The following is a 135,815-nucleotide window of genomic DNA, read 5'->3' on the forward strand; positions in this document are numbered from 1 at the left end:
TTTATTAAATTAAATACAATGAAATTTTATGACTTGGTTGAGTTTAAAATAGCACAAATAATGTATAAAGTATACAATAATCTACTCTGCCACAGTACTCAAAAGTTGTTTGAAATTAGAAACTGTCCTTATGAGATAAGGGGTACAAGTGTATACAAAAAACCCAAAACAAGAACAAATATTAAGCAAAGGTGTGTCTCCGTTAAAGGAGTTAATTTGTGGAATAACTTGGGAACCGAACTGAAAAGATGTAATTCACTTGTTGAATTTAAAAGAATGTTTAAAAGTAAAATTCAATATTATTATTTAAATCAGATATGAGTTAAGAAGATTGTAGAAATGATTTATTCATTTACTTATTTTTCTTTGATGTATTAATATGAGTGTAATGAAATTTGTATATATGTGTGTTACTAGTGTATTTTTATTTTTATTTTTAATTTATTTTTTTATACGAGTAGCATTATATTTTCTTTTATTAAAAATGTAATTTATTATAAATAAGTGATAGGATATGAAGAATAAGGGGTAGGACTGGATAAGTTTTCAACTTCTTCCTACTCCCTTGAACATATACATAGATATTTATTGGATGTTTCTTTTATTTTATTTTATTTTTTTACTTTTAACTTTGTGTTTATATAATTATACGTGTATATGTGCATATGTTCAATAAACTTCAAACTTCAAACTTCAACTTCTACACTTGCAACAAGGACCCAGCAACAAATGTATCCACTTTTAAAATATGTTTGGAAACTTTCAGCATCATTTGAAAAGTGACTCAAACCCCCATTTTCCTGTTAAATCACAGGTGTCAAACCCAATGCCCCGTGGCCAGATCTGGCTTGCCGCATCATGTTATGGTGCCCCGCTAAAGAAGATCATGTGTGCCTACTACTTTGTTTCTTGCTAAAATATGTACCAAAATTGGACATTGTAAAATTGTACTAAAAAAGTAGCCAGTTTTTGTGATAATTTTCACGTAAAATCATACTGGCTTCACTCAACACAAGATGCGATACTATATGTTGTTTTACCTAATTATTAAACATCATCACGGAAGCTTCATTTAGCAACTTTCAGCAACAAAGAGACCTGTATTTAACAATATCCTCTGGCTACTTGGCAACACTGGACTTGATACTCAAATTGTTAATAGATATAAATAGGTTGTTGGTTGGTTGTTTTCCTATTGTGCCTCATAGTTATTATTGCTACTTCTATCACCGTGATTACCTCTACTACTACAGTACTATCATCTATGACATCATAAATAGACACTGCCTGTAGTTGCACATCAACAGGATGTGTCAAAGTGGCGCAATAGGTGGCGATGTCTCCTTCATTTGCTGCTTGGCAACGTAGCAGTCGTTTTAAATGCAAAGCCAGATCTCAACGAATTTCGGGCTCCAGGTGGAGGAGTGGAACCGTAACTTGCCTTGGGTGCTGGTTGGCGTGGGTTCGCTCCTCTGCCTGGGAAACTGTGTGTGTGATTAAAATAAATAAATAAAAATATCTCAACGAATTTAGACTGAGCATGGACTTTTCATTGTACTCAGGGCCGGCGCTAGCTATTTTGGTGCCCTAAGCATAAATGTTTTGTGGCAGCATTGGTACTTTTGACTGTCTAAAATATGTGCTGCATGAATTCCTCAACTGAATCGAAAATCGTTGTGAATCATGAATTGAATCGGGCCCTTGTGAATCGAATTAAATCGATTCTGGAAATCTGAATCGATACCCAACCCTACTTGTAAATGTCAATATTGAAGTTTTAAAAATGTTCACAAAAATAAGTGATAAATAATAAGTCTTTCTAAAACTAACAATGACACCAAATACTCAAATAAATAAAGCTAAATGAATTAAAATAAAACTCAATGCCACTACTATTAACAAATAAACATCTGGAAATAAACAAAGTGCAAGCAAGTTAGTAGAGGCCCTACAGAGGCACATGTCTCCATTTCTGGGCTGCAAAATCGGCTATCAGGTCATCATATGACAGCTTTTGTGCAATTTCCGCATTTATGTTAGGGTATGAAATGCTCCTTGAACATATTGAAGCATTGATCCTGTATTCAGAAATACAAGACAATATTTGGGAATTCTACAATGAAATATGGTTTTGAACCAACCAACATTTTCTAAATTGATTAGGATTATGGTATCGTGCAGGCCTATATTTAAAACACAGGTACATGAAAATTTTAATAATCTACCTTTTTAGAGAAGGATTGATAGGGCACTATGTAAAAATTCTGGACATAATGTTAAAACTATGAATATGAAATGAGGAAATCTACTTAGCCTTAAGATGATTATTATTATTATTTTCAAATTACACTTTCACCAGTACATGCCGCTCTTGGCCGTTCCATATGAAACAATATTGTCTCGTCACATTCCATTTAACATGCCGTATAATGAACGTGCTGGTCACAACCATTCCACTGCGGCGGTTTGGAGTGTTTTTTTGTTTTGTTTTTTTGCTAACTGTGGTCATGTAAACGTAGCTGCTACAAAATAAACAAATTGTCATACCTGCAAGTGACGCGCGAGCATCATCTCATTGTTTTTTCTTTTCCTCTTTTCCGCCCCTAATTCTTGATGCCTTTTTGATGACATGTCCAGATATCCAAGAATAAACTTCTGCCAAATTTGTGATTGAAGCATAAAGTGCACCCCGCCCCCCTCCCCCTTTCCCTAGTAGTTTGCTCCGTTGGAGCAAAAGTGCACCCCGCTACCCTCCCCCTTTCCCAAATAGGAACAAACTACTAGGGGAGGGGGGGCACCAACGTAGACCAGCGATACCGCTCGTCGAGTAAATAATGCTACGTTATTTTTTGTATTTATTAACATGCTTTAAAAGCTTTTATTTTAAATATTAGACACTGATATTATAATTTCTAATATGATTATTTTTACGGGCTTGATTTGTTTTTTGGTGCCCCCTTCGGCAGTTGGTGCCCTACGCGCAGTGCGTGGTAAGCGTATGCGGAGCGCCGTGTCTGATTGTACTTGGCCATCATCAAATAATTTTACAAATAGATTTGTTGACTTTGTGGCTAATACTACGAAGTCCAGTGTGTACAGACTACTGTGAATTCCAGAGGTGAAACCAGACTCCAAACAAGAAGTGTTAACTCTGTAACTTAATTGCAGCGAAGTAACAATTGTTTGACTGTTGTTTGTTGCCATCATATCACGCAGTATGATTTCTGATAAAGATAATGGGTTAAAAAGCAGTGAAAGACAGAAACAGCTGTCAGATGGGAAGGCTTTTCCGCGAGTCCCTCTTCAATGATTGGCTTTATTAGATCAGTTACATTGATATTTGTAGATGAATTGCCATTCAGAAACATTTAACAATCACACATTATACATTCAAATAGCAGTAGGCTAAATAATAAGTTAAGAACAGGACTTTTCATCAATAGTAAAATAAAAGGTGTTTCCAATCATGTCCAGGATTTTCGGAAGAATATCATCACTGAAGCCCGATTGAAATTTTGAGCTCAAGTGTCCCAGCCGTGGTCGTTGCCTTCTGTCATTTGGAGGTAAGAACTGATGGCCTCCCTCAGACCTTCACTCACCATTGAGCTACTGGACCCGGTTCTCCTTTTCTTTAGAATCATGGATCTGAAAAACAGTTGGAATGGTGCTTTATGGTAATAGAGTTAATCACAGTTTGACAGTTTGATGTTTGGTGTCCTTCGTAGACGTATTAGTGGACTTTCACACACCTGCTGATATCCTTCCAGTTGTTAGTGGGGTCCCTGTTGGCTGTGGGGATGGCAAGCCTGTTCTCTCTGGAGACATCTAAACCCTGAATGAAGCAAGGCTCATCCAGATGACAGCAAAGTCCATCTGCAAACTCTGTAAAATCATGGGTGGTACTTTTATTAAGAAATTTGTGTAAAATTACGTTTAAAAAAACACATTTTTGGGGGGGTTTTGTTTTGCATCCTGTCCAGAGCATTAATATAAATCTCAGACACCTTTGATATTGCTTTTCCAGATATGCCTGTTTAAAGGAAAATTACATGAAGCAAGTCATCATAATATTTATTCAGAACGGGCAAAGCAAGGATCTGAGAGGAGTCCAAATCTTTGCAAAAGAAAATGAAAACACTGGACATCTACCTTTAGGAAATTGATCAAACACATTTAATAATTTGAAAATCCCATGAAGCCTACAAACCTGAATAGTATTCCACCAGATGTTTTAGAGATGAGAAGGATCGTGTTGGAGTTATGTACACTCGGCCATTTTGGAGTTGAGAGATGAGGTAGTGTTTTACAGAATCCGAGTACAAAAGATTGACTCGGTACCGGATGGACAGTGAAAAGCAATCTAAAGCGATGAAGAGCACAAAAACAGCTGAGTTATAAAACAGACAGAAACGCTCCACTCATTTCAAACATGAAACATAATTCTCAAACCTGCGTTTGTCTCCGACTCTCGTATTAAGAAGCCTCCAATGCGGTTTTGTGGTTGCATAAGGAGCTCTTCTGCTTTGTGCCTGCTAATACCTGTGAACAGCCACCTGCATGGATAGAGAGAGACATGATTGTACACCTATTTTGGCCGAATGTGAAGGGAATCGCCTCCCAAACACAACATTCATAGGGTGAAGGTCAGGCTGCAGTCAACTATCATTTTACACTTGTATGAGGGTTAAGAAGTCAAGTATCCATCTTTTTAAACTTATGTGATTGTGAGAACCCTTAAAGTAAAAGTCAACCTTAAACATTTCTTGACAATATAACGGTATATGTGACTTCACTAAACATGACATTCTGATTGATATTATATTTGTGGATTATGAGTTATGAAGCAAAATCCAGCCTTTTTTTTTTTTTTAAATCCATCTCAGAAGGGCGGCCATTTTGTCACTTGCTGTCAACATCAATGTTGCTCAGAGCTCAGGGCAGCCAACGACCAATCACAGCTCACATGTTTTCTGAAGCTGAGCTGTGATTGGTTGTTATCTGAGACACTGCCTGAGATGAATAAAAACGGCTGGATTTTGCTGCTCAACTCATATTCCACCAACACAATTTTAACCAGAATACGGGGCTGCAGAGAACACATTATTATAGCAAATAAAAAATAAAAAATTGGGGGGCTGTCTTCCCCTTTAAAATGTTGTTTTAACTTTTATCACAATGACAACAATTACATAACTTACCTATGCGTCACTTTGGCCGTGTAGTTGGTGGGAATGTACATCTCCCTACTTGTGGTAGTGGACCTTACCATCAGAACGTTACCATCGCTAAAGAGAAGAAATGTCATTGTGAGCAGTTTCAGCCAACAATGTGAAATTGGGGTGATATTCCAATGATGAGAGATAAAAAAAAAAAACATACTCTGATATGATGCTAAGTCTCTCCCCGACGCTTATGACCAACTCTGTGCTACCAAATGATGGAAAGTCGTAGAGGGATACAATCAAGGTGTCCTCGGAGACTGTACAAATTCAGCATTAAATTGTGACATTTCAGTATATATATAAAGCAAGAATGTCTTGTGACAGGTCGATAAAAGCCTACCTGATGGAAGAGGTTCTGGTGGATTTTCTAAGACTGTCAGGTTAGAAGTAGAACTGCATCTGGAGGGGCAGATCCCCATGTTCTTTGACCTGCTGGTTTGAAAGTGCTACTGTTATAGATACGCAAGATGCATTCAAATCCTTTCAGATATGTTTGACATAATGCAATAGTTAAACTGTACCATGATGCATGAACGACATAGTTGTAATAATCACAAATATTAGAGGAAAAAAAAATACTTACCACCCTTAAATAAAAATGTGTAATAAGTCCACCTCTTTCTTTTTTTTTTTTTTAGTAGAGCTTATACAAATCCTGTAAGCAGAGGTATCTCGATGAAAATGTGCTCATCTGCTTCCAACATACACACACTGAAATATAAACGCTCAGGATTTCGCTCTCAGACCTGCAGAACAATCAAAACGAATGCTGTGCAACCAGGAAGGCTGATGTTCTTGCAGCTGCAAACAGGTGGGCGGGGGTGGTTTTGTTAGTGGAGATATGTTTCCTGCATATTGCTCTTTTTAGCATGCATGCATGCATGTCTGTTTCTGTCTTCAGCAGCACTTGCCCTTCACATCCTGACACGAGGAGCTTCGTGTCAGTCTTTCTGTAACAAGTTCAACTTGACAGTGCAAAAACGGCATACATAAAAAAAGGTTTTGCGGGTTGACGAGAGATCCGCTAAAGGACAGTCGGAAAAAATATATGAAATCTTCGTTTGCTCTGCTAAAACGGGGCATCGGCTTGTGATATCTACGTAATCTGCATGGTTAGAAGTAAGGGTTCCAAAAGGCTTCTTCATGAAGGACAGAGGTTCTATACAGAACTATGGGCTTCCGGGGAACCCTTTTTTGGAAAATAAATAAATAAATTAATTCATCTTCAAGGGTTATTTTGAGACTAAGGGTTCCTGTAAGAACCGTTTCAATACAGAGAACTCATTTTGGAAGAAGGGGTTCTTCAAGGCTTGTTGAAAACATGGGTATTAGAAGATGCTTACCATCAAATTTTCAAATGTTTAGCCATGTTTCAGGATTCACTCAGAAATTCTAAGAACATTCTACAACGAGAATATTGAGTAAATTTGACCAGTTTAAAAAAAAAAAAAAAAAAAAAAAAAAGTTAGTCCAGCATTGAGGAACAAACTCATGACCTTCAGGTTGGGAGACAAAAACTGTATCACCTGAGCTATGCCAATCATGTTTGTCCCTGTACTGCATTGCTGGTGTGTCCAAAATGAGACCAACTTGGATTTACACGGATTTAACCCGCTATGTTCTTGGTAGAACCCTTTGGTAGAGTTCCAGGTGGAACCTTCATAAATGGTTCTAACAGGAACCCAAAAAAGGTTCTCCTATGAGGACAAGCTGGGGAACCAAAAAAGGTTCTAACAAGCACTTTTACTTATAAGAGTGTGAACATGACACCAGAGTCAAGTTTATCATCTTTCTCAGAAAAGCTAAACCACAGTGCTAAATATAGAAGTCTTCATCTGTGACAAAAAAAAAGAAGTGAACATGATGCGGAAATAATTGTGGCTTGAAGACAAAATCACCTCAGTCACCATTTTTTCCACTAACAGGAGCAGAAGCAGACACAATAAATAATCAAAAACATGAAATAACTTATTTTACCTCTTTATTGAGTAGTAAGTAAAAGAGTCAGCAGATAAGTGAGCGGAACCCCTGGGTCACATGACACAGGTTACTATATTAAAATCAACACCATGAAGAAATAAAATAGGGGAAAAGTGTAAACAAGGTTAAAGCGACAGTAGAACACATTTTCTTCAATGCTAAATCGTACTTCAAGCTGTTTTTACCTGGCGTGTTGATGCTCCGTTTACTTTAAGCACATACAGCCACCTTCCTTCTGCAGCTACGTTTCGTTAGTCGAATGGCAGAAAAGCCCAAGTCATTTTTTAATAGGAATAAAAAAAATAAAATAACAATGCGCTTGTTGAATTTGTTGGCTTTCTTGTTTCCCCAAAGTGTTCAATAATGACGTAGGCGATTATGCTATTTGGCTAACGATTTGTCTGTTTCTACACTTGTTGCATCATATTGCAGTCTTCAGTTTAATTAAAAACGCACAAATACAGAGTGACTCACAAGTCATGGTGGGATCTTTAGACCTCAAACTAAAGAAATGGATTAAAACCGAGTAAGTATTGTAGCATTCAATGACAAAATAAAACATATTAACAACGTTGATGGTTGGACCTACTGTAGGAACAAACATGAAAAACAATAAATACAAGGTGAGTGGATCACGTGAATATATAAGACATCTGAATATAGTGGTAGTAATGGTTAAGGAATGTGTTTCTTTTATAATGATATAGTTTAACAATAGGTTTCTGTTGATATAGCTATTAGATCCTCTTCTAAATCACACAGTTCCTTACGGAACAATTCGGGTGTTGAATTGAGGGCGAGAAAGCGCAGGAGAGAGGGCACATAAGTTACAAAGGGAGCGCGCACATGGGTGGGTTTGTTTAGCAGGACACCTCCATGGTCTGGGGTCCGGCCTGGCGGTCCATCGCCGCCGAGGCGTTGTTCTCATGCAGGCTATTCAAGTTGTGGCGGCTGCGACTGCTCTCCATGGAGGTGGTGCTGGAAGAGGAGGCGGTGCGTGAGCGAGCCAGGCGAGTCATTCCTGCTGACGGCACTGGGCGAGAAGAAGGAAAATAAAAGACATTTGTGAACATTGCCACCACTCGCTTGCATTGTCTGATGTAATAGCGCTAACAAAGTGATGTGGCAAACATGCAAACACTTGAAACCAATATGAAGAACGTAAATTGAAAACGGGTAGAACAAAATGTATGCGTGTTTTTGTTGAAAACATATTGAGGTATCACAAGAAAGTAAAACCTCAGCAATCAAATAACACCATCAGTTCATGCAAAAAACAAAAAGAAAACCATAAATAAATCCATGCTAAAGGATCTAAACTAGTCTTCTACACGGGGATAAATGTGCATCAAAGTATGCCAGAAATCCTCCCGTATAAATAATGATATACATAGTGACATATACAGGATTTCTGCATGTATTCTGCATGCCATTCATCCACCGTGGCGTGTTGTGAGGCCAGATGGCTTCAAAGCTTTCTAGTCGGGCAGCTTTTTAAGACCCTGGTACCTGATTCGTTGCTCAGGTGACTGAGAAGGACATAGGGAACTGGAAGCGATGATTAAAGGACAGAAAGAGGAAGAAAGGTTGAAAAGCTTTTCTTGTCTCAGTTTACCTTTTAGCATAGTTGTGACTCAGCGTATTGGACACAAAAGTAAATCACAAAGTGCAAATTTGATTTTTTTCTTCAAAGCCTACATTCCACCTTGTAGAATTTCCCACAATGGGCAATGTGTTAATGAGGGAAAAGTAGCTTTCAGAATCATGCTGAGGTGTTAAGATTTATTTTCCACCCGTTCTCTTTTTGTAATCTCAACTAATCCTACAGTGGCATTTGCTCAACAGGACGACTGAATGACATTTCAAGCAAAGCACCAAAGGGTGCCTCTCTCTCACAGTTGGTGGGATTTTGGAACATAAGAGCAGAATCAGAATTAGAAGTTCACATTTGTCTTCAACGTCCCCAAAACAAGTTCAAATATGACATAATAGCATGCCTTCACGTGTTTAGAGCGTTTTGGAGCAAATTGAAAAATGAAGTCTTGTATGCACAGCAAATCTAGTAGAAAAAGGGGCAAAATATTTGAAAGGATCTCAAGTAAATAAAAAAAAGTGTACAGGGGGTATATGGGACAGTTTGCAAACAAATGAGTGTTTTAAGTGTCACACTTAATATTCACTTGACAGTGTGCATTCAGAATGCATACAATCACACCTACATTTTATTGTCTTATTTTATAGATGAACACTTGGAGGCCTGCTTAACACTAGGGATGTCACGATAAGGGCAAGATCGTGATATTAAAACTGCCACAATATGGTCGTAGTCATGTTCACAATATTTAAAAGGAACACATCTGTTAAAAAAAAAAGTCAGGTTGATTTCCATTTGTGCAGTACTAGCACCCTCTAGTGGCTAGTTTATTAGTGCAATTTAATTTTCATTAGGGATGTTTTGGCTTTCTATGTTTAAAATTATGCTAATTGTCAGATGAAGGGGAACCTAATTTGCTTGTGAAGCGAACAATGTGTGCTTGCATTACCAAGTGCCTCAATATTGTTATTAGAGCTTGGAAGGTGGTTTATATGCATTGCTGTTATTTACAAAAGCACAATATCGTGCTTTTTTAAGTATGAGCTCTCTTTTTTACAATATTGTGATCGTTTTTAAATATCGCCAACGCCCCCACAATTATCGTGATAATATCGTATTGTGATGTTTGGATATCGTCACATCCCTACTTAACGCCGCACTGCAACCAGAAAGTTTTTGACAGAAAATGAAAGCACACTAGACAAAAGCCAGAGAGAACTGCATTCTTTTGAGTTGACACCTCACCTACTGAGTGTTAGCAGTACTACTCAACACTACAGAGAGAAAAGCGGAAACCACATTAGCGTCTGTTGGTGCGCAGGTAGCAAAACATGGCCATTTGTGACCAAGCTGACAGAAAAAAAAATGGCTGTAGTTCAAAACGCATCATCGGGGCTGTTGAGCAACAGTTCACAAGGACAACAATAAGGTACACAAGACATTATAGTGGTGTCAACAGGAAGTGCTCTGCGACCACATATGCGTCACTTTGAACCGGTTTACATTGCAAGATGTTTCATACAAAATGAAAGGCATGCATACTTACTGTAGCCCATTCCCTGAACAAAGTACTTGAAGGCCTCAGCAAGTTTTCCTGGCTGTCAGTACATAACGTTACAGAGAAGTTAGAAGGCAAAATGAAGAGATGACATGGGTGTGTCTGAAAAAGCAAACCTCCTACCTGCACAACCTGGGGCAAGCCTCCACAATCGGCCATCTGAGAGAATGGACAAACACGATCAGTTTGAGTCAGCTACAATAATTCATTGCATGCAATTGTCACAAACAATTCAGTAATAGACTATAGGGGGCAAATAATTAACACAGTATAGGAAAGCATTTTCAGTAGAATGTTCAGTTTTGTGTTTCAGTGAATGTTGAAGAACTAAATTTGAACTGAAATGCTGTTAAATTAATTGAACTGTTGACATGCAAAAAGTGGCACTTTAAGTTGGATTTAAGGGTTGGATTTATCCATCCATCCATCCATTTTCTGTACCGCTTATTCCTCACAAGGGTCTCAGGGGGTGCTGGCGCCTATCTCAGCTGGCTCTGGGCAGTAGGCGGGGGACACCCTGGACTGGTTGCCAGCCAATCACAGGGCACACAGAGACGAACAACCATCCACGCACACAAGCACACCTAGGGACAATTCGGAGCACCCAATTAACCTGCCGTGCATGTCTTTGGAATGTGGGAGGAGACCGGAGTACCCGGAGAAGACCCACGCGGGCACGGGGAGAACATGCAAACTCCACCCAGGAAGGTCCGAGCCTGGACTCGAGGGTTGGATTTAAATCGATCAAAATATGTGAAAAACCAAGGCAAGTATATAAAATCACTCTCTTAATTTAGGAATGCTGTTGTTAAAAATAAATTGTTAAAACTTTGGAATGAGCTGAACGGTTTGACATTCCGAAGGTTTTAACCCGTTGAATAAGTTGTGAAATATGGAAGTGCTAAATTTGAATCATGTCTCCTTTTATTTCAATGCGATTATTTTCATGAGAAATACGGAATTGTCAGAAAAGGTGGGCTTTTGGGAATGAATTCTCAAAATATCCTAAATGAGGTGAGGTCGGGAAATGTGGAAGGAGTAGAATGAGGTGAAATAAAATGAAATTGGGGCAATAAAATGTAAAATACATTTTTGTGATGCATTGAAATGTTCAATACCACTTTTTTTCAGACCGAAACTCTTGAGTGGTCACTAATATTGATATCAAGCACAGATAACACTAGTATTTTTAAGACATGAAATCCACCCCCCACCCCAAAAACACACACGCACGCACGCACACAAAGCAATGACAGATCATTTTAAGCATTCACTAATAATTTCGATTTCAGTTTTCCCTCGGCAATTTATGTGCCTTGCAAAGGACCAAGAAATGCATAAGAGTTGTAATTACAGTAAATACCTGAATGAAAAACACTTCTAGGCCATACATATAAAAGAATCAAGTACAAAACGATGAATACAGTGGTAATTGAGCCTGCCTTATGTTCCATATACGTCACTGCAAAAATTAGTTTCTTGTATGCCAATTATGACCTCAAAATGTTGGAAGTCGCTTCTGTCGAACACAGAGGGCATGCATGTTATTTTGTCAAAACATATAAAGTCGAATGCTGATGAAGTCGTACCAATGAAGGCCATTCTGAATAGTACTCATTTCAGTCCTGGCTGCACAGTGGCTAAAGCGATACTGTACAAAATAAGTATTGTAAAATATTTCACCTTCAGCAGAGTGGTCTTTGTTGGATTTAACCTGGAATTGCATTCCACCTGAAACAGCAAATTTGGAATTATTTCTAAACTTTTTTTTTTTTTTTTAATAGAACTACACTGGTAACAAAGATGATGGTGTGTAATTTACCACAGCGTCCACAGCAGGTGATGTGTCACCAACCACCAGCAAAGCAGGGCACCTGGAAAAGGACAAAGATGTCATCTTAACCGGCTAAAATCACATGAATGTTAGTCATGAACGCTTACGTTAGCGTGTTGACGGTGTGCTCATTCAAACCCACGATGGGCCGTTCGATTTCCAGGTCTTGGCGACTGTGGAACATAAATGAGGGAAGGTTAGCTGCCTGACAAAAACTTGTGACACTTAAAATGTTGCATCATACTATTGGTAGGAGCCACAGAAGAGGGCCAAGTTATCCTGGTTGATGTCTTGGGCGATATGTAACCGGTAAGTCTGGATCAGCTCCTGGTTGTCTGTCAACTCATCCTATGAAACAGAGAACATTGATTGCACCAGTTTGAGTGCATGCATAATTGTTGAGCTGACATACACGTAATAAGAGGATAGAAAGAGAATAATGAGTTAATGTCTATCAGGAAAATTAAGTGAAACTGTCCAGGGAAATTTAGTGAAGTAGGTCATGTACACAGCCTCCCTCAAAAAAAAAAAAAAAAAGAAGATAAGAACTAAATGTGAAGTATTGAATAGAATGACCTCAGCCTAATTAAATCAGAACTATTCCAAGAATGCCATGTCAAGGTTCTACCCCATTTATTGACGGACTCCACTTATAAAGGGGGGAAAAAAAAAAAAGGAAGAAAATCAAGCGCAGAATTATAGTAAATGCAGTCATTAATGTTGCCTCACTCACACTGCTGAAATGATGAGCCATGACAATATCAACCAGGTTACTGGTCCATCCAGACAGCTGTTGAGCAGAAGAAGACAGAAGAAGAAAGACATTAAATGAACAGACAAGAGGCTGCCTTGAATTCTATTGAGAAGATGTTGCAATCAAGCCGTTATTCATTTCAAATGACTGAACATGACAGGCCTGAAATTGAACAGTAAAAACATCTAGTATCTACATTACGCTTTTGGAAAAAATAAAGAACCATCTACCTCTCGCAAACAGAGAAAACAGTAGATATAATGAGCATATGACATAAAAATAGGAAGTAGCAAGCAACAGTAAAATGGCGTGCAAAGACGGGCGAGCTCCGAGAGGATTGCTGGTAAATAATTCAAATGCTGCACAGGGTAGTGCAGTCGTACTGACTTTTGAAGCTGCCCAGTCGATCCAACCTTCAGCACATGGGTCGATATTGATGAGGACCAGCCCCTCCACCAGCGTGGGATTGTTCAGCTACAAGGGGAAGGACAGATAATAAGGAGGAGGATGTTAGTCAGAATCCACATAATCACCTGAGGCAATACACTTACTAAGAAAAGCACAACTTTGCAATGCTGTACACACACCCGTCACCATGGGCGGGCCATAGGGGTCCGTGCCCGCCCACCAAGATGATTGTGCCCGCCCATTTGAGGCATGGATCTCTAAAATGGTTCTCCTTTTTTATCATTATATTTTTCCATTCATTCGGTTTAGCACTCTTATATCCGAGTGTCAGTAAACGCAACACAGGTCTCGCGGTGTCGGAGGTGTGTTACGTTTGTGTTAGCTGCTTCAGTTCATTGCTTCTAATGCTCGCCCCTCGCCGAATTGTTCCTGTTTTTTGGCGTCGGCTACAGCCAACGGTGGCCATTTGTACAAGACAACTAAAAAGGGTGACATTTTCAAGTAACGTTTTCTGGCGGCATTCTTGCAAGATGTCACAATATGAAGAAATAGTTGTAGTTATCTGCAACAGCCATCACAGTCTTACTGAAAATAATGCTTGGTATGCCTTACGCTGACTTATACGCATACGCGACAAATATGTCAATGTTGCGTTCAATGCAAGAGTCATGTACATTTGTACAAGTGAAGCTGCAAGTTTCTGAGGACGCTGGCGCACAAGACAAGTGAGGAGGGACATACTACAAACTACTTTCGTGTCGGCAACGAAAGAGTCACTTGGAAAAAAAAAACTACGGGACCCACATATCGTTTTGGCATCTACAATGAGGTAGGATTTTGCTTTCCTTTTTTCTTTTTAATTCTGCTGCAGACACCGTTCAAACAGGTGGCCCGTTCGAAGCAATATGTCAGCACATCCGCCCTATTGGATGTGGCAATTGTATTTGCCATTACATCGGCAAAAATAGTAAGATTGACTTTGAATGGGATAATATAATCAAAGGTAATAATAATTCCTTATTAATCCAATGAGTTGTGGCTTGATGATACATCTCCAAGGAGAAACAGAAGGAGGCATCTTTACAAATAGCTTCACTTTGCCTCATCCAATATGGCTGCGGCGTCAACGTACTCACGACGCCACTGCAGTCTACTTTATGTGTGTGTACTGTACATGCGGTCTATGATAAAACTGTCAGCGGGCGCCATTCAATGGATAGATGCACGACAGTGCTACATAAATGTATCCAAATATATTGGGCAAGTTAATGCTGTCAGTATGTTATTCATAATAATTGGGCCCGCCCATGCATTTCATGTGCCCCACTTAAGCCTGGGCTCTGGTGACGGGTCTGGCTGTACATTTAAAAAAAAATGGTTGCAGAGTTTGAGGAGAAAATAACGAGTCAAGACTAATTGAAGTGGGATTTAGTACTTTCTGATTTGATGGTAACTGTTGCACTGCTGATAAAATAACTACAGTGCAATTGTACGCCATCAAAAGCAGTGCAAAAAAATGCGAGTATTTCGGCTATAAAAAAGAAGACAGAACAAAAAATCCCAAAACACATCCTCTGCTGACAGTGCCTCCCTGTTGTTGCCTCAACACCATCCAAACAGCGCTGACAAATCACGGACTTTTTACTTGGCGAAAGACATTCATTCAATACCGTAAATAAGGAGGGGTTTAAAAAAAAAAGAAAAAAAAAAGAAATGCCATCAGCCATACAATGCTGCAAACATGGTGAGGGCAGCTGCCTTAAACGACCTGACCAGGCTGGTAAGTTAATAATACAGTAATAATAATAATAATAATAATAATAAGTTAAAATTGTTCATGTATGATCCATAAAAATCTCATTACATTTAAGATAAGACTTAGCACCTAAAAAGTAACTTGTTCTTAGACAATTTCAATCTATTATAATACTAATGATGATAATAATTTAATTAGAAATTAATTAATTAGACATTAATTAAATTGCAATAAAACATTAAAGGAGTAGTTCACCTCCAAAATGTCTTTTTTCTATTGATTACTCATGCCATCGAGACTTGAGTACGCTAGTACAGTCTTGTTTTTTGTTGTATTTGTCATATTCCTAACACGAAAATTTGATTTAAAAAAAACATTCATTACAATGGAGGCCGAATGCAATGCACATTTGATGTTATATGAATACAATGGTGTCATGGTCAGTTAAACAAATTCTTCCCAAACAGCTATTCAAGTCATCTGGTGAAAATTCTTCCATTTTTAATATCGCAATATATCGCAGACCCCCCCAAAAAATCACAATGTCAGTTTTTTCCAATATCGTGCCGCCCTACTGTGCGGGGGAAGCAAACGGCATTCTGCCACAGATGCTGTGACTCTTCGGTGGGAAAAGACTTTGTTCCTAGTCAGTTAAAGCAAATGAATGTCAGAATCAATTTTTTTCTCATTCATTCTTAACAAGACAAGAGCAGCTGCAATGTTCCTTTAAGCCCACACCAGTTGTTTCAAAACCTCACCAACACCCGCTCAACCACCACCCCACCTCCCCCACCCCCACTTTCTGTTTTTATTAACACAGATTACACTCATTTGAGCTCTAATGCTTCAGGTGGGGAAAAGAAACCAGAAAGCACCAAGGGTGATTCATCAGCGAGACAGATTGTTGAGGAAACCTGCTGCACTGCGTGGGACCAACAAAGGGAATGATAGGAGGCTGGCTATTCCGCATAACAAGATGCGTGGCCTGGAAGAGCCTCATTTATACTGGCAATAACGAGAGGTGGGTGGAGGTTGAGGGGGAAAAAAAAACCCTCAAAGAGCCAAGGTGGATGGATGTGGTGGTGCAGGTGAGGGACTCACGGCAAAGCGGCTGAGGACGTACGCTCCTGCTCCCACGCCAAGGCCGATAACGCTGTTGACCCTGCAGGGAAGCCGCCAGTTACAGCAAGACTGTAGACATGTTACTCAATGTACACACACAATTATTCATCAGACATCACCCGGTGGTACTCACTTAAGCTGAGTCATCACAGATGGCAGCATTTCAGCCAACTCATCCATAGTTGGATAGCGATAGCTGGGGAAAGATTACACAGCTGATCATATCAACTTCCTCAGGAGCAAGTTGAGATAATCAGATATGCATATACACAGTTTGGAGACTAATAGCATACTGCCATTAGCACATGAATGAACTACTTACTTAAATTCATTTAGTATATAGCACATTTGATAAAGACTTTACAGATCTGATTGACTTGATCGTATTGACAGATATTTAGCATTTTATGCAAAATCAGTGATCATAAAAAAAAAAAAAAAAAAGCAAAAAAAATGCAAACCTGAGGCGGTTGTGAACCAGGTACCTGCTGCTTACAGGGGGATTGCGCTAACCACTATACTATTCGTTCAGTTAGGTTCAGCAGTGCAAATGTTTTACTTGTGGTTTACACAGGTGTCAGTTAGAACCTTTATGGGATTTTAAGACAGCCAATTGTCATTGCACTTTGGCATTGTAAATGTGAAGGATAATTGATTGCTTTGAATTCATTTGGACAGAATGTTTACCGATAAAGGCTACTTTTGTCACATCCATTTTCTTGGCCGCTTATTCCTCACAAGGGTCGCGGGGGGTGCTGGCGCCTATCTCAGCTGGCTCTGGGCAGTAGGCTGGGGACACCCTGGACTGGTTGCCAACCAATCGCAGGGCACACAGAGACAAACAACCATCCACACTTACAAGCACACCTAGGGACAATTCGGAGTGCCCAATTAACCTGCCATGCATGTCTTTGGAATGTGGGAGGAGACCGGAGTACCCGGAGAAGACCCACGCGGGCACGGGGAGAACATGCAAACTCCACCCAGGAAGGCCGGAGCCTGGACTCGAACCGGAGTCCTCAGAACTGGGAGGCGGACGTGCTAACCACTCGATCACCGTGCCGCCCACTTTTGTCACTATCCCATGGAAATCTCAGAGAAAGTGTGCATGCGTTCAGTCCGCAGAGGTGGTGCGGGGTTGGGGTGGGTCCATGCCTAATGATGTCAAAAAGTGACAACAGCTCATTTTGTCAGGTTGGGACGGGCTGGTGCTTGGGGAGCAGAATGACCTACTAGTAGAATTTCTCAGAGAGGGGCGAATGGAGGAAAACACCACTTCGGTGTAGGACTGGGCAATGAATCAAATGAATTCGATACATTGTTATTTTAAAAATCGAATTGTTAAAAATTTGCTAAATCGTGAAATTGAGTTTTGTCTTTTGGATTATTAAAAGATGTTACTCTTATGTTCCATTACATCCAAATGTTTTTGTGAGTTGTAATTTTGCACAAGTGGCAGAATGCTGGATGGGGTGGTTTACAAGACACGTTTACAATCGCTACCATCTACTTTATTGTGGCATTTAAGCACAAACTATGGGAATCAGTATACATTATTGTTGTCTGAACATTTTCCACAGGAATTATTTTTTAATAAATGAAACCTTTAAATAAATGTTTGTTGGGTTTATTAGATTTAAAATAGATTAATATCGCATTCATCTTGAAAGACAAAATTTTCTTTTTTGGCCATATCGCCCAAACCTACTTCTGTGATGTTTTTTGGTGAGGAATTAGCATTTTAACATGGCTAAAAGCTCCCAAAAGTTGATTTTTTGCTGTCCTTTTAATTGTTATTTTTCATAATGCGTTCAATGGGCCTCAATTATACGCAAATTTTGGCTATTTGTGGTGAATGATTGAGTGAACAGTAAAAACCAAGTTGTTTAATTAAATATATTGGTCCATCTTTTGATCGGAAATCAGTTATCGTTTTTCTTTTTTAAACTCCAAAATCCTAATCGTGCAAATCCTAATTTGATACACTAGGTAAGGCACAGTTACAAAACAAACAAAACCATTTTTAAAGGCAAAAGAATGTCAGACATTTAAATGCAAAGTAAAGAAATAAAAGTATTATTTTCTAAAAAAATAAGAACAAATAAGATTTAAAAATGAAAAAACAAAAAACAAACTTGAATCATAGGTATGGTGAACAGTTTTTAACTTCAAATATTTACACTTGGGGCTAGCTAGCTTCAATTCTGTTTACAGCTTATTCCATTTATGTGCAGCATAACCCTAAATGTTGATGCACCAGGTCTGCTTTAAATTCTGGGCTCCACAAATTGACCTGCAATCTAATGTCGCTTTTCCATTAGCCCCACACGGCATGCTACCATACCGCACCGCAACTCATGGAACGACACTACACGGCCGCCATTGCGTTTCCATTAAAACAGGAGCGCCGCAGAATGGGGGCGGGCTCATTTGAATTGTCCAAGCTTGCACACTCGCAGCGTGGCTCTGCCATAACATTTCACCTGCGGCAAGTCGTGCCAACATTGAACCGTGCTTACAATTTCATATGGACAACCATGGGATAAATATTGCGATCTTGATTCCACGACCTGCGGGCAAAGCGATTTTCTGAATGGAGAGCTCAGCCTCATTCATTCAACTGCGCCTCGAGCTCCCATTCAAGTGAATGGGAAGACACGACCAGGCAGGCAGTGTGCACCAACATTTTTTTTTTTTTTTTTTTTAAATAAACCACAAATATTACAAATCCATCCATAGGTACCTTTTAAATTGTAAATATAGTTCAGCGTTGCTGTAATTATTATTATTACTGTATTTTTTATGACTTTGGTGAAGACCGGCAGGTGCCTCTGCCTCTCTCGCATTAAACAAGGAAATGGGCGTGTGCCACGTGTTGCTTGCTGCGTTGCTGTCCGCCAATCAGATGACAGGTGACGACATGGTTCCGCTAGTCCGGCGCTGCAGAACCACTGCTGAAAGGGTTCTAAAAAGCGGCTACAACTGAACCGCTTGGCCCCGAAAGAGTCCCATGTGGACGCTAACATCCGGGGACAAAAAAATGCCGCTTCAGTCTGGAACCGGTCCCGGTGGAAAAGCGCCATAAATGACTAGAAATGGGAACAGTTCCTATATTTGCACTTAAATGTGATTACCACTATCAACACAGCAAAACAACTCGTACCCGCTGGGGAAGGGGGGTGCGCCCTCCTGTTGGCCAGGTGCATCCACGTGGACCACTGCAAAGTGCTGTGTGATCTCCTGCATGTCCTCGTAGTTAAACAGGGTGTTGAAGCACGACTTGTCTGGAAAAAGTGGAGGTTGAAATCAGTCAAGGGTTCAAATTAGGGGTGTTAAAAAAAATCGATTCGGCGATATATCGCGATACTACATCGCGCGATTCTCGAATCGATTCAATAATCGGCAGAATCGATTTTTTTTTTTTATTTTTTTTTATTTTTTTTGATTTTTTTTTTTTTTTTTTTTTTTTTTTTTTTTTTTTTTTTTTTAGGATTCACACCTTGAGCATGGAAGAATGTTATATGAACGGCACATTAAGCCTTAATATTTTTATTTTAATGCTGTTCAAATGTGAAACAGATTGCAAACTGTTTGTGTACAGTGGCTCACGGTTATAAGCCTCAAGTTTTAGATAAATATATTCATACAAATCTTACAGTGTACATGTACAAATTTACTGATAGTATTTTCTAAATTTGAATGGAAAAAAATCGCAACAATCGACTTATAAATTCGTATCGGGATTAATCGGTATCGAATCGTGACCATTCGTATCGGGATTAATCGGTATCGAATCGAATCGTGACCTGTGAATCGTGATACGAATCGAATCGTCAGGTACTAGGCAATTCACACCCCTAGTTCAAATAGCCTGATAGCATCTGTGTTTTGATTTTCAGCTGACTCACGATTGAGGCCAATGTCGTGATAGGTGAGGATGATGGGTCTGTTGCCCTTGGGAACTCCCCTCATTGTCACGTGAAGGACGCCATGAGGAGTCTCAATGTCATGCTCCTGCAGCAACAAATGGGAAGGGGGCAGTTAGGAACTGAACTTGATTTTAAAGACAACAAAATTGCATTTATGTACAGTAAGTGTGCCCAACAACTGTTCTATTTTCTCTTGAATTAATCCCATGGAACCACACAAACAACAAAAATGAAAGTCTTTTTAATATACAAGAGTGCCAACGGTAGCATATTTCGCTCAACATCCCGTTTGCTGAGAAGTGGAAATGAAGATAAGTGAAGTGTTTATGAGTTATAAACACCAGAGGTATTTACATGTGAGTTGCATTTGAGGCACTGAACTATCAACCTCTGCCTTACAACATCGAAGCATCAAAACAACGGCAATTTTATTGGGTCTGATTCACTCATTGACTAACATCGCCCTTCAGTTATAATAAAACTTTTAACAGAAAAGTGATTTTAGTCTCAGAATAACAGGATAAATGATTTAAAAAGTCCCATTCGACCAAAGCATTTGCATATTTAAAGAGTCTCTTTTTAAGGATGCAAAGCATGCACCTCGTCTCTAGCAACCCCCCCCCCCCCCCCCCCCCCCCCCCTGCGCCCTTGCACCAACAAAACACGGAATGCGATGGTGGACAAAGATTTTTCATCAAGAAGAATGTCATTTTAAAAAGGTGGGGACTGAAAATCTCAGCCCCTTTCACGAGTATGACACAGCAAAAACTGCTTTGAGGAGCATCTTTGCAGACGAATGCATTAAAATTCAGACAGCTCACACCACACCAGCTTCGTTCTATTCAGCGTTTTCTTTTGAATTGAGCATGAGGAAGACCCACTTTAGTCACACAGCATCAGAGTAAATAGTTCGGCAGATGCATTTGTGATTTGAAGGCATTTCAATGTAAATGGTGAATAAGGTGAGGAGTCGGGCATTTGGTTAAAATTACTGTTACACAGGAAGATTATTATACGAACAAACAAACATCCAAGCGCTGATGTACTTGAAAGCGCAGGCAGGTCTTTGAGCTCTCCTGGCCTCAAGGCCCCCGGGATGTCAATAGAGATAAACATTCCGGGTAGACCAGGTATACACTGCCATATTTCTGGATATATATTCAGATGCATCAAGCTGATGGACATGGGTCGCAACCTCTACAAAAGGTGCTGACTGCTGAAGGTTAGTTGTCAGGGCTTCAAGGACAAGGATGCAATAAATTGAAATTGAATGAGAAATAAATGATGGACACATCAACACTGTTCCACTGAATGAGATGCCTTCATTTTGTGTGGGTGGTCTCATTCACTAAATTACATGCAAAAACACAACATGGGGGGCAGCATCACTCCATGCAAGCAGATGGAAGCTATAATCAATAACATATACATAACCTCTCCTACAGAGATGGAATAAAACAAAGAAATTCTCCTCCTGTCATGAAGCAAAGGGCCTTCTTGCATATAGTTAGGGCTGCAACTATCTCCTATTTTAGTAATTGATTAATCGATAAATTGGATTTTTTAAAAAAGTTTTCCATTCCTATATACAAAAACATGCATTATTTTATATTGACAGTGCAGAAAATGCACAAGTCTAATAATTAAGATTCAGTCACGTGTCAGTAAAATAGGAAAAATGTTAATAATTGATTTCCAACGTAAAAACAAACGTTGAAAATGTTTTATTTTGATTCAACGTACACGACTAGAGAAATCTGAGAATATTTACCGGTGAGAGGCTGAAATTCTGAGGATTTGGACAAGGTCTCTAAATGACTCAATTAATTATCTAAATAATGATCGACTAATTTGATAATTGATTAGTTGCCAATTAATTGATTTGTTGTTATGCTTCTACATCCAGTGCAATGAAATCAAACTAACTTGTGCTGTGTGAATGGAGGTTGTTACAGAACATAGATACATACTTGCTATGTTGGCATTTTAGCCAAAGACGTCGACAAGGACACAAGAAGACACGTACGTGTGTTGCCCACTATATATGGGCTAATAAAAGCAAGCAAGACCCACAAGCAGAATTTGAGAACAAGTGGGTAGGGCAGCAAAAAAAAAAAAAGATGAGATGAAATAGAGCGTGAAAGGAAGAAAAAATAGGCTGACAGATGCAGGAGCAACGAGAAGTCTGGTATGACTAACTGAATTGGAAGGGAGACATCCATTTGAATATATCACGTCTTCCCCCCAAAAAAAGTTTTGCTGCATAAAGAAAAGACGCGAGCAAATCAGTTGTCAAATGAGAAGGAGGAGAAGGCCTTCTGTATCCATTTAGATATTGGCATGGTTTGGGTTTAGAAGCAGTATTGATCTTGGAGATGCATCTCAAATCATTTCCTGTCCAACACGTAAATATTCAGCGCAGCATCATGATGGGGAAAACATATTCAGGGCGGGGCTGTTTGACTGCAGCTCAAAAGAAAAAAAAAAAAAAAGTACAACATGACATTGGCTTTTTGTTTGTGTGGCTGCTTTGAATAGGCAACCCTACCTTAAACAGGCTTTGTGGTTTAGGAGGTTGCTACAGGCAACCAGAAGGTTAAGATATTTATTAAATGAGGGTGAGGTAGAGGGAAGTAAGAGCAGTATGTCATGCTGTCCCTCTTCCTGCACTCTCTTATCTATCCCCTCCGCCTGTTCACCCCACCCTGCCTGGAATTACATCAATCACCCATGAGGGCAGCATTACAGGGCACAAAGCCTGACCAGTCAGAAACTGACAAACGATGTGACTGTGAATACACAAACCTATAATAAACATTTGTGTGCGTCACAGCATTAATACTATATAATGATACTTTGTCATTGTTCGCCAGTGACGCAAAACACAATCTTCCAATCTGCAACACAGTCAATATGCGCGTGTCATCACATCTGGAAAGCGCAGCTTCAAGGTCTCTGCAGGTGAGCTGCTACATTGGATTTGAGCGTGTTGTTGCTACAGTATGTCGTGATGTGTGACCTCCTTGCTTCTTTTCTCAGGACGGAAAAAGAGCATGATGGACCGACTACACGCACAATTTTAAAAATACGCATGCAACCTCTGACATGAACCCAAACATTTATGAACCTGCTCCACTTCGACTCTCCCTGGCAGGCACGTACGCATCTTTGAGTTGCACACAAATCAACATACGCATCATCGCACTTCATCTTTAGAATTTTACAGACTGAGGTGACTCCATACACACGCCAAATGGTCATGCCATACTAGCAGCTGCCCATAAAAAACAAACAAACAAAAAAACAAAGTCTCTGCTGTCTCCCGGAGATGGTGACAAGGACCACCAAGAGCTTTGTCCTTCCCAGCTGCTATTGCTGAGTCTATGGGGAAATCACACATGAAGCCACCCCGGTCGCAAGCATCCAGTCAGGTGTATCAAGATGCATTTGTCACTCACCACTCCATTCCTAGAGCATGCAATCTGGTCCAGATCCAGAATAGCTGACATTGTTCCCCCACACTGGAGAGTGGTGTGTTATGCTATGTACGAGTGTGCGCTAGGCAGCTTTTGAAGAGCTCCGAAAAGGAGGAGGAGGAGGGGTCAGAAGGAAAGCAAGGGATAAGGTTTTGTGGCAGCGCTATAACGCCGACAAGACGGAAAGAGGGAGGGGAGGAACACAGCAGAGTGAGTGAGGAAAAGATGGGCAAATCTGAATGAAAGCAGAGCATGCGGCTCGACCCGGAGAGGGAGGTAGACGGGCAACGACACGGGGGAGGAGGAGTGGGAGCACCAGACTGTGCTTAGTAGTCACAGTTCGTCCGCACAGTCAGGCTACAATGCATCTAATTGGATTGCGGTGGGTCAGGTGGGTAGAGGGTGGAGCCATGGAAAAAAAAACGAAAAAAGAATTGGGGGGGGGGGGGGGGGCACAAGGGGTTGTGGAGAGAGTGGTGATGGGGGTGCAAAGGATGCAGAGGCCATCCAGGAAAATAGGAATGCTGCTGACATCTTGCAGTCACGCTGGTTGAAATCAAAATAAGAGGAGACAGACTTTGACCGCTCGAGCTGTACTCACACATTCATCAGCAAAACAGGCTCTCCTCAACTAAATGGACTTGGACATATTCAAATGTAGTTAAAATAAGGTCTCTTTGCTATGTATGTATTTAAAAAAAAAAAAAAAAGGTGGGGGGGAGCAAGAAATATTCCCTTCGAAAGATTAATTTTGTGTGTAATACCATGTGTTAGCAAGGTTACCAGAAAATAAAATCAAAAAGAAAACAATGACAACAACATATGAGAGGATCAAACTCCTCCGAAGCCATCTTGGAGTCTTTTGCTCTTATTAAGATGACTAATTTTGAACTCTCTTCTTTGTCCTTTCCACAGTTGAGAACAGTGGAGGACGCCTGTCTAAAACTAGTCAGGGATAACTGACAACCCGCTGCAGCCAATAGCCAGAAGCATGGGCGGGCCTAAAGGAAAAGACTTGGACACTCATTGGTCAGTCGATGAATAAGCAAACTTGGTTGTCTGTTCTCCATTTTAAATTAAAGTCGCCGAGAGAGGGCGCTACTGTCCCAAATATACTCTATGGGCAAAAGTATTTGGACAGCTTTCATAACGCCTACTAGAATTGACAACAGACTGGTGTCAGCTTTGTTTTTCAGGGAAAACATTCTACTACAAATGACAAACTTGCTACATCCATTCCAGTCACGTGGTATGCCAACACATGCTGGTGCCTCATCAAAATTGTCCAGTTATCAAATGTTTTAGCAAGGGCCTGCTTTCTGCAGAGCACACACTTCATTTCAGGCTTGTTTAGAGTTCTCAAAATTCAGTAATGTTGATTATTTCTTATTTATCAAATACTATTAAGCAATATATATGCAACGGTTATCTACTAACTGTGCTTGCATGACATGAAAGACAAGCAGGGTACAATTTGAAGTCACCTGCGCTTTCGCCCCACAATAAACCAGCAAATGGTGCCCTCTGCTGAGCACAGTAGGAAACTACCAGTGATATGTTTCACGTAGATGCTTGGGGGTGCGGGGGTAACCAAAAGAACAGGGGGTGAAGTCAACACACCAGTACAGTAAATAAGGCACTGGGAAATCATAAGATCAAAAATACAAAAATATGGAAAATGTAAGTTTACTGCTGCTTTAACTGTACACGCGAGCATTTCCATTTATGAACTGTCCAAGTGTTCTAAAGTAAAGCCCTGCAGTCCCGTGGGTGGAGGAGGCTGAGTCACCACGCTCAGTCCAGCAGGGACGTCGTAAATAGCACGAGACTGCAGCACCACACCCTCTAACAGAGGTCTCAGTCATATTGCCTTTTATTTCCAGGCAGATTCGAGTATGAACACTGCAATGAAAATGGATCTTTAGAGGCCCAAACATGAGTTGCTGATTTATCACAGCTACAGCACAGGGCGTGAGTTTGCATTAGTGATGACGACTCTTGTCCACAGGAGACCGCATACTATTTTCTAAATTAGCACTTCACAAAAATTGTATTTCATCTCTTATGTGGACTAAATAGATTCTCAGACTACTGACCAAAGAAGGCCAGTTTTTTTGTTTTTTTATTTATTTAAAATGGACCAGGGAATGACATATTTATATACAGTATAACATATTCATACATGTTCCATGCTGTTAAAAGATACATTTACAATAGTCTGTTTTGCAGCATCGATTTATATAATAGATGACAGGAAAGCAATAATGTCTTAATAATCTCTTTTTCTTCTTCTTCTTCTTTTTTTTTTTTTTTTTTTTAAAAACATCAGCATGTTTTGTTTCAGTATAATTAACATAATTGTTGGCTAGCCATGTTCATGTTCATATCTAGGTTAAACAACTGGGATTGACAGAAATATATTCTCAAAATAATAATAATTACAACAACAACAACAACAACAACAACGGACAAACAAGACTCACCTGACAGTCAAAATCCTGAAAGTTACGTGCATTCTGTAAAACAAAAAAAACATTATAAACCATGGGCTCATACAGCAAATAAACATACAAACAAACAAATAAATAAATAAATAAATAAATACATACATACATACATACATACATACATACAATAAAAACAGTGTATATAGTGCTTAGGAATATGTATACCCCATGAAGAAGGTATGCACTTTTCCCCCTTAAAAAAAAAAAAAAGTTTCCGATCAGAATCTTATTGTTTGTTTATTTTACACACAATCTTTAAAACAAAAAAACAAAAAACAAAAAAATATGGCAGTAAAAATTTCAATCAATACATGTGTGACGGTGATGTAGAAACCCCCTACAGGCTTATCCTTATTACTTCAGCAAAAATAATTCCGTAGCAACACACAATAAAGGCTATCTGTAATCTTGAATAGATTCACACAATGTGGTTGGCTCTTGTGTATCAGAATTTCTTTGGTTGCCTATATTGACACCTTTATTACATGCAACGTGAAAATCATAAAAAAAAATAAAAAAAATAAATAAAAAAAATAAAAATAAAAAAAAGGTTGAATGTGCACATTGAAAAAATTCATTTTCAACTAGACAATGCAATTTCTGGAGAAATTGCATGTGAATGGTGAACTGAAACTGGAATTTTACGTGGAATGATGTGGAATGACAGGAGCTGTCCAGAACAACTTTAGTTGAAACTAAGTTGAAGTTTATTTGAGGCTTTTAGTTTTAAAAATCGAACATTTTGGGAATGTGGATAGATGGATAAGTTTCTGAATGGTTGAAATTGAATTGTTGAAGAAATATTCAAAACAGGAAGTAAAAGTGTCAAATATATATAATGTGTAAATTATTAAATTTGGGGACTGTGGCAATCTTTGGAATATGAAAACCATGTTGTTGCTGAAATGGTTTGAATCGATCACAAAATGTTTGGTAAGGGAGGGTATCGCATAGAATGCAGCATTTTTGTGGAAAAACTATTAGGGAATGTGGGAATTTTTGGAATATATTATTTACATTGTTTACAGAATACAGTGGAACAGCCTTGTTCACAAAGATAGCAGTTTTACAAACAAGATTTTTGAACAAACATTGCATGAAACAAACTATGCTTCAGCTTGAGTCATCACAGCAAACGCATGGAAGGCTCAGTAATGCTGTCTAACAACGTTCATACCGTGTCATGTTTTTCCACATACGAGTACTGTATCTTTGTTTTTTCTTTTCATTATCCTCCCAAGAAAGTGGCAAGTGTAAGTGATAAGTTTAGAAAGCCCAATTGTATTAATTGCACACTACATAGGAAGCACGAAAAAAACAGGATAATGCAATGTTTTACTATATACCAACATCCACCTATCATAGTAATTGATAATGGTGGGTTTTTCTGTTTGAAACAGATTTCCATTGTGTTTAAAAAGTGTATTTTAAACAAGTTTCACTGTTACTACAGCATGTGGGTGGAGTATTTCAAGGGCTCAACAATTTTTAAAAAAATTATTATTCTGGGATTTCTGTATCTATTTTTTTATGTTAACACAGTTTTAAAAATATTAAACATGTTCATAATATTGTTCAAATGTGTTCAAAGCTTGTAGGAGGGATATTTGAAGGATTAGACAAGGAGAAAGCAAATTAGAATTTTAATGTTGTAACTTGTAACCGATCGTCATCTGTGTTTTTCTTTCAAAGCAATTGATGATGCGACAGAAAATGTGCGCTGGCAGCAAACATCAAAGAAGGGTGCTGTGGGAATCAGTTGGGTGCCCATTGGATGCTTCACAGGCAGATTGTGATGCTGCTTGGGCTTAATTATTCACACTCAAGTGTGTTTGTGCTCTCCATATCGCCGTGAACCCATTTTTATAATGCAGTTCCCTTTGCTCCATGGCATTGTGTATTAATTAAATGATCTCCGTTTTTCTTTTTTGTTGTTGTTGAAAATGAGGTAGCCACTAGGTGGAGTGAGAGGACAGTGTCAGTCTCCTCATTCATAAGATTATCCATCTCGCAGGCTGTCTTTCAAAGATTGGCACGCAGCCTAGAAAGAGATGTGTTTCCCAGATCAGTCATCTTAGCCACCAAGGAGGTAAGAGGCTGAGCTAATACATCAACCTCGATTGCTCCCTGGAAGTGTGCAGATTGTGAAAATCGGCTGCAGTGCATGACAAACACTCCCTAGAGAATACTATTTCCATCTTATCAAAAGCTGACAAACATGGATAAGGAGAAGGAATTTATTTTTTTTTCCAGCACACTTTGTCCCTGCTCAAAAAAAAAAAAAAAAAAAGAAAAAAAAAGAAAAAAAAAAGAAAAAAGAAAAAAAAAGAAAAAAGAAAAAACTTCTGTCCCACTTTTGCCTTTGATATTTTTTCTTCTGCACCGTTGAGGACATAAATAATTCACTTTGATCAACTGTACTGCACAGTATAAATTTGTGGTCTGTTAGTGTATGCATTTGAAGGAGTGTTCCATTTGAGGGCTTTAACGGTCTAGTGTGTACACTCTGTTTGTTTATTTTGGGCTTGTATGTGTGCTTTAGTGAAGAGTCACATGCTATTTGGATTAGCCAGGGGTTACTAGCAGCCTTTTTCAACAACGCACCTTATTAGTCAGGAGAGGCTTGATCTCAGTCAGCTGTACATCCTGAAGCTCATCCATTATCCTTTTCGGTTACCGTGAAGTGCTTCAGACAAAGAGGAAAAAAAGAGAAATCGTCACTTGAACTATTGCAAGCACCCCCTAAACTTTATTTCTGTAGTTTAGCTAACATTCAAAAGTTTGGACAGAGCTTCAAATATGTCTCTAATATGCATAAAGCCCATGCAATTAAATTTCAACTTTTAAGTCAAACCTTTTACACCAAGCAGGTTCCCCATTGCATTAAGAATTTTTCATTGGTGGCAGTTCGGCCACAATGAACTATGTTATGGTGACCCAAGCCAGAACTGGCATTTGCCCTGTATAGTTATGACTCATGATATTAGGGATGTCATACAACCTTTTTTTTTTTTTTTCAGACTGATACCACCAGTACTGTACTCATCTTTTGAGCGGTCACCGTCGCAGATACAGATACCAAGTAAAAATACCACACGTAATTCATACAAAAAACAACAACAACAAAAAAAAGAAAAAACATAACCTACAAAAAACAATAACATAATTTTACAGAAAGATTTTTCTGAAAACTGCATGAAATTAATGGCGTTTTCATTTCTAAATTTTCAGTTCCTGATTGTAAAACGGCCACAAGAGGACAGCCGATACTGGTATTGGCCACCATCATGAGTACTGTCACCATAAAATAAGGCCGATACTGGTACCTGGTATTGGTACTCACACATCTCTACATAATATAGTACGACAAGTTTCAATGATCATTTTATATTTACTGTCTTTATTTGGGATGTAATGATATCCAAACATCAAGATACAATATCACGATATGAAGGTCACGATATGATAATTATCACGATATTGTGGGGAGATTGGCAATACAAAAAAGGTCACAATATTGCAAAAAACAAATGAGCTCATACTTATAAAAAAAAAACACACACGCAATCTTGTGCTTTTTTTTGTACATTACAGCAATGCATATAAACAACCTACAACCTCTAATAACACTTATTACGTACCCCTTCATCTGACGATTTGCGTGAATTTAAAAAATAGAAATGCCAAAACATGCCTTGTGAAACTTAAACTGCACTAAAAAAAAAACTAGCCACCAGAGGGTGTTAAAACTGCACAAATGTAAACCAGCCTGACTTTTTTTTAATTTTTTTTTTAAATGTGCTTCTTTTAATATCGTGACATGAAGACAATATATTTGGCAGTTTTAATATCACAATATCACGATATTGCCATATAGTTACATCATTCCCTAGTCTTTATACTGTATTATTTAAGCTTTTAAGAAAATATTACTTTTGTGTAGTCACATTTTCTTTCCCGGTTAGCATGTCCACCTCCCAGTGCAGAGGTCGTGAGTGGAGTTTGCATGTTCCCACCGTGCCTGCATGTGTTTTCTCCGGGTACTCCAATTTCCTCCCACAGTCCGAGAAACATGCATGGTAGGTTAATTGAACAGCCTAAATTGTCCCGAGGTGTGATTGTGAGTGTGCATGATCGTGGTGCTTTCACTATCGAATATTTTTACACTTGATTAATCGACTAATCAGATTCATTTTAATTTTATTAAAAAGCATTTTCCTCCTGATTACTGTTTGTTCACGAGTGATTGGTGTTCATTTCATACTTCACATTCGTATAGTGATTTAAAAAAAAGGGGGATTGAGGTAGTAAAGTAAAAACAGAGGTTTGCAAATGTCCTATTTTGATTAAACACTCATGAAGGACTACAGAAATCAGTGAACAATTACTGTTGATATGTTGAATATCAGAGGATTTGGACAATTTTGAATTAAAAAGGTGGCTTCTTTGACAGCTCTAAGTGATTGTTCATCTGTGTGTGCCCTGTGATTGGCTGGGAACCAGTACAATCATGGTATACCCCATATACTGCCCAAAGACATCTTGGATAGGCTCCAGCATGCCCGCAACACTCGTGAGGATAAGCGCTTCAGATAATGGATGGAAGGCAATGTAAAGATTTCTCCACTACAGTACTAGATGTTGCCCATGTGGGGATGATAGTGCTGACAAGTGAAGTTCTCTTCCGTGGGCTGTCCAAGTGAGCTGTTAGTCTTTGTTTGTTGTACAGACTTAACGAGATACGGAGGACATTTCTGATATTAATTCCACAAGAAAGGTCATACATCTTGTTGTCACAGGTGGTGCGCAGACACATTAATACACACTTGCAAAATATAAATGAATCAGGCCAGGTTTAACAAGAAGTTGCAAACCATACCTCATTAGTTTCACCCTTGGACGTTTGTTCCTGTTGATAATTAGCAAACAAGATCACAGACACCAAAAAGTCCGCCCAGCGCCTACCCCACATCTCTGGAGATTATAATATGCCTGTGCATGTCATGTGAGGACAGAGTGCTTGCAAATTGAAGACAGTCAAATCAGACTGAGCTACACCTCCATACCATCATACTGCAATGACATAAACTGTGAATGATTTTACATAAAGATAATAGCAATAATAATAATAATAATAATAATAATAATAATAAATAAGTCAACCACATGGCAAAAACACCAAGTGGGCAGCCACAGCACTTCCTGGCGCAGTGAGAAAATCTTGGCGACGACCTTGGATTGCAGACATTAAATGACCTTGAAAGGCTGGTTAGGTACAGCGGCCAACAAACAGCGTGAGGTAGCAACAATAATAATTGCAGTGTCAGTTACTCTGAGTTTCACCCACCAACCCCGTGAACAGACGAGAAGCCTGGTGACGCACGAATCTGGTCAGAGGTCATCCTGCTCTAGCTATGCATCACGTCATTGCCCTGAAAGAAAAACTAAGAAAGCGGCAGGACGTAATCCTATAATTACATAAAACAACCCAAAAAATCTGTATGGCTGTGAGGAAAAACACGACCGGCAAATCCTTGCTGACAAATCCGGCTCAACTGCGGGCTAAATAATATTTAGACAAGTGAACAAGGAATAAAAAACAACAAATACTCTGCATGCTTGAACAGATTGACCTGATCAATACAAAACTTCCGTGCTCTTGGGAAAGTGAAATATATCAATGAATTATAAAATTGTATCTGGTTAGTTGTGCAATCTTGCCATTATAGGGGTGACATTACGTGGTCTTAGCAAGTAACCATCACCATCGCGCAATTTCAACAAAGGTTTCTTCTCTTAGTTTCCCTTTGAACGGAAATTTCCTTTAGGGAATCGAGCACCTCCACCTAATAAACCGTATTGTACTAATCAACAGAGGGCTGCTCTACTGTTGAGCATGTGCAGCCGTTGTCATGGAGACTAAGCTTGTTGCTGATGTTTATTCTAAGATGGGATATCCCCAGGGGAAACATGTGAAGCATGGAAAGGAGGGCAATAGATTGTGGTTGGAATTAGGAATGAATAAAGCATTGCTCCCTCGAGCATGCGTCGATGGTGACATTTTGCCCTCAGAGGCTCAAGTGAGTCATGTGCAGCCACTCAAAATGACAGAAAACCACAGTGGAACTGCAGCCAGAATATTAGGAAGTGTAGATTTCAGCGACAGGAGGGAAATCCCATATGCAAGTTACACCATTTGCTGCGGTTGCCCCATCTTAACTGTACACCATTAGTGCTGATCTAAGAACTAATGATGCAGAACATGCCTCTGTGGCCTTGACTACAGCACGGTCTGGAGAGGAAAATCACTCTCATAAACAGCTTCTGTGATGCTAACATTCACTTTTGTCAGTTCTACCGCTTCCATACAAGGTGAAAGAACAGGTTGAATTGGTGAAAATACAGTACTATTATTGTAATATCATTCGAGAAGTAATGGCTTCATCCAGACAATCATATTATTTCTGTCATTTTCATTCATGTCAGGCTTGCGCTTTAGCCGAACATTTTGTCTGCAGATTCATCAAGGTTAATGCCAATGTGACCGTGTGACCTTGTATTAACCTACTTCTATGGCTCTACAGTCCATTGGGCATATTGCCATGGTAATGAATGGATGAAATCAATAATTTTTGACATCATATTAGCATTCATAGAAGAGGTATATTCATGGCAAACGTGAGGATTGAGTTATTTAATCATAGAAATAAAACAGACCAGAAACTAGTTTGTACTTGTTGGTCGTCTGGATTGTTTTACTCGCAGAGAAAATTCAGTGACCTATATTCACAAATCTCTGTCCACGGTCATGAAGCTACTATTATGAAATACAATAACCTTACTATACTATCTAAGAGCTTCACTTTGATATAGACCTCTCACGATTAGTCAACTTGCTCGCCACTGTGGAGGCGGGACACACACACTTGGGCTGGGTATTACCGCCCACCTCACGATACGATACGTATCATGATACAGGGGTCACGATTCGATACGTATCGCGATACATATGTATCCCAATACTTGATCTTCAAGGCGATACGTATCCCGCTATTTCACATTCATTTACTTGCATTTTATAATAACAGTCATATGTATACCTAAAGGATATGTTTATTATGCTGGATGACAAAAATGTTTTTGTTAGTAGCTCTTCTGGTTTACCACCAAGCGGCATGCCTGGTCTAAATATGCACGCACTGCAGAGCAAGGACCAGTTTTCACAGACACACAGGGAAAAATTTTTAATAGGCATGAGCCGATATGAGTAAAAATATCAAAGTATTAAAATTACAGCTCTAAAATGTGCTTATTTTGAAATATTTGGGGAAATAAAAACAGTGTTTTTTTCATGTAACACATTCTATTTCGTTTTTTTTAAACAAAATATAGGAAAATTGGTACATTAAGACACATGCCATGTTAAGTTTATAAGTAAATAAATGTTGATATTCTTTCTCTGCTTTAATTTTTTTTTAGCAAGACACAGTGTCCAATCACTGGTGAGCTATTTTTGCATTAATTGAAGGCAATTAACTTCAAAGATGTTGCTGGTTTTTATTTTTTAGGTACAATGCAAGCTGCAAAGGCAAACATTAACTGCCTATTTAAAGTTCACGAGCAATATCAATTCTGACGCCTGCGTATCGATACGTGTATTGTAGTGAGGCCCGCAACGATATATTGCCGTATCGATTTTTTGAGCACACCCCTAACACACACGCACATACACGTGCTGCAAACAGTGTTAACGCAGAGAGAAAGGAATTAGCATACTCAGCTAAGCTACCTATTAACAGATGTTAGGGACCAAGCCCTAATACAAACAAACAAAATTCATGAGTAATGTACAACCCTACGAATTTTGGGGGATAATTACCTATCGAAGAAGCTTAAACTTATACAGTTGTGCTCATAAGTTTACATACCCTACGCGGGTATGTACACTTGAGCACAACTGTATGGTGAGAAAAAAGCTGAATGCCCGTAAAATTCAAAACTCTGTGGCAATTGTTTTGATATTTTCAGAGATTCAAGTGGACATGAGCACAGGTGCATGAGAATTTTGGTAAGGATTCATCACATTTTTGTGTCACTAAGTGACTCTTTTGCATATGTACAGTTAGTTGTGCTCATAAGTAGGGATGTAACGATAAGGGCAATATTGTGATATTAAAACTGCCACAATATCATCGTCGTCATGTTCACAATATTTAAAAGGAGCACATCGGTTAAAAAAAGTCAGGTTGATTTCCATTTGCGCAGTTCTAGTACCCTCTAGTGGCTAGTTTGTTAGTGCAATGTAATTTTCATTAGGGATGTTTTGGCCTTCTATGTTCAAAATCTATGTTAATTGTCAGATAAAGGGGAACCTAATTTGCTTGTGAAGGGGTCAATGTGTGCTTGCATTACCAAGTAAGTGCCTCAATATTGTTATTAGAGATTGTAGGTGGTTTATATGCATTGCTGTTATGTATAAAAGCACAATATTGTGCTTTTTTAGTATGAGCTCTCTCTCTTTTTTTTTTTTTTTTACATTGTGATCTTTTTTAAATATTGCCAAACCCCCCACAATATCGTGATAATTATCGTATCGTGTCCTTCATATCGTGATATCGTATCGTGATGTTTGGATATCGTAACATACCTACTCATAAGTTTACATACCATAGGAGTATGTAAACTTATGAGCAAAACTGTAATTTCAAACTCATTTTAAAGCATGTTTCTCATTGTGACAATCCTGGGTGTGCTTTCCTATTGGTGATTTCATTACATTTTTAACTCTATAACACATCCATAGTCTCATTTTTTTTCTAAATAAAATAGTTATTTATTTTTGTTCAACACTTTATTGTACTTTGACCCATTACCGGATGAACAGCTGTCAATTTTCACCATTGCCAATAGTGAGCCGTGAGTTTACATCTTTACTTTCTTCACCTTCAACCCCACAAGGAGTCTGTCTTAAAAATCTTATGGCACGCTGCTGTTTGCTGTCAAGCAAGTCAGCTATAAACAGGTGGCCAATGCAAGCCACTCCTCCGCTTAGCATTCATTCGGGTAGCATCATACGCAGTTGCAGAAAATGCAGATCGACGTGTTTTTCAGCAAATAATTGTTCAGTTAGAATAAATTGCGATTAGGCAAGTTTGCGAATAATGATTCCCAGATGTTATTCATTTCCAGCAAGAGGAGGCATGTGTCATCTGCCTTTTCCATGGGCTAAATTCATGTATAACAAATCCTAATGAAAGGAACACAAGCATGTCAGCGCTCAACTGGAGTCTCAGTATTAACTAGGAAGTAGCAGACTTCACACCACAACAGAAACTAGGCCAGAACAAATTCCAGAGATGCTGCTGCTGCCAACCAACAATAAAGCCTAACGGGTAGGTCCCTTTCGCTTTGTGCAATGCTGGCACAAATTATCTGTGCACCTAACTCACTCAAAATGCCTTTCTCCTCCAACGTAATAACCACTCTAATGCCAAGTCACCAACAAACTTCTGTAGTACTTCTTGGCATATGGCAATAGGTTTTACTCTGGAAGAAGGCAGCAAGAAAATGGACCTTGCCGTAGAGTAGAAAACGTGGCGTACTTGTATAAAATACTTCTGGCTCCTGCGCTAAAGGCAAAGGCAGCGGGAAAGCTAACATTAGCAGCTGTGCTCATTTGTGATATTTCAAGGTGTTTTCACAAAAGTTACATTAATTTAGCAATGACAACTGAGCTTGGAACCCCAGTGCAGCAGGTACTCAGAAAATATTTTGCCAATGGATAAATACTAGGGGTGTGAATTGCCTAGTACCTGACGATTCGATTCGTATCACGATTCACAGGTCACGATTCGATTCGATACCGATTAATCCCGATACGAATTTATAAGTCGATTGTTGCGATTTTTTTTCATTCAAATTTAGAAAATACTAATCAGTAAGCTTGTAGAGTGTAAGATTTATATGAAAATGTATTATTTATTTATCTAAAATTTCAGTCTTATAGAGGTTGTAATCTGTTTCATGTTTGAACAGCATTAAAATAAAATATTAAGGCTTAATGTTCCGTTCATATAACATTCTTCCATGCTCAAGGTGTGAATCCTAACCCGAAGTCAGACGTTTTGTTGAATATTTTTCCATTAAAAATGGAAGTTTAAAAATCGATTCACACACACAAAAAAAAAAAAAAAAAAAAAAAAAAAAAGGCAATGATGATAAGACGTTGAATCTGTAAGACTACCGAATGAACAATTCTGAGCTCTTTAAAAAAATCAAAAAAAAAAAAAAATCGATTCTGCCGATTATTGAATCGATTCGAGAATCGCGCGATGTAGTATCGCGATATATCGCCGAATCGATTTTTTTTAACACCCCTAATAAATACTATTGGTTTTATGCTCACAGTTCTGTCTAAAGAGATGCTACAAGTAGCAGTGCTGGTGTAGCGCTGATTGACTATGACAAAGCTTAGTGCTAGATTATCGCTTTAACATAAACTGTTTGGCTAAAGAAAACTTATTCAGCAACTCAGCCTGAGCTTATCATTAATGTATCACGTCAAATCTGGCCCACAGTGCAACGAATTCCCTGCAGCAAACACACGTGAATTTGCACAAAGATCCCAAGCTTAATCATGTCAGGCTGTTCTCCTAAGACTCCATTGTTATCCTTGCGATGTATGATTGCCTGACTACATGCTGACTGATCCCTTTTCTTCCTCTCTTGACAGAATCACAAAAATGATGATGAAATACCTTTCTGATGTATTCATCTGCCTCTAACGTCGCGGGTCTATTCTTATCTGATTGTGGCTTTGAAACCGAAAACAGGTCCTTACACACAGTTGAGTTTGAAATTCAGAATTGATAGAGGATGGAATCTCCAAAACTGAACACAATCTGTTCAGGGAGGCTCAGAGAAATTGCTACTCATTTTCTGAGGAGTAACATTAGGCATAGCTATTTGCTAACCTGCATGCTGAAGCATTAGAAATTAGTGCAGGAAGATATAGGACTTACCGACGTCTGTCTCCAACTACGCGCCTATTTATTGTTTCAATTGTGAGTGGATTTTTTATTTTATTTTTTTAATAAGCAGCATTAGGGTCTATTTCGTTAATTATATTCAAGTGTATTTTTTGTTAACAGCGACTGAGAGTCCATTTTATTTAGTGTTTTTGGTAGGGGTGTGAATTGCTTAGTACCTGACGATTCAATTCATATCACGATTCATAGGTCACGCTTATATTCGATACTGATTAATCTCGATACAAGTCGATTGTTGCGATTGTTGTTTACTCAAATTTAGAAAATACCAACCAGTAAACTTGTTCATGTACACTGTAAGATTTGTTTGAAAACTTTGTTTTTTTTTTTTTATCTGAAACTTCAGTCATAACTTTTTCATGTTTGAACAGCATTGAAATAAAATATTATGGCTTAATGTTCCATTAATAGAATATTTTTCCATGCTTAAGGTGTGAACACTAACCCTAAGTAAGATGTTTTGTTTAATATTTTTCCATCAAAAATGGATGTTTCAAAATTGATTCGGCCGCCTATTGAATCGATTTGAGAATTGCACGCTGTAATATCGCGATATATTGCCGAATTTTTAACACCCCTAGTTTTTGGTATTTTTGATTATTTATTTTGAATATTTACAATGTTTTCATTCAATAGTTCTAATTTTAAACATTCTCAAAAATAATAGTTTATCTTTAAAAGAGTATAATTGCATTATTATACAATTATATTAGTTGAAAAATGATCGGAAAACCGCTATATTATTTTTTATCACAATATTTTCGTGAAGCAAAATTTGTTATCACGACAGGCCTATTTGGAACACGCACACTTACCTTTGTGGCACGGATTGATGCACATCTCTTGAACAAGGGCAATTGCATCTTTTTATAGGGGACATTCTAAAGTGATTGTTCATCCATAAAATGATGAATGTGCTCGGGGATCAGTCTGGTTTATTAAACACTACAGTATAAATTCAGAAAGTGCTGCAGCGCCAATGTGTCTGCAGATCCTACCCACCAAACACCACTAAAAATATTATACAACCTTTTTTATGGATTATTGATCAATAACCAATTAAGCATGCATATCCCCATTACATTCAACCCTCAATCAAACAGTGTGGGGTGAGTAAATGCCCAGTTGGCATACACTCTTCACACTGCGGTGCCTAAGAAGCAGTAAGAAACATATCAATTCTGAATAAAATCTTCACTCCAGAGAATCAAGCTGGACAAGATCTTTCTCAGTTTTATTCCACTAACAATCATCACACATTATTCAAACTTCCAAGCGATACTTGCCTCATTGAGTCATTTTTCAGCAGTAAAAAGTTGTCCAGAATGAATTTGATAACTTAAATATTTTTCATGTACAATTAATATCTTTAAAATTTTAAAAGGCAAGATGAATCCAAGCTCTCCAAATTATTTTATTATTAAGGACCATTTGGTAATTCATGATAAAGAGGAAATTGTAAACAAATTCAATGACGACTGTGAATATTGCCCCAAGATTATCACAAAATATCCCCAATGAAAAAAATGATTATGGAATCATACAAAGCAATGTAAACAGTATTTTTATTGAAGCCATACAAGCTATCAAAATTTTGAACATACTATTAAAAAAAAACCCAAAACAAAACAAACAAACACAACAACAACACCAACAACAACAAAAACAAACAAACAACAACAACAACAACAAAAACAACAACAATTGTACAGACATGAATGTTACTGATAAAGCAAATCATAGACGTGATTATAGAGCCTTTAACGTACATTTGCAACTTATTTATAATGCACATTTTCCCAGAACAAATTAAAATAACTAAAGTAGTCCCACTCCTCAAAAAAGAAAATAAGAATGATTTTTGGGTTTCTTCCCAATCACTCAACCAACATTGCTTTAATTGTTAACTGAATAAATTTGCACTGCAATGGATAAAAAACTGAAATGAAATTTTTGAAATGGAAAAAAAATGAGAAAACTAATTTCTACTCTCGCTGTTGACTGAGGATGACATCACCTGTGCTAAGAAAGTAGGAAACAACCAATCATGGCTCACCTGTTTTCTGGGTTTGGTCAGTAAACTGAGCCATGATTGGTCGTTAGCTACTTCCTCTGCACAGGTGATGTCATTTTCAGTCAACAGCAAGAGTAAAAATTTGTTTTTAAAGGTATTAATTGTTTATGAAAAATAATAACGTTATCAAATTTATTCTGGACAAAATATTAACTTTTTATTGGTGAAAATAGCTCAATGAGTCAAATGTCACTTTTGGGAATTATTTATTTTCTAAAGGAAGAACTGGAATGATTCTCAAAGGGGCAAAAATCTAACTCAGAGATCAGGCCCTCAACAGTGCTATCGCAAGCCTTTTAAATAATTACATCATCCATTGAGAGGCCACTTCAGAGCTTAAAGAGCAGCAATGATGCACATCTACATCCAGAAGACCGTGATAACATTTCAGACAGTTAACATTGTTTCAAATTTGAACTATCGTCACTACTCACTATCTTATTTCGCACATCTGAGAGTGGCAGGAATTTTTCAGCAAGGCAGCCAAGATGACAGCAATGTTTCTTTCATATCGAAAATGGACCAAGGCAGAAGCGTGGTCGCATTTTGATTTTGATAAGACAGCAGATGAAAAGATAATCCTAATGATGATCCTAATAACGATTAAAAAAAAAAAAGTGTCATATTTGAATGAAATTTATTCCATGTTCAAGAAAAGTTTGTTTTGTGTTATTGAGCAATATTTGATTAAAATAATACATCTTCACAATTACAAGTAAAGGTGCAATGATTAATCAATCAACAACTAATATATAATCAATAATAATAATTAATTTATTATTATTTTTGATAATTAATTTAATAGATAACTTTTTGGAATATTTTATTTAAGATTTTTCCACAACATTAAAACAAAGACAAGAAAAAAACAGAAAGAAAAATAAAAAACTAAATTATTTAACCAGTTACTGCCTCCGCAAAATTTAATTTGGAATTTAACGTTTTGTGTGTGTGTGTGTGTGTGTGTGTGTGTGTTAATCATGTCCTTGATATTTCAGAGGAATTGATGTTCCATAATTAATCAATATCGGATTGAACTGAAGTGAAACGAATCCAACAGGAAAAAAAAAATAAAAAATCGAATTGAATTGAACTGTTGTGAATCAAAACCAAACTGATTGAGGAAATTAGAATCGATACCCAGCCTTAAACTGAATCATAAATAATTTATCTTTAGCATTTTCTACACTGCCAATTTGAAATAATGTTCTGTTTTTGAACAAAGTGACGGAAATTAAAATTGTTTTGATATTATCCATTTTTTGTATTTATTTTTATTTTTTTTAATCTCATCTAAATTGTAGGGATGTAACGATATCCAAACATCACGATACGATATTATCACGATATTGTGGGGGGGTTGGCAATATTTAAAAAAGATCACAATATTATTATTTAAAAAAAAACAAAAAAACAAAAAAACAAAAACAGCTCACACAAAAAAAAAAAAAAAAAAAAAAAAAAATAAGTCATATAAACCACCTACAATCTCTAATAACAATATTGAGGCACTTACTTGCTAATGCAAGCACACATTGATCGCTTCACAAGCAAATTAGGTTCTCCTTTATCTGACAATTAGCATAGATTTTAAACATAGAAGGCCAAAACATCCCTAATGAAAATTTAATTGCACTAATAAACTAGCCACTAGAGGGTGCTAGAACTGCACAAATGGAAATCAACCTGAGTTTTTCAACAGATGTTTTCCTTTTAAATATTGTGAACATGACGACGATAATATTGTAGCAGTTTTAATATCACGATATCACGATATTGCCCTTATCGTTACATCCCTACTAAATTGCTAGTTGGCTATAAATTAGGCTGAATGGTTTGGCTGTGCTGGCAATTCACTACAGACTGTGTTGAGCATACCCGACAACACAAAAGATGATCTATAACACACATCGACACATTTGAGCCCGTTTTGATTTCCACCTCTAATCAAAGTCAGCAAAGCCCCGATTAACTGATGGCTGGAAAGATTATCGTGACAGATTATCCAATGCCTTTTTTAAAGCCTCCCTAAAACTGTTTTGAGGGGGTGGTCTTGTCTCATGAAAATGAGCAACCACTAACCCTGCTGGTGTTACAAATAATAATAACCACAAGTATTGTTACCCGGTTTTCCCAGCCTCCAGAGGGAAATAGAAGACATAGGGTTCCAAACTGCAGCAAACGAGTTGAAGTGTACAAAACAGACTCGGCGGAAACAAGGCTACAGCAGAATATGAAATGAGAGCTGCGTCTCAAGCATGATGTAAACCTTTCAAGTGCGGCAGGGAGCTTATGAAGGTTTGGGCTGCTGTGACCTCAGCCTCATATACTGGACGGAAACATTAGAAAACTGCATTCATAAAACATGAACACAGTCCAGAGACATGAGAGGTCGTGTGCCAGGACTTCGGACTGCAAATGCTCAGTACGTCCCGCCACAATCGGCGTGCGGTATCATAAGAACACAACCTCAGCTAATCAAGCGGTCGAAGTGGTCAGTGTGCTTGTCATAAAGGCTGAATTCAGACAACTCAATCTCCCTGAGAAACACGCACTCCTCTGACAGCACTCCTCTCAGATATCCGCTGTGGAGGTGGACGGTGTCCTTGGCAACACCCCTTCTCTCCTCAACTCAGCTGATGGTGTTGCTGAGATCGAATGACCTTTTTCACCATCATATTAAGGCGTTCTCTTCTCTCAACAACCTTTGCAAAATGGAAGTCTTAACACACCACCATAGCTTCTGCTCAAATTGTTTTTCAACAAGAAATAATTCAACGGATCAGAAAAAAGGAACAGTAACTTCCTAATAAACAGCTTAGAAAAATAGTAAACGTGTTTTCATGTGTATTAAAACTAGGTCTGAGCAATTAAACTCAAATCGACATCACAATGTAGAAGAAGAATGCAGTTTTACAACCACAAACGCTACAATATTATGTACAAAAAAAGAATTTGTGAGTTAGTATAGTGTGTATACGTTACTATACACACACAGACGTCATATTTTTTTATGTTTTTTTTTTTTTTTTAGTTTATACTGTCTATGTCTGCATAAGTTCAGTGCTTCAAAAGTTTCATCCATCCATCCATTTTCTTCACCGCTTGCTCCTCACAAGGGTCGTGGGGGTGCTGGAGCCTATCCCAGCTGGCTTTGAGCAGTAGGCGGGGTACACCCTCAACTGGTTGCCAACCAATCGCAGGGTACACAGAGACAAAAAAACACCCACACTCACACGCACACCTAGGGACAATTCGGAGCGCCCAATTAACCTGCAATGCATGTCTTTGGAATGTGGGAGGAGACCGGAGTACCCGGAGAAGACCCACACGGGCACGGGGAGAACATGCAAACTCCACCCAGGAAGGCCGGAGCCTGGACTTGAACCGGAGTCCTCAGAACTGGGAGGAGGACATGCTCACTCAAAAGTTTCATTGAAACATAAAAACAAGCGATAAAGCCACACATTTGTTTGCATTATTGTTGTAATTAACTGATTTATGACTTACTTATATTTATGCCACAGAATTTTATGAAGTTTAAGTTGTTGTTTAAAATATGCAATTCAAGGTCTTGACTAGTAAGTAAACAACTAACTGAAGTAGACATTTATGCATAATAAATGCGATATTTTTTGGTTGGAATAGAGATTAATATATTGCTTGTGTATGATAAATAAATATATGGAAATAGGATCACAAAAAAATTGTCATGTTACATCACAATATTGAGGGGATTAAAAAAAAAAAAAATCACAGTTGGATAATTAAAAAAAAAAAAAAAAAAAGTTCAGCCCTAATAAGAATTACAGTGATACACATGTGACGTGTGTGTCCCTGCAAAATTATTATTTATTTATTTATTTATTTTATTTTTTTGCCCCAATTCAACATATGTTTAAATGAACCCAGCCTGAAGGGCTTTAAGGATCAGAGCCGGAGGGGTGAGGACTTGCCAGTCTTCAGGGGAGCCACAGCAATAACCACCACCACAAAGTATTTCAACTTTACTGTATCAAAAAGAAAAATATGCAGAATTTGTGTGCATCTTACAAAATGCCAAGGAAACAAAACAAAACAAAAACTTTTCTGTAGTTGGAAGAGGAGATTTTAAATTTACTAAAACTTCCTTCCACACAATTACAGAACGGGATATTGTACATCTCATGAAACCTCAAGTACGACAGTGATTGAAATGTAAAGTTTTGTGTGACTAAGGCAATCAGGAAATGTTGGTAATGTTGGGCAAATTACAATTATGATTAGAATTGGTATCATGGACCCAATAAGTATCTCCGTTTAATATTCCTCCAGGGATGCATCTTAAGTCAGAATCACACCTTGGATCAACAAGCACCTGTGCCCTTACTCTTTGTAGCTGCTAAAATTCAACATGAAGACAGCAAACTGCCAAGCACAAGCGCCAAATGCTGTTTTAGACATCAGGAATGGACATTGTATTTGGTTCAGGGCTAGAGGGATCCAAGAGGTGTGTTGGCCTTAGCTGTTATTGTTCTGCGGTTTTGAAACTGCTGTGCAAAGCTGTAATTCCATACCGAATACAGTTTTTACTACAACTCCGTCAGTTAGACAAACCACAAAGAAACACCCCATACAGATATGGCTGGGGATTGTCATATTTGCAAAAAGACACAAATAAAAACCACAACAAACAAGCACATCCACACTCTAGAGCTGCTGTTTTCATTTCCAAGTGACATTTAACGTTAACACATACACATACACACAGTTACTGTAGGTGGAAGTGATGGCACACAAGAAGACTTGCTGTCAGCACACTGGCTTAATTACCGCCGCCATATCTCCAGTGAATATTCTTCCCTGACATTCTCCTCCGCCAATCCTACTCAAAAAGGACTTCTCACTTTATAATACGCTCTAATCCCAGTAATCCATTACGCACAATTGTACTGCCTACCGAAACACAAGTAACAGTTGTCGATGTCGTTTAACTTTTTGAAAATTCATTTAACAGATCATGAGACAATAACAGATCACCAGATTGTCTTGATTTATCAATTTGTTTTTGCATTCATCCTTTTAAATGCTAAGGCACTTTAATTTAAAAATGGAGAGAAACGTGTGTTAAAAATGATCATAAGCAGCACAGAAATTAAATTTAAAAGCTAAGTTGCTAAATCTATTTCGAATGACTCAAACATATTTGTTCACTTCTACTGCTACTTTCCATGACTCTTTGATCTTCCAGACGATCCTTTTATTGTCCGTGGTTAAAATAAGATTGATAATCACATTAATACATCTGAAAGCCTCTACAAGGATACAGCATTAAAATGTCTGTTGAAATGCAAAAAAAACAAATCTATGAGAAGACTGCAAATAATTATTTGAATAATCAATGACCTCACATGCACACAATAACCTCTCACTGCATTTGCCATGGCATCCCCGTATGTCACCAATGTTTAGGATCAGTAAGCAATTTACAGCTTTTACCTATAAATAACTTCCTTTAGAATACTATAAAGTGAAACATGGATCCATCAGTTCCGTTCCTTTGCAGAAATTAGTCATTATTCGTCAATTATTCACATAAATTCGATATTGAAGGTTACTGCATAAGGATGAGTGCCCTGCGATTGGCTGGCAACCGGTCCAGGGTGTCCCCCGCCTACTGCGCAAAGCCAGCTGAGATAGGCTCCAGCACCCTCCGCGACACTTGTGAGGAATAAGTGGTCACGAAAATGGACGGATGGACGCATAAGGATGAGAATGTTTCACATGCTTTTGTTCACAGATCTTTTCAAGTCTGTTCTTATCTCTTGCCCAATGAGCTTCCAAGCAATCTTTGGAAAAAATCTTAACTGCTGCGCCATATGTTTTCTATAATAATCAACCAAGAGGAGAACACCTCCTAGGATACGGCAATAAACCTCTTTTGCTGTGTAAACAAAAGTCTGGTTAATAGCAACACCACAAGAGCCGTTCTGTCAATAGTTAGCCATGACGTATTCATCCAGTCTGAACAATGACGGTGTTATTAGTGGCAACACATGCCTGCTGGTTGTTTACTGTCAAAGCTCCGGTCAAACTTTCTTGGTCATGTGACAGCTCAAGGAATTGTGGGAGATAAAAATCGGAATTAAGGTACTGTTAGGCCCACACAGCGCCACGGCCAAATTCAATTGAGCTTTGTGCAGTGTGCAAGTTTCAGCAACTAGTCTTCATGAGTGGCCAATTGTCGGCTACTAGTTTTGAATCGCTGGAGAAGAATGTCATTGTAACGTCTGTCATAAAATGTAACAGCCAATCAAAAATGCCATGTCAGATTACAGGAGCTTTTGCATTCAAACGTTTAGAGTATAAGCGAGATTCAGACAGCCGCCAATACCAAGCCATACTATAACCCAGAATATACATTGGGTTTTACAACTATACTTGGGAGAGTCCCTGCTGCCTAATGCACACAACCTTTCCCAAAAATATTTGAGTTGCTGAGGACAGCTGGCTGTTGTGGGGGCAATTTAGCAATGGAGAAGCTACTCACTTGCCAACATGCTTGAACATAGTAAATGGTACTTCATTTATAATAGCACTTTTCCACCTTACAATGCCCTCAAAGTGCTTTACATTCGACTATTCATTCACCTACTGATGACGCACCATCGGGAGCAACTGGGGGGTCAGTATTTTGCTCAAGGATACTTCGACCAGTTCGACGTGGTCACAATGGCATGGGATCGAACCCACAACCTCTGGGTTAGGAGACGACCACTCTACCACTGAGTCCTGCTGCCCCAACATAGTTGTATATAGTGTTGTAGTAAGTTAATGTTGCTTTTTATGTGCTTTTTTGTAAGTGTCTGTAATGTATTTGGAGATGGAATAATTAAAAAGTAACAAACAAACATTACAGATGAAATAGCAGAAATGACATATAGGCTTAAGTGAGGCAGTCAGTATATTGAGTGACTGGACGTGAGCCTGGGCCTATATCAACCCTTAAATGAATGTACATTCTCTTAGATGCCATTTCAATTTAGCATGTGCCATGTGCCGTTAGATGCCATTTCAATTTTTCTCAATGGGGAAAACAAATTACAGTCCTTAGCCCAAGTGCCACTACATTCTGAATAACCATCCTTCTTTTACAGTGCTTGTTTGTAGTTCTGGCTTTTCAATAACACATACCTAATAATACCATCTCACACAAAACAAATAGACAATGGTCATTTGATGAGAAAACACCTGACAGTTTCTTTCCCACCTGTGTGACCTTCGAGGTGTCACTAGTGACATTGTTCACCATGTGCTGACACTGCAGTTCTAGAATTTGAATTGACTGGACTATAAATGATGGATGCGACCACACAAACTGTTACAGACACACAGTTCGGGGAAACAGGTGCCAGTCGGTGTAAAAGTAACCTCTAAAGTGACGAAATTAATACAAGATCTTAGGCCTAGTTCAGCATAACAAGGTGCCGACATAACACTAGTTTGAATGACACCCAAAGGAACACTTCAAGAAAATGCTAACGCACCGTTCTGTTACACAACATTAATTCGATTTAAAAAAAAAAAAAAAAAGTGGTGAGAAAATGTATTCATTATGCAATGCACATTTTGACGCGCATATACGCTGTCTATATGCAAAGCTAAATCATACATGTTACTATTTATAGCGAAAGAACTCACTTCCGATGGCATGTCATGGTGACCGACGCGGTTTTAATAGAAACAGCCAAGCGTGCGCTTCCATTGGCTTGCGTATAAGGTGACAGAATGGAGACAAAGTAAGCTGAAAAGTGGCGACTCGGTGAGGAAAAAAAGAAGCGACATAGCAGCACTACTGGGAACTAATTTGACTGAAACTGCAGGGGACAGCTTTGCTTACTCTCTTCAAACCTAAATGAAGATATTTGAATGAAAATATAAATGCTAAATAGAGACGGCGGGCACAACGCGTCCATGACAGCAACACGAACAGGTTGGGGGGAAAAAAATCCAGAGAAGATTATCTCTGTTGGCACATCTGTAACTACTACATTGCAAAGGGATAACGCAGGACGGCGAATACAAGACTTACCTTGACGATAACAATAGTAGCGTTTCAGTCGAGTCCGCTATAGGTTTCAAGGTATAATATGAAAAGCGCTGTGCTATTTTACCGTCAAATGTAAGATTCGCCGCACTCGGCTCGGTTGCCGCTTCCTCTGCTCCAACTAGTATTTCGACGTGATTGTGGGCGGAGCTACACGCTGCGTCGGAGACAGGAGCCAGCCAATCGGAGCAGACGCTACGGAGCAAGACAGGAAGAAGAGATAAAGGTCATACTCTGCTCTGAATACTGACGACTATGAAATACAGTAATTTGAAAAAAAAGGAGGGAGATCACGAACAAGTTGTGAATAGGAAGCAACAAAGTACTTAAATAATCCGCGTGTATTGTGTTGTTCAATCCATATCCATTTAGCAATCTAAATGTGCTCCTCCTACTTCAATTCGTAGTAAAATACGGATAGAGAATCAGAATTTATATTTTTGGTTTTAACAAAGCAGCTTTGCAATATTCCCGTTCAATTGTTACAAAATATTGTGTTTTGACAATTTATGCTCTGTGTCAAATATTGAGCGATTAACTTAAACGACCAGCTACTGCCCATTTCCAATCGGATTATATAACAGCCCGAATCGGCTAAAATGAAATCATATCAGGTATGTACGCAATCTGTTATAGTGTGACTGTGCTTGTCCTCCCCAGCCGCCAGTGTTTAAAAGTTGTCGGGAGCATGAGCGCCATGCTCAGCGGCACTTCGTCAGAAGCGGAATCAGTACTGTTGCTGTACTCCCAACTCTGCAAGCTTTTAGTCACAGACTGCTGCCTTCAATTTTGATCCGATTGTGTAAGAGGCCAAATCGGCTAAGAAATCATGTTACATCAAAACTGAATGATGCAACTTTTATTTAGTGACAGTGCCGTCAGCTGGATAAACAGAAAACGGGATGGGGGGAAATGAAATACGGACAAAACTTGACATCGTGAATAATGGTTTATTTATGTACCAACAGATGTGTTTGCATTGTTCAACATTTTCCCTGCTCTAAGACAGACAGTACAGTAGCGTAGGATGTGTTGGAGAATCTGTTCAGGAAAGAAAAGCACATTTAGATCGACATATTTACAAAGTACAATAAACAAACGGGTGAAACAAATTTGAACTAAAACGCCAACTTAATCTCTCTTAACAGTATTCATCATATCATGGGCAAAAGCACGGGATCCAGTCCAGAGCAAGTCTTCAGTGAGCCATTAGATGCTACAGTACAGCAATAATAATGCAGAGGCAGTGATGAATATTGTAACTGATAACCAAGTAAAAACTTACAGACTAAATAAAGTTGCACATTACTGTTTGGAGAAAAGTGTGACAAAAGACAAAACACAAATCACGCTTCTCACAATTTCAAAAACTTGAAAAACAACAAAAAGCAACCCAAAAAAATAAAAAATAATGTTTGAAGACAAAACTAATTTCACAGTGTAGAAGAAAATAAAAGACTCGAAGAAGTCAGTTTGAAGACTGGTTGTAAAGTGCCGTTACATACTGGGTGTCTTAGAGGGATCAAGACTTTTTTTTTTTTTTTTTTTTGAAGAGCAAGCGTAAACGCACAACTGGAGAACAAACGTATATATTTGAACATGTTCAAAAAATAATTTTGTATTTGTTTACGGAACTTAACTGCAAGCTGAATATAAAGCTTGTGTGTAATGCAGTATGCACTGAGAGAATTACAAGCCACCTTTAGCTGTACAGGCATACAGAAGGCATCAAGTTGCATGGGAACCATTGAGTAATCTGGTCCAAAGGACTTTCTCCTGCATTTACGAGGTTACTTATTGTGTTTAATCCTGATTCATAATGCTGACTTTCCATACAAGGATGTCAGTGGCTGCAGCATCTGAATTCACCACATAGAACCCTTAAAAGGAAGAAAAAACAGCTGCAGACATCAGGCCAAGTCTTGCATTGGCAAGCTCTGTGAGATTCCAAACACTGCTGTTCTATGGCGCCCTCATGTGGAGCCGAACAGGGCGAGCTGATGCACCTTTCCCAGCTGTGACATCAGCCGCTTCATGCGGTGTTTGAGCTGAGGCAGACGGGCCAGCGGTTCAGGAGGCTCCAGTTCCCCCGTGTAGTCCAACCAGCTCTCCAGCACTGGGTACAACCAAAAAACAAATGAGGGTTAAGGAAACCAATCTTCAGCCTCCCTAGTATGTTTTTCATGTTGGCAAGTTTGACGATTTCACTTTGTTAGCTACAGTTAACACAAATGTCAAGTAAATGTTGGTTAAACACAAAACTATCATTAATACAAAGTAATGGAACAATACTTTGTGGAACCGGTCGAGCCCGTAAGAAGTTAATAATTAACTTAGTTGGAGTATGGCCACAAAGTGTTAGTAGCAACATTGTATCGTTAGCGTTATATTTATTAAATTATTATATTACAGGAGTCGTTAGGCTATTTGTGGGTGGGGGGGGGGTTCATCAACTGTAGATCTTGAGATAAAGCTGCCATTGGAATGACTGGGAGGCATTCAGTGGATTGATTATTTAAAAATAAAAAATAAAAATGTCTACACACACCTTTGTTTAAAGGGACAATGACAATGAAAACTTTTGCCACCTTTAATGTGATGTCTAACCTGTACAACTCTCCTGGAATTGTTTGCATTTGAACAGCAGTGGGTAGACTTAATATCCACTGCACAAGAATTTCAGGTTTAAGATCTCAAAGTAGAAATAAATTAAGGCCAGTAATGTCTTACCGTCCAACTCTCGCTCAATAAAGTCCATCCTGTGCGAGACCTCATCTTGTACTGCATCTATGTGATCCAGCAAGTTGAGCTGCCACTGTTGTTGCTTGCAGTTATCTGCAGCCTCTTCAGGACGACTCCAAACCTCTCTCTTCATTTGAGCGTCAGGCCAAGAGCCTCCAGACGTAGCCTAGATGATCATATGGGGGGGGGGGGTTAGGAGGCATTCATTGCTCCATGTATTATGAATCATTCAAACAAAAGGAGATCCTTGAGGTTACACATGGGGCTCAATGAACTACTTCTGTGAAAGTGAGTCAAGCTGGTTCAGTGGAGGTCAAGATTGTTGAAAAAAACGTCAGAAAGTGCTGCAATTTCAAGTACTGTACATGTTGAAAATGTAGGTCTCTACTTTGAGTGAGTGCAAAGAAAATACAGTATGCTAATTGAAAAAAAACAAACCTTGTTGCTCATGCTGATGGATTTGGGCTTGTCCGTCTCTAGCAGGCTGCCAAAGCGCTGCTCACGCTCCAGCAACTCTTCAGTGCTTCTCATGCTGTCCTCAAGCTCCGAGCCCTGTCGGGTCTCCACCACCAGTCTCTGCTCCACTGCAGGGTAGTAGGTCCGTGGTTTTTGGTAGCAGTGTTCGCTGGTGATGTACGAGTCCTGGAACGACGGGAAGGGGGACGAGGAGCAGGAGGACGACGAAGTGGCGGCGGCAGCGGCCCGGCTCAGCTTCTCGAGGGCGTTGGACATCAAAATCTCGCCACGACTCATGTCCTCATCGGGAGTGACAGGAGAGGGGGCTGCGTTGCTGCCCCGATAAGAGTCCGAGCAGGTTGGTGGCCTTGCTACTCTCTTCCAAGGTTGGCGCCACAGCTTCAGGTCAGGATGTGTGTTGGTCCTGGGTAGGAAGTAAAACAAAAAAACAAAGATAAGACAAACATGAAGACTGTTTGGGGGTAAAAAAAATAAAAAAACAAAATACAGTATTAACTCATTCACTCCCAGCCATTTTTACTGACGCAACCCCCTTCGCTTCTGGCTGTTATATGCGGATTTTGACTCATTTAGTAACGCCCACAGAATATTGTGTTCTATTGCTATTAAAACATGGAATCTACCAAAACAAAGATTACAGTCTCTTCTTTAATCAGGGAAAAAAATAATATATATATATATATATAAATATATATATATATATATATATATATATATATGTTTCAGTTTCGCAGCGATTAGCATTAGAATGCAACTAAGTTTCATCGATAAAAGAGCAACATGACCCTTGGTTGATCTTATACTCTGCTGCCACCTGCTGGGCATTTTTGTAATAACTACCATTACTTTAAGCCACCACTTCATGTCAGAATCTGCATTAAAAAAAATAATAAAAAATTGGGGGGAGTGTCGGACAAAGTATCAAAAGTATGTAGCTATTTACACGTTTTTGGGTTTGAATTAAATAAATTCAGAAGAACACAGTCTGTCAATTTCTCCTATTTTAGCTGAAAAGCCACCCTGCACTCACTGCAAAATGTTCATCTTCAACTGAAGTCCATTGAGAATCTCCACCACATGGTGCACGTCTCCAAGCAGCTGGTGTGTGGTGGTGATCTTCTTGGCGTTTTGGTGAGAGTAGTTTTCTTCCAAGAAGGACAGACCGTGCATGTGGCCATTGTTTAACCAGTCACGGTCATACCAGTAGCGTAGACTCTGTCTCTGGCCTGGAAAGAAATATACATTCACTTGCATTAGAACACTACTCGACGGCTGCTTGTTGTTGGCGCATAATCACTGTACTGAATTCATTCTTTTAGGAGAGGAATTATATTAGACAAAAAAAAAAACCCAAAAAACAAAAAACACTTATTAACTTAATTTTCTGAATGCACATTGAGACTGAAGCAGTTTGCCCACTTAAATGAATGGAAATACAGAATTAATCAGTTCCAGAACTAAATCACCTTTGTTTTACTTCAGTTTGTATGGTTCCAGAGACAATTTTGACAATAACACACATGTAGAAAATTGAGAAAATAATTCCTTTATCTTCACAAGTTCAATTAAAAAGCAATGCTACATTATTCACACGTTTCAAAGACATTAGTTTTGTACCTTTATATAGAGTACAACTACTGTGCTGAGTTATAACCACACATGGAGATACTGTAATTTGCCCCCGAACCCCCATCAAATTGGGCTAACCTACATTGAGTTTGACATCCCTGCTTGATTACATCATCACTGACCACAAGAAGGACAAAGCGTTGTGACTCAAAAGGTCCTCTCACCTGGCGGGTCTCTGCAAATATAACAAGCGTATCTGTCTGGAACATTGTCTTCCAGCAAGCCCATGCATGTGCCATGCTGCCAGCACAAGCAGTCTTCACACTGTAAAGACAAGACACAACACTGTTAAACACTCAAAATCAAATCTATCCAGCATATAATCCTAAATAATGACCTGGATCATGAAATCATTCTCCTCTTCCACCTCACAGATGCATCGTACAATCTCTTGGTCATTGCCATCAGCGCCACAGTCCAGGCTCAAAGGTGGTGATGTCACATCCACGTCCACCCCGTAGTCCTCGTCACTCCACCCACAGCTGTCAGTGGACCAGTCACTTAAGCTGTCATCATCTACAGAAAGGACAAACCAAAGAATAAAAGAATTTGAGGTTGTCGATGATCACATTAATGTCCCTATTTAAATCTGAATGACTGCTCTGATTGTCCTAATCTGAAATATAACTGTTTGAATACATATTTGTGGAATACATGATGACATGACCGCCCAGCAGTTAATCAAGCATCAGGACACTTAAGCAGTGATGTTAACAGGTTTGTTGTGCATGATATGAGCAACATAACACAAAAATAAGGTGTGATGCAGCTAACGATGGCTATAGCATAAAAGGGAAAGAAGAGAAAGCCATGAACACTCACACTGTACAAACAAGCACACGCACACCATCAGATACCCACCATCCACATTTATCGGCACCGAGTCGCTGTATCCAGGCCTGCAGCGGTAGGCCTCACGCTTGTAATTGTGTGAGGGGGGATATTTGAATGGCATTTTCAATTTGGGTGGAGGGCACAGTACTGAGAAGTCAATATTCTCCTCAATATCTGTGCAGTCTGTTAATACAGGGAAGGGGGGGAAAGCAGATGTAGATCAAGGTTGAACATTAATTTCATTTGACATATGTCCATTAGGGGGAGACAAACAGTTTTGGAACAATGGGATCAATTGAGAACAATTAAGGACAAGCTGTGTTTGAGACTGTTAAAAGATATTTGGGAACAGCTCTCTCAGTATGATGCAGTACGGTTATACCATTAGAAAATAGGGATGCAACGATAACAACAATATCGTGATATCGCGATATTAAAACAGCCACAATATATCGTCGTCATCATGTCATATTAAAAGCAGTACATCTTCAGGTTGATTTCCATTTGTGCAGTTCTAGCACCCCCTGGTGGCTATTTTATTTTATTTTTTTAGCACAGTTTAATTTTCACATAGCATGTTTTGGCCCTTCTATGTTTCAAATCCACACCAATGGTCAGATGAATAATAACTAATATGAGTCAATATGTGGAGGAACTATTTGTGCTAGCATTAGCATGCAAGTGCCTCAATATTAATGTTATTAGACATTGTAGGTTGTATATATGCCATGCTGAAATGTACAAAAGCACAATATTGTATAATTTTTTAGTATGAGCTTTTTTTTTTTTTTTTTTACAATATTGTGACCTTTTTTAATATTGCCAACCTCCCCATAATATCGTGATAATTATTGTATCGTGACCTTCATATCGTGATGTTTGGATATCGTTACATCCCTATTAGAAAATACTGAAACATTCTTTAATTAACGCTCTAAAAGTGCAAATGAAAACTGAACATTTGATTAGAGAACATCTGATGGAGGTCTTGCACTGGATATTATATGATGCCCAACACACCCAACATTGACCAAATTCTACTTGAGTTGCTATTTAAAAGTTGCATAATTCCCGTATGTACCCGTGTTCAACTGCAGACATAATATATTTGCACTCCTCTCAACATCTGAATAAACGATACAGCAGGCAACAATTGTGCTGTGTACATAGCTAATTTCTTCCAATTTCATAGTAGTATTACGACATTTAGATTTTTATGCAAGTCCTGGATATAGAGCATTGACGATTAAAAAAATAAAAATAAAATCCTTGAAGGTGTCATAATGTTGCTGATCAGTGTTCGTGAACTACACAAAGACAAACCCCAATCAAGATGGAACACTGTAAAACAAAAACAGGTTCCCAAATCCTTTAATACACTAAAAAGATAAGATGCAAAACTAATATTTGTTGTAGCAAATATTAGCTCATTTTTAAACTTGCCCATGACTGTGTCATAGCTCCTTTCACTTTCAACACTGTGGAATTGAGGAAATTGTTGACGCTTAATTTGAGGAATTATTTCAATTGTTGCATCATGTGTCACACTTTGGCTGCTCAACAGTCGGGCCCCCTGTTGCCATCGTGCCTGGACTGTAGACAGGCTAGTTCCAATACCTGTACTTTTTTTTTTTTTTTTTTTTTTTTTTTTTTAAACTAAGAGAGGCTGTTGTAACAGATGGAGAATGGAGCTTTGTTTGCATCATCTAGCTGAAATAAGCAGGGACATCCTGAAAAAGGAAAAGGACACCGCTGGGATTGCAGCCGTTGCTGCTTCCGAAAAACGTGCAAACTTGCACATCCCGATACAATCATAAATGCTACATTTTCAAAAATCTGGAGTGTCATTTTTCCCTCTTCATTGTCAGTGGATGCTAAAAATGACTTGAAATGATGTACTCAGACCAACAGGACATGTACACTAGGCACAATTGAACTGAGTAACACTGTTCATAATGTTACAAACAAGATGGTGACATAGTTGTTCAGCCCATCCTTGCCTGCCACAGTGATGCTCTTCTTGTACGCAAACATAAAAATCAATTGACTCGTATGTTTCCAGCTAACCTGAAGATATTAATAGCATCATCTTCAAAAGGAGTGCAGTTAAACAATGAGAATTTATAAAAATACGACATACTCATTTCTACAGTGGCGACACAACCCAAATTTGTACCAAAGTTTATCACTCACCAATGCTAATGCAGTGGTAGATTTATAAGTTATTTTAAATTGTATTTAAAAACACTATAAGCACGACAGTATTTGTTTTTTTTGTACGGTGTGACAACGTACTCGTGTCACTACACAAGTTATCTCATTATGAGCTGTTCCCAACATCAAAATGTTGATGTCATACACATTTTTGTTTTTGCGGTGTGTTCAAATGAATATAGGCAGAAAAGGATTTATTCTCTGATTTTAGTTTCGTTCCCAACTTCATTGTAATTCACTGGTTGTGACTTCCAGTTAACAACGTTGGACTTTGTGTTTGGGTTAGTCATTATCAGTAATCACAACACAATCTGCCTTTGGAGTCACCAGTACTGAGGAGCTGTCATGGAATTAATTAATCGGTTATGGACGTGATGTAAAGTTATGAGCTTGGCCTAGTGGGTCCATGAACAGATGTAACACTTATCCCACACACGGCGAGGCTCAGCGACCACACCAACAGGACAAAATGGAGGGCTTCACACTTTGCAGCCAAGCCACTTTCACAAAGTAATAGCAAGTGCACATGCAAAGCAGCAGCTATGCGATGCAATGGGGCTTGATGCACACAATCCCTGCTTACCAGACTGCACCTTCTTCTTTTTCTTCCTCTTCTTAAGCTTAATGCGAAGGAAGTCCTTTTGTTTGGGTTTTTCTTTTGGTCTATCTTTGACCGGACCTGGAAAGGTTGCAAGCTTTAATTTTCCAATTTAACATCTTTACGGTGTTCCCTTACTGTAGCAAATATCTGAGAGTAGTTAATGCCTATACTGTAGATGCCACAAAAAAGCAGCAAAGTAAACTTTTCATCTCACTTCAACATAACTCCTTGGTACTAAGATGGCACAAGATATGAAAACAAAAATAGCAAATGGGTGAATCTGCAAGTAGCAAATGACAAATATGTGAGGGAACGCTGGCCATTTGCAACTCAAGAGATGTTAGTCATTTGAGGAATTGTTACTGACCCATCTCAAAGCCAAACTTGTCTGACTCTTTATCCTGCTGCTGGCATCCATTCTTGTCAAGCTGGTTCTCCTTGCTTTTCTCCCTTAGTAGTACCCTCTGCTGATGGCCATGCGTGTTGATTGCAGAGGGAGCGGAAGTGCGTCTGCCGGCAGCTTTCATTTCACCTCGATTAGCCGCAGCAGCTACTGTGTCTGCACAAAATGTAAGGCATTGATTATGAGACCGTTAGCATGCTGCATCAAAGGTTGGGACAATATGCTTTTATCCCACTGATTCTTGTAACGATTATTTGGGCGCTATTTTACAATGTTTACTTTTTTAAACACGAACAATGAGGGTATCTAGTACTAGAGCTGTCAAAATTAATCAACAAGTAATTATCAAACTAATCAAAAATAATTGAGTAATCGTTTGGAGCCATTTTTTTCCATTTAAAGGGATTACATCACAATATTTAAGCCTTTCCCAAAATTAACTATTGGCATATAATAATTAAATCTTACCTTTGACACCATGGTGATGTAATTTTTTAATGAAATATTAGGTGTTTTTCTGGTTATTTTTGTAACACGGAAGTATAACACCCGTTTCAGTAAAACCCTGGCCGACTCTCTTCATGTAATTGCCACGCCCCGGGGGAGCCGACTGCTGTCTGCTGTTGTAGCTCTGCATTTGAGCACTCTGAATGGCCACGCAACTTGACGCAAGCCAATTCTTCAATAAATATTTGAAACAAAACGGCTCTTTGCCGCAAGAAATTGTGGCGGAAGAGGGGAGCAGAGGAAAAAAGGAGGGACAAAAAAGCAAAACTGAGCTGGCTTCGAACCGGAGACTTGCTGCTTACAGAGTGAGCACACCATCCACTATACTCGTTCAGTTAGGCTCAACAGTGCAAAAGTGTTACTTGTAGTTGACACAAGTGTCAGCCAGAACACGATTTTAAGACAGTCAATTGTCATTGCACTTTGGCATTGCAAACGTGAAGAATAATAGATTGCTTTGAATCCATTTGGACAGAATGTCTACTGATCAAGTCTACTTTTGTCACTATCCCATGGAGGTTTCAGAGAAAGTGGGCGTGCGTTTAGTCCGCAGAGGCTGTGCGGGGGTGGGTCCGCACCTTATGATGTCATAGAGTGAGTACCCGCTCGTTTTCTTAAGTTGGGAGGGGCTGGCGCATGGAGAGCAGAATAACGTAAAATTTCTCTTAGCGGGGCAACTGAAGGAAAACACCACTTCGGTCATGTTTTTGGTGAGGAATTAGCATTTTAACATGGCTAAAAGCTATTAAAAAAAAAAAAAAAAAAAAAAAATTCATGTTGCTCTCTCTTTACAATTGTCCAAATCCTCCGATTTCAGCATGGCAACAGTAATTGTCCACTGATTTTTTTATAGTCCTTCATGAAAGATTATCTTCTATTTACTTTAATCCAAATGAGTCATTTGCAAACATGTTTTTACTTTGGAAACCAATGACACAACCTGTAACATATCTCCCTTTTTTTAAATCACTAAACGAGTACAAAGTACGAAATAAGCACCAATGACTACTATCAGAGATTTTTTTTTTTTAAATACACTAATGCAAAATTAAAATGAATCAGATTAGTCAATTAAATAATCAATAGAGTAACTGATTCTAAAAATATTCAATAGTGACAGCACTAGTATATACAGAGTATATTTTAATTTACAGCAACAATCCACATCATCCGTATCAAATTTAGTTAACATGTATTTATAGCAATAAACTGGTATTGTTTACTGCTGTGTAAACCCTTTCAAACTACCGGCAATAAAAAGCAAACACATTTAGAACAGAGCAAATGAGAGCAAAACTCACGCATGGAAGCAGAAATGGTTCGTCTTCTCTTGGGGCCGTCCAAAGCGGTGCAAGTAGCCTGTTTGTCCGCCGACCTGTTGTGGCTGCTCCTGGTGGGGCTGCACTCGGCCTCCAGAGGCTGCTCCTCGCCGTGGTAATATTTCATGTGGTAATGCAACAGCTTCGCTTTACGGAACGACTTTGTGCAGCCGGCGGCGCTACATTTGAATGGGTTATGGTCGAGGTTGATGGAAAGGACGGGGGGAGGTTGGTTTTTGATCACCCTGTACACTGCGTTGCGGAACAGCACAAGTCAGGTACCAGTCAGGCAGCACCGTTCAAAAGAATTGCTCTTAACTCAACACTTACGTGGTTCTCTGCTAAATCTGTTTGGGTTGTGGAAACCTTGCTTCCTCACAGCTGTTAAAAACAGGAAAAACACAGTCAACTCTAATGTCCAGTCATTATTTTGTGCTGCACTTAATTTTCAAAGAAAATGTCATTTTGCTTTAGTACTTAAGACTTACGCTTGACAGGTTGAGGCGCAGGGGATGTATTAGGCTGCAAGCTTTCTGATTTGATGTTTGGTTTCTGCTCCAAATCTTCATTGGATTCGCCAGGGCTTGCCTGCTCTGGTTGATCGGGCAACTCTGTGTATGGCTTTGCTGTGTCGGTGTATGGCTGTGTTGCATTCACCTCCATGTCCACTTCCTCTTCTTCCTTTTTCACATCTCCATTTTCATGGCATTTGTCATCATGACAGTCTTTAGCGCCATTTGTAAGTTGGCTGCCATCTTCTGCACCGCTGAACTTCTTCTGCTCCGGCTGCCCTGAATTCTCTTCTGACTGTTTCCGAGCCGGCGAGGCCTCCATTTTACCGTTTGCTCTCTTGTTTTTGCCGTTCACCACCCGCACTTCCGGCTCCTCCTCTTCGCTGTTACTGTCATTCTCCTGGTCGGAGGTGCTGCGTCTAGCCCGCTTGTTCCTGGGCTCACCGTTCACTGGAGGTCTGCGGTCTTTGCGGTTTGGGACTCTCCGAACCATGTTTCTCTCAGAACTCCGAGACTTTCCTGCACCTCTCTAATTGTGAGCAAAGAGTGGATAAGAAACTGAGAGCCGAGTAGCGACAGACAATTGCTGTTTTTTTTTTTTTTTGTTTTTTTAAACCCATACCTCTCTAATAAAAGGTTTCACGTGTATTCCTTTCACTGTTTGAATGACGCCATCAAAGAACTTCACAGTGTAGGACACTGAGGCAGGATGAAGGAGAAAAAAAGAAGAAGTGCTACTTACAATTAAACAACTGACTTAAAAACAGTAACTTATTGTATTCATTACAATAAGGTAACCCCCTTTTTAAAAAAAAATTTAAAAAAAATAAATAAATAAAAATGACCTACCATCTTTATTGACCGAGATGACTTTAGCAGGATAGAAACGGCAGTCAGACCAGCTTGCCAGGACCTTGTCATTCACTTGAAAACCCTAAGGACCAAAGAGACACATTTCAGTCCTAGCTAACACATCACTAGGTGCGTTTCCATTACCCTCAGTTTTGCGCAAAAGGCATGTTTCGCAAAAGTAAGCTGGTAATGGAAACACCGGATTTGCGCAAAAACTCTCAAATATCGCAAAAATGTTTTTGCGCTCTCATGAGGTGGTTTTTGATACGTATCGAAAAAGAAGTATTTCGCAAAAGTGTAATAGAAACACTTTTTGCGCATTAGTAGTCATGTGACACCCGCCCGGTGACGGAGGAAAGGACTGTAACACGTTGTTTATGTGTATTTTTTTTATTTTATTAAACTTGCAATTACTATTTGTTTTGAGAATTATTAATTTCTGGTTTGTATTTTAGTTTTATATGCTGAAGTGATTTGTATCGGCTACTGCATGTCATGAGCTAAAAGAGAGAGAGGTGTAATCGAGCGAGACTCCTTCGAAAAGTTGAAGGAGAGGAGAGCTTGAAATCCTGTCCTGCCATGTCTGGTTAATTTAGCAGAAAACATCATCTTTTAACAATTTGTAAACCGCCTTTTACCCAGCTTCTGCATGGGAACAACAACAATTTAAGATTACAGGAAGTAGGTAGTACGGTGCCACTCGCTTTCGTGTCAGAACTGCGTGCCGACTGCCGAGGGACATACACAACAACACCAATACTAAATGCCCGAAACCGCCCGATGAGGGGTGAGTGTTTTTAAAATAATATAACTCCACCGGGCGTCAGTCTACCGTAAACATCATGAGCACCTCCTACAGAACAGCGAGGTCTCGCGAGACGGGATATTCCGAGAATTGCGCCTCAGAAGCGAAACTCTCTTCAATGGAAACGCCGACATTTCGAAATTGTACTTTATCGAAATAGTACAATTGGTTACCGTTAAAGTAGGGGTGGGCGATATGATATTAGATCGTTAAGAACTTTAATGTGTTGACAATCTCATAAAGCTGACAGATCGGCAAGATCGTCTGTGGCACATTCTATACAGTTCAACTTTATGCGGGCTCAAGCTTCGTTTATGCTTGATGCATCCGTGTGGTCTTTTTTTTTTTTTTTTTTTCCCTCCCTCCACTTACTCACTCGCACAAACACGAAGCCGAGGGCGCGCACGCGGCCACGGATGATGAGTCGGATGCGGCGCGGGCGCAGGGACGCCCCCCAGCTGGTGCCAGCGTGGCCTGTCCACCTCGAAACCTTAATACCCGACGTGTACGCAACTCTCCCCGCGTCGCGACACGTCCACATTGCCCACACGCGCACCTACGAGAATTTGTAAACTACGCAGAGTCGCGGACGAGCAACCGCTGTCGTAAGCAGTGTTTTCTCATTTCCAATTCTGTGTTTTATTTACTTTGCTAAGTCACCACAAACTGTTTTTGTTGATAGTTCATTGAGGAAAAAACATGTTCAACTTCTATTGTGGTGTTAACTAGCACTGTTCATACACCGTTGGCACTCTTTATTGCCTTCTGTAGTCTGGGAGAATATCGCGACCACAGCTGCGATAATTGCACTATTTCAATTGAAACCTGTTCAGAAAGCTTAGTTGGCTTAAAATGTCTGTTTTTTTATTTGTGATTTTTTAATGGTTTTATATACATTGTAAATTGGTTTTAAAGTTTACAAAAATGTCCAGAAATGTGAAGATTAGTCTAAAAATATGTTAAAAAACAAAACAAAAAAAAATCGTGATAAAATTGAGATAGTGAATTTATTTTTAAGGAATCGTGATATGACATTTTTACCATGTCGCCCATCCTTTCGTTGAAGCACTGAAAATAAAAATCGGATTGAATCCTTGCTGCCCTTCTTAGCTTAAAAGAGAATTTTGAAGCCGTACACACGTAAAAATAAAAGCCTGTATAAAATGCTTGAGTGACACTTTAGTTGATCCCCATTATTGACTTGTTCTTACTTGAGTTTGCTTCAAATAATGTCTTGGATAGAAGAGAAAACAGTACCGTCAGACCCAACCGGTTTAAATATCCTGTTTATCAAAGTGTAAAAAAAACAAAAAGTGTCTGTGGCTTACAGGCACAGGAGCGTCGTCCTGCAAGCCTTGACGCCTCAGTTGGACCCTCTCAACGGGTCTCAGGTAGGGACTTGTCCACTCAAACCACTCGTCATAACGATGACTCCACTGACGGTAATGAATTAGTACTTTCTCATCATCGTAATCAATCTTCTCTATGTTGGCAGCATACCTAAAGAACAACGAAAGTCAGTAAGGTTACATTGGTATTTTGAAGTTTCTTGTACAAGTTGAAAAATAAATAAATAAATCATTATATAACAGCCACATATGTTTGAGTAATTGGAGTCAATATTTTTACTATGATAATTATTACCTCAATGATTTACCTCCAAAGATAAATCACAAAAACATCTGAATTGTATGCTACTCACAAAAAAAGGGATATTCAAATATCGAACACATTTGGGGAATTTTGCTATTCTACAAAAAGTACTGAAACATTGAACAGTTGGACAAGTGCTTTAAAAAAAAAAAAAATTCAGACTGTTAAATCAAGGTCACCAGCTGAAAAGCTAATTAGGATTTCAACTAATGTCAATATTTTTTTGTTAGCGTATAAAGATTTTTGTATTTTATTTCGATGATGAAACATTTTACTCACTGTATATGAGGTCACTGTCGTGAGGTTATGAACAGCAGAGATGGAAATAACGAAGTACAAATACTTCGTTACTGTACTTGAGTAGTTTTTTCCAGCACTTTGTAATTCACAGAGTATTTATTTTTTAGAATACTTTTTACTTGTATCCATTACATTTTAACAACAGTATCTGTACTTTTTACTTGATATATGGTCACTATTTTTTTAACAAGTTTTTTTTTTAATTAAAAAAATTAACAATGTATGTGCTTTGAAGACCCCCCCTTTTCCATTTATCGCTCAATTCCTTAAACCCAGATATTAGATTTGGCAGAGGCATCATTTGTTGAATTACACTTGTAATTATTTAATTAAAACATCATTAAGCATATAATTTATATGTATATTAACGCAATTTGTGGAAACTTAATTTCCATTGCATCTTTAAACCAAGGGCACCATCTAGAGGAGTAAAAACATGTTGCAAGTATTCCATGAGGCGATTTGGTCAGTTTTAAGGATTTGTTAAGTGGTGATCTTTTAAATGTAATTGTCTTTAAATTATATGACACGAGGAGGGAAAAATCCAGTAAAAAAATGTACTCATGAAGTACATTTTCGAGCCTGTACTTTTTTACTTTTACTTGAGTAATTATTTTAATGAGTACTTTTACTTTAACCAAAGTTATTTTTTTATGCAAGTACTTGTACTTTTAGTCAAGTACAGAATGTCAGCACTTTTCCCATCTCTGATGAACAGCGCGTAGTTTGTGCCTACTGTTCATGCGAAGGACCTTCAAGTGTTTGTTTTTTTTATACATATAACGGCTGTAATTATGACTTTACTAATTTGACTGCAGTAGTTTCTCACTTATGTAAATATTCGGGATACGTCATTGCTGTAGGAACAGAACTCCCTCGGAAACCGAGGACACCTCATATCATATAAACAAAAAGCTAACGACTAATAAATGACCGGAGAAGCTTGCCGTCACACGGCACTTTTACGCTTTCAGTTCCCTCTCCGTTGTGTCTTTCAGGGTGAGTACTGAGTAGCATTAATATTTAATTGTAATTTAATTTACACACCAACTTCCCCACTGTACAGATAAAGAAACCCCACACATAGAGGCATCGAAGGAAACATGTCAGATGTGAAGAGTTGCACAAACAGCCACTGAGCTAAGACTGCCTGGGAGGATTTATCACCCTCCTCCAGTACCAAAAGTCCTACCGTGGCTTTTTTGTAAGGTGGTTAAAGCGATCCTTGACTCATTGAGCCTTTTTCAGCAGTAAAAAGTTAACATTTTGTCCAGAATTAATTTGATAACTTCATAATTTTTCCATGTACAATTAATTTAATACATTTAAAGAGATTTTTCCCCCACTTGCTGTCAACTGAAGATGGCATCACCTGTGTTAAGGAAATTGGTAACGACCAATCATTGCTCACCTGTTTTCTGGGTTTGGTCAGCAAACTGAGCCATGATAAATTGCTGACAAAAAAACAAAAAAAACAAAAACTATATAAATTGGCCAGTGGTGGCTTTGTCTCAGAGTATCCAGAAATTTTCAATAATGCCATAAAAAGTTGCTACCTTTTTATGCAATGCTTTTATTTATTTATTTTACAAAAGGTTGTTGGAAAAAAATAATATCGCTGGCATTGCGCGGAATCTGCATACTAGGGCCCGGCCGATTAATCGGACGATTATTGACCTTCAAACATCGGCCAAAACAATCGGCCAATTGAGCAAAATGGTCGATTATTTCCCCCTTAAAACGTTATCGAAGAAAATTGAAGTTTCCGACGTTGTGAAAGTGCCCCGATTGCACCATTTTGCTTTTGTAGCATTAGCAACTAGCAGGTGTGTAGTGTGTGTTATTCTGTTGTCCCTTTAAGCTGATTAATGACACAGCAGTTGGAGTTAACTGTAAAACTAACCACACAACATAAAAAATTACATCCACTGTATATTTAAATACAAAACATGCTTCGTTTCTAAAACATCGCTAGCCTAGCACGAACAGCAAATTAGCAAATGCGAACAGGAAGACAGGAAGCTAGCGTTGACCGAGTGTTTTTTCTTTAAATAACGAATATCCACACACAAATCTTGTGGGAACACATACTCACAGATTATAACACTACGCAAAGGCACAAATTCTTCCCAATGTGTGAAAAACGAGCTATTTTAATAGAAATCAACCGCAACCTTCTTCTGTACTCACTTTAAGTGTGTACGCCATGGATGCATGGCACCACACTGCCCCCAAGAGGCCAAAACACACAGGAACAGTCAAGTTATCTTGATTTATATAGCACTTGCAAACATCCTTAGCTGTCAGTGTTTGAATTATATATATTTTAAATAAATAATCGGCAGATTAATTGGTAATCAGTATTTTTTTTTCTGCCAAAAATCAGTATTGGCATCGGCCTCAAAAAGTGCATATCGTTCGGGCCCTACTTCATACCTCCAAAAATTAAAATTTTTCAGGCGACCCTAAAAATGGCATGTTTGTTCAACTATTAACATTGCATCATCAAATAGACCAAACCATTTTCAAAACTTCAGATTGGTCAATAATTTGTCAAAATAACACCACATATGTGGACTGACCAATAAGTATAGATCTGTGGAAAAATATGAAATTGTGACAGAGGAGATTATTTTTCATGCCCTAGCCCCGCCCCAACCATAACAACTGCGTTCAATGTTTACATAAGACAAAACTGCCCCAAAATAGAGTGATTTGAGGATATTAAATTACTCATCCTTATCGTATTCTAACCAAAGAATGTTACAACATTTTTACATTTGAGTAGGAACTGTTTTAAACTACATTAGTGGTCTCCTTAAATAAATAAAAATATATATATTGCTGTATATTGCATGTACAGTTTGTCATGTTCGACTTTTGAGGTTCTACAGCATTTTGTACACAACTGACAAGGAGAGTACAACAACTCCAATCACTGTCCTAGTGAGGAAATAAAGCAAATGTGAAAGTGGTGATAAGTTTCAAGGATGGGAAAGCATGAATGAGGCCATGACTCACCAGTTTTTGAGGCTATCTCTGGCCTCAAGCTGAGCTCCCACCTCAAATGTTATCCCTCTTCTGTTAGGGGGCGTCTTACTCATACTGCCCACATCAAGGCTCTCTTCCTGTACACACACAAACACACACATCCACCCATGAAGGCACTATTCAAGAACTATACTACTCATAAATGACACCACTTTACCACGAATGTCCATCACTACCACTGTAGCCCAACTGAGCATCTTGCGTGTGGGGAAAATATAGGACAGTGACAAAGCACACACAGATTGGAAAATGATGCAAGGGGAAAATAACAAGCTGGTGAGCCAGGCCCCTTAAATGGTGATGAGATGAGCTTAAGTCATGTTAAAATTCAGCATCAGCATTCCCCTCACCTTTATGAAAGACTTTTACATCAACTGGAGTATCCAAACGTGTCCAATAAGAGACGGCCAGCACCAAGTGCAGCCCATCGTACAACCATTATACTCCATCATTCGTATCCAAATGGTATAAATATACCTAAATTATCGAATAAAAATCTCTTACTTGTTAAAAGGGCGACACTGCACAGCAACCTACAAACCGGATATGTTCACGCTTCTCGGCCCACGTGCTTTCTCATCAGCCGATCCCACGTTCAGACACAATAGGACAATGGTAACGGATCCAGTATAAGGACGGCACCGTCTGGCGCAGATCGTCCATTAACATTTACGTTAGGCTTGAAAAGTGATCAAGTACAAACATAGCCATGGAAGTGGGTGTGTTTTATGGTCAAATCAAGGGCATAACGGCGCCAAGGCAGACACAGGAAACGAGACTTGGAGTGGGGGATGCCGCCACCGGTAAAAGACACACGGTGACAGGGTTTAAAATTTAAGTAGCAATTCGTTACAAATGATCCATGTCAAATTATTGTCATTGTGCGATTATATATGCAATTGAATGTACACGCACGATTGTGCTCACGTTTGGAAAAAACATAATAATCGAAAAAAACGAGCATCTTATTACTATCTTATTGCATACACTTGTTTGCTGTGCTCTTTTTGACCACATCAGCCAGGACTTGACACTTTATTGTACAGTAGTGTTTTATAACCAGTAGGCGTAGCGCGAAAACCCCTTCGCCTACGTCAGGATGAACGCAAATCCGATTGGTCGAGTGGGTCTCACGTGGACGGGAAGAAGCATTCAGATTGGCCATACAGCCGTCACTCAAGCTACCGCGCTGGGGCCTCGCGCAAAGGCCTTTACTTCTCCGTACTTTTCTCCATGGGAGAGCGGCGGCGTGGGAACACAAAGCATTTAACTTCCCCAACTACGACGCCATACAGCCACCTCAAGGCTCCAAGCGGGGAGCGAGGTGATAACACACATCAACAACGACACGAATCAGGCCACCAGCGGCCTCAATCAACAATGTGTTAGCCACTCCGTCACATTTGTTTTGAACTCAAAAAGCCGACATGCGGCACCACGCCAGCTAGGATGTTGTTGCGGCCACCGAAAGGGTGGATTTCGCCAATTATGTACTCGGGAATGCGGTTCGGGCTTCTTACCTGTTCCCCAGTCACCTTTAGTCCGATTGGGTGTCAAATATGAGGCGAAATCCTTTCAAGAACAGGTACCGCCGCCTCCGCCTGTCTGCTTCACACAGACCACGCAGTTGAATTTCTCAGTTGCATTCACCACCGGCGCGGGCTGCGTGGAGCACATGTACGCATGCGCGTACAACGGTCTCCCGCGTCATCGTCCCATTTTTTCCCCCACAAGAAAAAATTCCAGGTGGAGTGGAACCGTCACTTGCCTTCGGTGCTGGTTGGCGTGGGTTCGTGGGGAGACCATGTTTCGCATGTGTGTGAGTGATGATTAATAATAAAAAAAAAAAAAAAAAAAAAAAGACAAAATTCTTTATTTTTTAAAAATGTAATAAATTACATTTAACACACATGGATTTAGATCAATTTGAATTATTTAGCATTTGACTATACACAAGAAGTTTGCCATTGCCAGTGTTGGAACATTTGGAAGCTAATTAAATCACACAAAAATACAACTTTGCGTTTATAAAATGTAAAAAACTTGTAAAAGAGCATCCTATCCTATGACCTGGGGAAGAAACGCCATAAGTCATTTTGATCCATGCAGATGAGGCATATTAAATTTGATTTTCAAATGTTGATATAACTCTTACTTCAATTGAAACACAAATGTCACAGAAGTAAATTATTTTTCACCAACCATTTTCTTGTGACAAATCACTTTTGCAAAGGTTTTAAAATTAGTTTCACGATACTACATTATTTTTAAATTGGTAAACGGCTGACACACGTACAGCAAGCTATTGACAATTCCGAGTTTACGTCACAAATCAAAATGGCGGTCAACTCGGTGAAAGGATCTCCGCTCATTGAAATGCATTGGACTTTGGGTCGTTGTATGTTGATTTTCTGAGGATTATTTTTTTCTTTTCAAAATGTGATGAAATCGTTTGAATACTATAACAATCTGCCTGACTTGTATGCTAGTCAGAGGCAAAAGCAATACAATACAGAGTTTATTTTCACCTTGTAAAGGGAGCATTGCATTGCAGAAACAGAAATATACTAGTATAATAAAGCTGAATGCTGAATATTATCGTGGCAAAGTCAGCTAAATACCTAATCAACTGGTAATACATTTCTTACCATTGAGCCATTGAGGTTATGTTAGATCATCGGGTGCATACTCTCATTATATAACAAGGTTAGATATTCATAATTTTAGTTTGGTATTTTTTTCTAAAAAAAAAAGAAAAAAGAAGTTTGTATTGTATTTTAAAAAAAAAAGTCATATTTTATAGTATCAAAATATTACATCAATTTACCTTAAAATCAATGTGATTCCCGCCGATTAGTTAACCTGTTAATGCCAACCAAAATTTAACAAGGCCGCTATGGGTCAAATAGCTGATTAAATTTGGCTCCATCTAGTGGTCAGGAAGGGAATTATGGACAGGGGGCAATTTGCCCCACTCTACCCTACAATAAAACACTTTACCTGTTGTTTATGGTAAATGGAACAGCTAAAGTTTTTAACATAGCGAATTGCAAAGCAGTAATGCGGACTTCTTGTTTAAAAAAAAAAAAAAAAAAAAAACGTTTTAAGAGAATCCCTTGATTTAATGCTTCGGTTCTATTTCGATTGGTTGGCAACCAGTCCAGGGTGTCCCCCGCCTACTGCCCAGAGCCAGCTGAGATAGGCGCCAGCAGCCCCCGCGACCCTTGTGAGGAATAAGCGGTCAAGAAAATGGATGGATGGTTCTATTTCGTCCCTCCCGACCGCCAGGTGGCGGTGCTGTAACCAGCACGGCTTTCGTTTTAAATACTAGCAACGTTATTGCTTTATTGAAATAAAAATGCCACTAACTGGTGGCGGTAATTTATTGTTTATTAATTTATTAATTTGTCATTTTCACTTTAAAAAAGTAGTCACTTTGCTTGTACATCAATTTTTTTGTCTCATTCCAAAAATACAAAAAGGATGCAAAAAATAAAATAAAATAAATAAATACAATTGAACAAACCTTTATTTATAGACAGTTGTTCTATAGTCAAACAAGGAGGTACACCATACACGTTGAGTGGTTTGAGTCAGTCCTATGTTCAAAAGGCAGACAGTTACAGCAGAACAAAAATTCCACAAAGGTTTTCTTTATTGCTCTTTGAAAGGCAAACCCCACACATATCCTTCATCAGTCAAACAAACTGTTAATAGTATTTACATGCGATATATACATCAGAAAAGTCTGAAAGGACTGAGTCAGCGTATTCAACATTCTCATAATGCTTGACAGTTGAACAAAAGTCCGTTCTCAATAAAGGGGTTCGATACAATGACATTTAGTCTGTGGGGAGACTGTGTACAGTACAGTTATCCCATCTTAACACCCGTTTTTTCCCTCAGTAAGACCTGAGCCACAACACACAGATCACAAGCAGATAGATATAGAACAAAGGTCCAACTGAAATATTTCTTTTAGATTATCATTATTAAACAAGTAATCTCCCACTTCACAAAGACATGATGCAGTTCTCCCATTGCCCCTCAAATGAATATTGAAGGTCAGAAAATCTAAACACTTCCAAATGTGATTTTCGAAAATCAACAAGGTTCGGTAATAATACTTTGTGCTCTGTAATGTACACTCTGTACTCAAAATCCTGTTTAATAGACCAGTGACCCAATGAACTAAAACATATTACTGATTTTCTTTGTATTTTCAATATAACTATGCATGATGAGATGTCTCACACAAGACGATAATACACACAAGCGCACGTGAATATGAAGGGGCATAAACATCAGCAGAGGCTGAAACCTTCGTGAATATTTGTACATTCTGTGTAAGTCTTATTACTTTGTTGAACGCAAGCTGTTGTACACATACAACTATTTTCCGCCGAAAAGAAGCACAGTCATCGTCACGTGCACTAGTTAGAAATAGAGGTCACCAAAAGATGGCTCAGTTGTGAATTTTTTAGTCCTCCGGTGAGTTGTTTTGTCTCTCAATAATATCCCGCCAGTTTCCAGTGTATTCTGCAGATAATTTATCTGTGAGTCTACACCACTCCTTCGATGAAACTGGTGTCCAGGTGGACGATGAGCATTCTCAGGAAGGACATCTCTTTACGCGTGTTCTCGAAAATAATCCGCGGGTCGTCCGATTGGCACCGGAGGCAGTTGGGGGCCATCACCATGGACAGGTTGTTCACATCCATCTTGGTGATAGCCACGTTCGATGGCTGAGCAAACACCTGGATAGACACAGATGGAAGGAAGCAATTCAACAACTAACCTGTGACCAAAGAGTACTATCTTTGTGGGGACATTTTAGCAAAAATTCCCATTTTAATGGCTTGTATATAGTTTTTTTTCCCCACAATTTAGTGCAAATCAATTCTTATCATTCTATTTCCCAAAAAAAGCATCTGCGAGCAAGCACTTCTGCACTTCTGTTATACAACAGTGGTGCTAATTTACATAACTGTCTGCATTGCACACAGTTTGTCTGCCCATGAAAGGGCAGCGAAGCTCCCAAAAAAAGTTGGTTAACTGGTTCAACTGACATTGTGAACTTGGTTAAGGTACAGAACAGACAACAATAGTCTGAGACAATTCGAAATATGACAATGCAGGTATATCGTTTACCTGTAGGAAGTGAATGAAGTAGAAGAGCACCAGCCTGTTGAGCTCAGGCAAAGACTGAACCACGGCAATGGCTGCAGCCGGGTCGTCGCAGTTGCTGACACACTGTTTGTAGAAGTTCATGGGGATAAGCGGCTCCTCCAGCTCTCGATACCACAGCTTCATCAGAGAGGCTGATTGAGACACATTTGTATTAAGTACGTTACGCACACAAACAAAAAACGCGTCGTTTGAAAGAGATCTTTCCTCACCAGGAACATTTGGGTCCGACAGGTTCTCGGGGATCCTCCACTGGTCTACCTGCAGCTTCAATGCATTGACTTCATCAATGTCTCCAGGCACTCTGATGTATAAAACAAAATCTGTTAGTTACAGTGTGTGGCCACAAGAGGGACCCCTACATCCACCAGGTCACAATTGCATTTGTATACAGTGCTTTGGAAGAAAAACAGCAGAACTAAATGTAAGCAAAGAACATAGCAATGAGGGAATTTTCATCCAGGGTTATTGTGCGATGTATTAATAGCAGCAACAGTTTACAATTTTGGAGAAACCCTTGAACAAGTAAACGTGCGTTTGCTTGAAAGCTTGAGTCATGATATAAAAACATGGATAAACAATACAGTTCTCATGAGTGAGACACGGCTACTTTGATGTGAGGGGATAAAGAAGACCACACACACATGCTGATAGACAATAAATATACATTACAGCACACACACAAAAACAAAACAAGATCCCCTTCAAATTTCCTGAACTCTCCCAACTGCTCAAGTTGAGGCACGTCATTGGCTGGTTTGTCGCGTCTTACCGAAAGATGCCCTCCGTCTGAGCCCCGCCCAGGGCCAGAACATACTGGGAAAGTTGAACTTGCACCCAGGGCAATTTCCTGTCTGGGAAAAGCTCGCTCTGCCGCTCCATGACTTCCTCCAAGGAGCTACCGAACAAGGAGGGGGTGATGATGGCCCGCCTACTGTGGTCCACCTCTTCCAAGGTGGGCTTACGTAGACCCTGGCAGGCAACAAAGAAAAAGAATGACAGATTTATGACCTTAGGAACCATTACACCAATAATGTCTCTGTCTACAACTGCACCAGGCCTGTTTTTTCTACCTGTGACGTAATTACGTCGCTTGTAGTGACAAAATATAATCAAATAAGAAGCCAAGAGTGCCCTGTGATTGCCTGGTGACCAGTCCAGGGTGTAGTCTGCCTTTTACTGGATGTTAGCTGTGATAGCGCTTTTACCTTTTTCCCTCCTGTGATGGCCACCTTTTGCAGCTTCCGATAGCAGAACTTGGCGTATGTGCTGACGGGCAGGCCTGTTATTTAAGAGAACATGTAAATGAGCACAATGAAATCCATCCATATCCACCACAAACTATTTGAGCCAAGAGCCCAAGTATAACCCTAACACATTAAGTAAAAAGGACAGAAAACTTTAAAAGTTGTTCTCACAAGTAAGACATTTCCCCACAAACGTCAAAGTGGCTAACAGAGGCTGGGAGCGGTAACTGGAGACATGTTGACAATGTGATTCTGGCATATGGGGATTACAGGAGGCCTGGCTGTAACTGTCAGGTTGAGAGAAGATTTACTGCTGTTGAACAAAAGCTTTCGAAGCAGGTTCCGCCTACAAACCCAAAGTTCAGGTGATTCATCAGTATATACACGTGAAGGCCGACTGTGGGATGAATGGGAAATACGCGCCTCACCGTTACTGTTAGGCTAGAATTGATTTCAGAACTGTTGTTTTTTTGGGGGGGATGCAGTAGACTTTCAGACAGTCTGCCTTAGGGGCGGACTGAACTCTGTACTCTTGTTGCCAAAAATGAAAACCTTGACTTTCTTGCATCAGGATGGAGCCATAGAAAGAGAAGCTATATATCATATCGGTTTACACTCATCTTTTTTCTATCGCAGAGTCAGCAACAGGCACCTGAACCACAGCCAGATGGACACACTTGCTGATGCAATGTTGAAGAGTAGCTAACATGTTCCAGCATGTTCCTTTAGTCAACCCCCCTCCCCCAAGATTTATAGCAAACAGGTGACTCCCATGCTGCACTCTCCACAGTGGTGCTAATCTGACTCATCCGTTCGACAGTAATTACGTCTAGTTTGGAGAGATCGTTTGGGCGATCTTGGAGAGGAGAATCATGCATATGGAAACTCAAAACATGCAAGGACCTGTGTTGCCGTGATAAAGAGGTTGAAACCCGCGGGTGTTCTAAATTTAAGCTCAACTGCATGAAAACCGCAACCAGGCAACCGAAGTCCACAGAGATACAGTGTGAAGTCATTAGAATCTGTCGTACATTTACTGTACCAGGCAAGCCTCACACCTGCTGACATATGACTTGAGCTAAAATGAACTAAAATACATGTCCTTTGATGAGAATGTGACGAGGTGGCTTTGGTTTCGTCTGGCAGTTGTTTACGAGACTGTGTATGACTGTCAAGTGAAAACAATATGGCCCCCTGTTCATACATTCCCGGACAAAAATGTTTTCCACAACTCCTCTCTCAATAGAGCTCATTATACCATTTTTAATGTGCTGATATTTCTGGTTAGTGGTCCTCTGAATAAGTACTCTTGAATATCTTCATGACTTGTGAGCGAGGAGAGAGCCATGTGTGTGAGTCACTCTAGTATAATGTGAGAAGCTACTGCTGTGATGTCTGCAGAGATGATGACTGTGGTCCTATGGTGACATCATCGTCACAGCTGGTGGTGTGGGTTCCTCTAATGGGGCCACGTGCTGATGAAGCGGCCAAGACCACTGATATGATTCACAGAACAGGCAAACAGACCCTTCTGAAATTTTCATCCTTGCTTCTTTTTCATCCAAATCAATGTTCTGTGAAAGTCATTCATCAAGTATGCGCATACATGATCTTGGCCCCATCTGACAAACTGCGTTCAGCAGAATTTTCCATCCTTTTCAAATACAGTACACTCTGGAGGAAGCATTAGATTCGGTTTCTGATGTCTTGCGTTTATTACAAGATAATAGTTGATAATAGTAGAAAAAACAATTATGGGACTCATAATGATAAACAGGGAAAACACTGTTTATCAGAAATACATTTTGTTAAATTATAATTACCTTCTTCCTCATCTGTGTTCTGTTTTCGCTTTTTCCTTGATTTGGAATTCTTCTTTAATTTCAGTTCCTGCTGTTCCAATATGAACTGAGTCACTGTTTAATAAAAAAACAACAACAACAAAAAACAGAAGATCATGAAGTTCACATTTATGTTATGTTAAAATACATCTTTGACCTTAAATGGGAAGTCAACCCAAAAACATTGTTTTGCTGTGTTATGCAGCCCTAATATTGCTTTAGTGGAATATGAGTTAAGCAGCAAAATTCAGCCGTTTTTATCCATCTCAGGGGGCGGCCATTTTGCCACTTGCTGTCGACTGAAGATGACATCAAAGTTGCTCAGGTCTCAGGTAACAACCAATTAGAGCGCAGCTTCAGAAAACAGGTGAGCTCTGATTGGTTGTTGCCTGAGCCCTGAGCAACTTTGATGTAATCTTCAGTCAATGCAGCAAGTGGCAAAATTGCCGCCCTCTGATATGGATAAAAATGGCCGGATTTTGCTTCATAACTCACATTCCACAAATGTAATATTAATCAGAATGCCATGTTTAGACTAGTGAGGTCACATGTAACATATTATTGTCAAGAAATGTTTAGTGTTGACTTCTACTTTAAAATCTTTTATATTGGACATGGAACAAAAATGACACTTTGGCTCACATTATGTGCAGCTGACTATCAGACAACAAAGACTTAAGAAGGCATAAAAAAGGTGACGCACCCTGCTGCTCAGTCTGGGACTCACATTTCTTGTCGCTGGTGGGCTCCGTGTGTCTCTGGATGTAGCCCTCCAGGTAACAGCGGAACTTAGGCGATGGGGAAAAGAAGGCCAAGCTGACAGCCATCAGCTCCCAACCTGCGGCCAAGCTTCTGGGGCTGGCGTTTCCTGTGGTCTGCCTCACCAGCTGCACGTAGAGCTCGTCCCGCAGGCCTTGCATGTCCCAGCACTTGGTGACAACGAGCAGGGCACAGTGACGGCGGTCCAGACGCGAGGGCCTGTCTCCCATGTAGGCCTGCACCAGCTTGAACATCTCGCAAGCCTCTTTCCTGACAGCGCGGTTGCTTGTGACCAGCATGGGCTTTTTGATGGAGCCTCGGTTCCAGGACAGCATGTTGGCGATGGAGACACGGCGCCTGAATAGGCCTTGCGTGTGCATGTTGAGGTGCTTGCTGGCCCAGTCCTCCATGCCTATGTCTGGAGGTGGTGGCTGTCGCAGTGTGGCGTAGGAGAACTGGTAGGAAGCATCTGCAGCTTTTGCTCCTTCAGATCCTTCTCTTTTGTCATGGTTGGCAGGTCGGTATGGGCCAAGGGGTGCGCTGCGTCCATCCACCATGTCTTTCTTTCTGCTTTCCAGCTGAGCCTGTAGTTCAAGGGTGCTCACCTACAGGAGAACAAGTATAGGTACGTGAGTCCTCATAGTTATATGGAAAGTACAATTGAGTATATCAGGGGAACAGTTTGTGTGTGCGTGGGAGACTACTGAGTCTTCACTATGGCATACTAACAACTATTTCCAGGCTAACATAACACTCTGAAATTATCCCACAATCTGCGTTTACATTTCCTCAGAGAATTAATACCATTCCAAAAATCATGCATGCTCTCAGCAGCAGGTGTCTTGAGAGGAGTACTTGTAAATCCCACTACTGCTCTCACTCTAATGGGCACATGATCCTGCAAAACCAAAACTACACTCAAGACCTCCCTGTGATCCCTGCGGTGAGGTTGAAGACATACTTTAGCAATTGCCCAAAATGGAGAAAGCAGTGATCCAGACAAATTTGGAAACAGCCAAGAACAACATTAAAATTGAGCCAGAATCAAACTTCTAATTTACTGTAATATGATGACCTGTCTTTTCAATTTGTATCCTAATGTAACGTGGAGCAGCTAGCAGCATGCCAAATTTGTTCAACAGTTTTTGGACTTTACTGGAACACTTTTGTAGGTAGGACAGTAGGATCTTTACATTCCTACTGATTAAACTGGGAAAGGAACAAAAGCTGTAGAACTTCTACAGTACTCTTTGGAAATATTCTTACCTAATAAATGTATACATAAAAAAAGTTTGTTGGAAATGGCATTAAATGCTAACAAGGTCAATCAAAGGTCTTATATGAAAAACAGAGTGGAAAAATATGGCATTCATCAATCTTGTAACTAGTGAGCCATAACACTACAGTCGTTGCGTTGCGTGTGTGTGTGAGCAATTGGCCAGCAGGTCTGAGCAATATTCCGGAACAGATATAGTAGGGCCTGGTGCTCTTTGGCCAATAAGGCTCAATACTAGCATTTCTACATTCTACTTTTACCCTGCCAAGCCTGGACCATATGGACCACAGCGTCCCTCCTTCCTGAAGAGGGGAGGCTGTGTCCTGAAACTCCGCTTTGGCATGGACCCCAGATGCCCAAACACAAAGCTGGCATATGAGTACAAAGTACCTACAGAGCAGAACAGATGGAGGATGGCAGGTAATGCTGGGACCATAGCCATTTTGGTCAGTAGAGGACACCCTGCCAATCTGGGAGATATTTGGTGATGAGATTAGAAGATAAATTCACTTTCACAATGGCTTCCCAAGAAATTCGTGCTTCATAGGTGTAACAGTAGGAATTTCTTTGCCTGTCGGCAGAAAATTCCCAGGTCAACTTGAACTTTCCCATCCCATGTCTAAACCACGCAGGACAGCAAACAGGTAAAATGGTGGGAAAATTCTTGGGTGTTCAAATGTGCAGTGACAGACTTGAACTGAATGTGCACAAATATATTAAATAAAGATGTATTTATTGTGTGCTTAAATTTGTCTGTTTGACACATAGCTTTTGTGGTGGTGGGGCTTACCTGAGAGGGTGGTCCTGGGGTCTCAGGTGAAGACAGGCTGGCCTGGCTCGTAATGCTCATCTCCAAGGTATCAACTTTTTCATATGTCCTTTTTTGCCTCCCTGGTATCTCTAGAGTAGTCACAGCAGCATTACCTGGCGTATTCAGTGAGTGGGAAGTGATGTCCTCCCGGGATGAGCACCTGCCGGCTGACACCCCCATACCTCCTCCTCCATACCACCTTAGTGAGTCTACGGGGGAGCGCGTCCTTGATACTAGCCCCCTCTCGCCTGTTTCCTCTTCCAATCCCACTCTCACCTCCCTCATGGTGTTTGAGCGACTTACTACTTCCCTCATCTCGGCCATCAGTCTTTCATTGAGTGCGCACAGCTCTCCATTGCTGCCTACAGACCCAGGCCTGCCTCCTGCACCTCCACCGGCTCCCATTCTTCTCCTAGTCTTTCTTCTCAAACTCGGAGAAGGCCCAGTGGAGTAGCCAGAGTCTTGATAGTTTGCCGTTGCCTGAGGTGTTGAGGAGGTGAAATCCTGTGAAGCGTGGCTGCTTTGCCTACTGTGCCGTGCCTCCATCGCACGCTGAACTGTTGCCTCCAGGACTCGCCAACTCTGCTTCTTATCCAGTGTATTTGGGCCTGGGGCCCCTGCTTCTCGGTCCCGCAACTGGCCTCGAACTTGGGGTAAAGAGTGAGCCTGCGACTGAGGCTGGGTTGGGACAAGGTCCTGCCGGGTTGTCGGCGAGGGGGTGCGTGTGGGTCCAGGGGAGCCAGACAGGATCTGCTTGGGGTCTACATTGATCATATGTTTGATGCATTCCAGACCAGCTGGGCTATAATCAGAGGCAGAAGGAGTTCTCCTGTGCCTGGAACCTGGAAGAGATGGACCGGGATGCTGGAGAAGTCTTGGTTTCTGGAGACTATGGGAGGGAGTCAGGCGAGACAATTGTTGCCCATTGAAAAGATGTGCTCCTTCTACCTCCATGTCTATTGGGGGTTCATCATATATGGGACACTCTGTAACTGGCTCATCATATATTGGGGCACTGCAAGCATACTGGGGTGACACTGGGCGTGGTGTGCTGGTCTGGGACCTCTGCGGGAGTGGACTGGGTTGACCACTGTCTGACGTCACTAAACAAAAGCTGCCATTACTGGCTTTTCTCAGGTGATGGGCCTGACGTGGGTCAGCTGCCATTTTACCTGAGGGGGCGGTTTTATATCCCTGGCTGGGCCCTGAACATCCTCCTTGGGCCTTAATGTTGGATGGCTGCTGTGCGAAAGTGTTTGTTTTGTTGATCACACTCTGCTGGATGACTTGCTGTTGCGAAGCTGGACTCGGCTGGCTCCGACTCATGCTGTTCACTTTTACCAACAATGCTGCCTTAGAACCAGGAGTAGGCTGCCATCTTTGAGGTGCATCCCTGAGAGAGACATGTGGGAAAAACCATGTAAATGTAATGACCCAAGAATTACATTCATTTTTGTGATGATTACTGTCATTATGCACCAAGTAAATGGTAAATGGTATTTCATTTATGTAGTGCTTTTCCACCTTGCAAGGCACTCAAAGCGCTTTACATTCGACTACTCATGACGCAGCATCAGGAAGGGTGTTTAGTATCTTGCTCAAGGATACTTCAATGGAGTCACAATGGCAGGGGATCGAACCCACAACCTCTGGGTTGGGAGATGACCACTCACCCCACCGCCCCACCCCCCCCACCCCCGTATGCCGAAGGATGATCCCAGGACAACAACTAAAGGTTCTCGTTTGTCAAGTTCATCTATTGTTTATATGAATGACTGCAGTAGAACAAGACCAAATTAGCATTTGGAGAATAAACATAAAAAGGGTGGCCTTTAGAGAAGTCAGAATTGTAGTAGCTCTCAGCTGAAAAGACTTTTGGTTAGGTCCAAAGGTTAATTCTTCTCCTTTTGGTTGAGCGGCTGTAGGCTGAGCTACTGCCAAGCAATCTGCCATCAATCTGGTCAACTACTTTGGTCTGCTGCCTTTGTGCGTCTGTAGCGTCATAATCTTACCCTGGCTTTAGGATTCGTTCAACACATTTGCCCTCTTAAGCAAACTTCACAACTCAGTTCAAATGGGGAGATAAAGGTGGTTAGGTGAGAGGAATGAACATGATACAGCATACATGCAAAAGCATACGTGAGGTCATAAGTGGAACACATACTTACCTTAATACTCTGAACTCAACATTGACCTGATTAATTAGACCAAAGTTGATCTTCCTCCTGTCGTGTTAATCCAAACGTAAATACAGTTACAGAATCACGGCAAACTCAAGACGCAAAGGCTTCTCTTTTTCCAACAGCACTACGAATCAGTTGAGAAATGGGTCGTAACGGCAGGAAGAGGACGCTAAGGGAGGAGGGAATAAGGCAAAGTGACCCCCCCCCGCTCCTTCCCACATCTCTGGAACAATGCTGAAACAATTCCCCTGAGGTCCAAAGTCCAACGGCAAACTTCCTTTAAGCACTCCTAGCTAAAACTAACCTTCTCTCACTTTCTTTCTCTTGGCCCACTACTTGAGTCACACCACTTCAACAGTTTGATTGGCTCTGGTCTTCAAACGGTCGCACAGACTCCCCATTTAAATGATGCCTATAAACAGCTGGGTCCACACCACCTGGCACCTCACCAAGACAACCACGGCTGCTGTGACGCCACCAAGCCTTATCCTCATAGACACCAACCAAGACAGTTTACTGCCTAATACACAACAGGAAACAGACACGCGTGAAAACAAGAAGATCTAATGGGGTTCAATCCAAAGCACCACTGTTTGTTTGTTACAAGTAAGTGAGACATTGTATGGTAACGTAGGTGTTAAGGGCCGTTAGGTGACAGCTGTGACCTTGAGAAGCCACTGTTTGCACTCTTTGAAGAATGTTGTGTTTTGTCACTGTGGTCATGTTGAGCTGTTTGAGGTGGGACAAACATGACAGAATTATTCCCACCTTGGCAGTTAACACATAGCTGACAACTTGGCATGAGTTTGGTCAGGGGAACTCATCCAAAAAACATCAAAGTTCTTCTGATGGACCAGGCCTCAAACAAATCAACTTCTGGGGTTCGTGTAAAGGAACACAATTCTCCCTTCTGCATTCTTGGTAGGCGGATTACATTCTTTACATGACCTTAGCAGCCACTTCCTGCAAGAGTAGAATCATTGGTACAAGGGAAGAGGGGTCTTCCTTGCTGCATAAACAGCAGACACTACAATAGGGAATCTCTCAGCTTCATGATTCAATTTGCTTCTTCACTTGTGATTCAGAGGGCAACAATCTTGATACATTTTTGTACTTGTTACTTTAAATAAAAAAAATAATAATAATAATAATAATAAAAAATAGAGACCCTTCATTTATATTAACCCATTTAACCCCGAATTTTTCCCAGATCCATCACAATTGTGACCGGTTAAGGGAATATGCAAAATCTCTATGGCACATGATCAATCTCTACTGTATGATATATATCTCTGATTAACTGGAATTTGCTTTGTAATATAAAATGCACATCTTTGGGACAAATCATTAACATTCTCACCTCACCGCTGCAGTTACACTTTCAGCCAGAAGTGGCAGCCATGAGTTAAAAAAAAAAAAAGTGCGTGGGTCTTCTCCGGGTACTCCGGTCGCCTCCCACATTCCAAAGGCACGCATGGCAGGTTAACTGGGCGCTTTGAATTGTCCCTAGGTGTAATTGTGAGTGTGAGTGGTTGTTTGTCTCTGTGTGCCCCTGGATTGGCTGGCGACCAGTTCAGGGTGTACCCCGCCCACTGACCGAAGCCAGCTGGGATAGGCTCCAGCACTCCCGCGACCCTTGTGAGGAGCAAGCGGTTAAGAAAATGGATGGATGGATGGAGGTGCGAAACTCACAAAGCACCTTTAAATATACTACAAAGTGTCAAAAAAGAGAAAAAAGATGGCGGACATTATTACATTTAAAAATAAAAGTTATGACACACACATACATACACATGTATTGCACGCATGCACATGCACACACATGCCTAAATACTTGTAGTACTACTGGTACTTACTAAATACTAGTGTGCAAAATAGTTGGTATTGGGTAAGGCTTATCAAATTCTTACACTCCCAGTCATTTTGAAAATACATTGTATTGTCCTCAAAAGCATATTTTCATTGTTGGTGGTATTTTATAAATGAAAATGACTATTCAGATGTTTGTGGCAAAAATTAGCATACAAAATGGTGTCGCCATTAAATATATCTTAACAATAAATTTGTTTTCAGTGTTTTTTTGGGGTAAAATAGGTTACATGGGTGAAATCAACACGTACTGCTGATTACTAAAAAAAATGGAATGTGGTAGAAACAAACTTTTTGTTAATTTTTCATTTGGCAGTTTCTGTGTTTACATAATACCTGATATTCTGTGAACCTTCAAAGATTAGTCAGTTCAAATGGAAGGCATTAAAAGTACAGTACTTGATTAACTTGTGTATCCATATTGCGTTTGTGCAACATCATTCAAGACCAAACCTTCTCAAAGTCATAAATCCTGTCTTGGTCTACATCCAGAAGCCACGTTGACAGACAAAATGAAGCTGAATGTAAGTTTCTTAAGTTATCCTGATTGACATAGTTGCCATAACATTGAGCGAGCTTATGGCATTTTAAGTTTTAAAGGAAAATGTCATTTCTATAATCATGATTTCTAACTCTTACCAACGTAAAGCAGCATAAGCTAACAAAACAACATAAACAATCTGAGTCAGCAGCACCATGGTCAGCAAATTGGACGTGCTTTGAAAAGATGTTGTTATGCACACAGAAACAAAAATGACAATGGTAGCTGCTGGAAAGCCTAATTGCGTTCTGTGATGAGATGAATGAGTCAGTAAAATAGATTCAGAAATTGCCAAGCAAAAAAAATTGCTTTCTCTGCCCAGTTGTTCCAGAACTTCGCCAATGATGAGAATATCACATGATGGTCAATAACTAAAACAGTCAATTTGCTTGGCATATTCAATCATAAGCGTGAAAATGGAGTAACCTCTGCTTTTACGCAAATTTGGGGTCAGATAAATAAAATGATTACAAAGCCCTTAAAAAATAAATAAATAAATAAATAAATAAAATAAAATAAAAAAAAGACTAATGTGAGAAAATGCAACTAGCAGGACATGGGAGACAAATGTGTGGGGTGAGGGAGACCAGAGACACAAGAGGACGGTAAGGGCATGTGTAAATGAGAAGGGGTGGGGATTAGTCGTGGGAGAGTGCAGCAAGGGAATGAGTGAGGAGGCTGGCATTCCATAGGGCTCTTTCAAGTGGCCTCTGTGGCTGTGTGGGGAGTCTCACACAATGCATGGCTGTGCCATCGTCACGGAGACGCCTCTGTAAATGACAACGACTACAAGAGTGCAAGGTGGGGGAGGAGAGGACTAAAGCCGAACCTGAATCTTTAACATTCAGAGTTGGTCAAAAATGCTCTTAAAGACCAAACAAGCCTCGACTTTCTAAGTTTTATTATGCAAGCTGAAGAAAATGTTTTAATATCTTAGAGATGACATTTAGTTTTTTTTTTGTTTTTTTAAAAAAAAAAGGTATGTCACATTAGTAATGTGTTAATGACCTTCATTCAGAACTTATGTGAGCATGTGAGACCTTTATGCATCAAAGAAATATAGGATGAAATGACATGAGAGGCTCTTTGGAAAACCTGCATAGTAAGTAATCTGATTGACTTCAGAAGCAGTAAATCAACTTAACGGTCAGCATACTTCCATTTGTCTCAGCAGCTCTGGTGTCTAACACCCACAGAGTCTCAGATAGTTATGTATCTGCAATGATGTGATCAGGTTGTATCACTGACCAATAAATAGTGACCAAGCCACAGGCAGTCTCGCTCCATTCTTTCCATTGTTGGAAGGCTAGCCGCAGAGTCACCTTAACACGGATAGGTTTATCAGTTTAGATTTTTGCTCAAAAGGTGCCCTTCTATGATTCAGAATTGTTTTTTTCCCTACTGTTCTATGCATAACATGTCAAAATGAGGCTGTGACTGGGTTTTAATCGACGGCCCGACACATTCACACTCAAATTGATCAGTCTCCTCAGGTGGCTGCGAGGTCATGCAGTATCAAAATTTAGGTGGATTTAACTCAAAAACCTAAGTCTGTCATACATATACGAGAACCATCCACATCCAGGCTTCGTCCGCACTGCTCAGAAGCGATGTCATGCCTCCGGGGACGGAGGCGAGGACCACAAGAACTAACAAATCAGAGAAAGCTATTTTCCATATCTAATAAAGGAGAACAGAGATGCAATCAAGAGTACAGTAAATCTAATTTACGTATCGAATAGTTTTGAATATTATTGAGAAAGGACAAAAGTCAAAAAAAGCTTCAAAAATCAGTTATTTCTGATAAACAAAAATAGTTTGTCAAAGCCCATCTTGCTCATTTCCTGCCCAAATCTCGCGAACCCTATAAAAAAGGATATCAAAGATTATTTATGTATTTTTAAAACTGATAAAAGGGGATTTTTAAATACAAACACTTCAAATAGCATCTGGAAAAGCAGTTATTATTAGCATTGGCTAAAAGAAAGAGGAAATGAATGTGTATAGGCCAAGCTTCTGCTACACTCGCCAATGGGATCAAGGGTATGTATCTATGTGTGGGAAGGAAACTGGAAAATACAGAAGGATGTTGATGAGGATAATGTAATATTAAGAACCCTCTAAAAATAAAATATTTGGGCTAATTTTTCTTCAAAACATCTCCTGACAACGACCTGTCGCACAACACCTGAAGTGACACACCTCAATCTGAGCCAAGATGTCTACCAGCTGTGCATGTCTTTGGCTCTGGCTGCCTGTATGCTGGTGTGGTGAGTGGCAAGCTGGGCAGGGGGATCACATATTGAAGGGGTTAGTTGGAAGCACATGCCAATAGACCCACCTCTGGTAGTACAAATTATCTCCATCTCTTTTTGAGATGATGGGTGTTAGTATTAGTGGGTGGGATGATGAGATGATCCTATTACATACAGGGGGAAGATCTCCAACTTTTAAAAGCAAGCCACAATAGAAACCAGCCGATGAAGTTGTAGAACGAGACCATAGCTCTAACAGGACAAACAGATTAATAACTGTCCCAGGCGAGAGGAAAAAGAAAATGTACAGTAATTTGTGATTATAGACACACTCACAAAATAATATGGAAAAAGCTAAAAATGAGCTAACCACACCAGAAGCTAAGATAAAACAAGCACATGTATTTCCAGTGAACATAAAACTGCCGTGGTTATATCCTTAAGAGTCTGGACAGATGAAAAGCATGAAAGAGTCCCTTTTACACATAAACAAAATGTGACTCATTAAGAACTTTATCAAACATATAAACCCCCCCCCCCCAAACGTTTCCTATATGAGCCAACTGGCGATTACTTCTACATGACTCATTTCCAGACAATCACAAGCACATGGGGAGTAGGTTGTTTTGTTTTGGCTTTTTACACCTTTTCTTACTCATACTCCTTGAAAAAAAACCTCTGAACTCAGTGTGGCATAAGAATGATAAAATAAATCTGAGTTACCATGGAGTACTGTTGAATGTCGCCATGATTGCCTGATTCTAATGAGAGGCCAAATACAAGTAATTTTTCACGTGTTTCAGTCTTTTAACATGCCACGTCTTCCTGCGAAAGAGAAAGCTTTTCGTTGACCCAGAGATTTGAACCGGTGGGTTTTGAGTGTGAGCCTTTGTTCTTAGCGGTTCATTATACACCCATGACTTGTCCATAAGACTAAAGAGAACATGACCCATATGTGAACCACGAAGGCCGTCTTAAACCAAACTGCCATTAACCAGCTCATGCAGCTCTCATCCCCCCCCTACACACACTTGTGCAATATGCAGTGAATACACATACATTTTCCTTTCTTTCAAAACAATAAACAGGCATACTTAAATTGAAATGAGGGTGAAATTCAATGCAGCTATTTTGAGCTAGGTTGTATAAAACACTGTAAATCCTACATCATGGAAATCGATCAGTTTGCGTGTTTCCTGCACCAGTAAGCACAATAGCCCATGTGACAGACATGTTTACCTGTGTACAGTACAGAACTTCGCTGATGAGCTCCACAGGCTAAAAGCTCAAAGGCCCAAAATTTCAAGGATGTGATAAAACATAGCCAATGAGTAACATATCATGTTCTCTAGCATGCTACACTGAAAAGAAGCAAATAGAAAACAGAAGGGACAGACACTAAACATTACTTAGAATAACACACTGGCGTGCTGTTTGGAAACATTTGAAACTGTCTTATCTATTATAAGCAGATGTTGATATCCAAAAACAAAAGGAAACTGGTAGTGGAACAACCAGCATGTCCAAGCTCCACAGAGAACTGCATTGTTTTTAAATAGTGTAATCTCGTCTGAGATCTCAACAGTAAAGATATGTAAACCAAAAGAGTAATTTAATACAGAAGATAAATTCAAAATAGAATCTGATAATATTCTGTCTCCATCAGAGGCTATATATAATCAAAACATGGGACTGTAATTATGCGAAACTTCAAATTACAACTTTATATTAATCTAATTTCATCTTTCTCCCTCACTCATTCATACAAGTCGCTACCAATAAAAGGTGTAGCCCTGACTGAAAAAAAGGCATGTGTCAACTGTCAATGTTTCTTTTCATCCATTTTGAGTTGTCATATTTCATTTTCTCTGTGAATTTTGACATGGCTCCTAATTACTTGCCAAGATCTGCTGACTGGTGAGCATGTAAGGGGACCATATGGCAAAAATACAGGATTGAGACCTGGTGGGCAAAACATTCTTCAGCCCCTGATGAACAACTGACCATTGTTTTAGGAATAGACAGAAATGGTTCTGGGAACGCTTGAGTCACCAGGGCAAAGTGGGACCCGGTGGGTAGTTTGAACTCTCCATACACACTGCATGATACACAGCAAAGTCTGCAGCAGTTCCATTTTGAAGCATGACTAAGCAATTAGTTCATCCTGTAATTCTATGTAATCCTAAATGATAAGGCCACAGAAATAAAGAGTGTAAAAGAGCCAAAGTCACCATGGCCTTTGAAAATTTAGCAGGGTTGCCTTGTTTGTATGCAGCTGGAATGTAGCGGCTCGGCTTGTTATTAATCACACTCAATGCTCTCTCACTTGCGTCTCATGTAACCGCACAGACTCTCATACTTAAGAGGCCTTGCAGTCTTTGATGGCCTGGAGCCTAGATTTGTTTTAGGAAAATAAAATAGCAGTGGAGCAGAGCAGCTCAGCGTGCCGGTCAGCACACAGAAGGACACTTTTAAGATAGTTGCTGTGGCCGTTGGCCAGACGAAACAGAAGTGGCATGTGCGGAATCTAAAGGGAGGAGATGGTGGTTTAGATGAGGCCACAACGTGAAGCATATGATGGGATCTTTGAATAATTACCATTTGGGTCCGTTCTGCATCAGGGAACCTACGATAGAGTGATCTATCCTGCGCTCTGCAATATGTACAATAAAACTGAGCATTTGGTAGCCATTTGTTGAACGAGTTGAATGTGGTTCAAAGGCCATAGAAAAGAAAACACAGAACATATGGAACTGCCAGATAAGTGAAGGAAAATGGAAGCACAGTTTGAGATTGACCCAGCTGGTCAAATGTCAAAATAATGCTTTGAGTTCTCGTTTCAAAACATTTGAGAGCAATTATGACGCACTATGCCACATTCTACGATCACAATTTCCCCTGGTAACTTGATCCACGAATGATAAACCACAATTCCCACTCCACTTACTGTACAGACAACTGCAGCATTATCTGGGCTTACCTCTGTGGTTCTTTGTTTTCACTGCTGCATCCATCTGCCTGTGATCTGACCTCCACTGCTGCGTCCAGCTCTGGGTTGGAAGCCACTTCGATTGTCTCAGGGTTGTCTACATCTTGCTCAGGCAGAGAAGCGCACAGGCCCTGGCTCCCCACACTGCTGATACTCCCAGTGGTCCCATGCTGGTGCCTCTCCACAACCACTCCCGCCCGCTTGGCCTCGCTGCAGCGCTTCATCGCCTGAAGCTGGGAGAGGGGCACTATATCTGCTCCTTGTGGCCGATGCCAGACCGTGCGGCGCCCCGTAGAGTTGTAGTAGTAGAAGCGGCCACTTTGGGGGTCAAAGAGCTCCCACCACTGGTTACCATCTGCCTGGCGAACGGGAGCGCCGAGAGGAGGATCCCAGCCGCATTCGCCAGTGGTCAAGTTCACATACATGCGCTCACGGGAGCGTGGCTCCAGGATCTCCACCCAATCAGAGCTGGATGAAAACAAGTATGATAGGAAAAAAAAATGTTATTCATCAGGGAAAATTGTAAACTTACAACAGCCATCATTCTTAACGGTTGATTGATCAATACCATCTTTGTCTTTTCATGTTGAAATTCTGAGTGTGGATCCAGTTTTTTTTTTAAACCTGCATGAGGTGCATGCTTCGAGTGATGTCATTTATTTGGAAGGTACTAGGTGTTTGTGTGTTTGTCCTAACTAAGGTGACAGGTGGACACACACACAGTGAGCCACCAGGCATAGAGTCAGCAGGGCACAAAGACAAACATACACACGGCCGAGTGCCACTAACACAAAAACCACTGCGCTGAGCTACAATCAGAGAGTAACAACGGCCAACTCAGCAGAATACATGTACACAACAAAAATGAGACAGTAGCGAGGCCCAAAAGTTAAAATACTGAAAATAGAGAAGGGGACAACCCAGTTTTAGAAAAGTACAAAAGGGATATATATACTAAGTGACAGTATAACTATATGGCACTTCTGGCGTATCAACTCATTATCTGTAAGGACAATTGTAGAGGCCTACATAAAAAAATGCTTTTTTTAACTACATGATATATTTAATGTACAGCATGTGCTGTGCTTGTTGTTACGGCTTCTTTCGATCTAGTTGCGTAACCTCCACTGGGATCAAACATGTGGTCATTGTGCTGAAAAGGACTCACTTAACTAGTGTGTAATTGTATGGTAGATGTCAGTATTATCAACACTCGGATTTTAGCCTACCACGATATCACCACTGAATCTTTTTCTAATTGATTATCCTATCTATTACTCCATCCATTGCTCGAGTAATCGAGGCGTCTCCTCTCCATCTTTTTTTCTCTCTGTATTCCTCACTGGCAGCCTTGTTCCTGACTGAGTGCGTGCATCTGCAATAAATGTGGTGGCCAAATATGGTTCTGGACGGTGGACCTTTGGCGTTTTTTAAATGATTATAGTTTTGCGGAAGAAATTTTTGTGTAGACCAATTTTTGTGGTCAAATTAGCCAATTATTTTTTTTTTTTGCCTCCAACCCCAGTTCTCTTAGATGTTCTCCAAGTCTCTTCTGACCAAGTTCTGTTTGTTACAATCTCCACTGCTGCAGCTGTCAATCAGTGATGATCAGAGAGGCATAGCATGTTTAATGCTACCTTCGCACATTTGCTCCCTAGTACTGAAGCCATGTCAACCCTGTGTGCACCCTGGCCAGAGAGGGACACAGACGGTTCTGGTGGCAGTCATTAGTGCCAGTGTGGGAACAACTGCTGTTCTACATTTTTAACTGGAAAGCCTGGAGTTACTTTGATGTACCGTAAACAAATTACAATACATAATTTCTGCTGCCAAGTAACATACGGCCACCATAGAGAGGATGTAGGCGTGTCCCTCACACTATCCACCCATGTTTCTGTGTTCTCTCTACTGGGAAGCCATCTGGTCCAATCCCACACAGTCACACACCAAGAAAGCAGCCCTGACCGTATGCGGCTCAACCTGCAAGGTGTTTTTATGATGTCTTTATAATTATTTTTTTAAATTAAGGTCGCTGTGTCATTGAACTGTTTATTCACAAACAAACTCCAACCTTTAAGTGTTTTTGTGTTTTTTCAGTTTTAAACAAACATGGGACAAAATTAGGACAAAGTTTATTAATAAATAGAAAATATTTTATCAATATCCCCCGAGTCCGCCCCGTCCCCCAAGAAACATTCCAACCATAATAAAATAATTTAACGTTCTTAAACAAAGTGCACAAAGTTTAAGTGATCATAGGAAAATAAATTTAAACAAATACTTTATCATATAGGCCACTGTTCAGAAACTACAAATACAAAAAAATAACTAAATAAATGTCATCACTTCTTTTTCAACCTACAATAACAAGATGTTAAAGATTATCATGCAACAACAAATCTAAAACATAAAAGAATATAAAAAACAAATTATTGTTCAACTACAATATTGTATGTGTTTATGCAACCTACTACAAAGATGAGATGCTAAGTCGTAGGGGTGTGATTGCCTAGTACCTGACGATTCGATTCGTATTACGATTCGCAGGTCACGATTCGATTCGATACCGATTAATCCCGATACGAATTTAAAGTCGATTGTTGCGATTTTTTTCATTCAAATTTAGAAAATACTAATTAGTAAACTTGTAGAGTAAGATTTGTATGAAAATGTATTATTTATTTATCTGAAACTTCAGTCTTATACAGGTTGTACTTCTGTTTTATGTTTGAACAGCATTAAAATAAAATATTAAGGCTTAATGTTCCATTCATATAACATTCTTCCATGCTTAAGGTGTGAACCCTAACCCGAATTAAGACGTTTTGTTGAATATTTTTCCATTAAAAATGGAAGTTTAAAAATCGATTCAGCCGCCTATTGAATCGATTCGAGAATTGCGCGATGTAGTATCGCGATATATTGCTGAATCGATTTTTTTTAACAGCCCTACTAAGTCTTGTGATGGCACACGATCGAAACACACTACTGTGATATGCCTATTATCTGACCCAACTTGACCAAACCGTAGCAGTCCATAAAAGAGCCAAACTGTAACTAAAGGCAAGGCAAGTTTATTTGTATAGCACATTTCATACACAAGGCAACTCGATGTGCTTTACACAAGGAAAGACAACACATAAGCATCAAGAAACAGTAGTTGACATTCAGAGGAAGAAAAATAAATGAAAATAGGTTACAAAATTTACTAAAAAGAACATACAATAACAATCTTAAAACATTATTCAACAAACTTTAAAACATTTAACATAAGGAAGTTTAAAATAATAAAAAAAAAAAACACTTAATTAAAGCTGTTTAAAAGTCCCTAATCAAAGGTATAAGAAAAAAGCAAAGTTTTTAACCTGGATTTAAAAGCATTTACACTCGGGGCTGACTTCACTTCTGTTGGTCGCCTATTCCATCTGTGTGCAGCATAATAGCTAAATGCAGCTTCACCATGTTTGCTTCGAACTCTGGGTTCCACTAGCTGGCCCAAGTCTGTAGATCTCAGAGCCCTGCTGGGTTTGTACTCAATCAGAAACTATTTAGTGATTTATAGACGAGTAGCAGAACTTTAAAATCGATTCTACAGCTGACAGGGAGCCAGTGTAAATCCTTAAGTACTGGAGTAATATGTTCTGATCTCTTTGTTTTGGTCAGAACTCGAGCTGCAGCGTTCTGAATGAGCTGCAATTGTCTCATGTTCTTTTGAGAGAGTCCAGTCAGAAGACCGTTACAGTAATCTAGTCTGCTGGAGATAAAAGCATGGATAAGCTTCTCTTGGTCTGCTTGAAGCATGCAGTCCTTCAGTCTGGATATGTTTTTCAGCTGGTAAAAGGTTATTTTAGTGATGAATTTAATATGGTTGCTGAAGGTCCGGTGTGAGTCTATTAGTACGCCAAGATTTCGAACTTGGTCTTTAGTTTCTAAAGACAGTGACTCAAGCTGTTTTTTAACAGCAATCCTCTTTTCTTTATTGCCGAAAACAATGAGCTCCGTTTTGTTTTCGTTCAGCTGAAGGAAATTTTGGTTCATCCAGTTGTTAACTTGCTCTAGAGAATGACACAATACGTTAATACAACTGCTGTCATTTGGGGACATTGATAAATACAGTTGTGTGTCATCTGCATAACTATGATAGTCAACATCGGTGTTCTGAAGCATTTGACCCAAAGGTAACATATACAGACTGAACAACAGGGGTCCAAGGACTGACCCTTGAGGGACCCCACATGTCATGGCCTTTCGATCAGATTCAAAATTTCCAATAGTCACAAAGTAACTCCTTTCCTCCAAATAGGACCTGAACCATTTAAGGACTGTTCCATTTAACCCCATCCAAGTTTCCAGCCTGTCTAACAGTATATTATGATCAAACTACTAGATCGATATTTTAGTGCCAGTATCGATCCGATATCGATAATATTGATATTTGGATCAATCCGCCCACCACTAGTGTAAATATGGTTCCTTTCCAGTGAAGATAAGTGGTTGGGGATAAAAAATGAATGTATGGATGATGTGTGTCATTGGCTCTGAGCTAGGCTGTGTGCATAATGCATTACTGTAAACTGAAAACTACAATAATTGTATCCTTCTTGTAAAAGTTGCGCATATGTGAAAATGAAGTCTAAATAAAAAAAATAAAAATAAAAAAAGGGGGGGTACCAAAATAGCCGTCATTTGAATGGCGGAGATTGGAATGCTGAAAGTGTTTGCGTAACTGTACACCTTAAAGCTTGGAAGAGTTTAAACGGCTTTCTGAAAATTTATTTTACACATTTTGTCAGTATTATAAAATGGAGTGAACAGATGGACGCATCGTGACGCTTGCTAGGGGACGTACGTGTCATGAAACTAATGGAGTGATGGTCATTTATGAACCTGCTTCTCGCCCCCCCAAAAAATCCTACCCGTCGCTTCCTTCGTGTCCCGGTGCCCCTCCTTGATCGGACTCCCGGTAAAGTGTACACATTCAGCCAAATAGAGTCCCGGCAGACTGCAATGAGTAACGAGTCGACACGCTATGCGTGTTTAAAATAGATTAAATAAAAAAAAAAACTAAAAAAAAAATAAAATAAAAAAAAAAACATTTTAATGGTTAAAATGGTCCAAATCAGAGCTTCCCCCGTTAGACTCCATTTTGTTTCAATGAAAAGATGGTAGCCAGCTATTAGCCGACCTACCCATTATGCACGGCACTGCTGAAATGTGCACTTCGCTTATTGACATGGCAGCCTAAAAGAAGTCCGAAAAGCATTTGATTTTCATCAGAAATCAGGGGCACGTTGTCCGTCTATCAGAAGTTCAGAAAAAGTCTTGCACGTCCAATCCATTCCAGGCAGAAATGGTCATGCATTAGCCAAGCTATAAAGCACATTCCGCCGTTACTATTTTTGATTGTACTTGCACATGCCAAGTCCAAACACATAACACGCATATATACATGTCCCATGTTGTAAAGAGGACTAACCACGTTTAATGTTTATACGAGATTGTTTATCAAAAGCTTAAAACATTAAGAAGAAATGTTTGCATTTCAAAAATGTGTTATCATGCAGTATTGCAGTTAAACATTGATGACAATGATACTTTTTTTGTTCTCTCTAATAGCTGTCATTAGTTAAAATAGTCTTGTGTAAACAGCCCCAATTACATAATGTGCAACACTTGGACAGGAAGCATTGTAAATAATGGGGCAGTGACATCACAGGCTGAACTGTCAATACCACCCACCCTCACACCTCCAAGAGCCTTCATTCTGCTTCTGTCCTCAAAAAGAAGTGTTTAAATCTGATCTATCTTAATGTTCCCATGTGTGGTCAAACCCATGTTTGTATCCAAATAAGCCAAAGAGTCCGTGTGCCTCATACTGTTTTTTTCGTTGCATCTTACAATTCCACGCTGCGAGGACAATGAGGAAATCGCAGAGAATTCAACATCCCTGACAGCGTCCCAAACACCCAACAGGAAGCCAGGCTTTGAGGGTCAACGGGTGAGGCCATGGCTGACCATTTCCCTTGCACATGTTGTAGTGGTTGCATAAGGACTGTTCCCTCTCGAAAAATAAACAGCATTTTGAGCAGTGTGAACCTGCTGGGCTTTGTTGACACGACCAGATAAGCAGGAAGACAGTCCGGTTCAGGTCCAGAAATTCCTGAAACATCACTTTAGGGAGTACTCCACATAAGAAAGCTCATTACATGGTTTGATTGTGTAAAACAACTGGAGTGCTACAGGATTTGCCTGACATTGCACAATGACAAACATGCAATACAAATGTAATTGCTCAGAATGAACATTTTTTATTTAAAAAAAAAAAGGGGGAAAAAAGACAGAGCTTAGCAAAACTAATTGGTATTCATTCATTCATTCATTCTTGATGAGAGGCTTTAGTAATACCAAGAAAATGAGTAACTTCTGACTGAAAAGGCATAAAAGTACAGAGAGCAGAGCTCCAACGGACCGTGGCAGCCAGCCTTATCCTGAAAATGTTCATAAATGGTTTGGAATGCAGTCTGCACCAGCTCAGCGAATCTCTGACAGAAATGTTTTCTATTGATCTAAAATTAACTTAATGCACACAGTTGAAATGAAAGACTGTCAGCTTCCAGCTAAATTACAGAACTTCTATAACCAGCTATTGTTTATTTAAAATAATACATATAACAGGGGTGTCAAACATACGGCCCGCGGGCCGGATCAGGCCCGCAAAGGGGTTCAATCCGGCCCGTGAGACGACTTTATAAAGTGAAAACAAAATTGTAATGTCGGACCAATTAATCAGCCAGCCGCAATCAAATATATAAATTTGTAATTTCACAAGCAGTCCTCACATGAGTACTGTAACTTGTACACGGAATCACCCTGTGAGTCATTATTTTACACACAACTTAAAGTTATGGTTTGTTTAAAAAAAGTTTGTTGTTTTTTAAATCGTAGACCAACATAAACGTGTTAAATACGACACATTCAATTACTGGTAACACAAATACATATGACAAGGATTAACGTCCTTATAAATTCATTAACTGTGCCACACAATGCATTCTGGGAACTATATATTTGCAAAACAGGTAGATTTAACACGTGCGGAACTCATACAGGCAAAGTGTTGCCGCATTTCACTTGCTTTTGTGTTATTTTTTTAAACAATAGATTACAGTTAAGCTCCGTAATTTAGGGATGGCCCAAAAATAACAAAAATCTGTGTATAATTGACGGCAATTGTTTTTAAGTTATATACTAGGGCTGCACAATATATCGAAAAAATATCGATATCGCTATATTGGCCCTTGCAATATGCATATCGCAAAGGCATGCAATAAGTTTTATATGAAATTTTATGCTTTTTATATGAATTTGACCAGTCAGATGCTAACTAAAAATGTGCATGGCCATTCAATAGTTGAAAATTATCAAGACATAATTACACTTAATTAACTAAGATTACATTAAGGTTGCTTATTTTGCCACATGAAAAATGTTTTTCTTTCATTAGGTAATAAAAATGTAATTTCTTTAGGTACATGTTAAATATCGCAATAATATCAATATCGCTATGTTCAGCAAGTATATCGCATATCGCATGTTTTTCCAATATCGTGCATCCCTATTATATACCATTATTTTACAGATTCGGCCCACTTAGTAATATATTTTCCTTCATGCGGCCCCTGAGCTAATATGAGTTTGACACCCCTGACATATAACATATCGTACTTATATTTGTCTAAATTTACTATACTTACTTAACAGCTATTTTGGGAAAAAAAATCATAATTATCTTATGGGCATGACAGTTCTTATCCACAGCATTTGAAATGTACGAATTCCAGCTTCTGTTGGACTTGTCACTTGTGGAGTACACAGGGCCTTTGTCTTTCTGGGTCAAGGAGAAGCTTGTGCATGCCGTAGTCACTTACTTCATAGAAACTAAAAATATAGCTTGACAAATACAAAAAGAAGCTTGCGTTGGGGTACTTCAGGCACAAACAGACAAACTGCAAGAAACATTCACATAAGTGTCCATTCTTAACCACCTTGATCTTTTTAAGTCTAATGGGCCAGAGCTCTCCTTGTAAAAGGAGAACTAAATATCATCCTGAACTGATGGTCAGCTCCAAAAATAACTAGAAATGAGAGCAGGTCCCCTAGTGTAACGGAAACAACAGCATATAGCTCATGGAATCTGCCCCATTGTTCCACATCAATGCCAAAATGTAACTGGCACTTTTCCCAGCAGCAGTAAACAGAATCCTGGACAATACGTTCACTGAAACAAGCCAACATGAAGCCTTGTGTCATTGTCCACCACTGCAAGTTGCAGAATTCAGTCTATCTAATTGATGATTAACAGAAAGAAAAGATTACAACTGAGAACTAGCCTTTGCACTAGTCACACTGCTTCAGAGTGTTCCATGGAGGTGGAAAAATTTTCCTCCAGTGGGACCGTAGCGTCGCACATCCGTGGTCGATTCCGTGTGCACCGTGGCTGGCCACAATTCCGTCAACGGACTACTGAATTTCAATGGAGGCAGCCAACACAACCAAGAAACATGCTGGCTACAAGACACCAACATATCAGCAGTCACCAATCAGAGGAAAGCTGTTTTTCCAGATCAAATTAAGGACAACAGTGAATATTCAATTATTAATTCAACTGTCTTACATGCCAAGCAATCAAGACCAACTGAACTAGCTTGAAAAGTGGCGTTGTGAGCATGTTCAACACAAATTGTGTTGCTAAAAGGACATCCTACTTTCATTCCATAACGTTTCCTTTGGTTCGATTAGGGGAAGAATGTTTCCACTTTGTCTAAAAGACAAAATGACAGATTACCACAAGGAGTGGTAAAAAACAGTACACCAGTTAAACTCCAATTACTATTTAGCTGTTCCGTAAGGTGACCCTTAACCTTTTCAACAACACCCTATTCTTGGACTGTCTCTTGTGGTTGAGTTCTCATACAGAGCGAGCCATTCATCTAGGAAACCTTAGTCGTCTGTTCGCCAAAGAACATCAACAGGTTCCAAAGTCCATCATGCTTGGTATATTTACGAACCTGATTTTCTTCTTTAGAGACACAAGACCATCCATTTTCTTTAGCTACGGCCCCCAAAATGAAGAATAACTTAAAATAGAAAGTGTTTACCCTCACCAGGTTGCCATATGAACACTCTTCTATACACTATATACTAGAAGCGGTGAAGAATAAAAGGTGCTCTTACTGATTTAAGTTGACCTTTTCCCTTGTGTAAAAGTTGTTTGCCATCCTTGCTTATCTAAATATTGTACAACTACTAATGGACACAATTGTCAAGTACCTGCTTGGAAGCCAAACCCACTTTCAATGGGCATGAAACTGAAAGAAATGGACCTGGGCAGGCTGCCGGTACAGCAATGAGAACTGAGACTGGCTTTCATGGCTAATTAACAATTGTGAATAATAACATTTATCTGTGGTGTACTGCCTGCCATTTGGACCAAAAAGATGAAACAGCAACAGCGAGCACTTGAGTGTATGCCATTAGTAATTTTAAATTTAACGGTTAAATGTTTTAGTCGGTAGCATTCCACTACAGTCCTATGGGTGTCGGTGCATTAAATAGATGGTGAATTTTAAATAACCTAAAGAGAAGAAGCCGCATGCTCTGTATCCTGGGTTGTCACAAATATGAATAAAAAAATACAGTAAACACTTTCCAGAAGAGCACCAAAATGTGCTGATTTATTGGGCCTTGCTACACTGCTCATTGTGTCACAATGCGTTAAGTTATGTTTAGCTTTGGAGCGGTGTTGGTAACAATTTATATCAAAGCAAGAACATAACCTCTCTGCATAATACTGTGTCATAAATTAATAAAGGCTTCATCTCTTAATGTATAGTTAAAGAATTCTGTCAATTATGTGGATTGTTGCGTTTTGCAGAAATTGAGTGTATCTTTGAGTAAAACCAAGAAAGATGCTGTTAATTCAGTCCAAACCTAAGAATTATATCAGCTATGGTTACTTTTTTTGTTGTTGTTAGAAATCATTCAATGTCTGTTTGGAATGATTATAGAAATTAAAAACACCCATTTGTCTCAGAGAGGACTGATCATCATGAAGTGCTTTGCTGCAGACTCAATTTCAATCAACTCTAATACGTTTTAAATCGACCATATAAACAGTACTTGTTGAAGAGTGGCGTTTCAGTTTTTTTTTTTTTTTTTTTTTTTTTTTTTTGTATGCCATGTTTGGAATAAAAAGCTCCATCAATCAAACTTAGCAACACTTTAATTATATAGCTTTTAAAGGGGTATTCATTTCATTTCAAGGAAGCAGCCTTTCAAATAAATTTCCTTTTTATGGAAGGCGAGGTGTGAGCATGGGTCTTTTTTGTGTGTGTGTGGGTGTGTGTGTGTGGGTGTGCGTGTGTGTGGACAAAGGGTTGAGCAACCCCTGCACTGCATTCAGGCATCCAGAACAGTCAAAGACAGAGAGGTGGGGTGTGCACATGGTTTCAAATGACAGAAAAAAAGAACTGCACCTGTCAAACACAAATTCTTTGTCCCTCATGTTTAACGCCTTCAATTTCTGCTGTATCACCAAGCTCAAAGGTCAGTAAAGCTCAGAGTAATTGGTCTTTGTGTGTGCTCTATATAATCACAAGGTGACCCAAGGCCTTAAGCGTCTGTAATAAAGTAATAGACTTCTGAGCAACGACATAATTCTTCCCAGCAACTCATAAAATTCATGTTAGGGCTCTAAGGACTTATTTTTCATTCCCAATAAATGTGCGGCTGTGCCGTTTAAGATCTGAAGGCATTACATAATTTAGGGGTTCAACAAATATAAATTCTATCTTTTTGGTTGGGCTTAAGATATGTTGGATCATAGCTCATCTCTTCAGGCATTCCAGAAGAGAGGAAGTATACTGAGCTTAAGTAGGCATCAGCGCCCGCACACTAGCCAAACACACCTGACTTTAGATGTCAAGTAGGCTCATGCATGGCACAGATTGCCTAATGTGACTACTGACTACCTGATGCTGTATGATTGTGATCTGGAAATCAGCTGTTTATAACAATGTAACCTGCCACGTGCCAGCAATATGACACAAATCAATTTATTATGACAACAAAAGTAATCAATTGTTCTAACCATTAAGTCACATTGCCACTATGAAATCAATTATGTCGCCACATTCTTTTTCAAAACAGCAAACTGACTCTATGGGCCATTCTGTTTGCCTCATTGATTTTTCAAATGTGATTTAATGTGGTGCTTGCCTGTGTATAAAGACAAAATAATTCAAAAGGCATTTAAAATCTTCAAAGTACGGGCATTGAATATTTGTTTTGATTGCGTTGTCAGATAAGATAAGATAAGAGTGAGTCGATGGTGTCCTGAGTTCATCTTTTGTTTTACTCAACAATAACACAATTGTGCACATATGGGATGTTTTGTGATTGGATGTGTTCAAATCTAGACGAAAAAGAGCATCAGAAATGTTAGCTGGGAATGAACAGACTGTTAGAAAACAACAATTTCACCACCCCCCTCCCCCCAATCTTTCCAGCACTCAGTAGCAGTTGTCAGTGTCAATTCCACTTTCGTGCACTGCCGCTGGTTTAGGAGTCGTCTTTCACAGCAAAACATGTCAGGCAGGACTGACCCCACCTTATGTTCTCCGACTCAAGCTAGCACATAGCAGCAAGTTTCTTGGGAGAGAATAGTACGTTTGAGGAACGTTTGCACATTTAGCTAATGTTGCGAACTTGACTGAACGGTGACGATCCCTGACGAGGAAACAACATTCACTAGCTTTGCAAACGTTTGCCTACTTGTCGTGAGGGCGAACATTCGAAGAACCTTTGTGAACCTTGATGGAATATTGATGGGAGTGTGCATTCGCTACCTTTACCAAAACCCATAAACATTCACCCCTGAGTGGGATACAGGCTTAACCACAAAGAGAACAAGACTAAAGGGAGATGCTCATGACAAGGAATTAGGGAAACCCTCTTGACAAGGAATTAGGGAAACCCTCTTTTTTTTTTTTTTTTTTAATTAATCACGTGAGCAGCGTCAGGTATGACAGTTAACAGTCTTGTCCTGAAAACCAACATTTTCTGTCCAACGATGACTTACTGACAGCTGCTGCCAAGTCATGCAAAAATAATTACATATGACCATGACTGCACTCAGTCAAGATGAGTAACTATTAAGTGAAATACCTTTTTCATGCCATCTGGTATCACCTGAGACCAACATGATTGGCAGGTCTGAGTCAGCCCACGCACCTAAAACTTTAACTTGATGGTCTGGTTTTGGTTAATGCGCTATATGCTCGGCTGTTACAGATGTGAACATGTGGTCTTTTAAAATGATACCACCCGTTTGAACACTTTTTTTTTAAACCTCCCACTCCGAAGTTTTTAATGAATTTTCAAACGTTTTTGTCATATTGTATAAACGTGCGACCCAAAGCCAGTTTATAGTCTGCATGTTTCCCGTTAAAAACTAAACACCCCCAAGTATGAAGCTTCTCTTCATATCTAGGGCACCAACAGTTGAGTCTGTGGTCTTGTTTGGATTCCAAATGGTTACCAAGTTGAAAGAATGTCCTATGATGGCTCATGGTCATATGCATTACAAAGCCCATGAAACACAGTCTATTCAAACTAAAGCCTGCAATGGTACAGAACAATGCGGACTATTGTCAGATCAACAGACCACCTTCATTCAGTGCGGACTCTGTGTGTTGCCTCAACATGGAAAGGACGAGCCAATCTGAGGCGCAAAGGGGAAGGGATTCCAACAGGTTTGGGGTGACACACTTTAGCAGCTGCCCTAATCCAAAACAAGGCAGTTTCTCTTGGCACTGGATAAACAGGGTCATTCAGCCAAAGCTAAAATTTCCTATTCTATTTGGCATTTAGCAATTCTAAATGAATTACATTCATTAATTGCCTCCAAAATGTTTAATTCCACTGTAAAATTATTTAAGTGTGGGAGAATAGCGCCTATCTTACCACCAGTTCTTAGAGACCATTCTACGTCAGTCAACTACTCTGCTTGACAGCATCTTTTCTTTCTGCCAGACTTCCAGACTTGAGACTGCACAGAGGTAGATGTACTCCTGACCAAGCAAGTCACTGGACTATGTTTACATGCATGCAATAACCCTTTTACAACCTGAATATTGGCAATATTGGGGTTTTGTAAGGCCATGTAAAACGTGCAATAACCCAAATATGCTCTTGGTTTTTAAAAACGTCCGTGCATCGCGACCCGAATGGGATATTCCAATCGAGCGCAAATGACCATCTAAGCAAGAGTAACTCAGTCCACCACGCATGTTAGTGGTTGTTTCACAATCCGGAATCCTGACCTTAACCCGACTATTGACTGCATGTAAACGTAGTCACTGCCGTTCCTAAAATCCTTCCCTTTTTACTTAAGGAACTAGCTTGAATGTTTTGCGTTACAAAAGACTGGACGAGGGAGAACGTGCAGCGGAGTCTGGAGAGTGGAGGAGGAGCAGAGGGGATCCGTGTGTTTACTACGGCCTTTCTGTCCAGGTCACCCAGCTGTCAGAGCAGGAACAATGGGGTCACTTGTCCAAACAAGAAAAGATAATTTAACCTGTTAGGATGCAACAGTACTTAATCATGCAAAGTTGCCTCTGATAATGATGTCAAAATACCCAAGGACATTTCGAATAATGCTGACAAACTAAAGCAACCCATCATCGACATTAGAGTACGTGCTACCTGAACAAGCTTTCCGTGCACATCTACCACCAGTAGCCGTTTGTAACTTCATTTTCAGCTAGCCCCCACTCTCAGAAACCTCCCTGCTGACATGACAAACGAGGCCACGTCTAATCCCAGAGTAGAGTTACTGGGTGAGCAGGGGGGTCAGCGGTTGACCACATATCCACACGGGAAAGAAACATACTGATTGTCCTCGAAAGGAAGTGAAGCTGCAGACTGCAGACCCGCCAGGATTAAGAAATGCAGGACAGCCTGGTGCTAATGTTTGGTCTGTGGTTCGATTGCCCCTTTTCCATTGCAAGTTCTACCCCGAAACCGTGCTGTGTGGTCACTTTTTGATTACGAGGAGGTCAGTGACGTCTCTGTCATCTGATTGGTCAACTGTTGTAGGCGACGTTATACTTTAACTGATGCGGCAAGGCACATTTGCCCACTGCCAGGCCATAAAAATACAGTAGTGTTTACACTACAGTATACATATAGTGTGTTTTACAACAATACAGGCCTCGAGTTACGACGTACCCGATCTACGACGTTTCGACATTACGACGCCTGTGCCTCGTCTGTAGCATTTTCTTTTTTGTTAATTTCCCACAGTAATCACGCCATTTTAAAGTTATTTAAAGTTGTGTTGTTGTTAACTCCAGTAACGCGCGTCCATTGAGCACATCGGCTCGCCATCAGACCGAGTTTAAGATTCCATGATTTAGGGATGCAAGGTTAACCGGTACTAATTTGGTATCGGGCTACTGCGGTATTTAAAACTATACTATACTGCGTTTTGTATGGTACCGGTACTTGCAGCGCCGCCGCTCGCCAAGTGACCTTACTGAGATTGTATTTTGCCTGAGGAGTTAGCATATAGCAAACAAGTAGCAGCGTATCGTCGCTTCCCTGCTGCCCGGGAGACGGCGTGTGTTTGTTTGTGCGTCCGTGCGCAAGAGCGCGCAATTGAGTGGGTGAATGACTATTTTGAGAGCATACCAACATAGGACTGAAAGAACAAGGTCTGAAGGAAGAACTGAAGGATTTGCAAAAGATCTGAAACAAGGACTTAATGAAGGACTTTAAGAAGTAAAAGAAGGCCTGAAACAAGGACTTAAGGATTGGAGGATTGGATCTTTCTTCAAACGGCTGTAATAATCTTCCTGGCTGGGCAGTGGGCCTCCATGCAGGTGATGTCCATGCAGCCACTGCTGCTCCATGGCCATCCTATGTCTAATCTGCTGTATTTGTTTAAAAGGCAGCAACTTAAAAAAAATAGTTTCAGTTAAATATTGCTGTTAAAAATATGCACTTTCAAAGAATGCTGATGTAAGTTTTTTTTTTTTAATGTCCATAAGAATAACCGTAAAAGCGTGTTTGTTTGTTTTTTCCTCAGACTATAATCGTACACCAAATCTGAAATCGTTGCACCAATATAAATGGTAATTAGCTCAGTAGTAGAGCCACGTCCATGACCGACTAATACTTTTAAGCTAGTCTTCAATGCAGGTGAACTGGGTTCGTTTCTTGGCTCCCCCCGTCCCTTCTCACTCACTCACCCACACTCACTCACCCACCCTTTGCATTACTAAACCACAAACTAGAAAAAAGTCAGACACCATTACCCCCATGGTACTATTTTTCTGTTTGCATCACTGCGCAGTGCGCAGCATTCAGCTAACAGACGCACGTGTTCTACCGTAAATATAACTTTAAAAATTCACTATGACACTGACGGCAACGACAATGCTTTTAGCACTGAGCCAAGGAGGTATATCTTGATGAACCCGAATATACCAGCAACGATCACTACTTTTCAAAGTGCATTGTGGGTCATTTTGTATTACATTTTTCTCTTTTAGACATTCGGACACCCCTACAAAATGGTATAGCCCCTTAGTATTGCACTATATAGAGTAGTGTGCACATTCAGACACAACCGTGGTTTGTTGCTATAGGACGTAATTCCCCTTCTTAAGTACGCCGTGAGACGCAATAATTCCTCGTGAGTGTCTTTATAGTCATTCAAAGACACGCTATTTTATGCGTTTACAGCACGCGATGTTACCAAGATCACATGACTGTCCAAAAATGACCGCTATGGTACCTAATACAAAAATATCTGTAAAGTACTAATACAATCATAATCGCTCAACATAAATTGACTCTTTCTTTTCTTTTCTTTTTTTTTTTTTTTTTTAAATCAGGGAATTCACAGAATAGCTGGTTAGTTTTTTAAGAAATGGTGTATTGCTTGAAGGTGGTGGTAGCATTGGCTTCAAATTTAAAGTGTCAATACAAATTGGATACAAATTGCTCAATGCAATGCTAAAAAAAAAAAAAAAAAAAAAAAAAAAAAAAAAAAAAAAAAAAACTGGCTTTGATGATTTTATAAGATGTAAGCGATTCAGAAAATGGATGGAAGGATGGTTTTAGCGAGATGTCCATTTAATTTGTGCGGGCGCAGTCATAACTCGTCACACAGACTGAAGTCCTAACCAAGTCAGATTGTTGAACCAGACCTTAAACCTTCCTATAGAACAGGTTCAAACCTCAAGAGCAAGTTGTGCGTATACAGATAAACATTTTCAGGTAAATCACCTGAACCTCATTACATTATCAATATGGCACACTATGGACATTGGAAACATGTTGGTCTGCTAATCTACAATGATGAGATCAGCAGTGCTCTACTTAAAAGTAGCAAAGACAAGGGAGACATCAACAGACTGCTGTTGTCATGTAAGTTTGAGAATCACTTCCTTTTAACGGGGTCTATTGTCAAAACACTTCAAGGATGGACATCCTGCTTGTGTATGTGCAGGATTGTTCTCTTTGGTCAGCATATTATTATTGAGCGAGCGTGCGGTAAGACAACATCCTATTTTAGTGTATGCTCCTTACACCCTCAAGGACATGACAATGTAAGAAAACTTTAAGATAGCAACAAATTGACCTGTAACCTGACTTGACTCAGTGCTGAACAGATAAGTCACCAAATAGGATGAGAGACTGGTTGGTTTTGCAAACTCCTTGAGGCTACGTGAATTACACCTGACCTCACAAATGTCATCTACACATCTAACAAAACATTGAGAAGAGAGAGCACACAAGAGGCAGTATTGTGAACTACTGCTCATCACATCAGTATGGCAGTTCTGAGATTACTGTTTTGAATCTCAGAATCTCCATTGTTGTGTGTGGGGTTTGTGTGCTCTCTTCTGTGCTTGCAGGCTACATACAATTCTTCAAAACAAAACAAATCCAACAAGCAGTTACATATCCATCTATCCATTTTCTTGACCGCTTATTCCTCACAAGGGTCGCGGGGGGTGCTGGCGCCTATCTCAGCTAGCTCTGGGTATTAGGCGGGGGACACCCTGGACTGGTTGCCAGCCAATCGCAGGGCACACAGAGATAAACAACCATCCACACTCACAAGCACACCGAGGGACAATTCGGAGCATCCAAGTCACCTGCCATGCATGTCTTTGGAATGTGGGAGGAGACCGGAGCACCCGGAGAAGACCCACGCGGGCACGGGGAGAACATGCAAACTCCACCCAGGAAGGCCGGAGCCTGGACTCGAACCGGAGTCCTCAGAACTGGGAGGCGGACGTGCTAACCACTCGACCACCGTGCCGCCCGCAGTTACATATTGATTTCATATATTAAATTACAAAACTGATATGTCAGCATTGTTTCTTAATAGTAAAAGTACTAATAGTAAAAGTGTTTTTGTTGTTGTAAAGCATTGTGGGCTATGTCAAATATTATTTATTTCATTATTACATACCCCAGGGATAAAGACTGGGAAACTTGTGCACTAAAATAGTCCATAGGTGTGACTGTGAGGACAAAAGCTATATAAAAAAAAAAATAGATGGACAGCACAAAAAAAATCCTAAAATTTGAAAGGCACCACGCAACAGAACAACATTGTATGTAACAAAAGCGTCAACTCAAAACTATACCGCAGTAACTTTGAATATGTGAATTAAAGCACACGAGTGTAATAAAAACCTGAGTTTAAAAGCAGCTTTGGTAGAAGCTGAGGAAAATGACATGTGGGGAACTTCAAACCAGGAGCTCCAACCAATCCCAGTTGCAATGCACCATGAAGTGTGATTTGGAGTGGCAAATGGCTTGGGAACGTTTGCTTTCCGTTTTGGTTATTGGTGCTCTTAACACCACACCAAAGAGTTAGTTGGCCAAAAGGCTTACTGGCTCACTGAAAGTCTAAAATATTATGAGGTTGCTCGTAAAACAAGCTTCTCTCTAGTCTCCAAAGCTAATAACAATAATAGAAAGAACATTGCATTAGGTGCTACACGTTCAAAGAATTAGAAAGGTAAAGTAGCATTACAAATATCCATTGTAGTCTGCTGTGGGCGGCAAACTGCTCGCGAGGCAGCAAAAAAAAAAAAAAAAAAGTTTCTCCACTTAACTTTCAGTCGCTTTTTCACAAAAAGTGAAATTAAAACATTACATAAAACTTACCTAGTCCCAGCCATTTTCTTCACATTGTAAAACGTGCGGCAAACAGGTTGAAATGAGGTTTGTGCTCGAGTCGCGAGGAGGAAAGTCGTTGCACGAAGCACACCGAGCGGTCCGAGTGGGGAGTGTAGCGGTGAGTCCTCCACTGGTGAATCCGAAGATCAAGTCTCCGCCCCCGCACGTGAGTCAGCGGTGGGGAAAGGGATGGAGATGGAGCAGCGGCGGTTGGGGGGGGAAGTGGGGTTGCTTTCTGTCTGAACAATCCGCTTGCAGTCGACCTCTGCCATCATGCCATGGTACGTGTCTGGAGAAGCCGGAAGCAAGCTAAACAATGAACGTACACCGTTATACTAGTTTGCTTTAAAAAACAACAACAAAAAAAAAAAAAACTACCGTAGTCTTAGTTTAAAAGTTGATACATCAAAGGGAAGGTAAATAACATTAAATACTTCGTTGAGTACGTTTTTCATGTCTCTAAATATTTTTCTTAAGACTTTCTACCAAAGTGTCAAAAGTACCCATATAGCCTGTACTCAAATAGAAGTACAGGTGTCAAAAACCCTGAAAAAAAAGTAAAGCAGCTGAGTCCCACCTCGAGAATTGAACATAGCCGTGGGCATTTGCTTGACAGGCAGCAGCATATGTATCACTACTGTTAAATAATTATGTACACAATCTGATAACTCTGCACAAAGGTTTTCCTCTTCTATTAACTTTTCAGACAAAGCGCTTAAACAATGCCATAGTTGGGGAATAGCTTGCTTCTCCGAATGAATCTATTTCGTTATCATTATGCTCCCATTCATGTTCATACATGTGAATTGAGTTGAATCAGTTAGTATTATTGTTTTTTTTTTTTTAATGTTTGCGTTATTGATTACTTTTGCCACCTCTCCTAAATTACTAGCCTATGCTACCCAGATTTGGCTGTCTGGTTGCTAAGCAACAAACTAACGAGAACAATTTAGCATTGGCATTTGAATTTGAAATATCACCATTATAATGCTATATATTTCCCAACTTAATATAGTGTCATTAGTATAAAAACGTCAACCACATAAATTATTCGGCTCAAAAGTCAGAGTCAAGAGTTACCATGTAGACAGACAGTGACCTCTACTGGACACATAGCAGTGACGTCATGTTTTGATCAAACAACACTTTATTCACAATGACTGTCAGCACTCACGTCTATGCCCTGCTAAGAAAACAAAACAAAATTTAAGGGAAAAAAAAGGCAGATCGCTTAATTCACACGAACATGTACATAACGTGTTGTTCCTCTGGCACATAATAAACGTTATAGGTTAATGTCTTCACAGTGAATCCTCTTAAGTGCTTTTCTCATGTAAAGAAGCAAAGGACAATCTACATTCCCCTTGATAGTAGTCCATTTGTTTCAGCTCACACAATGAGGTCCGCCTCTTCGATATTATAAAAATATTGTAAACATTTATATCAATTGCACAACATACATTCAATTACAAACTTGTACTGTACAGCAAGTTTACTTCTGTATGGTTATCCTGTAGCACCATGTATAAGCAAGCTAGATCGAGACATCTACTGTGTGGTATTGTCATTACAAAGGAGAAAATAAATTGCATTAATAATATACATTCTGCCAATGATCAAATATTTTGGATTGGATAGACAGCATAATGGATGGGGTTGTTAGGACCTTTTTCAAATAGTTCCATGTTGAGATGTGCTCAGGGTGAGACTAACACTAATAGGGTTTGATTGACCCCTCATATATCACTTGTTTGCGAGGTCATTGAGGACATTCATTAAAAAAGTAAAATTAAGCTTTGACACAAAACATAATGGCCAAAGGTCAATTGTATTTAGTGGACTCAAAAGTTCACACATCTGTGTAGCATGTTGACAACATGTCTGGTATCACGGCCATGGATCATATTGCTATGATTTAGGTTCTAAACATGAGTATCTTGAATGAGTAGCAGCAGAGTCGACGGCTTGGCCCACTCCAGTCCAGCAAGTGTCACGTGGATGGAAGTTGATTAAAGCTAATACTTATATACTACAAGCAGTGAAATGGAGTGGCTTGTGCATACACATACTGTCCCATCTGAATCACACCATCCAATTCACGTGAGAATGAAACGCATGATGAACAACTGATAATTACAGAGTTTATGAGCGTCCTCTCAGTTTCTTCATGTCTCTGAACGGCTCTGGAATAACTCAAAACCCAAACTAATGACGTCATCAGAGACTGCCTCTTGTGGTTGGTTAGATGGAAACAGGTGATTAGCCGACCCATCCGTCCCAAATCTGCCCCCTGTCAAGAGAACGCAGCAAATTAATCCATGATTTGAGATGTTTACTAGACAGCATGGCTCCAGTTGTGGTCTGTTCCTGCTAAGAAGGTGGCGAATTGAAAAAAAAAATAAAAAAAAAATGACAATAACAAGACATGTGGTAAGTGCACAACAAGGCATCTGCATTGCAAATGTTAGTTGACTGAATGAAAAAAAAAGAGGAAATTTAGATGTTTGCAACGCAGGTAAAGATTTAGTCGAGAGAGCCTGCTGTAGTTTGTATGATTGAACTGAAAATGTGAATGGAGAGAGGAGCTTATGCAATGCTATTTGAGCATTTAATTGTTGTACTGTGCTGCTAGTGTACATAGTTATTTGCATACTAGTACAATCTCTGTTGTTACTAGGGCGCACTAGTAGGAAGACCATCTTACGAGTGCCGTTTTTTCCACTAGTGCCTTCCATTACCATACAAAATATCTGCACACAAGAGGAATGACATTTTTCAAGATTTTCAAGAAAACTGGCATATAGCCTTCAAGCTAATTAATGTCATTACCAGTTTAAGCTTAGCCATACTAAACATAAAACAAAGAATTACAGATTGTGTAATTGTGTGCAATTGCACCTCCACTACATTAGGAGGCAGTGGCGCTCTCATTATTGGCAGAGTGTGCACAGGGAGCATTCGCTATGTGGTGTATTTTGTTTGCACTGAGCATGCGCGCTTTGCATACAGCAAAAAAATCAGCACAAATTATTTTATATATTTTTGTTTTGCCGGTTAAAGTTTTTTTTTTTTTAATATTGTGCTCCTGAGTTAATGTTGGTGATCAGTTTGAATGTATTATTTATTGATTTTATGTAATTTTATTTTTCCGTATCATATGGTTTCACATGGTCAGTCAAAAAATGTTTATAGTTTAATTAAGGATGTAATTTTATTTTTGAATTTCAGATGCACTTTAGATCTTTTCTGTTACAATTAATAAAGCTATTCTTTGTTGTAAGTTGGTCCATCTTTCTTTCTTTTTTAATTCTCTTATACGTTAATACGGATACAGTGTTATGCAGAGGTGTGCTTATAATAACTTTATAGACAAATGATACTATTTATAGTCACTGGGGGGGGGCGCAAGATGTTTTTTTCTTACTGGGGGGGCATGACATAAAATAATTGAGAAGCACTTCTCTAAGCGATAGATACTTGAACACAAACGCAACATCTATATATTCACATGCATATATTCTTTATCCTCTGCAAAAGCCAACTGACACTACTGCAATAAACAGTCATTTTGCAGTGGTTGTGAAAGTCTTCTTCCTTTGTGTCCTTGTTGTTAACTTACACTTGATATGGTAGAATTTTCGAATGTCACTAGTAGTACTAGAAGCACACAGCTGTCAAAAAGTGCAGTTTTGCCTCACTAGAAACATGTAATTGTGTAGTGAGCAAAAATCTCATACAGGAAGTGGAAGGTCGTAGTGGAAAAAAAACCCGCCACAAGTAAGACAGACGTCGTAGTGTGTGTGCAGAATAGGTCGTGTGGACAAGAGGACAGATGGGTTACGACAAACTCACAGCGACTTGGAGGACGGTTTCTTCACTTTTGGCCTCTTTCGACGATAAACGGGCCTGAAGCATGCACAGCACCATAACGTGCACAGCAAATGCATGTAGACAAACACACAGGTATAAACACGCACGCACGCATGCACACAAACACACGCACACGCAAAGAGCAGAGAATAGAAATTAGATTTCATTACAATAAGAGGAGAGTTTTATATTTTCTGCCTGTGGATGATTAAAATGGCTTTGTTGGAAGAGTCATGGCAGTTAGAACTTGAGTGAAGTAATCTGAGCAGGAAAAGAACTAAAGACACACCAGGGAAGCCGAAACCTCCCCGAGTTCTTATTGTAACCCGAATTCCATCTGCGGCGTTTGTAAAAGCAATCAGAAGAAAGCAAAGTGAAAAAAAAATACCTGTATTCACTAAAGTAGTTTCGCTCTTTGCCTCCTGAAAAGAAATGGAAGTAACATTAGTCTCCCACTGACATGAGCGCAGACGAGACAATCCATCATGTTTGCCTTCAGGGCCCCGCTCCGCTCACCCTTTTCAGGGTTGCACTGCTTGTGTCCCTTGCAAGCCCGCAATTCCATCAGCTGTTGATGCATCGAATTCAAAGCGTTGCGGTCCAAAGTGCTGACAGCATTCATCAGCTGCAGGAGTAATCCAAACACAACTCAACTTTATTCACAACAACAACATGGGCCAAAACAAAGCTGAAGTCTCCGGATGGAAATTCTGATTGTGTGTGATTTGAACGTTGAATGTGCGACTGGAGAAGTCATACCTGGTATGGGTCGGTGTTGAGGTCAAAATACTCCAGGAAACCGGTGGCAAACTCGCAGAACAGGAAGTTGTGCGTGTCATTGATGGTCCTCAGGCACCAGTAGGTATTGTTGTTGGCACTGGTGCACGCACAGAACGGCCCCACTGAGGCAGGGAGGGCGTAGAGAGGTGGAAAAGGGAAATCACAACCGTGTTCCAAACTATTGTTTTCGTCATAGCTGTCCTGGGATGTACCAGAGCTAAACATAGGACAACTTTCCAACAAACAACAATCACAAGTGACAAGTTCGTGACTGCCTTCATTCGGTATCAGTTAAATTCCTCAATTCACTTCAACATAGTCAACCTCACAACAAGATTCTACAGCAGGGGTGTCCAAACATTTTCATTTGAGGGCCACATACAGAAAATCAGAAGGACGCAAGGGCCACATAATGTTATGAAGACAAATTGTGTTGAGTCCGAAAAATTGTACAAATAATTTATTTGTGCTTTTGCATATTTAGAAAAATGCTACAGTATATAAACCAATTTATTTGTAATATGGCAGTAGGGTTATTATAGTTTTGGAATTTTCCATTTTAGTTAGTTTTTATTAGTTTTCAGGGTGGTTCTGTTAGATTTGATTAGTTTAGTTCTTTTAAAAACTGCTTAGTTTGAGTTTAGTTTGTTAGTTTCATTATTAGTCTTAGTTTAAAAAAAAAACAAAAAAAAAACACTTGTGCGCAAGATTTAAACAACAACATGGGAGAGACGTCATCTTTTGGTGCTTTTCTATTGGCTGATACTAGATGACGTCACTTCTGTGTGACATACTTTCAAACGTCATTATTCCGGTTTATAACAAAATAAATCTACTAAAAATCACATTTGAAATCATCCCCAAAGGCTCATGCATTAAATTAATTACCAAAGACTAAAACGAAGGACATTTTTGCTCTAGTTATAGTTGGTTTTAGTTAGTTTTGTAAACACAAAATGTAGTTTCAGTTAGTTTTCGTTTTTTAAAAAGCATTTTCATTTTTATTTTATTTCGCTAAATATATTGTTTTTTTAAATTTAGTTAACTAAAATAACCTTTAATGGCACCTGTTTTTCGATACTCTCCCTTCTTACTTTGACCATTTCCAAACATTTTTGCTTTGTTTATTTTATTTGAATTGAGTCAAATGACATTTTTGGCATATGTCGCGGGCCACTGAAAAATGGACGGAGGGCCGCAAATGGCCCCCGTGCCGTAGTTTGGACACCACTCTTCTACAAGTTGGCAGCAAAGCACTACTTCTATATGACGTGCATTTTATGCTTGTTATTGATTTCAAAATCTGTTGTATTTTATAATTCAGAACTTTTATAAGACTTGTATTTGACGATGCAGTACTATGTATTTTTGTACTTTGTATGTTGCATTTATGTAATTTTAACTGGCTCTGTTATTTTATTCTTTGTGGACTACAGATGGAAACTAGCATTGTGCTAAATCTGGTGCAGCCATCTTTTTAATGTTGCTGCACCTTGTCATTTTAATAAACTCAACTAAAAAAATAACATAGTTCCTTTCTGCAAATGTGCCACAAGATGGTGCAGAAGTAATATTTTTATAGTTGAATTTTGATTGTGGGGCTGGTTTGTCCTTAATTGTTGTCGTGATATGTTATTATTATTCACAATAAAGAAATATTTGATTGTCTTGACTTGTGCTCTGGAATTGAGTGAATTGAGCCACCTGGCAATTAAAGATGTGATGCCAACACTTTCAGCCTGACGAAATTGTCACTGGTGACTTCAAAGTAACTGGTATATCAAATCAAAAGTGAATATTTGTATGAAAAACACTTCTAGGCCATAAAAACAAGCAAATAAAAAACAGTAAGTGTGGCACATACCGTTAGTAACCTTTAAAATGCGTACATCTAGACTGCTGTAAAAGAAAAAAAAAAACCTAACTGAAACAGTGGAAAGTTCCTTACTTGTCCAGAAGGGGGCAGTCTGCCAGTGATGATTGTCATGGGTGAAGCAAGTGAGGCCTGGCATGCTGCAGGTGTCATTGTTCTGGAGCCTTTTCAGGAATTTGCGCAGTTTCTTCCTGCGTTTCTGCTCCTTCTGCAGCCACTGCGTCTTTTGCTTTGGCATTCTGACAAGAGGACATAAAAACCCTAAGGAACTACACACATTGCTCTTATACATCGCATACACAATAATTTATACCTGAACGAATGGACGCGTCCAGTGCCAAGCATGACGTTGTCTTTATTCTTGAGCAGATAGCTGTCAAGACAATGTTGAAAATTGTCAACAAAAACATTCAGACATATTTTTCTGTGTTTGCCAACAAGCAACACACAATAAAATGTATAATCTGTCATAACTTTTATATAATTTTTTTAATGTACTTTTGACTGATATTGAATTGCCATAATCAATAAACAAGCATACAATATTAAACTTATACTCACCTAGGACTGTTACACTGACATTCCTCTGGTCGCACCTGCTTCAGGTGTCCTTTGACCTCACGCAGGTTCTTTATCTTGGTTTGCAAGGTTTCAATCTAGCAAGCACAATAACACAAACAGCCAAGTTTAAAGTCATATTTTTGCTTGTAAGAATACAAGAAATATGACCATACCTCATGCTCAATGTGCATTTTGTGGTCTTTCCACGCCTGCAGGGACTTATAGAGGCCACCGTCACATTTCACCGTGTCATTCATTAGAATAGAACATCTGTCAAGAGGAAAGGTGTCATTTCATGGGAATGCCAGCTTACCTACAGTGTGACATTATTCAAGACAATGATCACAAACGTGCATCCAAACCTGTATGTGACCTTGAGGGCGGAAGGTGGGGTCACTCTGTTGTCAGTGGTGTTGTCAGCTGTGACTCCCATGCCACTGAACTCGTCATCGTCCTCCTCGTGGGCCACTCCTCTGCTTCTGTCCAAAGTCCAAGTGCTGTTGTGGAACCCGGCGGGATGGTAGGACTCTTCAAGGTCCACGGCGTACATATCTCCATCCAGCTCAAAAGACACCGAGCGGGCCCAACGCTTCCTCGAGGCGGGCTTGCTGGATTTTATCTCTGAAAAGGACAAGACACAGAGATTTGAGTATAATGAATAACAACAAAACAATAATAAAAGGATAAAAATATGCTTTGAAAACTATCTGCCTATTTCTAAAAATGTATGGGTGGATTTTTATGATGATGTTCATACACATGAATGTTTCCCACCCTTTATTGAGCCATTGTACACATGAACCCCTTCAGAACTATATGACATATTCGCGTCTAAACCAATAAAATGCATAATTTGGATGATGTCAATACTTCTGGTTCATTATTGGATCTTACATAACCAATCACAATCGCAAGTTGATTTGCATGATGTTCATGTTAAAAATGTTGCATATAAGCTTATCAGTTTACAACACGTTACAGCCGTATCATCCTGGCGTCCAAAAGAGTCAAAATGAGCAAAAATAAATACATTTTGCCTAGCAGAAAAAAATGCGGGTCTGAAGGGCATTTACCAAATCACCAAAAGAAAATGTCACAAAAAGTATATATCCTGAAATAACAACAATTCTTTTTAATTGGGCCTGTTTAGCTGAACACAAAGCGACACTGTAATCCTTTGTTGTAAAACTAGAATGGCAAGAGGTGGAAAAAGGTTAATTAATTGTACCTTCGTGGAAAGAATCCAATTATTCTGCCGATCACTCTATGCTGCTGACATAAACTGCAGATGAAAAATGTTAAATTATTTTTATAAAAAAATATTTTTTAGTAAATAATTGAGTGAAACTGGATCATTTGGACATGGCTCACTTCACTTGTTTATGCAGTGCTGCTTCCACAAGTGAAAGTTCTTTTCATCTTTGTGGGTGATTGCTTCGTTTTATACACTCTATGACTCAGCAAAGAGCCGGTCCACTGTTACGAATAGGACAAGGGGCAAAGCTTCAGTACTCGCAAATCTCAGGCTGTGCCCATGGTTGGAATGCAAATAAAAGTCAGACTCACGATTGGACCGCCTTATATGCGGTCTCACTTGCATGACAGCGAGATGACAAAAATAGGCTGGTTTCAGCAAGACATTACAGTTTTTTTTTCTTCTTGAGAGTATTTTGATGAAAACATATCATAGACATGTTATTAATAAATCTAGGAACTGTATTGAATATAATACGAATATTGATAGCCTATATCAAATGACATATCTCCTTACGACCACTTGATGGCAGCACATATACATCCTTTTTTCAGGAACCTTCAAATCTATGTAATTTTAATTGGAAATAAATACTTCATTTGACATGGATTTGTAAGCCAGTGCAACAACATTTAAAGTAAAATCAGACATATAAAGAAAAATAAATCAGATTTGATCATAAGTACATAAGTGATAATAAATAAACTAAGCTTACTTTTCTTAGTGAGCAGTTTCTTTCGCTTCAGGACGGATGTTTTAAATCCCACGTTGCCGCAGTTGCAGCCGTCCACAGCGGACGATAAAAGAGACAGCTGGGGACCACCACTGGCCATTAGAGCCTGCATTCGGGGGGCATAGAGACTAGCCATGCCCTTGCACTTATACAGCCTCAGCTTGCCAGAAGGGTCCTCCACACACTGCCACTTCTGAATACAAACAGCGCGGAACGTAATGTTGGTGCAGGACTAACACATGATGTGGAGAATCACATAAATTTATAGATGCCAGATGATGATATTCAAATAAAAAACAAATGGACTTAAGTGTACTATTAACACACATCCGCTCTCACATATTGATTTTGAAGGCTTCCATCCTCAAATCTTATTAATACAGTGACTCTTATCTTCCAGTATTTTGCCAACTAAATTCACACAGTTCCATATTGGCCAGATACCTGTCCCGGTTGTTGACAGGAAGTCTGGTACTCTGCCTTTTGGCACAGCTCCCTCACTCGCTGGTATTTGGGCAGGAAGTTCTCCTCCTGAGCCATTTCCTTCCCATCGGCCCTCTTGTGGAGAGGCTTTCTGTAAGAACATGGAATGAAACATAGGAAAGACTAGCAGGAAGTCAGGGATGAAGAGTCTGTTGTCAGCAGAGGACAACGCCTCGAATGAAAACACGTTAGAAAAGTCCTCAGACATACCCTCTTTCTACAAGGAAGGAGTCTCTCCAGGTTTTACTTTTCCTATTTAAATTGAACCTGTTAAAAGGGAGAACAAATTAAGTGAGAGTAAACACAGATACTGTCTGTCACCATTAGTTTTTTGCATTTCACCTATTTGCAGTTATTGTTTTTGGAGCCCATCGTCTTATTTGCTGAAAAATTCACCAATTTGATGTTTTTAAGCTCAGGCCAAAGCCCTGCCTAATATAAAATTATATAAACCGCGCTAGCATCACATTGTGCTCGAGAAAAATGTTGACGTAAGAAGCTTAATTTAGTTAGGCCATAACTTTGTCTAATAGAAAAGTAGCCCTTCGCTGCCATCTTGTGGCATCTATGGGTTACGGCTTGGCCCCACACGATTTCAAAGGCCATGTTTGTAAACTCGGAGAAATATTTCAAGCCTAACTTGAGATTTATGTAATTTTTTTGTATGACAAATTCCCATTTACTTTTTTTGTTTTAGATAATTTTAACACAAATCTACCAAATATACCTTATATGATACATATTCATTAGTCGAATGAAGCCTATTTATTTGAAATGCATAATATTCAGGTTCGCATATTTAGTATTCATAAAGTATAATGGCTCTAAATTAATGAGTATTTATTTAAAATACATAAAGTATATTGTTTGAATTGCATAATAATCATGCTATCTACACAGTATACACAATATACTGCTATGTGAAAAACACGTCCATTTTTTCCACCTTTTTTTTTTATTTTTATTTTATTTTTTTTACATTTTTATGTTTTGGGGACGAAGCTGAATGCAGTCATCCCAAAAACATAAAAAAAAAAAAAGTGATTATACTTTATTAATACTAAATACATAATGCTGAGGATTATGCATTTCAAATAAATAGGCTTTATTAGACTAATGAATATCATATGTAAAAAGTAAATGGCATTTGTGAAAAAAATTACATCAATCTTAAGTTATGCTTGAACTATTTCTGTGAGTGTATGATATTGAATAGATGGGTGATTTACATTTAAATACTGCGTTAGTGGTTAGCATGTCTTTATTAAAGGGATACTTGACTCATTGAACAATTTTCAGCAGTAAAAAGTTAATATTTTGTCCAGAATGAATTTAATAACTTCATTATTTTTCATGTACCGTACATTTAATACCTTTAAAAAGTAATTTTTCTACTTGCTGTCAACTGATGATGACATCACCTGTGCTTTGGAAGAAAGTAACACCCAATCATGGCTCACCTGTTTCTTGGGTTTGGTCAGTAAACGGAGCCATGATTGGTCGTTACCTACTTCCTCAGCGCAGGTGATGTCATCATCAGTCAACAGCAAGTAGAAAAATTAAAAGTATTAATTATACATGAAAAGTGATCACCTGTTCACTGGTTTGTCAGTGTCCAGCAGCTTAAGGATAGACTTTCCATCCATTTCTGCAGGGATATCAAGACCAGCCATGTCCAGCAGAGTTGGCGCTAAGTCAATATTCAGGACCATATGCGGGTTACTGCATGGCAACAAAAGGCAAAAAAAAAAAAAAAAAAAAAAGAGACTTGATTAGGGTTTCAAAAGACCTCAAATTCAACTGCCACTGAATCAAGTCAATAGTGTATCCTACTTGCATAAAAATGGAACTCACATGGAACCTTGCTCCACATTGGGCCCTCGTACATAGAAGGGAACGCGGATATCAAACTCGTACGGCATTGATTTGCCCTTCACAAGCCCAAACTGGCCAATATGGTAGCCGTGATCTGACGTGTAGATGATGTAGGTGTTGTCCAGTTCGCCCGCCTCCACCAGCATATTGTGCAGCTAAAGGGGAGAATATAAATCCACTGAATACCTCGTCAAGGGAAAATGTTTTTCAGTAGCATTTTAAAATAAAAGGGAATTGAATGATGCTACAAGTGCGTCAGTGAATACATTAAAAAGTCCCAGTTAGAACAAGCACAGATCTCTTAGGACTTGGTTTTCTTTTCTGTGATGACGTGGGTGTTTCTTTGCCACAGCATGGAAAGGCGATGTGCTCGCCCTCCTACCTTCTCCATGCTGTCATCCACAGACAGCAGGGTCTGCATCCTCCTGCGTTGCAGCATGTTAGTGAACTGCATGTGCACAGGCCTCATTGGCCCTGTGTAGCGCAGGATCCAGTGTTTGTCTGGGTTCGGAGCGTAGTTGTAGCTTGGAGTTCTGGAAGGAGAATAGATAATGCTTTACGGGAAACTTGCAAAATCTTGTTTCTGAGGAAGGCAATCGGAAATGACAGGGTTTTTGTTGAATTTCCTCAAGTCAATACTCTCTATCTTATACAATTTAGACTACTAAATCAGGGGTGAACATACAGCAAAAAAATATCTCACCTTAATGGGTGTCCATGCTACCATCGCAACAATAATTTACAATGTCTGGCCACAATATTGGTAGACTCTCTCTGAACCTCTCTTACAAAATCATCATAGTTGGTTGCATTATATGACTTTACCTCAACAGTACTCCCTCTTGCACTTCCTTGAAATACTTTACACAAGTTTTACAGTGAGGAAAGTCAATATTATCTTACTCTAAGCCATTAACGATTTAATACACAAGAGAACCTGGACCAAATTCAAATATTTTCTATGGAGAAAAATGGATCTGGTTAGCGTTCGACCTCAAGTGCCACTCTACGGCTTTGCAAGTTTTCACTGCATTCGCATAGTGATGACCTTTGTCGATTTCTGCTGACCTTTTTCTTTCCCAAGTAGCAGGGAAGATGCTAATGCAATGCTAAACTGGAGGCTCAGCCAAACATGTAAAATGTAAAGCAGTACAATCAATGGGCTTGCAGACGGTGAGCACAGTTTGATCAATATCCTCAACAAACCGCATGGACGCTTAATTATTTGGGGGGGGGGGGGGGGAAACAATGCTAAATCAAGGCGATTCAAGAAGCAAATGAATTTAATCTCTCAAATGGGATCGATTCAACAGAATAAACACTAATGCCTCGTGCTTTAATTCACAGTAGCAAATGTAATGTAGTGTGAACAGGGTGCCAAGGTGAGAAGGTTTATCAACAGAGGACAACAGGAAATCACTGCCTCTCCCTCTCCTAATGTGGTCGTTGAGAACAGGTGGGAGGCGCAGAAAGAAAAAGAACCAGACACGACACACGCTGAAAAATCACCCAAGGGATGCAAATGTATGGAGAAAGAGCAATTAAAAGTTTGTATGAAGACACTGGGGCCAAATTTACAAATATTCGGCGCCCAAAGCCTGCATGGCACAGGTTAATGATGCTGAGGGGATTAGATTAATCAAGAGAATGGGACGCTGGAAGGAGGGGGGTACGAAGAGCAGTCTAATTACTGGTCCTAGATTTGTCTCGAGAGGCCAATAGCAGACCTTATATTAGCCAGCAGCACGTCGAAAAGACAAAAGGCTCGGCTGCTCTGTAGGCGTACGCGTCTGTCATCATTAGCTATGCATTACATTGACAACATTGCCGTCTCTCCTTGATCATTGCTGACAAAATGGAACAAATTAGCAGGGCTCATTACAGCGGCACCATGAGTGTGAACAACATGTGCGCCAAATAAACTGGAGCCACACACTGGCTCGGCTGCCAACAACATCCTGCGAACGGAGGAAGATAACATCCACATGTGATGATTGAATTTGTTATTCAATTATTAGTGACAAGAAATGAAGCTTGAATATGAAGAGGACTTTTGAGCAAGTATATCTGTGCATGTCGAAATGAAATGTAAAAATGGAACTATGTGCTTGCTAGTGAGGATTAATTAGGCAACACAGCACATCTGCATAAGTAGATGCGTGTGCAGTATTTATCCATAGAGTTTCAAGTCCATAAAGGAAAAGGCTTCATAAGCAATTACAGTGACACGAGAGTGTAGTTTATGCGTGCATTGCGAAGATCGCTCATGTTCTCACATGTGCTGTGAAGCATTGGGGAAGGCAGTGCTGTACTGCGGGGCCGAGTCCTCGGGGCCGTGAGGGGCGACGTGGCTCAGGACCATCATGACAGGACGATTAGGATACATCCGCTTGGACATTCGAAAGTAGTTGATGCTGTCGTTGGTGATGATGTCAGTCAGGTAATCCTATGGAGAAAACACACAGATATTAGTGAGTCACCAAATCCGTCACAGAACTTATGCTGCACCTGTATTGATGTCCATATATCTATTTTCTGCACCTCTTTTCAGGGTCGCGGGAATCTTGGAGTGGTCACCACTCACAGTACATAATCAATTTTGATCCAGAGTTAACAATTGGCCATGGTTGGATCAAGAAATGATATACTAAAACGTCGGGAATAGGGATAGCACTTTTTTGTTCACACCAAGTTTCAATATCAATACTATCGATACCATTGGTACTTTTGATACATAGAGTTCATAAAAGAAAAAACAGACAATTTTACAGAAATGCTTACATATTCCACAATTACAACGTATTAGAGCCACATATAAAATTCATAATTTTTTTAATTTTTTTAGGGCGGGGGCAAATATTACGAGAACAAAAACTCGCAAATTTACCACTTGAGAAAGTCGCAAATTTGCAAGTTTATAAAGTGGCAGATTTGCGAGAAAAAAAAACATTCAGAAACTTAAGATAAGAGAAATTCACGTAGCGTAGCTATAGTCTAATCATTTGAGGATTCATTGGTGGTTAATGGAACTGTTTATTAAATGAAAAGGCAGGATGGAGACAGATTCATTTTTAATTTAAACTTTACTCGTCGTACACGGCAGGTAGAGCGACAACACTTCCTGATCCCCTATCAGCTGACTAGCACTAACCAATCAGAAGTTAGCATACTTTAGGTAAATGCAAATGAATGAACGGAGAGCAGCAGATTTACAACAACATAGATACTTGTCCCCCCCCAAAAAAAAAAAAAAAAAAAAACAGAAAAAAAAAACACCAAAATGTATGAATGTGTAAATAATAATTCTGGAAACATAAACGTCCAAGTAAATATACATTTGAACAAATTAACTTAAATGCTTGATCCTCAGGGTGTGGACCTTCGCAAAGCGAGGCCTCGTTGTCTCTGACAGGACCAAATGCTTCAAAGAGCGAATGCTTAACATCATATGGTTAATTTTGCTATCTCCTTATTTGAAAACCTGACCGAAAAGTATTGGCACAAATATTCAAGTAGTACGCTGTGTATTTCTCGTAAGTTTCTGCGTTGTTTTCTCGCAAATCTGCCACTTTATAAATTAGCAAATCTGACACTTTAGAAAGTTGCAAATTTGCAAGTTTTTTTTTCTTGGAATATAAAAACGCATATATATTTATACATGGCCCTAATACGCCGTCATACAAAATAGCATTTTTCCTTAAAATTTCATGAAACTAATGCCAATTTTCTATTCTTCTAATTTCAAAATTTCTAGTTTCAGTTTTTTAAATTTCAGAGGACGAAGTCAGATCCTGATATTATCATTTTGCAAAATTGCTATTGTAAAGCAAGGCTCGAAATAAGCGGTCTTGCATCGCAGTTTTTGCGACAAAATGTGTATTTTGCGAGGCAAATGGACACTGATTAACAAAACTGCAAGTGGGCAGAGCATGCGTACGCAGTCATTATAAACCACAACAGAATTCTATCATTAAAAAAAAAAAAAAAAAAAAAAAAAACCTGACGTGTGCATTTACACAGAGTAGAATTATGGCAAAAATATCAATTAGGCACAGTTGAATGCACTGTTGTTGTTGCACCTTGTCACAATAAAGTTGTATTGACCGCTGGAATGTGTAGAACCTTTTATTTTGTTAAGTGCAGCGGGAAGTGGTAAGTGAACCTTGACGCATTTCCCGGACTCACATATGAATTTAGACAAGTCTGTGAGTATCTTCACTCCTTTAAATAACCCATTTTCTTTTTATGTTACTATTTTGTTTTCTATTTTTTTTGCTCAAAATAAACCACAAAGTATCGCCATTGGCCCGCCATATTTGTTTACACTGAAGTCATGTTTAATCGCGAGAGGTTTTGCCAGATTTCCTGTGTAACATGGAAATATTCATAAATTAAATTTTCATATTTTATTGTTTAATTGAGCCTTTGTTTCAGGTCACAGGAATTAACCTGCAAAAAACTACTCCTCTATATTCAAAAGTTCCTCCTCAAATGACGCCATTGATTAGCAAATATGCTCCTCTTAATTAAAAAAAAAAAAAAAAAGTTACCAGTATTTTATTTTATTATCAATCTGGACTTCCTGCAAGATGGTTAATTCCAGCAAGGATTATTTTAGGCAGAGAGAACATGATCAATTCTGGGTTGGTCTTTGCAATGATTTTTAATTGGACTTGTACGGCTACCTTCGAATAGTCACTGCTGTGTTTCTCTCGTACTCCATTTCGGCAGAGAGTGTAGTTGTAGAAGCGCGAGTTCTTCACCAGGGCTACCCACTCCCTCCAGCCAGGTGGCACATAGGAGCCATTATATTCGTTGAGATACTTTCCAAAAAAAGCTAATCAATAAACCAGGAAGAACACACATTACAAAAGAGGAAATGATGCGATATTTTGAATCTGTTTCAGCGCTTACCAGTCCTGTAGCCGGAGTTGTTGAGGTGTACGGCGAAAGTGTGCGGTTCGTGGTGGACCTGCCACGAGGGTGAGGAGCAGTTCTCGTTGTTGGTGTAGGTGTGGTGGTTGTGGACGTACTTCCCAGTCAGGATGGAGGAGCGGGACGGGCAGCACATGGGCGTGGTGGAGAACGCATTGGAGAAATGGGTGCCACCCTTCTCCATGATGTGCCGAGTTTTGTTCATGGCCTGCATTGAGCCTGGGAGAAAACAGTGGGGAGGGTCAAAGGTTGAGATTCAGAGCCAAATGGTAGTGATGAAAGAAGACAACATAAAGCAGTTGAAGAACTACAAAGTGAAAAATATAAACATCAGGCATGAGAGCGCTAAAGCCGTTACATCTAATGGCGGAAAGAAGAAGGCGTGCGCAGGGACGAAGGAATAAATCTTTTTGCTCAAGTGTGACCCATTTGGACTCGTGTGTAGTAAAAGCTTTTCAAGCTGATGGTAATTGTTTGGGGAAACAGATGCTTGACCATAAATTCCTGCTTTTCAATGAGAGTCTTCTCGCTAGCCATCAGCGGAGGACAAAGGATGTCACCAAGGCTATTATGCAGCCACTCTAGTCCAATACGAACTAAAGAACTTAAGTGGGTAGGGAGATGGCTAGCGTTTGGCAACTGAACAATGGTAGGCATAGGCAGCCTGTATTTCATGCCAGCGATGGAGAGGGAGGCAAGGGGAGCACATGACTTTGACTAAACCAGTTGTCAGAGTGCCAAGAGGCCGCATGAGGCCAACTTGCTCGTTCTGTACAGAATAATCATGTGCTTGGGAGACGGACATGGACAGATGGATGACGACAGACTGAAACAGAATAACAGTCTTACCCAGCTCTATATCCTGATCATCTGTGAGGATGAGAATGATATTTGGACGTATGTTGCGGATCTGCCGGTCCCGCTGGAGGCGAGACCTCATGCGATATCCAGACAGATAACTGGAGCCCTGCGCCACTGGAAGAACTCCTGCAAGGACGAGGAGGAGGAGGAGGAGGAGTGGAAGAGGCGTGGAAAGCCTCAGCTCTGCCATGGTCACTTCCACCCGAGTCCCTCGCTTCACACAGCCACTCTTGAGCTCAACTACCTGTGAGACAAGGCCCAGATTGAGAATGATACACGTAACAACTCACATATAGAGCGCGGGTGAAAAAAAGAGCAGATGTAAGCCTTACGCAGCCATTACGGGCTGCTCTTCCATACAAATGCACTCATTTGAGCTGAGCTCAGCTCATTAATCAATCATTAATGATGCATTAGAGTGGTGTCATTGGCTTGGTGTAATGATCTCTGGTGATGAACACATGGCTGCAAGGAGGGGGCTAATGGGCCTGGGAAGGGGGCCAGCTTGGCCCTCAACCACCCAGTGAGAGGGTGAGGGTGTGGGAGGGAGGGAGGGAGTCAGGGGGAACAGAGGTGAAAGACGGATTCAAAAGGGGTGACAGGACAAAAGTGGGGACAGAGGTCAATTAGCAGCATGATTATGAAAGGGAAGAATCAAACAATAATCGAAAACTTATTGATTAACAGAACAGCCAAAATATGCAAATCTGTACAATAAACTGTACAATTCGATAGTTATATATTTACTAGGGGTGTTAGGCAATTAAAATTTTTAATCGTAACTAATCGCATGACTTCAATCATTAACTCACGATTAATCGCGAATTTTATATCTGTTCTAAATGTACAATAAATTTTACATTAAATATTTTTAAGTTTTCATATCTCTTGCTAACATGTTTTTTTTTTTTCAAACTAACAGAAATGTGGCTGCATCCTTTAGTCATTGATAGGGATGTAAAGAAAACAGCAATCTCGTGATATCATGATATTAAAGTGCCACAATATATCATCGTCTTCATGTCACGATATTAACTCATTTGCTCCCAAAAATCTCTAAAAACGTTCTATTTTAAATATTGCCAAGATGCAAAAAACGTGTGCTTTTTTTTTTTTTTATGTTTTTTTTAGGCTAGAGCAGAAAGAAGGCATTGATGCAACCTCTGACCTGAAGAGGACACTTAAAGCAATGGTAGTTATTACAAAAAACAAACAAACAAAAAAAAAAAAGTCCAGCAGGTGGCAGCAGAGTACAAGAGATCAACCAGGGCCATGTTGCAAAAAAGCACAGATTTGTGTATAATTGTATAACTTAGCTATATTCTAATAATAATTGCTGCAAAAAGGAAACAGATAGAAATATACTTTTTTCCCCGATGAAAGAAGAGACTAATATTTCTTTTGGTACGTTCCATGGTTTTATAGCAAGAGGACACAATATTCTGTGGGCCTTGCAAAATCAGTCAAAATCCAGTAAAACAGACGGGAGCGAAGGGGGTTGGCTTCAGTGAAAATAGCTGCCAATCAATGAGTTAAAAGCAGCACATCCTTTAAAAAAAAGTCAGGTTGATTTTCATTTGTGCAGTTCTAGCACCCTCTGGAGGCTAGTTTTTGTTTGCACTTACATTTTCACAAGGCATGTTTTGGTCCTTCTATGTTTCAAATCCACGTTAATGGTCAGATGACGGGAACACAATATGCTTGTGAAGTGAGTCAATATGTGAGGGAACACAATATGTGCTTGCATTAGCAAATAAGTGTCTCAATATTAAGTGTTATTAGATATAGATTGTTGCATTGCTGTAATGTACAAAAGTACAATATTGTGGGGTTTTTTTTTTTTTTAGTATGAGCTCTTTTTTTTTTTTTTTTCTTTTCTTTTTTTTTTTTTACAATTTTGTGAAATTTTTTGTATTGCCAACCTCCCCACAATATCGTGATAATTATCGTATCGTGAACTTCATATCGTGATAATATCGTATTGTGATGTTTGGATATCGTTACATCCCTAGTCATTGATACAGTAATTTCATACTAACTCGTAAAATTCAGTTAAAATTAAAAAGATGTACTGTACTGTATAAAAGGAGTGTGACATTGGTTTGTTGTGGTAATTTTTCTGCCACTAGATGGCATAATTGTGACACAGTGACAGCTCAGTATATTTTTCTTTTCATATTAAGAGCTATATAATCTTTAACATGAAGTAACTTGTGAAATTCTGCAAATTTGTTAAATTGTAAAATACAATTTGACACCAGTCACCACAAATATATGCATCATTATTAAATGTATTACTGCTAAACTTGTGTTTGCTGTGTTGTGACAGGAATTAACCCAGTATAGGCTTTCCAAGTAAGGGGCAGTCATTAATAGCGCGTTTAAAAAAAAAGAAAAAAAAAAAGAAAGAAAAAATAATAGTAATAATAATAAAATTGCGGCATTATAGGAACTTTAAATGAAGTCAAAATTAACACACTAATTTTGACACACCTAATATTTACAGAATACACAACATCAAAGCATCAGATAACCAAAGGTTCACAGCAGGCTGACAATATTCACGATGATGATGTGCAGTAATTAGTCACCTCGGTATTTTAGTCAAAACCTGTCTATTAAAAGCATCAGTATGCAGTGAGTTATTTTTAAACACACTACGGGAAACATTGGCCTTAAATAACACCATCGCTATTATTGCGTGCATAAACCCCACAGACTAAAATAAAATAATTACAAAATGCAAAATCCAATACCAACTATTGAGCTGCCAAGCAGAACTTAAGTGCTGCAATAATGTGTTTATCTAATGACACAATCAAAGCAGACAGACACCCAAGTGACCAGAATCATAAACAGTTTGCGGGCAGCTGAAGCATGTCCACCGAGACGCTCGGCTGTCAGAAAGAAGAAAGTGTGTGTGTTGCGTATGTGTGTGTGTGTAACCACAAGGAGGATGTGGCCAGAACAATTCTTGTCTGCTGATGAAGACAACAACACTTCAGTCCAGCGGGACTCTTGCGTTTCCTTTACTGCAACATGACTGGAATACAGTGGAAATTACAATTGACTAGAGAAAGCCATTCACCTAACCTGTCATGTGTGATACATTAAACGGACAAAAGTATTGGGACACTGAAAATGGATAAAACTGTGAGGCCAGTCAGCCTCTTTTGCAATTTGCGAGGTCACACTGATGTTGGAACAGCTCTCATTTTAGTTCCTAATGTCTTTGATGAGAATGAGGTCAGCACTCGCATTCTTCCACACCCACCTCCTGCAATCAGGCCTTTTTTGACCTTGCTTTGTACACTGGGGTACAGTCATGCTAGAAAAGAAAAGGATACCTCCAATCACAAAGGTAAATGCATCGTGTTAGCCATCAATGTCTTGGCCTGATTGATTAATGAATGAATGAATTAATTAATTAAGAGCTGCGTCTCACTCCATGTTTTTAAGCCCCTTTTACAATTGCCTAGTTATGCCACAATGCATCATGCCAATATAAGAACTCGGACAATGCCTGGGCAATTTCAGCATTACACAATTTCGAATCAGTGAATTTAAAAAAAATGATAACTGGCGATGACCGATTTGATAAGAAGATGGAGAAATCTATCCAATCTATTTAAACAATTAAATTGGGAATTGGGACCAGTGCAGCCCACAAATAGCCAACATTCACGTACAGTATAATTGTGGCCCACTGAAATGCAATTGGGGGGGGGGAGATCACAACCACAACCATGTTCCTTGAGTCATGAATAAATGTAACATACTTGCACACATTCTACATTTAGAAGCATTACTGTTTCCGCCAACTGAGAACCGTTATAGCAGGCTTGGGTGTCTTGCTAGATAGTACCGGTGAAAGTAGCCAGAAGTCACAACACTCCAACAAGAAAAGCCATCGCCACCCCTATATTCTTCTCCTTTGGGTTTCTGTATCAGAAAGATGGCGGCTAAATGTGTCAATCTTTTATAAGCTGAGGAGCGTCTCATGTAGTACAATTATCGATTACTAGACCTACAATTATATATTTAAAAAAAAACATAAATGTAAGTTGACGTGCAGGGACTTATTTTCATCCCTGGAGTTTCAGACCGGCCCACTTTAGTTCATATTTTAATGAACATACACAATTTTACAGTTTGTGTATCAATGTAAAATAAATGAGCATTCCCATCAAGGATATTCATATTGCATTTGATCAAAAATGTAATTTAAAAATGAATGCTTTTACAAGAGCACGATCATTGTTTATTTGAAGTATGTGGACATAAAATTTGAAAAAAGGGACAAAAAGAAACCAATAAGCAAATTACATTAAAAGGGTTAAGACATTTTACACTTCACAAGGCACACTTAATAAATAAAGCAAGAGTAAGGCCGCTAACACTGTACTTGATGTTAGTACTCTTATTTTGAAATGTATTCTCACCACTTCTGGTGCACTACTGAGCTGACTGACGCTAATTTGGAGAGCAATGGTAATCGTAGTAGGCTTTCCAATCATGGTTTGTTCCTGTTGCTAGTCACAGTTGTGATTGTGTTTTGCCTCTTTTAATTGTTATTTTTGTACAGACAAGGTTTAATATAGTTATATTGTTATTGTTTCTATTCATGGATTAAAGTTTTGCTACTTTTGATAATAAATTATTGTAACTCTGACACTAACAAAGGTAGTCAGTGATATATACAATGGCTTGTAAGGGGGACTGAAGTTAAGATGACGTTGATACTCTTATTTATGGGCTGAATTAAAAATGAGCGATTTTGAAACAGATGTGTGGGCTCCTGCCTACCGATTCGCAGTCCGAAATATAAGGCGGCCCACCGGGAATTGTCCCGCTTCTCCAGATGGCCCAGTCCGGGCCTGGTGATAGAACATACTTTTTTATGCATATCTTTGAATTAATAGTGGGCCTTTAAAGTGAATAAACATTGAAAAATCAAGTTTCTACGCACTGTCCCTTTAATTTCAAATGACCATAGATCATCAGGCTTGGGGGCAAAGTTTAGCCATATGAAAGGGAAGAGAATTAAGCATGCAAACACCAGACTACATTACAACTTTCTTATATGTTCTCCTTGCCTTTATTCCTTTTACTTTTTGGCATGGGAAGAAACACCAGCTATGAAAACACACTTTCAAAAACAGACTTAGCAAAAAAAAGAAACTCCCCGAACAGACCTAGTCTGCAACCAGCAGTGAATGCCCTGCGACCAAAATGGATTCAAGGGCATCTATGGCCAACAAAGAATGTACTCAGTGTGCTCAAATTAAAAAGATCCACAGCCACTGGGTCCACTTTCCATCGTTTGTGGTGTGGAATGTACAGTGCTTCTCTTTGATAGATCTTCTGCGCCGTTGTGGACAAAGCCTACAAAAAAGTATGCCAAATATAGTCCCATAAAAACATTAAGCTCAACATTACACAGTACTCTATCAATAGCAGCGCATGTAAATTATTGGGCTATTGACATGCTGCGGCGGTGGATATTTCCTGACATGTCTCCCAAGAGACCCACTCTCACCACCTGATACCAAAGGACTAATTGGATTTTCAGGCTTTTATCAGCTCTAACTGACACATATATTACTTTCTATTCAGTTTTCTTTCTCGTACTCCCTTTTATCTGCCTTTATTATCTGTCTGCATGAAACAGAAAATGTCCAAACAGACAACGCTTCAATGCTTTGTGTGCCAACATAATCCATGCGATGGGCATCTAAGCCATTTTATTTCTACCGTTCTCATCCTGTACTGCGATAGCTCTTTGCACTAGGTAAACAACCGATTCAGTCCAAAAGAACACATTTTATTTCAATTTAGGCAGAAGACAACCAAAGTAACTCCGGCAAGAGTTTTGGTGCTTGCGGGGGAATGGCGGGGGAATAAGGTCGAAAGCGCAGAATATGATATTATAGGGAATAAGCTACTAAAAGCATGCGTGGGTAACAAGGATCACGTAAGGGTATGCTAATGCAAAGTGATGCCTGTAAGTTGGCAAAGGGAAGTAAAGTTGTGCTCTTCAGTCATGCGCTTGTAAGAGGCTCAAGAAGACAGGAGCAGTGCATCACCAGATAAAAACTTAATGCTGCTCATCTTTTATTGATAAAGCTGAATTATAAATGTCGTGACAACCGCGCCGACCGTGTCACAGCACGGACATGATGGTAAGACTGTGACGAGGTTGGATACACACACCATATCAGGATGTCACACTGCCCAGTAACACGCACATCTGCACTCTTAAATTTCACAACTCAAGCGAGGCAGGGAGTGCTTGATAAATCTTCCAAAGACTTTGCCGAGGCGTTAATGTACTGTTCCCCTATAAATAAAACACACGGGGTGTTGAGAGGCATAAAGTCTGATTCATCCATTCTGCAAGCCCCTGAGACAGATTGAAACCTAGAATATGAGAAAACCATAGGAAAAAAAATAAATGTTTATTACATAGTGAAGGAAAACAAGTCCGGGCACATATACTTTTCAATCTAATCAGCTCGCTATGATATCATATATGAGACAGGGATGAGAAAGCCAGGCTCCAATATTTTCTCGCAAACGAATTTTGAGAGCGAAAGAGAGGTAGAGAAAAAGACGGAGAAGGCGGAAAGGAATAAAGCTTGAGGCGTATAGTCAGGAAGGAACAAAGCCAAAGCACCTCAGTCGCAGATGGAGTTCGCTCCAACATTAACATTCAAGGCTGACGCACTCATAAAATAAAACCCAACACTTAAAAACACAAGCTCAGATCAGCTCTGCATAAGAACATTCTATATTTTGTATGCTTGCAATAAATATGCAACATGGGAGGAAAATTGGAGTAAAACCGTTGTGCGCTGCAACGCTATCAAGCCAATTCCTTTGGTCATAATTGAGGCTGGCAGGGCTTTGCTTAAGTGTGACTTTGTTCCCATTGGCATGCCTCACTGTGAACAGAATGTGAGAAATCCCCAAGGACCCTTCAATTTACCAACAAAAGTTGGCATTGAGATGTAAATTCAGCAACAGCATACATTTATGTGAAGCAAACTTCTGTCAGTTTGTGTGTGTGTGTGTTTGTGTGTGAGAGAGACAGCGAGAGAGTGAGAGAGTGAGAGTAGCTGTGGACTGGGAATAAGGGATTTGCACTTGTCACAACAGTATTGAATGATTTTTCCTGATAATATTCTTCGTCCTCAGTTTTGGTTCCACTACATACTTTAGAGTTAAAAATAATAATAATAATAAATAAATAAATAAATAAATAAATAAATAAATAATAATAATAATAATAATAATAATAATAATAATAATAATAATAATAATAATAATAATAATAATAATAATAATCTTACCATAGCCAAATTTCGAGTTAAAGTGAACGCTTGTTTGTTAAACTGGAATCTTCGAGCTGTGGATGACGCAATGAAGCGGTGTCAGATTTTGGGGGGCCAAGTTGGTTTATACCAGAGAAGAAAAAAAGGAAATTGTTCATATTCTCTTTGACTTTGAAGGAATCTCACTAAGGGTGTCACGATTTCGATTTTTTTTATCGAAATCGATCGAAATTACGTCACGATTTCGAGCATCGAAATAGAAGAGAGGACACACGATTCGATGCCCCCCCCGCGCCCGCCGCCACCGCCGCCACCGCCACCTCCCAGGAAAGCAAATGAGACGCAGCCATTCAGCTACTAGCTAACGGCACTTGTTAGCTGACTTCTCCTGCAGTCATGATGGCAAGCGCGGACAGACACAGCAATGGTGCTTCAAGCCGCTCCCGCTTCTCTCGTCACCAGTTTGGAAACATTTTGCGTTCCCGGTGAGTTATGTCGACAACGTTCACGTTGTCGATAAAAAGACCACAGTTGCAAGATATGCTATGTGCGCGTACTGTACTCGGCCACGGTGTTACGCCCGGCTCGTCAAGGGGAAGGGAAGTAACACAATAACAGAAAATATAGAGTAGATAAACACGGGTCGACTTTAACATCTGAGTAGTTTTAATTGAAATTTCAGGCAGGGGTTTGACAAGGGAGTGAAAGTGGAAGGTGAACAAATAATAACCGCATTTGACAGAACTGACAGAACGGAGGAGAAACAACAATAACCAATAGGGGTATAATACACGGATACACAATAGCGTCGCGCTGGCACAGTCGTCCAATCGGAGTGTCGCGCTGGCACAGTCGTCCAATCGGAGTGTCGCGCTGGCACAGTCCTCCAATCAGAGTGTCGCGCTGGCGCATTCAAACTGAAGTACCATTATACGGGCACCAGCCGACACAAACACACACATACATACTAGGGGAGCGGAGCCGGCGGCGGGCCCGAGCCGCCAGCCGTAACAACGGGAAACACGACAAACATGACGGGACATTTACGCAGGCATCACAAAGATTTAGATTTATCAAATTCAACTAGAAGTGGGAAAACAACGGTCCAACCAACTATTTGATCCTCATTTACAGTGAAACTTCCACACACTTCAGCTCGCGCGAAACGCCAGATCCATAGGTCTATTTATAGCAGCAGACCTGCAGCCTTGGAAAACGCTGGATTCAAACATTTAATTAGTGTACTTGAACCACGCTACAGTATGCCCAGCAACTGTAAATGTTGGGATATAGTTTGTTCAGGCTGTATTTGTTCCATGACTTTGGATACAATATATTTTTTGTTGTTGTTGCACATTGCACATTATTTTAAGAGGAACGCACAGCACACTGTTGTAACCAAAAACAGTCAATAGATGGCAGGCACCCACTGTGACTTTTTGTTTTTGTTTTTTTATTTTTTATTTTACACTTCAGTAAGAACAAGACGGTTAACTTTATATTGTAAATAAATTCTTTGAATTTGATCATTCCTGCCTAATGTCAATTATCATATATTACATAAATTTACACAAAAATAATATGGAAATTGCATCACCTATATGTAGCCGATCTTTTGAAATAAGATTTACTGTACAATGAATAGAACCAATGATCATAGACTAGCCTTAGCCTACAGAAGCATATGCCTCTGTGTTATAAAGTGGGGGAGCGGGAAAAAAAAAAAAAAAAAAAAAATCGAAAAAAAAATCGAATCGTGACCCCAAAATCGAAATTTAAATCGAATCGTGGAGTTGGCGAATCGTGACACCCCTAAATCTCACCCTTTTAGCACCATTTTAAAGTAATGTGGTAATTTCAAGCAACTCTATTAAAGAAGCAAAATGGAACTAAAGCAGTATTTCACAAATGGTGGTATTAATACCACTAGTGGTACATGGGCTCTCTCTAGTGGAACGTAAGAGAATAAATGCCTAAGGGGGTATATGCCACGGAAGAGGCAGGACTGTTTTTGCACATCAGCTTTGATTCTGGTTCGCAATGTGTGGGCCGCGTCCCAATACTTGTGCTTCTGACTTTGTGCCCCTCAGTTGCGCATTCCCGTCGATGGGTGCGAGTGTGTATTGTCTGTCAGTTGTCTGAAGCACTTCAGAGAGCTGACACGCCCTGCGCGTTACCGCCCATCGACGCGAGCACGCTGTTGGGAGGCGCAGGGCTTGGGGTACAAGTGTTGGAACGCGGCCCACATGTCGCAACCCGGAACTGGAATCAAAGCTGATGTGCAAAAATAAGTCCCGCCTCTTCCGTGGCATATACCCCAGTACAGGTCAACTTTGTAGTAATATATTTACATTCAATCTTTAAAGGTACAGTGTGTATTATCTATTATTATTATCTAGTAGGGGTGTGAATTGCCTAGTGCCTGACAATTAGATTCGTATCACGATTCATATGTCACGATTCGATTCAATACCGATTAATCCCGATACAAATTTAAAAGTCAATTGTTGCGATTTTTTTACTCAAATTTAGAAAATACTATTCGGTAAACTTGCACGTGTACACTGTAAGATTTGTATGAAAAGGTATTATTTATATGTCTGAAACTTCAGTCTTATAACTGTGAGCCACTGTATTTAACAAACAGGTTGTAATCTGTTTCATGTTGGAAAAGCATTGAAATAAAATATTAAGGCTTAATGCTCCATTAAAATAACATTCTCCCATGCTTAGGATGTGAATTCTAACCATAAGTAAGACGTTTTGTTGAATATTTTTCCATCAAAAATGGATGTTTAAAAATCGATTTGGCTGCCCATTGAATCGATTCAAGAATTGCGAGCTGTAGTATTGCGATATATTGCCGAATCGATTTTTTTTAACACCCCTATTATCTAGTGACATCTAGTGGTGAACTAATAGAGTGCAATCATTTTGAAGCGCACTATGGTGTCTCAGAGAGATTACACTTTGCAAGCCTGCCACCATCCATCCATTTTCCGACCCGCTTATTCCTCACAAGGGTCGCAGGGGTGCTGAAGCCTATCCCATCTGATTTTGGGCAGCCAATTACGAACAATTATTATTTAGAGCAAACGAATGAGCGAGCATCCCGGCAAGCGACGGCGAGTGACTGAGCGAGTGATCAGGAGTTAGCCGGAGCAGCAGAGTAGCTAGCAGGGGAAGCTAGTAACACTAGCGAGAGCAAAGCAGAGGGAGACAAGCGGCGGGAGCCCGAGTCACGGGACTCAGCCACAGCCAACAACCACCTGGAGGCCTCAGATGTGGAAGGTAAGCGGCGGTCTGACACTAACTGCAAGCACTACTGGGGCTAACTACGGTCACTTAGTTCCCCTGCCGCAGCAGAATGGCGTCAAAACGTCAGCCTCCTCTAAGGCGTGCGCGACCTATGTAATATAGTTTGCAATTACTAGAACTATTATATATATTAAAAAAAAAAAAAAAAAAAAAAAAAAAAAAAGTATGATTTTTTTTTTTTGCATATAGTTGAAATTAATAGTTCTAATAGTAATTATTAGTTCACCACTCAATGGCACTAAATTTACACACTGTGACTTTAAATGTATTTTATTTATTACACTTAAGTGCAGTGTCGATGAATTTATCTCTCAACACGCTGTCTTAAAAAGCAACTGTTACGTTTGGTTTCTTTCTATCCAAATGTTATGTATTCACTAAATAAGAATTAACTTTTAACTCAGTACACCCCTGTGCACTTACTTGATCAGTGTAGTGGCAAATGTTCCAAAATGGTCCAAAGCTAATGCAGGGGTTACATTTATTTGACTAAAAATGATTATGATCATAAAAATCAAATTAATGTGGTTTACTGATGTTCACAATAGAAGCAATTGGTTAAGATGAGAGGCAAAAAAATTTCCAACACTTGACATGCCATCAGCAAACCATCGAGCAGTCCTGCAAGATGTTGTGAAGAATGAGTCATCCTTCAGCTTACTTCTAGAACAACCTATTAATGTGAAAACATTCAAGCCAATGGTTCATTTAAAAGCCTCTTCAGCCTCTCTTCCGTACTTTTTTTTTTTTTTTTTAAAGAGATGTGCTTTAACTTCCCAAAGTGTAACCGTAATATGTTAGAGAATGACAAGAGATAAATGTAAAGGATGAGCTCCGCTTCTGCGGTAAGATTTAATTTAGATTTCCCTTAGTTTCTGATAAGCTCCATACTTTTTCATATGTCAGAAACTGCTTGTCATTTCTCTATTAGAACATCCAGGCATGAAAAAGCATTTCAACTTTAAAAGGTGTGAAAATGAGACTTATGCAGTATGCCAACTGGTTCGGTCAGAGCTGTTCCATGTTGTGGTCCATTTATATAAGTACAGTTGTCCGTTCTTTTTCCTTACTGTGTATATTTCTCCTAATCCTAAATGCTACGTGGTATGTGCTGTTTGTGCAGTAAGTTAGGAATGAGAGCAAATTAGGTGCTTAACACTTCGTTAATCCTGCAGTGAGTCTGATGACTCAACAGTAAAGACTGAAACTGTAGATTGCTGCGGTTGACAGAGTTTAATGTAATGTTGAAAAGTCATCTCTAACTTTTCTAACTCAATCAAGGTGCTTGTTCTGAAAGAAAAGGGGAAACCATTAATGATATGGGGCCTTCCAAATTCAAGGCATTATGTTGGTATACAATAGCAAATGAAAATCAACATTATAAAATAAATGTGCCCATTCATAAGAACCTGAGTGAATAAGAGCTTAGAAATAACTGCAAGGTCGGGCTTATTTCACACTACCAAGCAACCTTAATAATGTTCAGAATTGATTGAAGAGCAGCAAATCCCTGCAGATGCACTCTAATAAATCTTTCCTAGAATAGTGGAAGCTATTACAACAAAAACTTACTAGCAGGCCAAAGGATTTGGAGATTGCAGCAAAAAGAGAGTCATGTGTGGGTGTTCCAATTCAACAGAGTAGGAACATTTTAGATTTCATGAAATAAATTATTTTCAAATAGACACTAATGGATGGACGTTAATAAGGAAGGCAGAATTAAAAAACTAATTGGAGCCCCTGTGCATCATCAAATTCGGAGCTTCAAAACAAGAGATGCTTTGCCAGGTATTCCCTTGCAGGCTTGCTGCCTTCAATTGTCAGGAAAAAAAATGTTCACATCGTCAATATTAAAGGGATACTTCACTTATTTAGCCCATTATAGCAATAAAAAGTGAATATTTTTGTCCATAATTAATCTGATACCTTCATTGTTTTTCATGTACAATTAGTACCTTTAAAAACACATTTTGCAACTTGCTGTCGACTGAAAATGACATCACAAGGGCTCAGGTAACCAATCACACCTCACCTGTTTTCTAGGTTTGTTCATGTGACATTCACAAGCTTAGCTGTGATTGGTTACCTGAGCCCTTGTGATGTCATTTTCAGTCGACAGCAAGTTGCAAAATGTGTTTTTAAAGGTACTAATTGTACATGAAAAATAATGAAAATATCAAATTTATTATAGGCAAAATATTAATGTTTGACTGCCAAAAATGGATAAATAAGTGAAGTATCTCTTTAAGTCAAGCATATTGTGGAAAAGGTCAGTGTCTCAATGTTAGACTGCAATCAAGACAAGCCTTTGTGAATGTAAACGTGGAGGATTTACAAGTACAAGAAAATCCAGACTAAATTGGCTGAAAATACCTTTAAAATGCATTTTTAGTCACTATTCTAACAAAAGTTTTGCCTCCAATATTTTCTTCTTACATGCCAGAAGAAGAAATAACCCGACCTCACAGGTAGGCGTTATAGTGCCTCCACAACTGTTGCGGTAGATACTGCACATCCAGGGTGATATTGATTTCTAAAAATAGAAGGATTTGATCCAAAAGAAATTTCACAACATCCTCATCTGTTTATAACAGTGAGTTGAACCTCCAGTTTCTGCTAGATGCTGTTTCTTCCAGTAGATTTCACTTCAGAAAAAGAGGCGCATGACCTTAGGCCGAAAGGTAGAATGTAAAAGGTGCTCTGCTCACATTTCAAATGGGAGTGACCTAACCCTGGAAGGTGCATTCAAAAATGAGGAAGGTGATATTTGAAGTGCCCCAATGATTTCTTCCTTTAAGCAGGTTTATTCAGGCCTTGGACCTCCTAAATGACAAAATCATGGTTGCTGTTCATGCATGTGTGATGTTGCAAAAACAAAGATACGCATTAAGCAGAAACGATACAATGAGGACAATGTGACTGACTGTGTCATGAGATGAAAATTAACGGTAGTTTAAGATTGAGACCACCAGGGCGAAATTAGCTATTAGAACACCCCTTTTCCTCACTAACCACAAGACTTCCAAGATAATCCTAACTCGAATCCCCTACCCAACAATGACGAGAATATATAATGTTCTCACCCTGTAGGATGTAAGTAGAAATTAGAAAACCTTCAATTGTACACATTCATTCATCGATTGTTGCAGACTATGTATACAAGCATATTCATTTACATTAATAGATATACTGCATATAAATCCCCGCATATAAAGTACATTTTCCATCCACATTTGCGCACAGGCTTATCTGTCTGTAGATACCTTAAAACTAACGAAAATGCCAAATTCATCATTGTACTGTAAAAAGCTTAATATTAGATGAGAAACAATTAACTCATTCACTCCGAGCACATTTTTTGCTGTTTTACCCCCTTACCAATCCCCTTCGCTCCCAGCTGTTTTACTGGATTTTGACTAATTTTGCAAGGCCCACAGAATATTGTGTCCTCTTGCTATCAAAACATGG

At 39.5% G+C, this 135,815-nt stretch overlaps 5 protein-coding genes across 15 annotated transcripts in view; all 5 read right to left on the reverse strand.

Annotated features, from left to right (window-relative positions):
• Positions 1–3,271: 3,271 nt before the first annotated feature.
• Positions 3,272–7,159, reverse strand: sla2a (Src like adaptor 2a). Of its 3 annotated transcripts, none has more exons than XM_077530828.1 (8): positions 5,806–7,159; positions 5,563–5,651; positions 5,380–5,479; positions 5,199–5,285; positions 4,450–4,553; positions 4,208–4,360; positions 3,750–3,882; positions 3,272–3,645 (listed from the first exon to the last, which is right to left on the reverse strand). In XM_077530828.1, the coding sequence occupies exons 2-8, from the start codon at positions 5,639–5,641 to the stop codon at positions 3,522–3,524; spliced, it is 780 nt and encodes a 259-aa protein (XP_077386954.1). In that variant the 5' UTR covers positions 5,642–5,651; positions 5,806–7,159; the 3' UTR covers positions 3,272–3,521. The 3 variants fall into 3 exon arrangements, with proteins under 3 accessions (XP_077386954.1, XP_077386952.1, XP_077386953.1); XM_077530826.1 differs by having other exon boundaries at positions 5,563–5,654; XM_077530827.1 differs by having other exon boundaries at positions 5,563–7,159.
• A 27-nt stretch (positions 7,160–7,186) lies between these two features.
• Positions 7,187–47,502, reverse strand: ndrg3a (ndrg family member 3a). 4 transcript variants are annotated; one of them, XM_077530831.1, is made up of 17 exons: positions 47,334–47,502; positions 28,745–28,826; positions 26,117–26,149; positions 20,137–20,242; positions 19,392–19,512; positions 16,362–16,424; positions 16,208–16,268; positions 13,330–13,416; positions 12,922–12,978; positions 12,433–12,536; positions 12,296–12,361; positions 12,177–12,228; positions 12,038–12,085; positions 10,478–10,513; positions 10,343–10,394; positions 8,712–8,750; positions 7,187–8,235 (listed from the first exon to the last, which is right to left on the reverse strand). In XM_077530831.1, the coding sequence occupies exons 2-17, from the start codon at positions 28,799–28,801 to the stop codon at positions 8,063–8,065; spliced, it is 1,155 nt and encodes a 384-aa protein (XP_077386957.1). In that variant the 5' UTR covers positions 28,802–28,826; positions 47,334–47,502; the 3' UTR covers positions 7,187–8,062. The 4 variants fall into 4 exon arrangements, with proteins under 4 accessions (XP_077386957.1, XP_077386958.1, XP_077386959.1 ...); XM_077530832.1 differs by having other exon boundaries at positions 47,416–47,477; XM_077530833.1 differs by lacking the exon at positions 8,712–8,750.
• A 776-nt stretch (positions 47,503–48,278) lies between these two features.
• On the reverse strand, positions 48,279–66,923 carry LOC144024503 (PHD finger protein 20-like). 2 transcript variants are annotated; one of them, XM_077530829.1, is made up of 17 exons: positions 66,768–66,923; positions 65,218–65,324; positions 61,572–61,743; positions 59,436–59,520; positions 59,209–59,285; positions 58,563–59,115; positions 58,405–58,455; positions 58,057–58,326; positions 56,213–56,404; positions 55,828–55,923; positions 53,058–53,213; positions 52,534–52,712; positions 52,361–52,460; positions 51,598–51,793; positions 50,529–50,970; positions 50,079–50,256; positions 48,279–49,464 (listed from the first exon to the last, which is right to left on the reverse strand). In XM_077530829.1, the coding sequence occupies exons 2-17, from the start codon at positions 65,298–65,300 to the stop codon at positions 49,322–49,324; spliced, it is 2,973 nt and encodes a 990-aa protein (XP_077386955.1). In that variant the 5' UTR covers positions 65,301–65,324; positions 66,768–66,923; the 3' UTR covers positions 48,279–49,321. The 2 variants fall into 2 exon arrangements, with proteins under 2 accessions (XP_077386955.1, XP_077386956.1); XM_077530830.1 differs by lacking the exon at positions 53,058–53,213.
• A 1,835-nt stretch (positions 66,924–68,758) lies between these two features.
• Positions 68,759–104,804, reverse strand: arhgap46a (Rho GTPase activating protein 46a). Of its 2 annotated transcripts, none has more exons than XM_077528967.1 (10): positions 104,458–104,804; positions 86,197–86,673; positions 76,348–77,761; positions 74,250–74,886; positions 73,505–73,597; positions 71,643–71,716; positions 71,207–71,406; positions 70,647–70,738; positions 70,399–70,568; positions 68,759–70,004 (listed from the first exon to the last, which is right to left on the reverse strand). In XM_077528967.1, exons 1-10 carry the CDS (start codon positions 104,469–104,471, stop codon positions 69,810–69,812), a joined length of 3,366 nt encoding a protein of 1,121 aa, XP_077385093.1. In that variant the 5' UTR covers positions 104,472–104,804; the 3' UTR covers positions 68,759–69,809. The 2 variants fall into 2 exon arrangements, with proteins under 2 accessions (XP_077385093.1, XP_077385092.1); XM_077528966.1 differs by having other exon boundaries at positions 74,226–74,886.
• A 794-nt stretch (positions 104,805–105,598) lies between these two features.
• Positions 105,599–135,815, reverse strand: part of sulf2a (sulfatase 2a) — a 96,059-nt gene continuing 65,842 nt past the window's right edge. For 3 of the 4 annotated variants that reach the window (XM_077528969.1, XM_077528970.1, XM_077528968.1), the window contains 20 exons: positions 121,684–121,939; positions 120,814–121,053; positions 120,585–120,736; positions 118,176–118,345; positions 116,282–116,432; positions 115,879–116,054; positions 115,618–115,746; positions 114,235–114,291; positions 113,986–114,115; positions 113,524–113,734; positions 111,916–112,174; positions 111,727–111,823; positions 111,554–111,648; positions 111,306–111,365; positions 111,068–111,231; positions 109,099–109,241; positions 108,856–108,964; positions 108,728–108,761; positions 108,322–108,375; positions 105,599–106,759 (listed from right to left, as the gene is read on the reverse strand). In XM_077528969.1, coding sequence (XP_077385095.1) covers positions 106,729–106,759; positions 108,322–108,375; positions 108,728–108,761; positions 108,856–108,964; positions 109,099–109,241; positions 111,068–111,231; positions 111,306–111,365; positions 111,554–111,648; positions 111,727–111,823; positions 111,916–112,174; positions 113,524–113,734; positions 113,986–114,115; positions 114,235–114,291; positions 115,618–115,746; positions 115,879–116,054; positions 116,282–116,432; positions 118,176–118,345; positions 120,585–120,736; positions 120,814–121,053; positions 121,684–121,885 — 2,664 coding nt within the window. In that variant the 5' untranslated portion in view covers positions 121,886–121,939 and the 3' untranslated portion in view covers positions 105,599–106,728. The remainder of the gene's footprint in view (positions 106,760–108,321; positions 108,376–108,727; positions 108,762–108,855; positions 108,965–109,098; positions 109,242–111,067; positions 111,232–111,305; positions 111,366–111,553; positions 111,649–111,726; positions 111,824–111,915; positions 112,175–113,523; positions 113,735–113,985; positions 114,116–114,234; positions 114,292–115,617; positions 115,747–115,878; positions 116,055–116,281; positions 116,433–118,175; positions 118,346–120,584; positions 120,737–120,813; positions 121,054–121,683; positions 121,940–135,815) is intronic. The other variant, XM_077528971.1, reaches the window with a different exon arrangement.

The sequence above is a fragment of the Festucalex cinctus genome, chromosome 8 (genome assembly GCF_051991245.1).
Source record: "Festucalex cinctus isolate MCC-2025b chromosome 8, RoL_Fcin_1.0, whole genome shotgun sequence".
Lineage (NCBI taxonomy): Eukaryota > Metazoa > Chordata > Actinopteri > Syngnathiformes > Syngnathidae > Festucalex > Festucalex cinctus.

Bases quoted from the DNA above. Each gene is read 5' to 3' on its own strand.
- arhgap46a (XM_077528966.1), bottom strand. The intron at 77,762-86,196 runs GTAAGCCCAGAT...TGTCTCTCTCAG, and splicing joins GAAAACAAAGAACCACAGAG to GGATGCACCTCAAAGATGGC. The intron at 71,407-71,642 runs GTAAAAGCGCTA...GTTGCCTGCCAG, and splicing joins CCATCACAGGAGGGAAAAAG to GGTCTACGTAAGCCCACCTT.
- ndrg3a (XM_077530831.1), bottom strand. From the start codon at position 28,801: ATGGATGAGCTTCAGGATGTACAGCTGACTGAGATCAAGCCTCTCCTG. The intron at 13,417-16,207 runs GTGAGTCCCTCA...TTCCCCTTGTAG, and splicing joins ACGTCCTCAGCCGCTTTGCC to CTGAACAATCCCACGCTGGT. The intron at 8,236-8,711 runs GTACCAGGGTCT...CTTCTCGCCCAG, and splicing joins TCACCTGAGCAACGAATCAG to TGCCGTCAGCAGGAATGACT.
- LOC144024503 (XM_077530829.1), bottom strand. From the start codon at position 65,300: ATGAGTAAGACGCCCCCTAACAGAAGAGGGATAACATTTGAGGTGGGA. The intron at 61,744-65,217 runs GTGAGTCATGGC...GTTGTTCTTTAG, and splicing joins AGAGATAGCCTCAAAAACTG to GTATGCTGCCAACATAGAGA. The intron at 50,971-51,597 runs GTGAGTGCAGGG...CTTCCTACCCAG, and splicing joins TTGAAGATGAACATTTTGCA to GACCAACACACATCCTGACC.
- sla2a (XM_077530828.1), bottom strand. From the start codon at position 5,641: ATGGGGATCTGCCCCTCCAGATGCAGTTCTACTTCTAACCTGACAGTC. The intron at 4,554-5,198 runs GTAAGTTATGTA...CTATCCATGCAG, and splicing joins ACGGCCAAAGTGACGCATAG to GTGGCTGTTCACAGGTATTA. The intron at 3,646-3,749 runs GTGTGTGAAAGT...ACTGTTTTTCAG, and splicing joins AACTGGAAGGATATCAGCAG to ATCCATGATTCTAAAGAAAA.